General features: G+C 41.6%; 5 protein-coding genes and 1 long non-coding RNA gene across 18 annotated transcripts; 3 read left to right on the top strand and 3 right to left on the bottom strand.

Annotated features, from left to right (window-relative positions):
* Positions 1-3000: 3000 nt before the first annotated feature.
* On the top strand, positions 3001-4798 carry LOC114564405 (uncharacterized). Its single transcript, XR_003693743.1, has 4 exons — positions 3001-3097; positions 3427-4283; positions 4378-4528; positions 4648-4798. It is a non-coding gene; the product is annotated as an uncharacterized LOC114564405 (long non-coding RNA).
* A 15-nt stretch (positions 4799-4813) lies between these two features.
* LOC114564404 (FAST kinase domain-containing protein 3, mitochondrial-like) lies at positions 4814-8661 on the top strand. Its single transcript, XM_028591733.1, has 7 exons — positions 4814-4825; positions 5083-5145; positions 6584-6669; positions 6840-6932; positions 7192-7261; positions 7851-7965; positions 8271-8661. The coding sequence occupies exons 2-7, from the start codon at positions 5094-5096 to the stop codon at positions 8296-8298; spliced, it is 444 nt and encodes a 147-aa protein (XP_028447534.1). The 5' UTR covers positions 4814-4825; positions 5083-5093; the 3' UTR covers positions 8299-8661.
* A 2315-nt stretch (positions 8662-10976) lies between these two features.
* On the bottom strand, positions 10977-24184 carry cfap65 (cilia and flagella associated protein 65). Of its 4 annotated transcripts, none has more exons than XM_028591350.1 (35): positions 24077-24184; positions 23639-23715; positions 22840-23027; positions 22606-22705; positions 22010-22176; positions 21655-21863; positions 20866-21002; positions 20560-20785; positions 20105-20373; positions 19725-19919; positions 19346-19584; positions 19083-19239; positions 18795-18923; positions 18444-18695; positions 18207-18346; positions 17988-18072; positions 17219-17365; positions 16869-17034; positions 16540-16668; positions 16213-16426; positions 15836-15964; positions 15517-15607; positions 15299-15384; positions 15087-15153; positions 14714-14824; positions 14217-14408; positions 13697-13855; positions 13388-13525; positions 13066-13182; positions 12752-12886; positions 12619-12669; positions 12273-12493; positions 11928-12059; positions 11344-11745; positions 10977-11208 (listed from the first exon to the last, which is right to left on the bottom strand). In XM_028591350.1, the coding sequence occupies exons 2-35, from the start codon at positions 23711-23713 to the stop codon at positions 11130-11132; spliced, it is 5334 nt and encodes a 1777-aa protein (XP_028447151.1). In that variant the 5' UTR covers positions 23714-23715; positions 24077-24184; the 3' UTR covers positions 10977-11129. The 4 variants fall into 4 exon arrangements, with proteins under 4 accessions (XP_028447151.1, XP_028447152.1, XP_028447153.1 ...); XM_028591351.1 differs by having other exon boundaries at positions 16881-17034; XM_028591352.1 differs by having other exon boundaries at positions 18444-18662.
* A 989-nt stretch (positions 24185-25173) lies between these two features.
* LOC114564562 (motor neuron and pancreas homeobox protein 1) lies at positions 25174-28102 on the bottom strand. The gene is made up of 3 exons (XM_028591968.1): positions 27496-28102; positions 26202-26362; positions 25174-25883 (listed from the first exon to the last, which is right to left on the bottom strand). The coding sequence occupies exons 1-3, from the start codon at positions 27962-27964 to the stop codon at positions 25545-25547; spliced, it is 969 nt and encodes a 322-aa protein (XP_028447769.1). The 5' UTR covers positions 27965-28102; the 3' UTR covers positions 25174-25544.
* An 18579-nt stretch (positions 28103-46681) lies between these two features.
* myo1b (myosin IB) lies at positions 46682-114267 on the bottom strand. Of its 9 annotated transcripts, none has more exons than XM_028591997.1 (32): positions 113939-114267; positions 102254-102402; positions 99517-99632; positions 80707-80801; positions 76554-76658; positions 75030-75076; positions 72797-72860; positions 70742-70840; positions 69396-69499; positions 67589-67736; positions 66525-66643; positions 65958-66044; positions 65608-65673; positions 63053-63157; positions 60932-60994; positions 60278-60478; positions 59753-59979; positions 59234-59434; positions 57041-57134; positions 55614-55763; positions 55395-55463; positions 54595-54681; positions 54113-54199; positions 52956-53042; positions 52172-52258; positions 50515-50589; positions 50279-50413; positions 49406-49512; positions 48609-48741; positions 48022-48174; positions 47148-47278; positions 46682-47033 (listed from the first exon to the last, which is right to left on the bottom strand). In XM_028591997.1, exons 2-32 carry the CDS (start codon positions 102377-102379, stop codon positions 46901-46903), a joined length of 3501 nt encoding a protein of 1166 aa, XP_028447798.1. In that variant the 5' UTR covers positions 102380-102402; positions 113939-114267; the 3' UTR covers positions 46682-46900. The 9 variants fall into 9 exon arrangements, with proteins under 9 accessions (XP_028447798.1, XP_028447799.1, XP_028447800.1 ...); XM_028591998.1 differs by lacking the exon at positions 113939-114267 and adding an exon at positions 105738-105856 and having other exon boundaries at positions 102254-102401; XM_028591999.1 differs by lacking the exon at positions 52956-53042 and having other exon boundaries at positions 113939-114264.
* LOC114564582 (basic leucine zipper and W2 domain-containing protein 1-A) lies at positions 102748-124906 on the top strand. 2 transcript variants are annotated; one of them, XM_028592008.1, is made up of 12 exons: positions 102748-102877; positions 116819-116892; positions 117404-117580; positions 117785-117879; positions 117982-118047; positions 119889-120024; positions 120958-121067; positions 121332-121502; positions 121832-121978; positions 122586-122724; positions 123008-123130; positions 124226-124906. In XM_028592008.1, exons 2-12 carry the CDS (start codon positions 116829-116831, stop codon positions 124255-124257), a joined length of 1260 nt encoding a protein of 419 aa, XP_028447809.1. In that variant the 5' UTR covers positions 102748-102877; positions 116819-116828; the 3' UTR covers positions 124258-124906. The 2 variants fall into 2 exon arrangements, with proteins under 2 accessions (XP_028447809.1, XP_028447808.1); XM_028592007.1 differs by lacking the exon at positions 102748-102877 and adding an exon at positions 115756-115896.
* The last annotated feature ends 19273 nt before the right edge of the window (positions 124907-144179 follow it).

The following is a 144179-nucleotide window of genomic DNA, read 5'->3' as shown; positions in this document are numbered from 1 at the left end:
GGGACCATAGGCAGGCTGGGGGAACTCATATTAATGTTAAAAAACATCATAAAGTGAAATGTTCATGCCAGGACCTTTAAACCAATCACAATTGCAGGTAGCAGAAGGGGAGGAGAATGCAGCGTGAAATATGCGGCCAATGGCAGTCTACATCCGGTGAGTCAGATAACAAGTGGGCAAACATTGATGTAAACAATGAAGGTTACAAAAGTAAAAAAAAAAAAAGCTTTTTTTTTTTTTTTTATTTGCATTCAACATGTTTGTTAGGCTTCAAGGATTTACCTAATGTGTTTCGGTGACAGTAATTAAAGCTTTAGTGCATAACTTTTTTATATTAATGAATAATGGGGGGGGGGGGGAGATCACGTAAGGCTGTATCATGTGGATGCGCCGAAAGTGTTGATGTCCTTTCTTAGAATTCCTCATGGGGGAAGACAGAAACTACACACTATAGCTTTAACACTAAATGCTAACGGAAACCCACAGGGCACATTTAAGGTTTACATCCAATACCTATTATCAGTTAATAAAATATGAGGAATTGTTCCATATTGTACTACCCAACATTATATAAAAAGTAGTGAAATGAACTTGCTCTTAATGCTGTTTACATGTTGCAATAATAAATTCTGTGACGAGTCTTCATGTTCTCCTCATGCATGTGTGGGTTTTTTTCCAGGCGCTGCGGATTCCTTCCACAGTCCAAAGACAGGACAGTTAGGAGAACTGTGTGAAATCCTAATAACTCCTTTACTGATAGATGTTTTCATCTTGTCTAAAATTTGAAATAATGCTTCACATGGTCAGCAAGTGTCATGGCCATGACACCAGAGAACCAATTTCACATCTTCTGTCAAGTTCTATAACTAATTTCCCAGTAAACGTAGCCATTTGGACTGTGTTATTTTTAATCCAATAGCAGCAATAATTTAGAAAAGATGCGAACAGAGTCGACATGTTCTCCAAATGCGTCACATCCATTTGTGAGTAATGATAACATCACTGCTGAACTTTAGATTTTTAGTTTAGATTTGGCCAAAGCGTGGTGTGATGTTGTTCCCATACACCGTATGTTTGTGTATACATAGATAGATGCGTGTACTGGCATGTGTTTCCACCGGGTTAATGACATTTTCCAAAATCTTTTCCAGTTTCACTCACTATAGCACGACGACGTTTCTTTTGTCTTCAAGATATTCTTTTAAACGCCCAATGTTTGTAATCCAAATTCAAAAGTATTTTTCTGTCACAAGTTCAACAATCTTAGTAAGATATTTTATGATTTATGATCATGAAATGGGTTGATTTAGCTTCAGAAAGGTATTATTTTGGGCTGAAGAAATGATGCTGCTTGTTTTACAGATTTAACACAATACATTAACATAAACGTATTTTCTCAAGAAATAAAAACTGACTAAATTTGTACTCTTCCACTTCCCTCATAAAACCCACAGGGACAGAGTGACTATTCAGTGTGATTCATCAGCATTACCGGCAGAACAGTAACTTTATTATAACAGATCTTATCCTGTCTGCCCTGCTCACCATTTTAAAAGCTCTGGGTCTTTTTTACTCTTTCTTCTTTGTCCAACTCGTGTCCAGAGGGCTTGTTGTGTTGTGAAGAGATAGAAGGGGAACCAGCCAGATGGGTAACAAGCACACACACACACAAACACACACACACACGCAGATTGTCTTGGAGATATGGGGTGCTGACGACTTTCAGATCCGCCTCCATACACTACGCTGTGTCTCACCAGCCACACACAAACCCAGAGCGCTCAACACAGACACAGCTTTTTTTACAGAAGCACATTGAGGTGTAGAACTTCTTTAACTCCTGTAGCACAACGTATGCTCGACACAAAAACAAGCACAAGCTCAATAATTAACCAGAGAAAAAAACACCCACCCCAAACGTGTTCTGCAACTATGCTAAGTAAAAAGTTGTAATTTTTTGACGAATGATAGTAATTCTATTTCCAGCATCTGAGAAACCATGATGGTGCTCTGTACTTTGTGACTGGGAGAGGCTACACATGTTTATAACAGGCTCTCTGCTGTTACTGTAACTTACCCACTAATGGCTTGTTCCCCCTGTAAAATATGGGCAAAATTAAGCTCAGCTGTGACTTGAGGCAGTGTGCACTAGAGGTAAGTCAGTTTGTTTGTATATAGCACCATCTTGTGGGAATTGTTAAAAGCTGTTGCTAGACAACGCCAGCAGGAGGGAGAAGATAAAGTTAGTCAGTCATGCAAAAAAGTAGCTTTGCTGAAACAGCGTTCAGTAGCAACACATCTGTATACAAAGAGCTGAAAGGTCGGAGAGAAATGTAATACATGTGATTGCCTAATGATACTGTAGGTTTGCAGGTTACTAATTCGTTCACAAATAAATAATCATAATCACACATGCCCTGGCTCAGCTATTTTGTTGTGGCTTCTGGTGGGGTTTGAAGGACTTGAAGTGTAGCTTTTGGGGATAAAATATCATGGAGCCATTTTCTGTTGAGCCACCGATTATAAAGGGTTTGTAAGTTGTAACTAATGGCTTTCTCGGTGTTCGTCATCAAGGTAATTCTTTTAAAATTCTTTATTGATCAAATTGTAGCAATTGTTACGTAAGAAGAACTTTTGTGTTGCCGTATTGTTAAAAAAAAATCCTTATGGCAGGTTTTTATCCTCCTTCAGGGCACTTGTCTCATTAGCTCTCAATTCGTAAGGAACAATCTCTGCTGGATGTCATGCCTTTTGTGGGAAAAATAAAATATTGACAGAATCAAATCCATGCATTGACAATATATTGACATATAGAACTGCACACTGGTGGCTTATTTTAGACTATGAAACCCACAGGTATCTTTTGGTATGGTGCTGGTGTGTGTGTGTGTGTGTGTGTGTGTGTGTGTGTGTGTGTGTGTGTGTGTGATCAACCATGATGCAGGTGAGTATATGCAGCCGGCCTGCAGCATACGGTTTGACCACAGAGTGGCAGCACATGTAAACACATGTAATCTTACACAACCCATTACCAAACGCTGAAGGCGAGTATTATAATATGGTGTGGCACCTCAATGGTCCTCCTGTCTCACGGAAGGTAAATCGTCTATAATCTGAAAGACAGGGTTAAATTGTTCAGCGCAGATATTTTATTTAAGTTTCATTCTAAGTGTAGCCTAAAACCATGTAAATTGCATTCATTGAAGTTGACAGTTATCTTGTGTAAAGATAAGATACTGCAGGCCACCGTAGTATGTTAAACTCATGTTGGACTAGCTAATCTTTATTAATTATTACCGTTCATGACATCTTGTGTATAGCTGATTTTCTTGCAATCTGTTGACTTTACAAAGTGAAGCACTGTTTGTGAAAGCATGGAGATGCACTGACAGTGACTGTTCTTGTCTTTGCGGTGTTCTGAGACAGAAAGGGGGCTGTTAACATCACTGAGACAACAATCAATCGCCTGTTTCTCATCGTCTGTCAGAGCGGTGTGTCAGCACACCTCTGCTTCTTCTCCTCTAAATCGGGGTCCAAATCTTTGCAGTCCAGCGGGCGGATGCTCTAATGTGGATTTCGCCAGCAAAAATGTAGTTGCGCAACTTTACTTTTCATAATATGCACGTAAACGCATCAGTGGCTCATCCGGTGAGTGCTGCCCCTCTCCCCACCCCGGTCACCATAACAGGGAATACAGAGGATGACCTGGCCGTGTGCCGGTTTGGCAGACGCATGCAAACTAAAACAGCTGTAAGATAAGCTCCTCACCTCTCACCATACACCAAACCAAAGAGCAACAGGGCTGCACTAGTCAACATCCGGTCTCTGACTGAAGGGGAGGTGATCTCTGAGCTCTGCTCCAGGCTGGCAGGCTTCTCCAGCAATGGCAGGGCAGAGGACCTGGCCACTTTACTCAGAGCATGTGTTGAGTTTGGCCTGGAGGCCCACAGCCCTCTAGTCCTCAGGCTGATAAATGAGTGTCTGGAGCTCCTCTGCAACAGGGACATTGGGGTGGCACAGCTGTGGGCCTGGGCGGGGTGAGTATACACCCTGGAAGGCCGCCAGTCAGCCATGGCGACAGAGGTCCTGGACTCTGTAGGGGATGCTGTAGAAGAGGATGGTGTCTCTCCCAGCGAGGCTGCCAGAGTCTACTCCCCTGCTGGCTTTGTGTCACGATCCTGCCAGCCAGCAGCCGAAACTTGTTGCAAACTTTGCACGGATACACGCAGAGGCTGGTCCAGCGGCTAAAAGCCAGTCAAGTCAGCGATATACTGCAGTTCCTGGTAAAGTTAGAGCATACACTTCCTCAACTCCTCTTTGATTTTCGGTGCAGAATGACATTCCACTTGGATGTTTTTGAACATATTTGTTTCACAGGCCATTTCCCTGGTGCTGAGGCTGAGTCACAGAGCATCTCGGGTCTTCAAAGCTTTTAGTGATGATGAAGTTATTAAGGTGCTCTCTGCACTGATGATCCTGGGACAGCATGATGAGCAGCCCCTGGCTGCTATGGAGAAACACTTATCAGGTGTGGGTTATTGTCCTCAACTGGGCTTAGGGGAAATGTGGCCTTTTGTCGAAATACACGTATTCCTCGTGCCATGTGCTATTTGAAGTTAATGCTTAAGTCCTTTTCCCGTGTGTCAGGGAGGCAGGGAAAGTGTGATCCCGAGGTGATCAGCACCGTCATGGACTACTGTCTGCAAATGAGGTGCCGCTCTGAGCCAATCTTTGAGGCTGTGGCTGAGAACTTCGTATGCCATGCTGAAAGGCACACCACCCTTCAGATAGCCAAACAGATTGTTGGCTCAACTATCTGCCACAGGTGGGGGCTGTTTATAATGTTGCAATACTGTATCTCATTAAAAAGAATTATGAAATGGAATGAGCCATGTGCAAGGCATATATATTATTATTGGAAGCGTGTGTTTGTATGCAAATAGGCTGTTTTAATGACTGTCTCCTTTACTCCGCAGTGCTCCACTGAGATGTTTAAAAAGCTGGAGAGCATTCTGTCACTGAGGTTTTCTCAGTTCCAGCCTCGCTCCCTAATAGAGGTGTTGCTCGCCTGTATCCACATAGAACGCTTCCCAATGAACTACATGTCCAAAGTCTTCCGCCCGTACTTCCTACAGAGGCTGCAAGGTATGTAAAATGCTGCCTGTTAAAATATATAAGTAGACTTAATAACAGTTGTACTGGATTGTATAATGTATATTATGTTATTGTTCACTCTTTTCACCTGCTGCTGTCACTCAACAGGTAGACATTAAAGGTCCCATGGCATGGAAATTTCACTTTATGAGGTTTTTTAACATTAATATGCGTTCCCCCAGCCTGCCTATGGTCCCCCAGTGGCTAGAAATGGTGATAGGTGTAAACCGAACCCTGGGTATCCTGCTCTGCCTTTGAGAAAATAAAAGCTCAGATGGGCCGATCTGGAATCTTCTCCTTATGAGGTCATAAGGAGCAAGGTTACCTCTCCTTTCTCTGCTTTGCCCACCCAGAAAATTTGGCCCATCCATGAGAGCGAGACACAGGCTCTAGTGTCTGTACTTCTGTACCAAGGCTGAATTTCGGGAAAGAGATTTCAGATACAGTATTACACAGACAATTTCCATGAGAGAGAGACATCATGGCTTTCAAACCAGCAAAGTGGCAGTTGGTCAAGGCCACACCCCCACCCTCCACTTTGCCCCCCCTCTCTCCTCCTCAATATCTACAGACACAGAAATGGCACATCCTAAGGAAAGCTCATTGTGGGACTGGCTCTAGTGGCTGTAATTCTGCACCAAGGCTGAATTTCGGGAAAGAGACTTCAGATACAGTATTAGGGGACCACTAAGGCCTATATAAAAGAGACTTCAGATACAGTATTAGGGGACCACTAAGGCCTATATAAAAGAGACTTCAGATACAGTATTAGGGGACCACTAAGGTCTATATAAAAGAGACTTCAGATACAGTATTATAAGGCCTATATAAAAGAGGATACAGTATTAGGGGACCACTAAGGTCTATATAAAAGAGACTTCAGATACAGTATTAGGGGACCACTAAGGTCTATATAAAAGCATCCAAACAGTAGGGGACCACTAAGGCCTATATAAAAGCATCCAAAGAGCACCATGTCATGGGACCTTTAAGCGCTGTGCTTAAACAATTTAGTAGTTTCACCAGTGATTTTCAATAACCTAACTGTGGAAATCATTGCCTTTGGATATTAGAATGGCACCCTCCCTCTGTATATTTAAATAATTTTATGTGTGTTAATAATTGTTAATTAAATCCTTTTTTTAACCCTGGTGTTCATTTTATTCTGTTGGTTTTAACATTGTATGTTCTTATTTTTGTAAGTTTTAGTCTTGCGTTTTTTCCTCATAGATCTGTGTTTTGATTTAGTGTATTTTGTCATTTTTTTCTGTGAAGCACTTTGGGCTGCATGCTTGCATGAAAGGTGCTATATAAATAAATAAAAGTTAAAGTTAAGTATTTCATCCACAGCACAGCCTATACAACATGTCAGTGTATGTAATATGCGTGTAATGTGGGTGGTGTACGCGTGTCCTTGTCTGTCCTACAGCACAGGGGGAGCCATTGGACAAGAATGCACTGGGACAACTGACTCAGCTCCATCTCTCCACCTCATTAGAGTGCACTTACTACTGGGTGAGCATCCCACAGCGTAATACGTTTGGTGGGTTATAAAGTTGAAATAGTGCATGTGGGACTTTTTTACTGGTACAATAATAGTGATCTGAGTGCCAGACGAAAAAATGAAGAATTGAGTCGGATAATAGATAGCAGCAATGGATTGTCCTTAATGTCCTCCTCATCAGGGTCCCAGACTGCCCTTCTTCCTCCATGTGAAGAAGTTTTCCTCTGCGAACCAGGCCTTTGAGACACCTATGGAGAGTCTCCTCTACAAACAGGTCAAAGGGCCACTCACAAAGCTGCTGGGGGAAGTTTTACTCCACCAGAATCTTTCACTGTGGATACACAATAGGTAAGCAATAACTCTGGGGATATACACTATATAATCGAAATAGGGAAATATAAATTGTATGTGATTACTGAACCAGTTGCAGTTTATCCATTTTTAATAAAAAAAAATAATCAAACGTGTCAGTGGCTAACCTAAACTGCAGTACTCAGGGATACCGTGGTGTTTTGTTTCATTTTTCTATCCAGATGTGGAAATCTGCCTGGATGAGAAGGGATATGTTCTGCCTCTGTCTCAGAGGGATCACACTTACAGAAGGTGAGAACCATGTTCTGCAGTGCTGTTGTCAGGTTGAAACCCCAATCCTCTACATTTTGAACCAAATGACAGTGAACAAACCCTGTTCTGTTTAGAGTTGCAAGTAAGCTGCATGACATTTGCGCCTTTTCTTAAAGGTCCCATGACATGGTGCTCTTTGGAAGCTTTTATATATAGACCTTAGTGGTCCCCTAATACTGTATCTGAAGTCTCTTTCCCGAAATTCAGCCTTGGTACAGAATTACAGACACTAGAGTCTGTGTCTCGCTCTCATGGATGGGCCAAATTTTCTGGGTGGGCAAAGCAGAAAAAGGGGAGGTAACCTTGCTCCTTATGACCTCATAAGGAGGACATTTCAGATCGGCCCATCTGAGCTTTCATTTTCTCAAAGGCAGAGCAGGATACCCAGGGCTCGGTTTACACATATCACCATTTCTAGCCACTGGGGGACCATAGGCAGGCTGGGGGAACGCATATTAATGCTACAAAATTGAAAGTGAAAACTTTGAAATTTGAAAGTGAAATTTTCATGCCATGGGACCTTTAACTGATAGTTTCAACTTTGCCTTCATGTCTTGTTGGTGTGTAGGATGGCACTGTGTTTGGATGGTCAGAACCGTTTCTGTAGCAACACACAGCACCTGCTGGGGAAGGAAGCCACTAAAAGGAGACACCTTCGCAGCATGGGCTATGAGGTGGTGCAGGTATGCTTGAGAAACTAGGTCATTGCATTTACTGTAGGCACCACAGCTTGGCTAATTTAAAGATGTGTCTTGGCAAACTGAAGTTTACTTGGTATCCAACTTTGTTGAAGTAGGCTCCACTATAAGAAACATCAAAATCTTGTTGTGTTGATGTTGTGTTCTAATGTTTATGCTTTATATATTTTTACTATAAAGCACAAAAGGTACTTTATAAATAAAATTTTACTCATCAAGGCATGATTTGGAAGGGAAGGATGGCAGTCAATAAAATGCAAAATGAGATCTCTGCTGCTTTTCTCTTCCAGATCCCTTACTTTGAATTGGAGAAGCTGATAACTGAGGAGCAACAGGTCCAATATCTTCACAAGATCTTTCCCACCATCTTCAAGTTCAATCACTGATCTTAGTCGCCCAACCAAATATTCTTCTGTGACTTTAATTGGTTGATCCGGTTATGTTGCTGTACAAATCAAGCAATCTTCCGACGAGCTGCATGGACATTCAGATACAAGGCGTGGCAGAAAATGTAAATACTTTTTGTCTGTAATATTCAGATTCAGCACATACATATCCTAATGGGAGGATACCTATGTCCGGAAATAAGGCAGAATAAACCTTCAGCAGGCATATAAGTGTCAAGTAACATAGGCATAATTTAACTGAAGTTACTGTAAAATAAATGAAAATAAGATTTTAGTTTTTTCCCATGTTCTCTTTTTTTTTTTTTTTCATTTTATGAAACAATCTGCCTTGTTTTGAGCATGGAAGGTAAAAAAAAAAAAAGAGTAAATAGATAGTGTTACAAGAAAGCTTTTTAAAAAAGTTGAAGAATGAAATGCAGCTGCTAAAGATTGGCCGTCTTAGCAGCTGTCCCTAGTACGTCCCTGGCCATTTGTGTGACTATACACTCACCTAAAGGATTATTAGGAGCACCTGTAAGATTTCTCGTTAATGCAATTATCTAATCAACCAGTCACATGGCAGCTGCTTCAATGCATTTAGGGGTGTGGTCCTGGTCTAGACAATCTCCTGAACTCCAAACTGAATGTCAGAATGGGAAAGAAAGGTGATCTAAGCAACTTTGAGCGTGGTATGGTTGTTGGTGCCAGACGTTCTGGTCTGAGTATTTCACAATCTGCTCAGTTACTGGGATTTTCACAACCATTTCTATGGGTTTACAAAGAATGGTCTGAAAAAGGAAAAACATCCAGTATGCGGCAGTCCTGGGGGGGCGAAAATGCCTTGTTGATGCTAGAGGTCAGAGGAGAATGGGCCGACTGATTCCAGCTGATAGAAGATCAACTTTGACTCAAATAACCACTTGTTACAACCAAGGTATGCAGCAAAGCATTTGTGAAGCCACAACACTCACAACCTTGAGGCGGATGGGCTACACCAGCAGAAGACCCCACCGGGTACCACTCATCTCCACTAAAAATAGGAAAATGAGGCTCATTTCAAATTTCAAAAGTTCACTGTACTAAAATGGCCCCCACAGTCCCCAGATCTCAACCCAATAGAACATCTTTGGGATGCGGTGGAACGGGAGCTTCGTGTCCTGGATGTGCATCCCACAAATCTCCATCAACTGCAAGATGCTATCCTATCAATATGGGCCAACATTTCTAAAGAATGCTTTCAGCACCTTGTTGAATCAATGCCACAAAGAATTAAGGCAGTTCTGAAGGCAAAAGGGGGTCAAACACGGTATTAGTAGGGTGTTCCTAATAATCCTTTAGGTGAGTGTATATGTGATATTTGCACCTTATGATGTTGTTACACTGACTTCGCCACTGATTTCAGGGAGCAACATTTTTTAATACAGTAATAGCTACTGGCATACTAACAACATTTTTACATGATCAGGACTATTTATGTGATACATTTAAATAGAAAATGTGTAAATATTAAGTGTCACAGTGTTGTTGCTTTGACCTTTGCCCTGTTGTCCCATGGTGCCGGATTTTCTTTAGGGATTGGAATGTGACTTCATTTACTGGCCAAGATGTTTGAGATGTTCGAAATGAAATATACATGAGATGTACAAATGTGTAACATTAAAAAGTTTTTATTTGATATACCATAAATTGCTTTTATCCCCATTATCCTTTAGACTGGCGGTTGCTTCATCAAAACCGTAAACACGGAGAACACTTGATATATCATGTACTGTATCCAAAAAATGCTCTAATTAATTTCACAGTGAAAAAAACTGATTTACACTACACAACAGATCTAACAGTCAATTAATGACAGCTATGAAGATATCCGTGTACTGTACAAGTACCTTAACTGTTATTTATTTGATCAGACAGACAAAAATTGAATCAAGAGTAAGATTAAAAAAAAGAAACAGGATTTGGACTTGATTGCAAAAAGTAAAATCCAATATATCTGTAAATGCTGTGTGCAGTACAACTGGAGAATGAAGGCACAATATTTATATACTGTTGTCCCCTTGCATCCTCAAACACATCCTCAAGCATACAAAATGATTGGACCTTGTCTCTCTGTCAGTTTTACATGCATCTAAATGTCATTTAACAGTCTTTCAAAATGACACACATATGCAATACCCATAACATCTTCATACAACTGAAAACACAAAATGTGTATGGAGGAGTCTGTGAGGAAGGAGGCTGACCAGACTAGGAAAGAGAGACACATGAAAAAAGCAGTTGGGATGGAGAGAAAATGATGGATGGCACCGGGTGAGATAGAGGAAGCTACAGAGGTGTCAGGGCTAAGTCAGTCTCGCTTTGCCAGAGGAGGGTCTGGCTACTCCACAAAGCATTCAGGGATGGGAGGAAAATGTGCTCTGGTTTATTGCCATTTCTTTGCAAAATACTAAGCACCAGAGAAAAGCCGGGCTGCCGCTGCAAAATAGGTCATTTTGGTCGTGCGACAGAAAACTAGCTAGCTGTGTGGATTTACCCTGCAGGGATCCGAGAAAAGGTTAACCATAGTCCTTAAATAAATAAATCTACCAGAGTTTAGAATGCCAACACAAAGGAAGCCCAAGGTAACGGATATCCGGCCTAAATGAGTGAAATCCGTCAAGGATATAGACTAGCGCAAAGTGAACATTGGATGAACAAAAGTTGGATTTTAATGAAAACAGCAGAGGGAGCTGGACCTCTGGGATGATGGCTAGATGGTGAGACTTATGTCACTGCGGATTCCTTTCTGTTTCTCAGATCTACTTTCTCCTCCTCGGCCATGGCTATGGACGTCCTCCTGGATCTTATAGAACACACAATATGTTAGCCATTTGGTTATATCTGACATGTGCAACAAATAGAGAGGTAACACTGCCAGAGCTAACATAAGTTTTGTGTGTGTGTGTGCAGTGTGTGTGCAGTGTGTGTCTGTCTATACCTGGTTGAAAAAGGTGGCAGGATAACAGTGCGGGGATGCGCTGTAAGGACAAGCTCCCCTCTGACAGCTTCTATCATCAGGTTCTGGAGCGTGTTCAGCAAAACATCTTCAGTCATGTCAGCAGGCACATGCTCAGTGTGTGGTGTGTTTTGCGTTGTGCGCCTGTTTCTCCAACATCCCGCAGTCCCCTCACTGTCCACTGTGTTGTGCTGTTCTTTCTGTCCCACTGTCCCACTCAACAGAACCTGACGTTGGTGTGTAGGGTGAGAAGGTGTAGGACAGGGAGGGGAAGGGAGGGAGGATGGAAGTGAGGAGGGACTAGTTTTTCGAAGCTGGTAGGTGATGGGCTTGGATGCCAAAGTAATCAGAGACTGGGTGAAGGCTGGATCATCTAGTATGCCACTGGAAAAGAAGAGAGGGGGAGGGCGCGCACACATGCACACACACACACACACACACACACACACACACAAATATACCATTTCTTACAATGCTCTTAACCTCACTTTAAATTCAATTATCTCCATGAACACTAAAATTCCATCTAATATCAAACACTTCCTGGGTGTCTGTGTAACTGTTACCTGAGCAGAGAGGTGAGTACATGCATGGTGATATCTCTATCAGGGCCATGTGTCGGGGGAGGCAGCCCAGCAGGGAGGGATGTGCGTGAAGAAGATGCTTCAGGTTGCTGGGGCTTGACTGAGCTGGGGCATCTTAGGAAGACAGCAGAGATGCAAATGTTTCTGCTACTACATATAGATTGGAGATCAGGATTTTCTGGATGCTTCACAGGAGTCACAACGTATTTGCTAAATCTAAAATAAGTCTTAAATAAGTTTTTGTATAAACATAAGTATAAAGGACATTCTTACATAAAAGGTGCGTATCAAAGTCCAGAGGTTGTGAATAGTATGAGAATGCTTTACCTATAGTGCTCATTTGACTGGTTAGGGAAGTGTGGGGGGTATTCCAGAAGCAAGTGGGAGTGTGCTGTAACCCACAGATGCAGCAGAGCAGGTTGGGGGGGTTCAGGGCATCTCCGGGCTTTTGCTGTCTCTCGCTGCGCCCGCCGCTCAGCTCTAGTTAGCTTGGTACACATAGTGACCACTGCTTCACCATTAGCACTGGCACAGATAGGAGGAAGAGTCTAGAGGGGAGAGAAAGCAAGACATAAAGGGGCAATCAAAATGAAGCCAGGCTTTAAAAATGTATTTGACAATAATAATATTTATTCGCAAGACAGGCCTTATATTTACAACCAATGAGTACCACCTTGTATTTCCTGAGTGGTGGCCCTTTTCTTACTGGAGCTGCTACAGGTTCCTGTAACAAGACAAAGAGTGAATTTGGTGAAGAAGACTGTTACATCACTGCCAAATACATGACTTTGAATTTGAGGGAGGACCTTATCAATGGGAACTTCTGGACTTTGTCTAAGGTCTTTGTCTGTTATAATGAATTCATCTTGCTGTCTCGCTTTCTCTTCCTCCCAGCGCTGTAAAGCATCATGATAACGAGTCAGCGCTGCTTCCTGAATAACCTGGAGAGGAGAGGAGAGGAGGAGAGGAGAGGAGAGGAGAGGAGAGGAGAGGAGAGGAGAGGAGAGGAGAGGAGAGGAGAGTAGAGACCAATTCATTAAATGTTGGACTTAAATTCACTAGGCTCAAAAAAAGCACAAACCTCATGGCAGCTAATGCAGCTCTAAATTTGCTGTGTTACCTGACAGATGATATCTAGCTGATAAGCAGTAGGGTAGTCAGTAGAGGTAAAGGTAAGGGCACAAAGGGCACTCTCCCCTGGACACAGACTACCTCGATCTGGATGGATCTGCACCACCTGACACAACACACAGACACACATGCAAACCTGGTCAGCAGTGATATTTTAACACTTTCACCTCAAAGCCTGGATTGAGATGTCATTGGGCACACAGATAACAGAATTTCCAAAATAACTCGGGGAGAATCCCTGATATACAACCTACGAATGACAGACAGTCCGGCACAAAGAGGGATGATCTGCTGTGTAACCCTTCCTGTACCTGCTGATTGCTCTGCGGGTCCCATGTATAGTGGACAGTGTCTGTGTGGGACACATTGGTCAGGAAGAGGATTCTTGAAGATCGTGAGCACACAGGGATGTCGCCAAGACAGACACTGTCCTCAGACAGAAATAGCACCTACACACACACACACACACACACACACACACACACACTGAGATGAATACATAGACCCACATATGGTCAAAGACACACATACAAGAAAACGTATAAGAAATAGACTGTTGGTATTCAGCAGAATAAATTCAAGTTAAAAGAATAGTTTGAAAAGACAAGAAGTGCTCTCACCTGTCCCGGGAAGGGCAGCCTCTGGACACAGGGTTCAGATGCCTTAGTATCACTGTAGCCAAATGGTGTTATGGAGCCCAGCGTAGGGGAATTTAACCCACATCCCTCAAATCTCACCAGCGTAGAGTGCCCATCCTGGACGTGGATAGGAATATCCATCTGGTGATACACAAAAACGGACTCAAAATCACAGAGATTGGACATGTAGGTAATGCTAATGGTGTAAATGATACGGTAGGTGCCATTCTAAATAGTTTAATGAATTAAAAAAAACAAAACATAAAATTGTTTATCTGTGTATCTAAGTAAACCAACTTCTGTGGCTGTTTCGTTACATTTCTGTTCCAGCTTGATTTTTAAATTGCTATGAACTTGATTATAATGCTATGGACAAAACATGTACAATGGAGAGAAACATGGTGCCTACAATAAAAGCTCCCCGAACCACTTGTATGAAAGGTTTGAGGGGATTGTGGTAAGAGGGCAGCAGAAGATAGGCAATGTATGGCTCGATCCTTACATGGTACACTTTAGCCTCTAATGGAGAGAAGATCCATTCCAGCATGGCCGTCTTCCCAGATAGGACCACTCCCTCTGGATTGAGGCAGCACAGCAACGGATGGTTACAGTTGTCCACCTGCAGCTGTGACAACACAGCCATGTCCACCTCATAACGGACTGGCACTGCACCGCCATTGTTAAGTTCATACATCTGCAGGACAAATGCCAAGTCACCTGGGTTTTGTCTAGCCTTTCAGAGAAGCTCAGGTTGTAATGTTAACAGTATTAATACACGTATTTTTAATAGAGAGGAACACATTCCGGTCAAACAATGGACCATAATGGATGTCCAAACACAGTTATTACCAGTGCTGTAAGTTTAATAGAAATCTGTGGAAGCTGTTTCAGTGAATATGAGTTGAAATATTATGCTATCAACTAGATTGCAATACATTTCAGCTCACTGTGAATACGCCAGTGCTGATAGGCTTTATGTTGGAGAATTTAAACACGCGCCTGCCTCGGAGGAGAACAGTTCCCAATAGTTACAGAAGTGAAGACATGTCGCTTGGAGGCAAAGTGGAGATAGGGTCTGTCTCTCTCCACCGTCACCCCCTGAAAGTTCAGCTGCACACAGAACCACAACACATACACATCAAGTTAAAATAAATTATCCAACTTCACCAAATTTAATGATATATTAGATTACTGCATTTCTCAGGCCCTACAGAAAATAAAAGGAATAATACAGGAATAGCACTACTGGAGTGAAAGAACTGTGGAATTTGAAAATTTGATTCTACCAGTATAGAAAGGTAATTTTGTTTTTGTGTTGTTAGACTTGAATAAATATGGGCTTCGTGTAAATTCATATGCAGTTCTGCCTCACCAAGATCTCTCTGCCATAAGAAAGTTTAAACACGACAGGAAACCGATCTGTCCCAGCAAAGTCATGGCTGTGAAGGACAAAGTTGAGATTATTTTGGGAACATGTTATTTGTGTAAACTGATTTTTTAGATTTAACCCTCATCCTTTCTATTATCGTTAAATTGACTGATTTATCATTCTGTGCTGTTGTATCTTTTGCGATAATCTCTGACCTGTAGGTGAAGTGTACTGCCCTCTGCTGGCCAGGGAGCAAAGTTCCAGAACGGGGAGAAATGCTGAACAGGTGGTTGTCTTGAACCTGTCAACGAGATGAATATATGTATGCTTTGTGCCTGTATCTATCCAAAAAAAGTTATATTTTGAAATGTGAGAATCTCAGAATATTTAGTAATATATAGTTAAATGTATATAAAGAAAAGACAGGCCTGACCTTCATTTGGTGCAGTTCAGTGCTGCTAAACTCTCCGGTCTCGGCCCAGTATTCCAACTCTATCTGTTGGTCCTCTGGAAACAAGAATGCCCTAATATTGAAGAGAAGCCCAAAAATCAGTAAATCAAAGATTTAAAGATTAGAAGAAACACAAGTCTATTCAAATTGTCCCTATCAAGCTCAATTTCTAAGAGTATAACCTGTATTTTCATTATCAGTAAAATGGAAAATGATTAGCTGTATATGACGTCTGGTATGTTATTCTGCACTGTATACATAAATTGAGAAATTTTTGACAACATTTCTACAGTCTGCTTACCAGTTTACAGGGATGAAGCCAGGGTTGTGAAACATCAACACAAACGTTGAGGGCTCTGAAGTCAGGGGAGCAGCACTGAAGTTAAAATCCAACAGGACTTTGGTGAAGATGGAAGGAGAACTGCTCAGACTAGAGGCAGGAAGAGCAAACATGGTCATGCACACACCACATCCTGACAATGTAAATACAGGATTTCTATTCAAACAAATATCATTTAAGTATTATTTCATTCTCTTTTGTAATAAATAAACAATCAAATTATGATAGTAAATATGGAATGAAACACAATAATGACGACATTCAAAACATGAATCTATCTTGATCTGTATCTTTTTTTTTATACATTTTATTGAGTATTCATATATTCTGCCCCTAACCTGTGCCTGGTAGGGGTTCTGTAAGTGAGTTCTGCAGGGGAGGGGTTGGACAGCATGTGCTCATTGAGTCTGTCCAGTGAGAAGAGTTTCCATAGATGCACCTTGCTGAGGCTGCCCACACTGCCACCCCCCCACACATCAATCACCTGGAGGGTGGGAAACACACCCTGAGCTCGCACTTCACACACTGTTTGGGGAGGGGATGACACAAACCCTAGGGAGAGAGACAGATAGATATAGAAAGCAAGAGAGCAGTAAGTCAGTAAGTAATGGAAAACGAAAAGGCAGAATATATTCAGGTTTGTATTGTCTGTGTTTTCTATCTACCACTGGCATTCAGCATCTGGTAGCTGATGGTCCACAGGTACTGGGCTCGTCTGTGTGGCCTGACAGTGGATCGGAGCAGCATTGTGGCATGTGAGGCGATGGTTCCCCTGTCACAGTCCAGCTGTAGGGCTAAATGGCCAGACAGGACACAGCTGATCCATAACACTGGTTCAACTACTGTATATCTGTATCACTTGTAGTCAGCAGGGATGACTTTTCATTTGCCTTACTGACAAATGCCCATGCTAAAGTCTACTCTGCTGAGAGCTAATCAATATCATGTAAATACAGTACGCAAAGGACAGTAAGGACCTCACAAAAGAGAATACCATTTGGCTCACTCTCGGGGTCATAAGTAAGTTCTTCATCCAGAAGTATCTGCTGTACAGAGAGACAAAAGGACACAGGACAGGGGCTGTTGTTCACCAGAGGAACCTGAATTGACCGATAGCTTCCAACCAGAGTCTCCCCAACATCCAGAACTGTTTTCTCTGCCTGGGGAGTAAAAAAACATGCACACACTGCTTTGCTTGGTTCCCTTCAAAAGTAATTCATGCTCCAAAAGATGAGTGCGACACTCATTTGAAATTTTCTTGAAAATTGAAATATAGTTCTAGTACATGCACACATGCATACACTCATGCACACACACATAAAATCACACAAGACAAAGACCCACCTCTATGGAGCCTTTCGCACCCATCCCCACCACATCAAGGGTAAGGTGTGACTTGTTACATCCAGGAGTTTGGATCGGCCAGAAGGTGAGAGTGGGTTTGAGTGTGTATGTTTTTTCTGCCAGTGGGCTGAAGGACCATATCTGAACCTGTAACATCAACCAGTCACAAACAAAAAGTTAAAGAAGGTAAATAAAGTCAGTTGCAAAGTTCAGTCAGGACCACTTTGTCAAAATAGATTCATTCATCTGCAATTTGTATTTGGCGGTATGGCTCTGTTCTGGGGCCTCCCCGCACTTCCACGTGCATACGTGGAAAGCATGAGGCAGGGAGAGCACACCTCCCTGCCCTTCCATGTGCATGTATGGAAAGCCTTAAGTGGGGAGAGCAGCAGTGCAGGATCCCCACAGGGTACAGCATCAATGACAGAGACACAACACTGATTAAGTCAGACAACATGAATTTAAAAGGAGGAGCTGGGGTGGAGCTGGGGTGGAGGTGGGTCGCAAGCGCTAGCAGAAATGCAGCAAGGTAGGCTGGGAAAAGCAGTTTAAATAGAGCGCGCTATATGGAAATCCAATCAAAAGAGGGAATCAGCTGAGCCATCAGCTGAGCCATCAGCTGGTGTGCTGGCTTAGGAACTCTATGAGCTGAGATAATAGCTTGACTCCGTGACATGCCAGAACTTGCGCTATGCTTCATATTTGTTTTAAATCACTTGCACAATATCTGCTTGCATTAAATGTATTTATGATTCTTTCAGCCTCTCACCGAGCTCTCATTGGGATGCAGTTCCCCAGCATCTGGTTCAACAGAGATAAGCTCCTGCTCTGGCTCTGGAATGCTCCATTGGAATCTATCATAAAGCACAATCACAGAAAGCCAGCTGTAGACAAGATTAATGATGCTGGGAAAAGACCAGACAACAAACAATACATGGAAAAATGTCCCAAGTACAGCACTGGAATAACAACCATTATGGCAACCAACCGTAGAGGTAGGCAGCTGAGGTTTCTGATGTGGTGGGAACGCTGCGTCTGTGAGCCCACGGCTGTTGGCTGGAAATATAAACTGTTGTCTCCTTCCAGAGACATACGCATCTGTTCCACAACACTGACAACTGTCAATTCCTAAAGGACACAGAGACATTTGCACAGATAAAATAACCTGCATGCGGTGAGTGCTACCACTTTTGTCCTCCGTGTCCCTGTGTAGTGTATATAGTACCTTTGTGTGTTTAGCTGCATTGAGCCGAAGGTGTAAACTGAACCCCTGTTTAGGACTGTTTTCTGTGGGAGTTGTTCTGAGCACGAGGATTTGGTGACTCCCAGGCTGGATCAGACCACAGCTCGGCACAACAAACACAGATTCTGCCAAGGCAGGGTTTAAACTGTGGTCCAGACAGAAAGTGAGGGGCAGGTCTCCACAATTCTGGAGGAGCACTGTCTGATGGGAAAGAACACTAAGTGCTGGAAACACCTTGAGAGAACAGAATATTACAGTTACCAGAGAATGACAAAACTATACATAAATGAGAGACTCAGAAAGAGTAAGATATGCTGTAACATGCTGTCTCACCACTCGAGGGGGCATCAGAGAGCAGCTTGGGATGAAATGCTCTTTGCCGGGCTGAAAGGAGTGGCCTATGACTCTGACAGTCACACACCAGGGTGGTAACAGCACTTGGTCCTCTAGGTCTTGATTGTCCTGCAGCATCCAGAGAAGGAAGAGAAGAGTGGCAGCAAAACATCTTGCATGACGTCTTGCAAGTTTTTCTTTTATGCTCAACAGAGATTGGAGACACATTTTGAATGGACATGCACAATCACTCGATGTGAAGGAATTTTTACTGTAGATCATTATTACCTTATAGAATGCAAAGCATTCGAGTTGCGCTCCGTGCAAAGTATTGAGCTGCTTAGGGTCATAGGTCACCCTGAATGAGGTGGACTTCAGTGGAGCCAGCTCACATAATGGGGGAGAGACAGTGAACGGAGAGTCTTGGGCAACAGTCCACACCAGGCTGGAGCAGAATCACATGCAATAGTAAAACCAGATTGAGCAAGAAAAACAGATATTCTAAACATGTGCCATAGTGAGAAGTCACAATCCAGTGCAAGCATGGATACCTGAGTTTCTCCCTGGTGTGGTTGGTGATGGAGACAGGCTGAGAGGAAGTGGATGAAGTAGACAAAATAGAGGACATTTTGTAATTAAACAGTAGCTCACTGGGCATCACAGACACATGTAGAGACGACAAAGAAGAGCTGGAAGAGAGGGGATCCATGCACCCTAAGCAGGATTGGTAATATTCCTCCATGGGATTTCTGCACACAACACCAGCACTGTCTGGTGTCTGGGGTGACTGCTAGAAAAGGACACAGAGAAAGAGTCAGACAGACAATACCAAAACCTATACTGTGCCCTTTACTGGTTACATCTAGTGTCCATGCGTGATTTAATGTTTTCTGATAAGATATTTAAAATCTAGACAAATCAGCAATTTGCCTCCTCCACTGGGCAGAGCGCTCCCTTTTGGTCCAAGGGTACATTATGATCCTGCTGCATGTCACTGGGAGTGTCTGGTAGGTCCTGTCTGCGATACCAGTGGAGCTTGTAAAGAACCAAGTGCTCAGGTTTCAGTATGGCTGGCTGCTGGAGCTCTGAGTGACAGGTACCAATCAGGTCAAGGAACATGGGGTCCTACAGGGGAGATTAGACATATCTAGTGTTAACTAGAATAAATAGTCTTGTTTGTGTGTGTGTGTGTGTGTGTGTGTGTGTGTGTGTGTGTGTGTGTGTGTGTGTGTGTGTGTGTGTGTGTGTGTGTGTGTGTGTGTGTGTGTGTGAATGTTATAATGGTGTGTTTGCTGCATATTGACTCCTACCCTGTGCAGTATGAGACATGCCACTCTCCTGTGATGTGCAATAGGCTGCGTGGGCCTATAGACTGCCCTCAGTGTGGTATGGCTATGTGGGCATACAGTGCCACTTGCTGGCTGGATGCTGAACACACTGTTCCCACTACAATCGAGGTCCCATTGGTAGAGAGCCTCAACAGGCGAAGAATTAACCAGCTCCACTGTCTGTACGACTGCTCCTCCTTCCTCAACACAGCCAAAGTCCACCACAGAGGAGGACAAGGAGACGTTGGGACCTAGTTAGAAAAATAAATCATGTTTGTACACATGTATCCAATTGTAGATACCCTTTCTTTTTCATTTAAAAAAAAGTTGGAGAATAATGCTAGTATTTATCTGCCTTTCTAAGACTGCAAAACCTTTTTTTATATGTATATATATATATAGATTGTGTATGTGTGTGCCTTTCCGTGTGCCCCTACCTACACAGTTTCCTGTGAGTTTGATCAGAGTTTCATTGAGCGCTCCTCTACATTTTAGAGATAAGTACTCAACAGAGACACTATCCACCACAGCAGGAGTATAGGTGACTTTAGCCCGTAATGATCCTCCAGGCACCACCTTACCCCTGGGCACATCACAGCTGAACACTGACCCCAACAAAGGCGCCCCACTGGACAGTTGTGAAAGAGAGAAAGACGCAGTTACCTAGAGGAGAGAGGTGACAAGAGATATCAGAGGGAAGGTAACTGAGAGTGTACATTTGTGTATCTTTGTGTACTACTCACAGGGGAGGGGTTAAAGATGTAAAAGTGTTTCTGCAAACTCTGCCCGACTGCCACAGAGCCAAAGTGCAGCTCTTTACCACACTGTTCTTTTTCATCCATGGTTCCTGGATTTTTCAGCTGAAGACATGGGTATTTAGCTGAAAGGAAAAGCAGAGGCAAGAAAAGAGGAGAGTGAGAGTATTGGTTCCTCATCTCCTTTTAAACAGTATTCTGAGAATAACTATATACCCCCTTGCCACATGGTTCAATCAATAATACAGATGCATATCAGTATAGCTTCAAATAAAGCAAATATGGAACATGTGTCATTGCTCAAATATGCATGGTTATACACAGTCAGACTGGAGAACAACTGGGTAAAATCAGTGGCTTAAATTCTTTGCTTTACGGTCAGATCAGTCATTTTTTTTAATGATATATTGTTCACAAACATAAATAAGGAGTGGAGTTCTACATTAAAAATGAGCATTTATTGTTTTTGTGGTGTACTTTTTTCAATTTTACTAATATTACTGATGTAACAAAACCAGCAATCAAGCTGAGAGAAAGTTGTATTATTTGATTCTGGTAGTAGGCCAAAACCAGCTGTTTAAATTTGGATCACAAATTGTAATTGTCTAGGTACTGATTACAGTCAGTCTGGTATTGATTTATGGGTCCGTCTATGTTGTCAAAGCTGGTAAGTTTATTGGTAACCTTTCAAATCTATTTAACTACATATACTGTATCAAAAATCTGTCTGGATCTATTAATCTTATGTTGTCCTGTCTCAGCTTATAGTTGAAGTACCTAGTCCCTGCAGCAGCACAATGCAGCAGCTGTCTGCCTTGTCCCCTTCTTCTCCAAACTTGCAGTTGGCCTGTTGCTGGTACACCAGTGCCTCTTGTGGTTGGAAGAGCACAGTGATGTGACACTCCTGGCCAGGCTTCAACAGGCCTTGCTCAGGGCTTAGTAGGAACGGTGCTGTGAACTCCCACTGGAAACATGTCTGAAGTTTACTGTGGGAAGAAAAACACAAACATAAGAACATGAACACACAAACACACTTTAAGTATATTCATACAAAGCATTCTGCTTTCTTTCTTCCCAAGTTATTTATCCCGCCCACTCTTCTGCATTAGTCTCAACACACACTCCTATGTACCTGACATTTTTCAGCAGGAAAGTAGTCGTAGTAGAGTTTTGAACAGCACAAAGTGGCAGCAGCACAGAGTCAGGCACCTCCAGGGCATGACAGGGAATGGTGGCACGGAGGGATACTTGAAAACTGCCATCTTTACCTTGAAACTCAATGCTGTCTTCATACTCGCACTGTCCCGACAGACAAACAGACACACCAACACAGATAGAAGACATGAAACACGAGGACTAAGTCATGTTACTTCTCTATTATGTGAATAATAATCTTTCATCTTTTTAAAGCCATACATGCTTCTTGTGGTGCTGTAAGTCACTTTGTTCAACTTTTTTTCCGCTCAACAAAGAGTACAGAATCATAAAAAATAATAATGGTCTAGAATGATCTCAGTTCCTTTTTGTTGCAATGGTCCCATCTCCCTCACACTAATTATATTTTTTTGACTTATAGTATCTGACCATTTCTAATGGTAAGACTGCAAATGTATTTGTCTAGAAGTTTGAATTCAGCCCACATTAAAAAGCCCTGGAACAGAATACTTTCCAAAATACTGATAAGATATATTAATAGATGAAATTATGTATAAGTTTTTGATGTGTTACCCTCTGTACTGGTCTAAAGCTGACTGGCATGGAGAACGAAGTCCCCGGGCTGAGAACAATTATCTGGGGAATCAAGGTGAAAAACTTGGACAGTGGCGGCCTGTGAGGGGACAAAGAAAGGATAGTATAACCTGTGGATACTCAGCAAATTGACATTGCATTGCTTGAAAGTAAACAATAACCCATCATTTGTGTGCGTGTGTGTGTGTGTGTGTCCATGTGTGTTTGTAAGACCTGACGTGCAGCTTCTGCAGCTTGCTATGAATATTCTTTAACACTAATGTCTCAGTGAACTCTCCTCCCAGGTCCCAGTCCTCCCAGACCAGCTCTGGCTTCAATTCCAACCCTAAGAGACAGCTTCTTTGGCTGGAAGCTTCCCGCCGGTACTTTCCACCCCGTTGCCTCTGGTGAATCCCTGGATCCTGCCGGGTGGGTTATTGCAGGAGAACATTTAGTGTGTGATGTTTTAATAGTTATACTGATAGCTATATCAAAAAAGCCCACAATATCTACAAGCAGTGAGTTGTGTAATTCAGACTAAAAAATGTTGTGCCAAAATATATTGTGGGAAAGACCAGTAAAAACGGACGGAATCATTCATAATCAAAATGTTTTTTGCACGTGTCATTATTTCAGAACAACTTCTTTTTTTTAATAAAATGAGGTAAATTTTACTTTAGTGCAGTGTCCACCAGTAGAAACCAGCTAATGTGTAACTGCTGTAACTGTTTTAGGATTTTTTACAGTCAATGTTTAGGACACAAAGTATACATTTAATTAAGGACTTCCTGGTTGTTGTTTTTTCTTGTAGGGATATATACATAGGCAGAGAAGAAAGTCAATATAATACATAGTTATAGTATGTATTATTCATGGGCCATTTTTCTTATTCAGGGACAGGGAGGAATATAGTAACTGATCAAATTGAACACACTGGTTGAATGAGACCAAATGAAGCTATGTTACAAAGGAAAAGTTGACCACAAGTTGTAGCTACATTATGACAAGCTGTTTCTAGCCAAACTTTAGTTACTTTGATATTCTTCCCAGAGGGCTTCCATTTTGCTCCTGAAGCCAAGGGATCAGGACCCAGAGACTCAGCTAACATGCCTGGAAAATGACAAGAAGACATTTAGCTACTTAGCTAGCTAGACATTTACAAAGTATTAAATAACGTTACAGGAAAGTTAACATGGTTTCTAATTCTAGGATTTGTTATTTCGCACAGTTGACACATTTATTAACGTTACAGTCTCATCCTAAGAAGTATCTAGCTAAACCATAGCTAAATAAAACCACGTTGAGAGAGCGTTTTGGAATAAACGTAAATAAAGACCATAACGTTAGCTAGCTAGCTAGCTATTAACGTTAGCTAACACAGGGAGTAATATTAAAAAGCTGACAGCTTAAACATATTAAAAATTCAACCGAATCTAAACATTGCTGGTCTAACAGAATAACGTGTCCTTACCTTATAAAGGTTCAAATGCCAAACGATAAAGCTCACAACTTTATATTCTTTCCATTTTAGTTATAAAACCCCCGCTTATATTAGCTACAACAGTCACCGGAATGGGTGTCTAAGGTTTGTCCATAACCACGGCGTTACCAAGGCAACAAGCAATTGTTTGAAATCACCATAGTAATTACGGCAGCTGAGGATGGACAAATGCAATTCGCAAACTGGTTGTATAGTAATTACAAAGACATAGAGTCTATGGGTAATTATAAAACCTGGGGAGTGTTTACCTTCTTATATGCTGTCTATGGTGTTTACATGTATAATAACTTTAAAGCATTTATGACATGTAATACGATGTTGGGTATTACCAACATTGTATTACATGTCATAAATAGACTTCCCTTCATAGACTGAACTTATTGGACCCAACACACATGAATTAAATTTTATTTTTCAAATAATTCCTCTCAACAAAAAACACTATTATTGCTTTAAAAGTAAAATATATTAAATTCTATAATGTTAAATTACCGTATATTGACAATGACAACATAACACACTTAATATGAGAATAGTTTACAAAATACACGGAAAATGCCATATCAACAGTACATTTTAAATACCATACATTACATGCAGCCATGTCTTTGTGGATGTGTGGTTTTAACTAAATATAACATGCAGTTTTAACAAGATAATACAAAACAATGAGTTAAATATTGTACAACAAAGATCCATGACCACACAGTAATAAAGTAGCATACAATAGCATTTTTTCTTTGCCACCCCTAATGCCCTAAATCTTTAACTGGGTGAAAATGAATCCATTATTTTGTAAAGTCTTGTCTCATTAAAAATATGAAAATATACATATAAATATGAAAAGTTACAAATATTGGTGGAATATTTGTCCAGCATTTGTAACAGACCAGGATGCTGATAACAATGTAACACTGACACTCTTTACAACACGAGTCTCCAAGTTAATGTTTCTTTCTCTGCATCCACTGCCTTCCATGAAAGTGCTGTCCCACCCCACCCATGCATACATGCATACAGTTTTATATTTATAGATAAATCAGTTTATTGCAGATGAAAGGACAGGAACATGCTTTCTGTGTGTTTGCACTGTTTAAATCACAAGTAAATCATGCACAAAAATGCCCATTATACGTCAGAATTATTTGTTGATTCTGAAGTCATAACTCAGATGGACTACTGACCATTAAACCATTAAATGTCCAGGTAAAGATGGCATTATTCTGGTCGGATGTCATCAGTTTTCATACCCAGCCCAATGTGCAGATGTCAACTTACCCTTTTGGTAATTCGGGAGCTCCAGGTACGGGTTGGGGTGTGAAAAATTAGTTCTCCACTTCATTCCACCATGTTTGTGCACCTGATTGCAATGTGTATTATCTGCTCAAGGGTAATACATACAAAAAGACATACAATTAAGGCATGCTGAACTTTAGAACTATGGGAAAACCCCACTTCTTGTTCTTGGATCTCCCTCCTTCTGCTCCTCCTCTTCTAAGTATGAGCTGTAGTTTCCTGTTCCTTCTCCATCATGCCTCATGAAGCCTACAGATCCTAAAGAACCCGCCCTCAGCACTTCTCTCTCCTCTTTTTCATCCTCATCATCCCTTTCTATCTCCTCTTCATCCTCCAGGCTCGAGCTGTGTGAATCGCTCTGAGGCTTGGCACTGTCTAAATCCATTCCAGCTCTTTCAGTGTGTGTCAGTGGCGTTGCTTGTTCCTTGGCTTTGCGACTTCTCTTCCACTTCATACGTCTGTTCTGGAACCAGATCTTAACCTATAAGTGAAAAACAACAGGAATGATGTTAAACAGTGTAAACATATTTAGTTGTGTGATCACGTTGCAAAACATGTGTTATTCTTCTCTTAAAGTATTTGTTTCTGGAGAGTAGACTAATGTAAAAAAATATATATATATAAAAAAATAAAGCAGGACACCATTACCCTTTCTTATATAAGGATGGAGGTATAAGCTTAATAACTTGACAGAGACTATGAATGATGGGGATAGAGGGACACTCACACACTAAAATAATAATAATATAATATAATAATAATTCAATACATGTCATCCTTCAGACTCTGACTCGCTCACCTGAGTCTCAGTCAGCATGAGGGAAGTGGACACCTCAAAGCGTTTAGGCCTGGACAGGTACTTGTTGAGCTTGAACTGGTTTTCTAATTCCAGCAGCTGCTGGCTGGTGAAAGCTGTCCTGGGCCTCCGACACTTCCCAAACAAACCTACCTGGGCCGGGGCTGAGAATGGGGAAAAGAGAGAGGCACACAGGGGTTATTCCGTGCATTTGTCATTATTTACATTTTCATCTTTTTCTGTAAGTAAAAAAAGTGTACATCTAATACTATTATTATGGATATTGGGTTATAATCAACTTAGGCAAACAGTAGCCTACAAGTGATAGAAAGACAAAAAGAAAGAAAATATTCATTTGATAAATATTTTCCTAAAAGATCTTCTAGTTTGGTTTCCCTAAATCACTGGTTGGATGCTAGGCCTGTCTGTCTTCCTGCCTGTAGGCCTATATCTTGTTTTCTCTCTGCCTGTTAACATTTATTGCCATGATGTGAGGTCGTGGTGAGAGGATATTGCTATGGAGGGGTAATAAACCATCAAGGGGGACCATTTCCTTAATGAAAACACTATAAATGTTATCAACTGATTAAGTAGGTCTATTTCAGGTGTTACCTTTACCGTAAATGCTGTGCATTATTTTTTATGAGATATTGTCCTTAAGAGACAGCATATCAATGTCACGGTCCTTTCAAACCTAATACCAACACACAGGTGTTAGGAGGCTACATTATTAAACTGGCTGTTGCCCCATTACTAAGAGTGAACAAAAAAAAAAAAAAAACATACAGCATTGGCATACATTAAATAACATGTTTAATTAAAGGGAAATAAAGGTATGATTCATTTGATTTTAATTAGGTCTAAGCTGTAGTAGACCTATATAACATTTAGAATAAAAAACAGATTTGTAAGTAAATTAGCCTATAGCCTAAATGTATTTTTTTAAATATGCATTTCATGAAATAATAACAAGAAACAAAAGATGCATGCATGTCTTCAAAAAAAAGTCTAAATAAAAAGATGTGAAGAGAAATATTGAATACGCTATTTACAATTATATAAATATAGTACTCTGTATTAGCCTTAGTATTATTGCTATTAGGCAAATATTATTATTATCAATATCATCATTATTCTTTTAAAGCTACAGCCAACTATGACCTTTGAGTCATCCATGTCATTTTTGTCACAAATTCAGAGGTGGATAACGATGCATTTTGATTCTCTCAACATCTTAAGTTACAGGAAGTAAGAAGGATAAAGTTTATAACTGCAGGAGACAGGGAGATCCGCTTACCACCATATTCTCCGAGTCTGGGTATCATCATCCCGGCTCTGATCCACGGCTCCAGAGTAAGCGTCGCGGCCATGGTGGCCCCCTTCAGCTGCTCAGGGTATGGTTGGACCAGCTGTGTGAAACCGGGGTACATGAAGGCGGGGTGCTGGCCTCCGAGGGCCGCCAGAGGATACATGGAGCCCGGGTGCATTCCGAGGAGACCCCCTTGGTGCAGAGCAGTGAATCCTGACTGGGACAAGCTGAAGAGCTGGGCTTTGGATAGGACTCCTGGCGGGGCAGGAGAGCAATCTTTTGAGTTTAGATGCGGGGAAGGCGTCTCTGAGCCGCGGTTTGACACCGGGCTGCCGCCGGGGCTTCTGCTGTAATACAACCCCGGGGACGCACCATCACTGTCCCTCCTCTGTTCCACGTCGTGCGCCAGCAGCGCATCAATGCGAAAGTTTGTAGATTTCTCCATGGTGGTAGTCATTCTGTCCCACGATGAACTTTGAAGTGAAGTGTCTCTAATATCTGAACACACTGTAATATCTAAAAGTTAAGAGAAACTTCTAAAGAAACTGCTGAAGAAATGTTTTCTTCCTGACCCACTCCACTTAAGCCCAGTGCGTTAAACCCACTTCACTCACTCCAAGGAGAAATTACTCGCACCCGATAGCGCTATAAAATCTGCTCTGCTGTGATTGGCCAGAGCCATGTGGCGCAGGGGCAGGGTTAACTCTTTCTTCTGGAGGGTTAATAGGCATTTGTGCACTCATGCATCAGCAGTAGGCCTATATGTTGAATTCTAAATTCCAAATTCTATTCAATAAGTTAACACACACTCTCTCTCTCTCTCTCTCTCTCTCTCTCTCTCTCTCTCACACACACACACACACACACACACACACACACACACCTTGTATACAAATGTGAGCCATAATTAAAAACTGTATTGCGTTAATTACTTGAATCTCACTTTAGAGGGATGACAAAATGCATCATTTTACAACTATAAGTCTTCATTAAATTTTATTGCCTGCTAACATTGACAGAAATCCAACAGCTCTTATCGGTGGTTGCTGCCATGATTATCGGTCATCACCACACCATTGAGCAGATAAAGGGGCAGTAAACTGACAGAGCGCAAACTCATTTTCTCTCCCTGCCGACCAGAGCCACACACAAAGTATGCACAGGTGAGACAAAATCCTGTAGCAGTTGTCTGGCGTTTACTTAATCACGATGCACCTTATAATATGCAAGGATTCTTATAAAAAGTTAGTGAAATATACATGTGCACATAATAGTCCGTAATTTGATGAAACTGTTTTCTATGGTTGCAACAGTACATTGCAACATTTCATACATTAGTGTCTTCCTGTCAACCTAAGATGATTCCTTATTGATCTGGAAAGTTGCCTCAATCTAAGGCTTCAGTTGGACCTATCCAGTTTCACTTACAGTGTCCAAATTGCATCTCTCTGCCACAGTTTTACCAGAGGTGATTTCCTGCTGGTTTATACAGGACTGATAAGAGACTGTCAGAGGCCTGGGAAAACAAACTGCTCTCACTTCAAAGACAAACACACCAACACCTGCTGAACTACCCAACATATAAACTTAACGGCCTATGGGTGCATGTGTGTGTGTGTGTGTGTGTGTGTGTGTGTGTGTGTGTGTGTGTGTGTGTGTGCAGGCATGTGTATACTGCATGACCGTTAAGGCAAATGATTGAGTATTATTAATATGATCGGTTTTTATACATTAGGAGTCTTCAGAAATCAATGTTCTCCATGTTGCACAACGTTTTTTTAATAACAGCCATTGTAGAGTTAGTTTAATGAACTCACAAGTACTGATAAAGTATCTCATTTAACACATACAGATACATACACATGAAGAGGCTATGTTCCATGTTTAATGTCATCTCACAGGAGACACAGGTCAATAATTCACAAATTCCCGTCATCAATCCTTACTAAGAATCACACAGACACATGGATGTATTTACATAGACCACAGGTAGACCCCAGTAGGGTCAACAGCACAGCTATATAGAGAACAATGGCTGCGAAAAGGGGTCAGACTCGATACTTTGTAAATACATGTTTCTCATTTGTTAATCTGGTAATGTTATCATAGCAGCTGTTGACATAACCAATTGTTTGGGTCTGTGAGAATATGAAGTATAATACAATAAATGCAATCAATCTATTGGATACACAAAAAGCAACAAGAAAATCTGCCTTCTTCTGTCAATTTAGGATATACATTGAAGCATGAAGCATAACAGTTTTTTAAATCTCTTTTCTTGTAGTTGTTTAACAACAGGAAGTAATTGAATTGCAACTTAAAAGTTACCAAATCTTACATGGCATTATTTATGACTACTAAATGCTTTATTTGTTAGCGATTTTTTCCCCACTGCCCTTGGTAGTCAGACAGGTCACATTAATATCAGGACAGGACTAAGGTTGAAAAGCCAGCTGTAAAATAATTAATACTCTGGGATCTGTTCTGCATTAGATAAGGGTGGATATATTTCACCATTTAATAAAGTTGGTACAGCATATGTTGATATCCTAGCACAAACATAACATAGACTGAGATAAGGTTCTGCAGATATAAAGGATACATCATTTGAAATTTCACACCATTAAGAGACAATATAATAGTAATATATTTGAATTATGATTTATGGTCATTAAATAACCCATAACAAAAGAGTCTTTGTATTCACATTTCCCATGCACATACTGTATATACTCACAAGTAGATAGCAGTCATCTTATGATACCTTGTACAGTAATGTAGTCCAATCTGACGATGGAGCTATCAGCTGTTTGAGGTTGAACTAGTCTATATCCACGAAGTTCTACTTCTGAGATTGCTCCGGTGCCGCAGGAAGTTCCGCCGGATGCATGTATTTTCGCCGATGTTCTTTCATTTCACTTTCTTTGTTGGAATTTTAAACTCTGGTGGATTTCTGAAGACTATGGTTAACTGCTCCTCAGATCTCTGCAGGGTAAATTCAGACAGCTAGCTAGACTATCTGTCCAATCTGAGTTTTCTCTCGCAAGTCTAAAACAACTTTTGAACGTACACGTTCCACCAAAACAAGTTCCATCCCGAGGCTATTTTGCAGCGGCTCCAAGCAGACCTTGACGATTGTGATGCCAATAAACCGGAGCATGTTTTTCTCCCATCCCGGAATGCTGTGTGGACTAGCCAGACCCTCCTCCGCAGCGCTGTGTAGGAAGGTCTGGCAATGTGAGACCAACATTGAACTATCTATATTTTTTCTGTTCAAAATGGAAACATTGTTCATCAATGGAATTCCTTGATCTACAGCAGCATCTATTATACCAGAGGTCAGAATTTAGGCCTTTTTAAGCTAATTTGTTTAAGTAGATCTAATCAACTTTTTATTGTGGTTATTAGAAGTCCAAATGTTTTTGCTAGGTGTCTGCCCATACTGATAATGTTCCCCCCCCTCTCTCTCTCCCATTTCCTGTCTTCAGCTGTTCAGTAAATTAAAGGCCTAAAATGCCCAAAAGATAATCTTAAAAAAAGGACAAAAATTACAATCTAATCTAATACATTTGAATATCTGATTATATGACATGTCAAATGCGGAGACAGTTTTTTGAATAATAAACTAAATCACCAAGATGTTGTTCCATCTAAATTGATATTTTTGTATAATAAAAATACAGATAACAAAGGAGGGGGTTTCTTCAGCTGTCTAGTTGGATGTTCTCGGCAGCAACATGACCTCTAATGCAGAACAAAAGTACAGGTTTTCTTTCTTTCTTATAGTTTTAACACTGATTTTGAATTGAAAAGTATTTGAGTTTTGGTTGGTCAGAATTAATAACCAAAGTCTTTTATAAATAATAGCATAGTGTTCTTATCTAGCCTACACTCAAATTACATTAACATGGATGATTTTGTTGTGGTCAATTCTACTAAATACATTGACAATATTCCTAAATGTCAATCAAGTTGGCATTTTACTACACTGTTATCCTGAGTTTTTACACAAGGTGAAACTTAACAGGTCAAGTTGTATTAACAGAGCGGTAAGTTGATGCAGTAGACAAATCAAGTTTACATTAGTAGTCATTACTAAAAATCATTAGTAAATATAAATGATTTTTTTCTGGAGTCATGTTGTCTAAAACATACACACACTCACGCTCACATACACTCACACATACTCACACACACAAAAAAAACATATATAAATGTTTTTTTTTCTTTATCAGAGTATAATTTTAAAAACAATATATTTAATACATGTTTCTATAAAATAGAAATGAAAACAATACACTTGCAACATTGGAATTTTGCAATGTCTGTGATGAAGCTTTCACTCAGGAGAGAGAGTTACTAGTTTTCAATCTGTATACATGCCGCTGAATGTTTTTTCACTGCCCAGACCCCATCAGTCCCCACTTGGGTCTCGCTCATGGTGCAGCAATAAATGTAGCTAAATATGAACACTATATCAACCATACAAAATTAAACCCAGATAACATAAATGCACAAACACAACATTAACAGAACATTATAAAACACACTTTAACTAGGACAGAAACTGTTCAGAATGAGCCTTTGCACTGCTTCAGGCAGAACAGTTCAAACAACCCCGCCCCTCCCATACAGAAATTTAACATCGTTATCTCTACTTAATATGATCTGTGCACTGCATACTTAAAATTATTATTTAGTAATCAATGTTTTTTTAACAAAACATGAAAGAATAAGTAGTGACCACTAAAAAGTTGAATTACAACTAAATCTGGGTTTACAGTGAATTTAATCCCAGGATACACTATAGCTCTTCTTCTGATGTCTTTTTTTGTGAAAATGCACTCTGAGGAGGCACAACTCTACAATAAGTAAGCACACACACACACACACACACACACACACACACACACACAAACAGACCAAAGAAGCAAAAGAGTCTGGGAGACAGAAGAACTACTGAGGCCAAATCTCCTCTCTAGCATTAGCTGTAAAAGAACCATTCATGTTGCTTCTATTCATACACAAATGTGAGAGAGGTTAACCTAGTGGGCGATTCCGTCAGGCCTCTGAAAAAAGGTTACCACATTCTTGCATGTCTGGTGCACAGGAATATGGTTTCACTAATTTGATTACAAGAGCTTGTTATTATGAATTTGATGGATTTTCAGTTTTTTTGTGTGTGCAATACAGCATAACATCAATATAATAATAATAGTGGCAACTTATACAACATTTTTAGATAAGCCAAATACATCATTTTATCAATTTACACTCAGATTTGGCTCCGAAAGCAATCACATTTTAAGAAAGAATCTTTATGTTTGCACAATCTTCGTGTAGCTCATGTCATTTCATGCCAAAAGTGAACACTAATGATTAGTGCACGATATCACAGTGGAAATTTCAGTTGAATATATTCACGTCCATTGCGACAATATGGATTTGATTTTCTGTGTGATGTAATGTCAGTTTGAGTTGATACCACTCTTTTCTTCAGCCGTGATGGCTATTACAGCTCATACTAACTACTCAGCTCATATTCTGTGTATTCCTGTGAACTTTGCTGCTGCCAAACACATACATAGAATGAACTCCTGTGTCAGAGATTCCCCCCCCCCAAAAAAAAACCTGCTTTTTTTATATCAAAATGTTGCAAATTGGGTACTTAACCATGGCAGTGACTTTAGTGACCCTCCTTGATGTAAGTGACACAGATTAATAGAGCCAGTGTGTTAGTAAAGTAAAATATGACTATGTATCCCAGGAAACATTAAGGATGGAAAAAAAATCCCCAACATATAGAGTATAATAAAGCCTGTTGTTCTCCTGCTGCTTGTGTCCTATTGTGGTTTGTAGTCTAATATCTGCTTTTGGTTGTTATTGTTGTATCTATTGTCATGCCCCAGTTTTGCTCTGATTGGCCTAATGGACCGCAGGGGAATAGAACATTTCCTGGTTGAGCAGGGGTGGGTGTTCAGGGTTGCAAGGTTCAACGTCGTGAAAAAAAAATAAACTAGTTGATTGATGACAGCCGTCCCAACTGAGACCGGGCCATAATGAGGAGGACAAGAGGGAGGAGCGGAGGAGGAGCAGAGGAGGAACGGGGTGGGGGAGGCAGGATGAGAGCTGAGATTGGATGATTATTACTTAGCACGGTAAACGGTGAGTTGACAGTACAATGAGATGAGGCTTCAGGGTAGAAGTGGAGGGGGGAGGGGAAAGGAGGCACATAGCTAATTAGTCCTAAACAGTGATCTGTGAATGAGAGGAGGAGACAGACACACGTAGAGCTGGTTAACACACAAAGACAGCAGCAGTGACGGGGCGGCAGAGCAGTGGCTGCGGAGAGTAGTTAAACATCTGTTGCTCTGTGGGACACCCAGACTGCTCTGCAGGGTCATGTTCCCAAAAATACTCTTTACCCAAATATGTCCGTCCTTTAACACAAATACATGGTGGCTGTAAACGACTTTAAACCCTTCTACTAAATGGGCCTTCTCTGTAAGAAGATCTTGCGTGAGTGGAAACCATTTTCCTCTGTATATACGATATATTGAAAGTACAAAAAGTTCCAATGAGTCTTTAAGTATTTTTGTGGCATCATTAAAGGAGTCTTTTCTTTCTTCAGGGTAGGCTTCAAAAAGTTGAAACAAACTCACAACCCTCATGTAAAGTTCCAAATCTAGTCGAGGGAAGGAACTAATGTCAATCTCATATCTCCCCTCCAAACGTTACAAATAATAAAGTTACAGTGTACAAGTACCAAAAACATTCAGGTAAATGTCTACATATAAAAAACAAGTAATTGTTGAACATAGCGATAAAATCAAACAAGATTCCTGCAAGACTGAATCTGGATAGCACTAGACCCAGCTGTTGATGGGCATAGTATGGATGTTGGCGCAAGTCAACTAGGTGAGATTAGTCAATTCAAGAAAGTTCTTAATTGCAAAAATATCACAGCATATCAAGCAGAGCCTTGTTAGCCTGCGGCAATAAATTCAATTCAATTTGACTTAATTTGACTTGGGTTAGTCTCCCTGAAGAAGGCCTGTGGGCCACAACACGTTGGTGCATATTTTTTTACTCTTTGCTATGCATTAGCTGTATTAATGAAGGCTTTTTAACTTTTTCTCAAACAAGAGTGCCTTGGTTTTTACATTATTCTGATGCTAGTGAATCACCCTTAAGCCAAAGAGCACCTTGTTACATTTGTTTTCAACCACCCCTAAAAGGATCCACTCCTTCACTCTGTCTCTGTCTTCCCACAACATTTTCCTTAATGTTGGTGCTGAAGAGAAATGTGAGGAGATCACGTGTACCAAACTTCATGGCAATCCACCCACTCTGAAACACAAAAATGTATGTAAAATGTAATGTAAAAATGATAGTGGGGCTAATAGTTAGGAGCTACATCTCCTGGTGACCTTGAATATCTGTACAAATTTCCACGGTATTTCGTGAAACAGTTCCTGAGATGTTTCAGTGTGGACCAAAGTGGAGGATCGACCGACAAACGTTGCCGTCCCTATCCACAAGAAAACGGGGAATCACACAGCATAGACACATACAGGACAGACAGAACACCATTTTTCCTCTTTTACATTTTTATTCTTGAGTGTTCAGACATGACTATAAACCAGACAGACTGAATGACAACTCCCTTCCCCATCAGTTGCTTCCTTTCTATGCATCTTTTCTGTGAGTTTTACTCCTGCTCGTTTAATCTAGTCCTCATCATTCTCTCCATAACCCTTCATCCTGTCAGAGTGGAGACAGTTCAATTAGCCTTGTGGTCCACGGACACTCCCACCAATCCATGTTTGTGGGGTTTAATCAGATCGGTCTGTGTGCATGTGTTTGCATGTTTGCGTGTGCGTAAGGGTTAGGGTTAGGTGATAAAGGGGAAACACATAATTCTTTATCACCACCTCTCTTGACACTGCCATATCACCTCACCTCTCTTGGTTTTTATTTCTCCTCTCGTTGCTCCAGCACCTAAAGAATTAAAATAAAAAAGAACCTGTATTGTTCAAGTGAGGTCGTTTAACTGAAAAAAGGCTGCAGGGAGAATATTGTAACTCTGGGAATGAGTGTTACAGGTTTCTAGAAGTCATTGCATTGTAGTCTGTGGGGATGTTGCTATAGCCTGCATGTAAGAGAGTACTGAAATGACCTGCATGGTGATTTATGGCTTTGAAGCAATTTGGATAAAAGAGGCAATAAGCAACATTGGTGACATGTGTCCTCTGCAATGACATATTTTTTTCCTGGATCGTATTTTAAAGATATTTAATATAGCTACATAGTGCTTTTGTCTTGTTCAGCCATGGTGTAAACTGAAAAATTGTCCATGCTGCTTTTCTTGATTTGAAGGAATATAAAGCTTAAATCCAATAACTAAATGATGTATGTTAGCTAAAGAGATCATTTAAATATAAGGGAAATTATTTCTCATAAAATGCTGACAAAAAGGCTAAATGTCTGGGAGAGTAATAGTATGAATGCCTGATGAAGTACAAAACCGGTTTTCAACTTAAAGGCCATAATAATGTCATTTATTTTCTATATTATTTTTTTTTTTTCAGAATGAAACCAAATTGAGTTCACTACCATTATTCTTAGAAAGACTTTAAGATCAGTTTATACCTGGATTAAAAAGCATAGTGTTGTTTAAAATACAGAAAATGACTATATGGGTCGATTATGCAAGCAGGTCATAACGACCCACAATTAAGTTTCTCATAGGTTGTGACCTCTCATGGTGAGAGCAAAGTCGAAGTGAAGTGAGGTGACAAAGTATAAGGCCGTTTACACACTGGCTACGTCGCGTGAGCGTGTCAGCTGCGGGGCGTGTCAGTTTTTATTTCGGCTCCCATGTTAACAGGTTAGAGTTTACACACTGCCTGCGTGACACGCGCGTCTCAGGCGCGTGCCACGCAAGCGTGTTGGAAGCGTTTCCAGGCAAAATAGAATAGGAAAAGATGTTAATATTGTTTAGACACAAATATTAATAAATGAGATGATGATGTTTGAAAGTCTTTAGGTTTTGATATAAATGCACATATAAATGTAATAAAAAAAAAGAGAGATTTTCTAACTTTGCACCTGTCAATACAGAACGAAATATTCTGTAGCCTATTTTGCCGTCAATACTGCCGACGTTGTCTTTGCTGTAATCATATCCGTATATATTTATGTCTAACATGGGATTTCATTTTATCAATGGGAAACATACATGTGTCCAGACAAGGCTAGCAGCACCAGTACCGCGTCGACACGTTTCTGACACGCAGCTGACACGCAACAGAAACGCCACGCCACGCACTGCCTGGCGTGAGTGTGGCGTTTCTGTAGGCAGTGTGCAACCGGTCTAAGACTAAATTCCACACAAGGAGGCAGGTTGGGCTGGTGGGTGAGTCAAACAAATAAACACAGGACTTTTACCCACTAGACCGGGGTTCATGTTTTGTATGAAACCAAAAGTTAAATCCTATTTTAAAATTAACTACGTTTACCTTAGTCTGTGAAACAATGAGATCCATGACTTCATGTTAAGTCCCTAATTTAGTAGTTTTATGTGACTCATTTGAAGCCAATCCCTGGTGTCCTAAATTCAGGGCCCCAGGAAGTGCGCCCAGCTTTGAAGCCAATTTTGAGACATGACATAGTGGCCAAACGGGGGAATTACAAATTCTGTGTATTCGTCACGTGATGCCATGTGGCACTTTTTTCCATAGACTTTTAATGGCGAAAGACTCATCTGTAAAATAGTGGATACATTTTTTGAGCGGCACAACACACGTGAAATGACTTGTTTCACTATCAAAAATTGATCCATTCGGTCCGATAACATTTAAAAAAAAAAATCCTAAAAGAGCTTCACGATTAAATCACTTGATCCCCTTTCAACAGTGCGGAAGCAGTGCCGATCATCAGGGTATTTTTACACGCAGGCACTAGAACTATTTTGGTTTCATGCACCACTGAGCAGCTCTCATATGAATGGGGCCCCGTCTCCAACACTGTATCCAGTGCTCTTTAAACATCCATGCCTAAACTCAACTCCGTATCACAATGTTTAAAACTGCGCCCGTTACATTAAATAGAATGGTCACGTGATTACAGTCTCATGATTAAACCGCCACTTAAAAATACAACGCTCGCACGTGTCGTTTTGGGAGTCTTAGGAAACTAACCTATACTGTCGTTTAGGTATGCGGATGTGTTGCACACACAGAAATAGAGTTTTACAATGTACTGTGTGGCAAAGGTCTTCATGTGCTTGTGTGCGTTTGATTGATTGACCGACTTTATACAGGGGGAGTTTGTGTTGGAGAGGCTGTCCAGGGGTTAACAGGGGGATTAGCTTTGCTTTAATTGGTCGTTCTGACAGGCGGGACTGACGGGCTTAGAGGCGGGGCTGTCACTGCTTGATCTATGTTGACGATGAGATTTCATTTCCCTAATTGATCCCCCTTCGCCCTTCTTGTTTTGCTCTACCTTCTGCCAATGTCTCCTCTGGTTCTAACCTGCCTATGCTTCTATGCTGCTTGTCTAATGACAGTCTGAACAATTTAATTAGTTACAGTGATATGCAATAAAAAACCAGTTGTTGAACTGATAAGCGCCATTACAGGCCATATAAACTGCTTGATCAGGAATTATTATTCTCATTGAAAAGTCTGTTTTACGCCTCTGTCAGCCAAAACACTAGTCTATGTGCACAACATTCCACTTCCGGGATTGCTCTCATTCTTCTGGAAATTCCGCCCAATGTGATTCGTTTCGGATGACCGTTTTTGGGATGTCTGTTACCTTCCGCTTTCTTTGTGTTGTAATGTTAAACTCCGGTGGATTTCTGAGGACTATGGTTAACTGCTCCTCAGATCTCTGCAGGGGAAATCCAGACAGCTAGCTAGACTATCTGTCCAATCTGAGTTTTCTGTTGCACAACTAAAAACTACTTTTGAACGTACACATGTTCCACCAAAACAAGTTCCTTCCAGAGGCTGTTTTGCAGCGGCACCGTGGCTCTGCTGCTTATTACCTTAGCACCGCCAAAAACGATTGTGATTGGTTTAAAGAAATGCCAATAAACCAGAGCACGTTTTTCTCCCATCCCAGAATGCTATGTGGACTAGCCAGACCTTCCTCCACAGTGCTGTGTAGGAAAGTCTGGCAAAGCGAGACTAGCCAAAACATGAAGTTATTCAGTCCTAAAGGTAAAAGTAATGGTCTAAACTCTGAAGAGCATTGCATTTTAGTTCAGTTTGGGTTATTATAGCCTATCTGTTCCAGGGAATGGTCAGCCTTTGTTTTGTTGTGTTAAATTACATGTTTTGGACTTGGACATGAAAATAGAATAGGTAGCTTCGGTACTATCGGAGAAAGGATACGGATTGAGTAAATTGTGAGGAAAACACTAGCTTTCATTTAGGCAACATTATGGCCTGCATGAGATGCCTGCAATTTCCTACATTCACAGGTGTGGGGTGGTGGGCAGACACACACATGCTTGTTTAGATGCCTGTGTGTTCCTGCCTAATGTCTGTAAATGAGCACCTAATGATGTGTGTGCAGCTATTTGCTTATCCATATCAGTTCCGCAGCTGCTTGTGTTCACACCTACATGCACATACTAACTTGAACACACAGACGGATTACTTTTGAAGGTGCAAAGATAATTACGTAAAAAGATAGTGATCATTTATTTTGCTCGTTCAAACTTAGTGTTGCAAGTGTCCCTTCAGCAGAAAAAGAATTGTTTACCTATCCTTGTTTCTTCTTCTTTTTTTTTTTAAGTAGAAAAGCCGTCTACTTTACCAGACAAAGGGATTTTTGTTGGTGGATGTGACCATCAAAGCTCAGTTTGTATCTCTTAAACCTTTTAGTTTTGGGTGCAAAAACTCACGCAAACTAAAGCTGGTATTTTTACAATGCATCAGGAAAAACCCACTGTGTCCAGCCAAGAAATATTTTACATTTTAAAAACTCCTCAACTTTATTAATTTAGAAGTAAGCTGCTCTGAACGTGTGCGAGGTTCTTAAGATGTCAAATATTTGCAATTATATAACAGCTAAAGTAAGGTTTTTTTTCAATTTTGGCAAGCGACAATGTAATATGTTTGTAATATAATTTACGTTGGCACATAGAACAATCCACACTGTAGCATATGTGTTTGTTAGTTAGTAACATTTAGCCATATTAAACTGACGGTTATAACTTCACATTCTGTACATAGGAGTAAATAGGAGATTACTGAAGTGATCGCTCCTTGCTAACCCATGTTCATCTATCCACAGATGGTGAAGCAGAAGCCCCCTTGTTTCCTCTCAATCCTCCCTCCATTCTTGCCTATTGACGTGATAATGGCTACAAATTGATGAAGCCATTGAGTGTGCTGGTGACACGAGGGTGAGTGGGGACACAAACTCTCCACCACCCAGTAACACTCATTAATCAGACCTCTTCCAGCCCCTGTCCCTCCCTCTAGACTGCCTGACACACTGCCAGGGGGCAGTAATGGAATACTCTGTGTGTCTGTCCCCGTCTCTGGGTGTCCCTGCCTTTATTTCTGCCTCATGTCTGCATTCTTCTTCTCTGGGACTGTGTCTTTATGTAAATATCATTCTCCACAGTGCAGATTCATGATAAAGAGAGTGCAATTGAAAACGTATGCCTCCGCACTTGTGCTTAGAAATGTAAGATGAAAAAACAAAAATGATATGCTAATCAACCGTTTGACCAGCAAGTTGTTCTAAAGATTATTTTTTGGGGCATTGTAGGCCATTATTTGTATAGGACAGCTTAGACTTGAAAGGGGAGAGAGAGGAGGAATGACATGCAGTAAAGGGCCGCAGGTCAGAGTCAAACCCGCGGCCACTGCGTTGAGGAGTGAACATCGGCTACCCGCTCCACCACGTGAGCTAACCAGGCACCCTATTCTGTTCATCCTAACTTTGTTTTGAAAACTACATGGTTTAAGGCAAAACTAAAGAAGATGAGAACACTAATAAATGACCTCCAAAACTAGACATTCACCTAATTAATCCCAAATGAAGACACAAAATGAATTTGATGGGTGGTTTCGTTTTAAATCACAGCATAGATTTAATGTCAAAGTAAATCAGCAGCCTGGTGGCCAATGTGTTGACATCTACATCCTAAACTCCCTCACTCAATAATGAAATCAGCCTTGATGCTTTGACAGCTCAATGCGGTCAATACGGTTAACTAACCTCCAGCACATGTAGGATGTGATTGTAACGTATCTGCCTTGCAAAAACTCAAATCTTCACAGTGTGAGACAGTCAGAAAGTAATTGATCTGTTCTCAATTTCTGAAAACGAATAGCTCTTTATATTTCGGAGCTGGTGTTTGCTGTCATTGCCAACCAAAGTGCTTAAAAAAACAGATGGGACACAGCACAGAACAGAGCACAGTCAGAGAAATTCTTCTGATGTCCCTGGTGAATTATTCTTTAAGAGGCAGACAATATGCTTATTAAATCAAAACAATAAAGTCACAATAAGGCAATATCTCATGAGCCAATATTTCATGTAGAAAGGAGGTTACTCGTGAAGATTTCATCTCTAATAATATGCAACATTAAATTAATGGCAGAAAGGAAGAAAGGTTGGGGGAAGGAGAAAGGTGGGAGGGATAGAGGGCTGGATGTTGAATTTAGAGATTCATTATGTTCTCACTGAACTTTGATCGTATTGACACTGGACAGCAGTAAATTCAGGACTTGGAAAAACCCTTGGTAATCAGCCAAGGGCATAAAAATGACAGCTTCCTTGGTTTAATGTTATTTGGTTTAGTTGGGTCTCCTTGGTGACCCTACAGTGCAAACTGCGGTCACGATTAACATAGTTGTGCGTTCACACTGCCTCTCCAACTGCATTGTTGGAGAGGCAATAACATACAAACTTAAAAGCCTCCTCTGGTAATGTAAAATGTAAATGCATTAATGCCTGATGAGAAACTAATTGGTCGCTTATCCACGTGTACTTTTTGAGGAGATCTCATGCAACATCAAATACACCTATATAAAACGGACAAAAGCAAGATCTTAACTGTTTCACTTCACAGCTATTTTACCAACTGTAAAAGGAGCCCTGGGCCAGCTGAAATTCTTTCCTTTCAAATCACCTCTGAAAATCAGTGCTTCCAAAGGGAAGCTATTGTTGGCTCCACCAGCTGAATTTGACTGGCCCCTAGTGTCTGTGCAACAGTACATAACTACACAATTACATCAAAGTCTAGTGGCAATGCCAGCCATGTCAGGCCTAGCAGACAGCCTTTTAATAAAATTTTGACTTTATTAAGGTATTAATAGACGACGGCGAGGCATGAACCATCCGACGTGAACCCAATTACTATTTTATGGTATAAATAGTAAAGTCTGGGGTCCACTAATCAGTCAAGACTTCCCAACATGGGAAGAAAAAAAACATCCCCTGGAAGCCCTACATGCAGAATTGTGCAGAAACATATAGCATACTTCAGAACTTGGCCACTACCCTTAATTAATTCAAATTCAAAAGCGAGATTCTACAAACACCACCTAGTGACCAGACCCCCCACTCCTGCCAGTACAAGGCTCTTCAGTGCCAGAGTTGAGTCCTCTCTGCCAGCTGGTCATGAAGCTCTGCCCAAACTCACACCAGGGCTTCAGGACAGACACCAAACAGTCCGGCCCAATCAAATCATCTCAAATCAACCCTAAACAAAGAGTGCATGGCGAAAGAGTACCTGTCCAGCGTGACTGATAGAAAAGTGAGGAAAAAACTAAAACGTTGACAATGTGCAGACTGAGTGGACACCATGTGTTCACTTTGACATAAAGGTAACGTCTGGCAATGCAAGACTGTAATATAGAAGACAGAATCTATATAGAATAAATACACTACCGGTAAAAAGTTTGGGGTCACTTAGGAATTTCCTTTCCACTCCATTACAGACAGAATACCAGCTGAGATCAGTTGCCTTGTTTTTTCTCGACTGTGGCTGATCTTTAATGCAATATCTACATCGCCCATTATCAGCGTACATTCATCCAATGTTCCAAAGGCACATTCTGTTTACTAATCTGATATAATTTTAAAAGGCTAACTGAGAAAACATTGTAGAACCCTTTTGCAATATATATTTATATATATATGTATATATGTACTGTATATATATATTCTGAGATTATACATCTCCCCAATCCTCAGAAACTGCTCTATTTACGGGGAGAGAAAAATCATTGTGCAATATTACCTGCATAATATGTTGACAAGCTCTGCAGTAAATGTTTCTGATTGATTACTAAACACCTGCAAAAGTGTGTGTGTGTGTGTGTGTGTGTGTGTGTGTGTGTGTGTGTGTGTGTGTTTGGTATCTTGTGAGTATCTATTTAGTTGTGTGAAATGGAATGTACTGTAAATATGTAATTTATCTTTGGCAATAATGTAGTTTAAATAAAGCTTATTTGACAAGCAGGAACCAGTATCTTTTTGTCATGGGAGTTCCATACCTGCAGTACACTTACTGTACATGTTTTTCTGCATAGCCTTTATTTCCTGCAGCACTACAGTTCACTGCAGCTGATAGGATTTTGGACAGGATGTGAAATCCCCTAAGGAGTGTTCTACATGCTAGGCTCTCCATCTGCCTGCTCACTATCAAACATACTGTGTGAGGGGTTCTGCATGGCAACTGAGGCATTTATTTAGAAAATGGTTTTGAGTTGAATCAATGTTGCTTTATTCAGGAAAACATTTTTGACACAGTTTTTGACTAGATATATAACAAAATGATAATGTAACATTCCAAAATTCTACAGTATATCAACTTATTACAGTTTACAGATGCTTCATTTATAGTCTTACATTAGGCGTTACATGCAAAATACAGTGAACTTTGCTAAATTGAAGAAAATAGGTTTGCTTTACAACACACTTATTTAAAACAAGCCTCGCAGAAAGACTTCTCTTTAAGTTCAACTTACCTAGGCTTCGCTGTTGCATTATTAGAGAGAATACATTTGTTTATGAATCAGAGTCAATTTAGTTCAAAGTCAGTATCATGTCATTTCTGTAATGCAAGAATTTGCTCCACAGGAATTGCAAACAGGAACACATCTGTAGTTTATAAAGCCACAAGTATAGTAATTTAGAAGTTTCAGGCAATGTTTTTCTAGTGTGTGATCATTAATTTATTATGGTTTTATATACCAGTAAAAAGCCATCACCAAGGACAACTTCTCCGTTTTATATCCTCCTCCCTCCGTCTTTCTTATTGTAATGTCATCTTAAATCCATGGGATGTCACCAAAGACTACATAATCTCAAAAGCAGCATGGTTCTACCTCCCATCCACCTCTGTGAGATACTATATGTTCACCTTTCAGTAGAATATGTTAATATAGTTCTGATCTTTCACAAATAAAACTCAACTGAATGTTCAAAGCGGCAGATCCAGTATCCATCAAATCTATGATGAATTAAGCAAACTCCTTATTTTGCTGTGGATCGTCTGGTGCAACGAGGACCTCTTGCCCCGTTGTGCTGACCGAATACTACAGGTTAAGCAGTATATGGGATTGTGCTTTGTACAATTCCAACTCCCACTGAGGGTTGAATATCTACAGGGAGGCTGGGACTCCTCCTTCCTTTCCCAGCCTGCAGAGTGGTGGGAACCGGGTACTGGGCAGCCCAAAATGGTATGCTATTTTTACCACTCTGTGCTCCATCTGAGGGCTGCTCCCTGGAGACCTGTTGCCGGCAGCTCTCCCCAAGCCGCGGAATTTAACCCTAGGACAGCTCTCCCCCAGATGTGATGGAAAACATCTGGCCAGCTGCTTAAGTACAAGGCCTGGCCGTCCGGCATCAATGCTAGCAACCCCCATAAGACTTTTCAATCCCGGCCCAACCCCTTGTTGATACCGCTGATAAATAGCAATCAAGGCCCTCACAGGAATGTAAGATTCAATACTCTGATGGCTGATTTCGACTGTTAGCTGCACGCCGAGCGCTCCATGAAAAGATCCTTCGTTCAGTATTGATTTAGGGTCAGAAGGGTCATTCGTGGGTAGGTTTGGATGATGAATAGCAATGCTGGAATAAATATCAAAATAATAATAAAAAAAAAAGCGGCACAGAATCCCACAATAACATTTATTACAGATTTTTGTTTAATTTAAAAAAGAAAAGAAAAAAAAGATTACTTGTAAATGTTACACTGAGTTCTATTGAAACATTTCCATGTTGTGTCTCTCAGCACAGATTAACATTAGGCACACAAGAATGCAGACATCATTTTTGCAGCTCTAGCCATTGTTCAAATACGAAAAACAGAGAAGAGGGGGAGGGGGGAGGAAGGTGTCACCTTAGCAGAACTGCATTCAACCATTGCAGTGCCAAGGAAGAGAATACATCAGAAATAGGCATTCAGCCCGACGCGCAAGGGACAACAACAACGGATTTCTCAAGTCCCTGTGTCGTTTGTGTGTGTGTGACATTAAAAAATACCAAACAACTTACAAACCCAGGTACCCTGGATCGCAAAACAGGACTAGACCAAGTTTGGCTGTGTTATTCTCTCACACGTCACCAGAGAAACATCTGGTTGACTCAGAAATCAACAGTACAAAACCCACTACCAGTACATCCAAATAAAGATTATAGTCAACATACCTGAAAATATAGCACTGTATTGCTTCTTTGACAATCAAATTTGGCTTGCGTGTAAATAGGTGTACCAAAATGCGTACATGAGCGTACTAGAAGGTGTAACGTGTTTGATTTCTTCAGATACATCAAGAATCTATTGTCACGTGTGCTTAATATTTGGTCTTTCCCCCCCAAGATACACATTAGATCAGAGTGGGTCAAGCACCACAATTACTCAAGCTGCATTGGCAAGAATGGCTATTTCACAAGCACTGCAATTAAAATTAGGATAGTAAAAGAAACCCTTGGACAACGCCAGGGCTACAGAGCCTATGTACAGCTTATATGGTACAGTGAGGGCGACTGCTATAGGTTCTCACTATGGTTTTGTTGGAAAGAGAATAATCGAGACAAAGCATTTTATTTATTGCACACAAAAGAAAAAGATCGATATCAAGGGTTTCGCTTGGCACCACAGAGCGCTTTGAATCTGGTGACGACATCGTGGAAGTTGGAGGTAACTTTCGCTTCTCGTGGTCAAGTACTTTTCCTTCCACTGGGATGCCTGTTCTTGCCTTTGTCAGTATCTTTAAAATCGTGTCCCTCAAAAAGCGAGAGGGACTTTCTTTGGGTGCCACATGACGTTCTAGGAGTTAAGGATATGAATTAAGTCTACAATGACTCTTTGTAGATTAAATAAAGCTGGGAAATGATCATACATTGTAATATTCTTGTAGAAGAAATGGAAGTTGATCACGTTGTGTAGTGCTGTCAAAACTTACAAGAAAACTGCCACTACAGGTTGATAAGATCCCCTATTCAACATTTTTTTTTGGCAATGATGGTGTCCAGAACAGGGTCTGTCACCTACATGGATTTTCTGTTTGTATTTGTACACTGACACGCAACAAGTCACAGGACCTGTTCAATGGCACATACAGGAAGATACAAAAGTGGTTTTTTACAATTATCTAGCAAATTACATTTGATTCAACTGCCCACGGTTCTTTGTTTCAGAGAATATATATATATATAGAAAATAAAACGACATACAATCAAATTCTTTTTCAGCTCATCCTCTTTTGGTTACACCGAGGTGAAAACAAGTGCAGTATTTAAGTTCTTCAGAGAAACTAAAATCATACAGGCCGAGCCCAAAGGTTCCCAGTTCATCTCAAATTCGAAGCCGTCTGCCCAAAGCCAGAGGAGCTTAAAAAAGAAATTGATGAGCCCAGGCCTGTTGAGGCTGGAGCCTGTCACAAAGTTCTTATGACATTTTCTCTGATATCAACATACAGGCAGAACAATCATCAACATAGCCACTGGTATACATAAGTCTCTTGTGCTCCACCAAGATCTTATTCATTTTTTTCTTCCTTTCTCATCCATCTTCAACTCTTGACCCCAGTTTTACAAAACACCAGTGAAACTTTTTTTTTTTTTTTTTTTTAACCAAACTTCTGTGGCTTGCAACCCAAATAAGGGATTTCTTTGCCAAAAAAAAAAAAAAAAAAAAAGGTGGCACATAGTTACAGCTATAATGGTGCAATAGTAAATCTGATAGGAAGAGACTGAAGGAAAAAACAACAACAATACAACAAGCTGAATAACTGCACTGTTTCTGGGCTCAGGGTGGCCACCGGTGATGGTTCTTGAGACCAGAGGATTCGGAGTTGGTGGTGGTTACGGTGTTTAATCTTCGCCCCAATCTGGCCGGGGAGCTGCACTATGCTGTTGTGGGCACCGACACCTCCAGCAGGCGGTTGTTCTTGCGCTTGCACGACACGCTGTTGCCGTTCTTGGGGGCTCCCTGGATGAATTTCACGCATACTTTGTCGTGCTTGAACTGCAGAAGAAACCTGCCGCACAGAAACATTAGTGTCATTAAACATCATCATCATCATCATCCGGACGGAAGGCGGATCGCATCCTTTGACCAGAATGACCGGATTCAACCCTGCATGTGCTCTTACTCGTCTGAGATGTCGACGTTGAGCTGCTCGCTGTCTGCAGCCGTGGCCCCGGTGCGGTGCAGTTTGGTGATGATCTCGATCAGGCGTTCGCTGCTGAGTAAGAAGTCTCCTTTGACGGCTGAGGCCGACCCCTGAGGCAAAATGACACGATGACATTTGCTTCAGAAAAACTCAAAAAAAAGTAGTAGTGATGTATATTCTTCATGTTATGTCTGTCGGTGTCTGATGCAAGGACTATTTGTTTGTGTCCTATGTCTGATGTCTTGTCATAAAGTGCCTTTGCGATTGTGCCGCAAACCCAACTGCCCCACGGGGACAATAAAGTTATCTACTACAAAATGACACAATGACATTTGCTTCAGAAAAACTCAAAAAGTTCGGTCCCCTGTAATCCTATACTTTGATGGGAGTGTTGATTTGTAGTCTTTGTAGTCGTAATCCTTCCATTACTTTCTTCTCATAGCTTTTAGTGTTATGTTTCGCAACTGCTTAAATGTAATCTACAGCCATCTTGGTTTCTTATTTTGTGTTTACATGCATTTTTGTCAGTTGGTTAAAATGAAAAAACACAACTTGTAAAATGTGTATTGGTTGCGTTTCTCATCGATCTTGAATTAAAAAAAAAAAAAAAAAAACTTTGAAAGAAATCAATTACTTGATCAGTAAAATCAGTACTTCCTGTAGCCAGAGGTCTCCCACCAGCATTTAAACCGAACAACACAAAGTGCACAACTGACTGCCGTTTAACCACTTTAGTGTCTCAGCTGGTCTTAACAGGATAGGTGGACATTTTGGGAAATCCTCTTACTTGCATTCTTGCTGAGAGAGAGATCGATACTGAAATCACAACAACGCTCTTCTCACAACAGGTTACCTCTTTGAGTCTGAGAGCAAAGAAGCCGTCGCTCTGCGTGCTGACCGACACGCTGGCGAGGTCTGGCAGGGGAACGCTGGCCTTCACCTGGCCTGTCTTCTGGTCGGCCAGGACCACGCTCTTCTTAGTCAGCAGGAAGATTCGAGCCGTACCCTGCCAACCGGAGCAGAAATTGTCTTGTCACACTTAACATTGTGCTAGGGCAAGAGCAATTGCACGGACCAAAATGTCTTTTTTAGGTGCATCTCTTTTAAAGTGCCTATCTGATCTTGAAAGTGGGACAGGGTAAGGAGTAAAAACATAATGCATGTGTCCCGACATGTCTGCTATCTGCTGGAGCAAAGAAAAGAAAAAAAAAGAAAGAAAGAAAAAAAAGCCAATTGTTAAGAGGTCTAAAAATCAGATCGCTGCAGAGAGTGGGTGAAACACCCATGAAAACAACTTAATAGTTTTGTGCTTCACAAGGCCTGTGTGGGAGCTAAACAGCAGGGTCCCGATGTAATCGCAGCTTGTATTTTTTGACTTTTACAATCCATTTGGCTTTGTATAGGAGCTGGAAATGTAACTTTTTTTAAAATCTTTCTTACCTTGCCATTGGCCCTGTTGATCTTGTTGACCACATCAGCCAGCAGAACCTTCTCATCCACGGCGCTGTTGAGTTTCTGATATTTGGGGTTCTTGCTGATCTCCAGATAGTCTCCTTTGAAGGGCTGGCTCACACTGCGACAAAGACATTCACATTGTTTATGCCACATGAGAGGTCAGATGCTTTTCGTTGACCGTGAAATTGAGAGATTCGCTAATCTTCTCATTTATCTAGACATTTCTTTTTATATACCTATACAGTAGGGGTGTTGAAATGACTCACTGCATCCATGCACCGCGATGCGCACGTGGATCTTTCTGCATCAATGCAGCCACAGACCATAATCCATTATTGCCTACTGATGTTGCTTGTTGATTTTCCGGTCGCTGCTTTTTGGATTTTGCCTTTTGTCTGTTGCCTGCTGTGTTCAGGAAGTGTCTTTTTTTTAAGAGCAGGTGCAATAGAAAGGGGAGTTCGTCGGATTTGTTGATGAAAACCATCTGTTGAGGATGTGACGCATCGTGATACCGAATCGTTCACAGGGTTGCCTGCTGTGTTCAGGAAATGTCTTTTTTTTAAGAGCAGGTGCAACAAAAAGGGGAGTTCGTCTTCATTCAAATGCTTGAATTTGTTGATGAAAACCATGTGTAGCAATATATAATAATATTGAGGAGGTGACGCATCGGGATATCGAATCGTAGACAGGATAATCGTAATCGAATCGTGAGACCAGTGAAGATCCACACCCCTACTATACCGTGACACAAGGGGCACTCGGTCCCAGTGAATATCCGGTACCTGCTCGGGTAGAGAGCCTTCTTATCCTTGAAGAGCTGACTGGCCTCCAGCTTCTCCTCATACACCGCCTTCTTCTCCTCTGTGAATTGGCTCCTGTATTTCTTGCACTGAACACACAAGCGCACACATAGCAACTGCAGTTCAAATATGGGATCTTGTTTTATCTATTAAAATATTTTCCATTGCCAGTGGTTAATTAATTTTCCGGGAGCGTGTGCAATGGATCTTGTGATGCGTTGCTTATGTTCATTCTACGTATAAGGGCTGCAACTAACGATTGTTTTCATAGTTGATTATTCTGTTCATTATTTCCTCAATTAATCGATTAGTTGTTTGGTCTATAAAATGTCAGAAAATGGTGAAAAATGCGGATCCGTGTTTCCACCAAAAGCCCAAGATGACGTCCTCAAATGTCTTGTTTTGTCTACAACTCAAAAGATATTCAGTTTACTGTCAGAGGAGAGAAGAAACTAGAACAATATTCACATTTAACAAGCTGGAATCAAAGAATTTTTACTTTTGTCTTAAAAAAAATTACTCAAACAGACTAATCGATCATCAAAATAGTTGGTGATTAATTTAAAAGTTGACAACTAATCGATTAATCTTTGCAGCTCTACTATGTATACATTTCGATCAATAACTGACAGGATTGTTGCCTCAGGCGTGTGTGATTTGACCCTTTTTGGATTGGCTGTTACAGCCTGTGGCTCCGATATAAAAAAGGATTTTATTTTATATTGGGAGTTAAATGCTTCATATCCCATCCATAAGGTCCGTCTATCAGGTGTGTTTGTTAGACAATATTCAAATCATTGGATGTGGGTGAATGGGACAGACAGAGGAGAGGGGCTATGGTTATTTGTGACCGACCCTCCAGAGATGGAAGATTCTCCGCAGCTCTGTGTGGACTCCATCCAGGAAGCGGTAAGGATTGGCAGGCCAGCTCTTGTCTATGGGTGACACGGAGGGCATGGTGCTCTTCAGGCCCAGGAAGTATTTTTGCATCTGGAGAGATGGACATAAATGCAAGTTAATAACATTCTAGCAAATAACAAGAAAAGCTCAGGAGCACAATTCTAAGTTTTTAAACTCATGTATTTACTTACAATTCTCTGGATGGTGAAGTCATAGATCTTCTTCCCTGCATTTGCCCTGAAGAACTTTCTGTACTCTCTGCGGACCTTTTACAGCAATAAAGGAAAGCATAAACAAACTGTCAATCACCGTTTGCAGGCCATTAGTCAAATGTGAAGCAGGGGAAAAAAAATAAAAAAATAAAAAAATAGTACACTGATAGCAGGATGGCAGTATAGACAACACTAGAACAACAGCAAAGGGTTAGTCACAAACAAACAATGAACACCTGGAACAAAGTCAACTCCAAGCTGCTGGAATTCATTGAAATTACAACAATGACTAATTTCTGAGAAGTGAATGATGGTTATGACAAATGGCCTTCACGCTGACCTTAATTGCACAAATTGAGTTGTTGACAGGTGCATTGTTCGGTGCAGCGTGGTCAATTAACACAAAGAAAAGATTAACACTGCAACAAATGACCAGTGTGACGACAGTTGTTCTGGTAAAACCAGAGAGACACGTAACAGATAAGCACCAGAAACTAGGACACACACACACACACACACGCACGCACGCACACACGCACGCACGCACGCACGCACACACAAACACCTAAAGACAAAGAGATAACAAGTAAAACAAATATTGTTAGTTGCACAGATGCAGAGGAAGCAGACATTTAGAAAAGAACAGATCAGAAAGAGAGACAGAGACAGATTCTGGCCATGTCAGTCCGGCTCTGTTGGTTTAAATCTTCAGCATTAAAAAACAAAAAGACCAATATATTAAGAATGATCTCGACTGTATCTAAAATTCTGGATTTATGGGGAGGAGGTTAACCTTAAAGTACCTTTGTTACATCTTTGCGTACCATTTCCGATCCAAAAAAATTGTTTGAATGAAAACTGTTGATGTGAGGGGGTGTTGATTATTTTGCTCGGTTTCATGGTTTCAAATTTAACTTTTCAAAGCTTTGAGCGCCTCAAATAAAACTCCATCCACCTCCATTGCAATGGAGTGGTGGCAGAGGTCTCAAAACCTCTGCAAATAATCACAAAAAAATCTGCATGGCTAGAAACCGCTGGGGTAAACTGGAAAGGTTGGTCTTTCTTTTGTGTACTACACCTTTAAGATGAGGTGACATCATTGTGTTCAATACATTTCTCTGGGCCTGTGTGGGGATGCAGAGGGACTGCAAGTCCCACAAGACTGCACTGCAACGGGAAATGGGATTTCCATATTGGAGGAAAAACATTGTATCATGAAAAAGAAAGAAAAACTAGGAAAGTTGTCTTTGCTCAAGTAATTCCTGTAGAACTGTTGTATAAACCACCACAACCTGTATGTTGTGGTGGTTTAGCATACATTAGATTTTTTTGTCATTTTAGTTGACTACGCATAAAACCAAATGTTTCACGGTTTTGATTGTGGAATTGCAACAAAAGATGATTTGATGGTCTTTATCAGCCAATAATCATGTGTAGCCACGCATGGTCCAATGTGCTTAACCTTGGTCAAAAGCACAGTCTAAAGCATGGTTAAAGTGTGAGCACAGCACTAGGCAGACACTGGCTTCCTGTACAAGTGTGCATATAGCAGACGGTTGAGGAGGATGAAGAGGGTAAGGGGTGATGGATAGGTGGCAGACTTTGGTGATGGCTGCGCTGTGGGGCTGGGAGGTACCTTAAGTCCCTGCCAGTAGGCCCAAATCACAGCGACAGCATGCTTACGCCTGGCCTCTTCCTTCAGTGTCCTCAGCTCCCTGCGAGCCTGTTCAGGGGGACGGGAAGAGACGGAGAGCGGGAACAAATGAAGCGAGAGAAGATGAGAGGAAGAAGAGGGAGACACGGTTTTGCCTGAAGTCAGCAATCATCAAATATACACACACGCACGCACGCACGCACGCACGCACAGCAGCCCTCTGTGACCATGGAGATACTGTAAAAAGTACAGCTCGACTGCTCCAGACTCCAGAAACAAATACGGCACACATTTATCAGGGGAACTTCTGGAACGGAAACAGACTTTTAGTGGAACTTTGAGAGGAACAGGCAGAGAGCAAAAGTCACAACTCAGGCAGCAGAGGTCACCCCAAAGGATCCAAACAGTTCCATCTAAAAAAAAAAATTAAAAAAAAAAGACAAACGGTGCTGCGATGCAAAGAGTAAACATGCATTAACTACACGACAAAAGGAAGAAGTCATGCAGAGGGCAGGCAGCATGCACTGGTGAGGCATGGGCCTTGGAGGAAGAAGCTGAAAAGGCAACCAAAACATGACCTGATCATGTTTGAGAGGGTGGAGGCTAAACTACCTTACATCACACAGGACATGTTTAGATTGGGTTTAGCAGAATGATGGGTATGTTGAGTTTTTTTTCTTTTTTTTCTTTTTTGAGGGCGATGGGTGGAGGGGTTCGATGGAGGCGGCAAGTCACGGCAAGTCAAGTCAGTAGGCTTCCCAAATACCTTGGTGCCCTGCCAGCCGGCCCAAATGACCGATACGGCATGTCTATTCCTCGCCTCCTCCTTCAGCTGACGCAGCTCTCTCCGGGCCTGATGAAAAACGGTGGCAGTTGCGGGGGGGGGGTGGTTAATTTCAGTGGCATTCAAAACATAATTGTCCCAAGAGAGGTACTGAGTAGGTGTGACGAAAGACAAAAGACAACATAAGGACTGTCCAGAGATGGGACAACGGGGTGGTTAACATCAACATGCCAGCGACTTTCAGTGGCGCTCGCGTTTCGGGACTCTGTTAACCCCATGCTTAAGAGGAAATAAAGAGTCGGAATTATCATTACGTTATCTAGAGAGTCATAAAAAAGGTAGAGCAAAAAGAAGAACCAAGAACAAAGTTTGCATACAACACACAATAACCTTTAACAGCATCTATGAGTCATCAGCAAGCTACGAGACCTTGAAATAAAATTTTGATTATTAACAGCCAGGGTTATGTCAAATGATAACGCGGTTGAGTAAATGCTGATAAGATGTTAACTTGCAGACTACAAAGTCTGCACAGTGGCTTCAAATAAACACAGCCACAGAGGATATATAAAGTGGCAACATATGTGCCATAGTGAGATAATTCCATGCTTATGTATTTTGCTGTCAGCATAATAGTACATTAAAAAGAGCCACCTCAGCATGAGTCAGAGTAAATAACACCGTGAAATAAAAAAAAATCATCTGTGTGGTGGGCACTGCATGGTTGAACTAATTCGATTACAGAAGAGAATGGACACATTTAAAAAAATAAATAAAACACCACATTGGATAGAAACTAAATCGAAGACACACAAATCCAAAACATGTGAGCAATGTTTGAGATACAGCAAAGCGGGTTTCATGTGTAGAAATCTAGTTTTTTCAACAATTAAAAAACATATGAAGACAATCCTACGTGGAAGAGCTACTAAACAGAAAACAGGACGAACAACACGAGGGGTGGTGAGGCACATCAATCAGGCCAGTGGGTAACGGAAGGGCTGGGATCGAGGTTCATTCAGAGGGGCTGCTACTCTACGAGGCGGCTTTCATACTGGGAATGGGACGGGACGGGACATGGTGGACAGGGGTGACGAGACAGCTGGGACAGAGACACACTCCGGCTTGGGTGGAAATACCTTGGTTCCCTGCCAGTATGCCCAAATTACTGTCACAGCGTGTTTATTCCGCACTTCTTGTTTTAGACGCCTCAGCTCCATCCGAGCCTGGTGGGACGTTCGGTAAAGGCAGGTTTTGAGAAGAGCGAGGAGGAAAAAAAAAAAAAAAAAAGAAAGAGGAGAAGGTGGGGGGGGGGGGGGGGGGGGGGGGGCGGGGGCGAGAAGAAGAGAAGTGGCAGTTGTGTGATCAGCAAAAAAAAAAAAAAAAAAAAAAAAGAAGCAGGATTAAAAGAGAAACATCAAGGATAGCTTTGTTAAAGAACAGAACGTTTTTGTAAAACTGTTGGGCAATTTGACAGCAACACTGCATAAGATTGAAAAAATAAATAAAATCAAGTATTAAAACGCCCCCCCTCTCCCCTCTCCCCTCCAAACATGAATATAAAAGCCTGCATCAAAGTGAGGCTGATGCAGCGCTGAGGTAAAAAGCTCACGGTCAGTACCTGGGTGCCGTGCCAGAAGGCCGAGATGGTGGTCACCGCCTCTTCACACCTCTTCTGATACTTCAGCTCTCTCAGCAGTTTGCGGGCCTGGTGGGAAAATAACAATTCAATTTTATTTATAGTATCAAAACATAACCGTTAACTCAAGACAGAGTAGGTATTATAGACCACACTCTATAATTTACAAAGACCCATTATTTCCAATAATCGCCCCCCGCGCCAAGAGCAAGCATGTGGTGCAACAGTGGCGAGGAACATCTTCCTTTTAGGTAGAGATGGTCCGATACCGATACCAGTATCTAAAACGCTGGCATCGGTATCGGGGAAGTACTGGAGTTTATGCACCGATCCGATACCACGTCAAAAAGCCTTAAAGAAAATCTACGTTAAAAGCAGTTTATTTACGTTCTTTTTCCGTTAAACTGACTGTCAAACTGGAGAATAAAAGAAAGTAATGTGGCATTCATTGTTTGTGTTTGTTCATGTTTTACAAAGAGTTTAACCTGACACACAGATCGAAATCATATCACGTCCATACAGGGATAGTAGTATACAGTTGTTAAAACATAATAAAATATATGACACACTGGTATCGGATCGGTACTCGATATCGGCCGATACGCAAGGAATCGGGAAGCAAAAAATGGTATCGGGCTATCTCTAGTTTTAGGCAGAAACCTCGGACACTCGGCCGGTGCCAGTTGGGGATAAGTAAACAAGCAAACATTGTTTCCCGTCATGATTTCTGCATGCTGCGTGTTTGTTCTGAACAGAGGGAATACCCAGGAAGGTGCACACACCTGCCATCCTCTGGTGTAGGACTGCACCACAGTGGTGGCACTCTTGATCTTCTGGTATTTCTTTTCTTGCTGTGAGATGGAAAAGAAAAAAGAAAAAAAAATCAACTATAGGGAATAAACTACACTTCAGGCATCAATGCCATCTGTCAATGTGTTCAGTTCTGCTTTTGTGCGTTGATCGTGAGCATGGCATTCCCCCCTCCCCGTCAAGAGCCTCACCGCATATCGCCGGTACCACGCCGCCACCACTATCTGACTCTTTTTCAGCAGCTGGAAGTGGCTGCGGCACTTCCAGCCACGGTAGATCTTCTGAATGAGTGTGGCCAGGTCTTGCAGGCATTGCCTCCTCCTCTCCTCCAGGAAGAAGAGCTGCGGGGGGGAGAGAGTAGGAAGGTTACTGTATGAGGCAGCAGGAAAACACCCTAACTTACAGAGTCCCGTCTGTTGTTAAAGTCGGCAGGTATCACATAGTTTGGCAAGCACAGTGTCTTTTTAATCCCTGCAATAAGGTCATAAATAGTCATAAAAAGGAAGAAAAAAAAAAAAAAAAAAAAGGTGAAAATTTAAACTTCTCCCTCTAGGAGATCAATGGAAAGGTTTGACTTTTAATCTCACCAAATACTGATTCAGCAATATCAAGTACAAAGTCCAATCTATCTGCAGGTGGGGAGTACAACATTTTATTTTCCTGCTGCCACCCAATGCAATGTGTTCATCTGCAGGCAGCCCGTCTTGGGTCTGTAGTAACGTGGTCCACGCCACGTGTCTTGCTCCAGATCTCTCCAAACGGTGACAGCAATCAGCGTCACACCTCTGTCATTACTTCATAAACAGGCTCTAAACATGTTCGATCAAAAACCAATACAATGGCATCACTGTAAAACTATACAGAATACAATCTACTGAATTTTGACAATTTTATATATATACTTTTTTAAACTTATTTGGCGCGATGTCTAAATCCTCCCAGTCAGTAAAAGGTGTACACTGCTTTATCCGCTGAACTTCAATCCCAAACAGACGTCCTAAAGCACCTTGCTGTGACAATGTTATAGGGATTGCCCCACGATAATTAAACAATAAAATAAATACAATTAAAATAAGAGGCGTGGCTGCATTGGATTATTAGCCAAAAGCAATAATGTCTGGAAACGTGGATTTAAATCCACTCAACTACACTCTTATGTGGTGATTTCGCAGCTGCAGATATACAAGGCAGATAAGTTGATCAGATATAAAAAAAAATAAATAAAAAAGCAATTATAGAAGAAAAATTCTCCCACTATGAGATCATGTTATTCCAAGCTTTGTTGGTCTTTTTACTGGGTGGGGAGAAAGTCCATTCTAACGCTGCAGGCTTGAGCAGTTGAAGAGGCGGAGTAAAGAAGCTCATTTCCCATGTTAGATGGGGTGGCTAAGTGAAACCATGTGGGTTTTTTTTTTTTTTTTTTTTTTCCCCTTCTTCTGGTGGTTGCATGCTAATTGCTGAAGTGGGGGGCTCCGAGAGCAGCCCACCCTGCTTCACAAACATCTTACTGTGAGAAAACAGGGGCAGCTGAGCACACTGGATATAGACATTCAAACACAGCTTGATCTACCAGAGTACACAGCAGTGCACATAACCTATTTAAAAAAAGGTTTTCTACCGTTCTTGGGTTCCTGATGAAGATCTTGGAGCGTCCGTAGGAGAACTCTTCTGCTGGGACCGGGAGGTCGGCCATCAGCACCTCCACTCCTTCCCTGTGGGAAGCCAGAAAGGGTCAGATGGGCGATCCAAAGCATACTTGACTTTTCAAGTGGCCATAGAATAGAATAGAATAGAATATACTGTATTGTCCCAGAGGGGACATTTGTCTTGGACATAGTGCTACAATCTGTTGCTTCACAACATAAACATGTAACAAAAAAAACCCAATTCTAAAATCAACATAAAATAAAATCAACAAACATGAGATCCAACAAAGCGTCGCAAGACACAAAAAGGACACAGACACACGACAGCACAGACAACACAACATCCTAGAAGATCATCCAACATGTGGAAGTAGTGAGGAGATTTTGGACACAAGTGAGAACAGAAGAGAGCAGCACTGAGGATGTAGAGTTTGAGAAACAGACCGAACGAATGATTAAAAAAAAGGAGAACGAAACAAATCCAGAGAAACATGTGGAGGGAGGAAATAAAGGAAACCACACAAAGCACTGAGGGATGGCTGAACAACGAGATACCGACGTGTGGTAGAGCAGATAGGAATCAGTGCTTTTACCAGCATGCAAGGCTGGCCGATACAGAACAGAGACAGATAAGGCTGAAATGTCTCAACATGCTGTGGTTCAGGGAGGGAACGGTTCATTTCTGCCAAACAACTGGTCCAGTATGTGACAAGACTGCGGATAGTTTCTTAGAGGAGTTTCACGTGGAGTGAGCAAATACCTGAAACAGTGTTTGGGTGTACTGTATGTAATAATAAAGTTGGATACTAGCAAACGCATCATCATTTAAAGGGCTCAGATTATGCTCCTTGTCAGGTTCAGAATTGTATTTAGAGGTTGTACCAGAATAGGTTTATGTGTTTTTTTTTTTTTTAATGCACATTGCTGCAGCTCCTCTTTTCACCCTGTGTGTTGAGCTCTCTGTTTTAGCTACCAAAGTGAGGCATCTCACTTCTATTCCATCGTTGTTGGGAGTCGCACATGCGCAGTAGCCAGGTAAGCACTGCTAGCCAGTCAGAAGCAGAGTATGAGGTCGTGCCATGCTAGCAGCTAGACGAGCATTATAACGTGTGTCACATAGTGACGTTTGTCTCTGAAGTAAAGGCTGGACTACAATAGAGCTGTTTGGAGCAGTTTGTGAACAGTATTTTCTCTGGAAGTCCCTTTGGGGTGGACTTTGGGCTTTTTCACTTTTTAAACCTATAATGTGCACAAAAAAAAAATATATAACACAAAAAGAAAGGAGGGGAAAAAAAAGCCAAAAAGCATAATATGAGCACTTTAAAAAGATTTATGTCTTTAGGGATACATGTCAGTACGTAGGGTTGGGCATCACGAACAGATTCCTACTTGGAATCATTTCAAAAATTACAATTCCAGTAGAACAGTTTCTTTATTGCAATCGTTTGGAATCATTTAGTGGATTTGGTTTCAAATCCAATCATCGCTTCCCAATTTAAGATGCGCAAGTTTTGGTTTCCGAAGCAGCCAGGCGCTTGTTGTGTTGCACAGTAAGCGGCGCTCTAGTGTGGCTTTATTTTGCGTTGAAAAAGCCCGGTCAAACTGCAAACCACCATTGAATCAAAATAAAACTTGCCTCTTATTTGTGAAAATAGGCATGTGGCCCGTTTCAACTCCACCCCTGAAAGAATCGGAATCGAGAATCGATAAGAACCGGAATCGAAGGGAAGGATCGGAATTGGAATCAGAATCGTTAAAATCCAAACGATGCCCGACCCTATCAGTATGTGTTGGGTAAACTGTTAAATTCAGCGGATTATTTCCCCCCGCCTCCCTTTTGAACCTTTATTTATGCAGGGAAAGCCATCTGAGCCCTTTTCCAGTAATAACCTGTTCCACATTCACACAGCTCCAGACAGTCCCACCTGGGAGCTGACCAGTCCAACTGCAGTCTATTAGTGCTGGTCACAGTGACTCCCCCTGGGAGTAGTCCCAGGTTCAGTGCCTTAGTTAAAGACACCTACGAGCGTTTCTCACAAGAGACCTAGGGAGGGATTTGTTTTGGCAGCTTTCCAGTGACAAGCCCCCCTCTTTTCTCTGCTCCCCTCCCCACCTCCCCTCTACCCCACAATTAGTCACTGCATCAGAATCAACACCACCATTACCTGGCAGGCCCTCTCCAATGGGGCCAGGTCCGCTTGCAGAGCATTTTGTAGCGCTCCAGGCACGGCTCGTAGGCCTGGCGGAAGGCGTAGCCCGCTCTCCTCACGCGGACGTTCTCCATCAGGCCCAGGTAGCGCACCTGATGGCAGACCAGAGAGTCGGTGAAGATGTGGGAGGCCTTCTTGTCATTGGGCTTGATGCACCTGGGAAGCAAAGAAAGAAAGAAAGAAAGAAAGAAAGAAAGAAAGAAAGAAAGAAAGAAAGTCTGATACACTGCTCATCCATGGAAGAACATTTACCTGAATGGATTCTAGAGATATATAGTTGAGATTTTATTATTTGGTCACAGTATTGTAATGATACCATACTGACAGCGATATTTTTTTTTTTTTTTAGAATGACTAAGGGTTGGGTGGACATTTCATTTATGTAACCACACCCAGACCCACAGACCCAAACCCCGAGACCCACACACAGAGTTAAAAACAGATAAAGTCTCCGTATGAATGACAGGACTTTACCGGATGTAGTTTGGGTTCTTGGTCTGCAGGTTCTTCATCAGCGTCCCCACTGATGCTCTGAACTGGAACCCAGCTGTCGGGGGTCTCTTCAGGTTGACTTTGGAGGGGTTGCCTTCAGGGAACAGCTGTTTGATGAGGCTGTGGTTGGCCTTGTACATGGCCTGCGACAGGTCCCGGTATAACAGGTCGTTGTTCTTGTCTACAAAGCCCTCGGCACGGTACAGCACCTTGATGTGGAAAAAAAAAGAAGAAGAAGAAAAAAAAAAAACTATAATTACACTTGTTACAATGTTTTCTTCTCATCATGTAAAGAATCACAACTGAACAAAAACTCATCTTGCCGTTTTATTTCAGTTTTTAATACTACCGAGTGCAGGTCAAGAATTTAATTGTCTGACCAGATGCATAAATTCACAATTTTACAGTACCATCTATGTCTGGTCAGTGGGTTTTTTGGCATTCCCTTTACAGCGCTCCGCTACTACTTATTCCTTGTGGTTGTGTACATAGACCAAAGCCCAGTACCTTGCCGGCGTAGTGCTGGATGCGGAAGCAATTGTGTGGCAGGCTGTGGTCGGTGAGGAACTTGGAGTTCTTGCTGAGGCGGCTCTCAAAGTGCTGGTGTTCAGCGCAGATGGTGTTCAGTTTGTCCAGGAAGGTCTCGTCTGTGACGGTGCCCGGCCTCAGGCACTCCTCGTCCAGCATGGCCAAGATGCCATTTTGGTGCTGCACGTAGCAAGGTGGTTAGACATCAAACAGGTTGTGTTCAATACTTGTGCGTCATATTGAATATTATTTGGTTACATTTAACTTGAAGGTATCTACACAAGAGTGCCATGACACGGTCATGACCGTGTCCTAAACATTATAAAACCAGTCATGAACATTTATGACCCCAACGCTTCTTTTAGTAAGTGTCATTCAGTTTTTGGTAATGACAAGTTATGGTTGGCGTTAGAGTTAGGGTTCATGTGTCATGTGTTCATGACAGTGTCATGTCACTCGTATGTAGATACCTTCAAGTCAAGTGTTACCCATTATTCCTCGTTACTGGTCTCTAGCCATTGTTTTTTCGCGGTGTGCAAAAACACTGGTGAGAAGTGCTACGAGAGCAGCTGGATGTGAATGTGGCTTCATGCTTCGCTGGTTTGCGTGGTCTCTGATAACTGGGGGACTTACATTCTCAATGAGGTCGCAGATAATAGCGTTGTTGAAATATTCAATGTTGGTCCACTCGATGCCCTGTAACAAAAGAAATTACGGTCAAAAGGGGACAATGGGGTTGTTGTTTTTTTCCTATCTTGAGCTAACAAGACATATTTTCCACACCAGCAAGACTCTCAAGAATGTAGAGGTTCATGAACCTGCCTGTAATTTGACACAACACTGAGCCCCTAGTCAAGTAGCCAAAGGGCAGTCACCTAATCACTGCTGCTCTCACAGTCAAACAGCCCTCAACAAGTACTTCACTTTTCACTGTAGAGATCTGGAGATGTAGGAGTTATTTGTTTCTGTATTTGTTGTTTGTTTATTTCATATTAATGTTTAATATGTTTATGTACGCACCAACAGCCAAGGCAAATTCCTCGTAAGCGCTACTCACTTGGCAATAACACCCCTTCTGACTCGGATTCTGAGATGCAGCAACAACCGAGCACACAAAGACACTGTGTGCCTGCCTTTCAATTTGATCAAACGTCAACCGTTTGTGAAAGTGCGATGCCAAACATAGCCGATGCCTAGTAGCCACAATGGATGGCAGTCCCAACCAGAGTTGTTCAGTAGCAGCTCTTTTTCATTCGTATGCTCGGTCTCCTCTCCGTTTGGGACATCCACTCTTAGTTACACACAGACATAATCTCCTCCAGGCAATAGTAACTCTTGTGATTGAAAACAGAGACAAAGCATCTCTTGCGTTTCCATTTCGGTTCATATTGTTCGGGAAATGTGTCATTTGAATTCAACAAATGCTGGACACAGGAAAAAAAAAAAAAAAAAAACTTCTTTAGATTCTACTGACATGTCAGATTCTAAAGAAGAATCAGTGCTGGACAGTTATTCCACTAGTGATGGGTAGGAGAAAATAACAACCACCACCACACTGTTTTGTCCACAGTCTGTTAATTCTGGGCTGAATGACAGGAGAAAATTATAATGTATGATTCTTTAATGTGTCTCTAGCTCTAATCTCAAACCTCATACATTTTACATAGTTATAAACTGAGGTTATACTCAGCCTAGACACATTTATATCACTAGCACTTAGCATTTACATGGGGAAGCTGGCCCTAATGAGAACAAATGTCCTGGCAATACTAAATTGGCGAGGCCCCATTAGAGTTACAGTTATCATTCCTTATTTAAGCATTCTTTCATCACAAACTTCAGTGCTGTTTTTTTTTATTATTAAAATCAGTCCAAATGTTGCTACATCCATCTTCATAGCCATATTTGTCCTTGCTGGGTTGTTATTTTCACTAGGCCTTCCTCTCCTGCTCTGGCTCTTCCCATCATCTGAGCTAGGACAGAGCGAAGAGGCTTTCTGGAGCGTTAAGGGAAAACATTCTCCATCTTACCCTCTAAAAAATAAAAAGGCCACTTTCCCTTGAAAAACCCACCGCAGCGACATCTCATTCACAGCTGCTAATTGGGTTGGAATCGTAGCTAAGGTTGATGTAAGCAATGTGACATATTTCGAGGGACAGTGAGGGGGGAGAATAGGTGTGGCTTAAACTGAATGGTGACTGGTCAAATCTGATTGGTGGTCCTCCCTCCTTCCTCCAGCGCTGTGGTATTTTCCCATGCAGTATACTGGATTGAGGCCAGGAGTGGAATATCATTGGTGGTGGTGTGTTAGTGGGGAAGGGGTGTGGGGGTCACCGCTGCAGCACTTAGCATACATAGGGCTCTGAAAACAAACAGAGCGTAAAAAGGCCCACGACGGGGAGTGTTTACTCTCGCTGGAGTGAGGGATCACTTCCGTCCCCGGGACTCCACCGAGGGGAGACGGGGGGGGAGAATAAACCCAAGAGTGTGATGGACGACGGAGAACGGGATAGAAGGGCAAGAATGCTTTCGAGGTTAAAACAGATGAGTGACAAGAGGGACTGTCAACACAACCGATGGTGTGCCGACGGGTTGAATGCCGTAGACATACAGTTGCAAGCGAGAGAGAGCGTTTCCAGGGCTACGGGATAGGCTCCATGGGTAATTTATCCAATTGTCCACTACCAGTCCACTCAGGAGTGCATGGAATTTGTGTGTGTGTTGCATGTGTGAAAGCTGACTATACAAGCTTACCTCTCGGACGTACTCCTCCTGCTCCTCACGCAGGGTCAGCTCGATGAAGATCTGCTGCAGCTTCTCGTTGCAGTAGTTGATGATGAACTGCTCAAAGCTGTTGTCCTGCGGCAGCAGCAGCGGGAGGAAAAAAAGTTAGTTAGTCGTTAGTTCCAGCCATTGTCAACATTATGATGGTGCCTGTTAACTCAAGGGCTTTGTTTTTTAATACAAAAAAATATATATAAATAAAAAGGAGAAAGCTGAACTTTTCCATATCCGTAAAATCTGTTCAATGTTAAGAACTTATAGAAACTTTCAGAGCTCAGTTCTCGCTGTTCCGGCTGTTCTTCACAAACCACTGCTCCTACTTTATTTTTTCCATTTCCCAAAGCTCTGACTGCATTCTTTCTTCCCTGCCAACATTCATAAGCACGGCCACATCTTTGCCCACTTTTGCTGTTTCCATCAATTCCCTGCAGTGTTTTCATTAAAGAGGATGGCCGTACCAACGCAAACTGATGAGGAGGGCTTACAGTATGTTTAGACACATTTTTTTCTTGAGAGAAAGTTCAGAGAAGGTTCCTGGAATTTAGATTTAGTATGAAGACAAGATTTTATGAATTTGATCTGAGGGCTACATCCAGAATGATGCAATCGCATTTCCAAAACAGGCAAACTCACTTGGCCATGCATTAGTCTAGCAAAGTGTCTGAAGTTACATCCAGTTTAAGAGAAAAACCTCCCCTCATCTCATCTGCCTGCAACATCAATTTTTTCTTTATTTTATTTTTTTTACTGTGGAGGCAGACTCTACATTTTAAAAAGCAGTACATCTGATAAAATACTGCTAATAATTAGCCTGAACAAACTATGACCTGCAGCCTACTCCTACCTCGTCACGTTAACAACCATCCCTGGACAAACGCATAATCAATCTGGACAGTGAACAACTGATACCAGTACATTTTGCCGATGCAAGCTATGATAATAATCCCTTATCTGAACAAGTTTCTGTAAGTTGTCACAAACTTCATTAAACATTGACGGACTGTTAACGATTTAAGAGCCACAAATATTTTTACTTCCCGCATTTCTCAATTATTACAGTTGTCAATTATGACCATTGAGTGAGTGAGTCATGCTTATTGGCGGATGGCCCTATTGTGTGCCAGGTTAGGTTAATATTCGTTTGCTAAGAAAGGACACAACAGTGGTTAGAGAGCAGCATGTTTAGTCTGAGAGCTCAGAGTGAAGGACACAGCAAGGTTTCTCAGTGACCAGGAAACGGAACACATAGCCTCAAGGAGATCGGTTATTAATGTTAAGACTTAATGTTATTTCCTTTTACCGAGAAACCAAAAGGTTGTCTTCACTCCTAGTAAACACACACACACACGCACACGCACACGCACACGTCATAGCTTGTCTATACCCGAGTGGCAGCAGACAGCAGCCTGAAATATGACAGACTTGTGTGGTAACCCTAAAATATTTCAGCTGCAACTGAGCGGTTTAGATTGAGGAAGCCACCATCTTAAAACTATGTTTGAAGTTAATGGTCCTATTTCTCGGAGGCGTAGCCCCAAGGTAGGGGAAAGTCCTTGAATTTAATATTATGGGTTACACGCTTTAATCAACAACATATCCGGTGGGGACGGGGGAAGTACAGTGGCTTGCCATACTTACAGGGAGGACTGGCCCATAATGGCATTGCTATTATTTTTTTGCTAAATCGTTTCAGCTGCGTGGCTGTATGCTGCACACTGGGAGCCCTGAAATCGTCTTTAATGGAGGAGCTGAATTAAGTGGTGTAGAGTTTAGATCGCAGCATGCACACTGGCACAGCACACAGGCCGGTGCAGGTGTTACTTACTCCATCCTGGTGACCCAGACACAACACAACAGTGAGAGGAGAGGAAGGACTTGAGAGTGAATGTGGTGAACAAGCAGGGATATCAAATAAAGACATGAACATATTGGGGGGGTGGGGACTGCAGGTATCAAGCAACAGGACAAGGACAGTTTTTTTTTTAAACCTCTCATTTAGGCAATGCTGTGCACTCAAACTCTGCCGTGCATGTGTTTGCATGCACATACTTGCATGCACCTTGTTGCCCAAATGGCTGGTCCCTATGTAATTAACATAATGGAACATACAGCCCATACCTATTGCTGTACCGTGCAACGTAGCTGAGGTACCAACGACATACTGTTTACGGTGTCGCGTCTTTGCCAGTCAGTGTAACATGTATATGATGTGTTGTGCGTTTCCTTTGGTGTTTTGAGCAGTTCTTTACGTTGCCATTTGTCTCCGGTGAAATGCTGACTTTAAATGTTGAATTCCCCTACCCCAAAAATCAAAAAAGAAAAAAATATTTCACCCCTGGCAGCAGTAAAGCTGAACTAATCGGATCTGAACGTGGTTTTATCGGCCCTCACTTCCTGTTGATAAGCCTCTCACAGGTACCAAACCACACATGCAAGCAGCCTGGGGCTGAATCATTTTAAATGGAATAAAAGTGTGTGGGTGGTCAGATCCTGTCCCTGTGGCTTTATTCTGCCTTTTGTCTTACCTCAAAGATCTCAAAGCCATAGATGTCGAGCACACCCATGACCTTGTGGCGAGCTTTAGTTTGTGCCTGCAGGGAGACAATATTTACATTATTAGAAATACGCTATGAAGAGTTTAACTTAGCATGAAAAACCTTGCAAAATAAAAAATGTATAATTGATTACATCACCCCAAAGAAAAGCAAAACACACACACACACACACACACACACACACACACACACACACACACACACACACACACACACACACACACACACACACACACACACACACACACACACACACACACACACACACACACACACACACACACACACACACACACACACACACACACACACACACTTACTTTAATGCTTTCGTTGATCCTGGTAACTAGCCAGCTAAACAGACGACTGTAGAGATTTTTGGCGAGGGCGTCTCGGGCATAGTAGGCCTGTAAATAGATACACATTACTTGTGGTGAAAAAAAAGAAAAAGCACAATTTCAATTTATCTCATAAACATACACAGAACCATGAAAGGTAACAATGAGTGGCAACATTATTCTGAGGTAAGGGTCTCTGAAAAGTCTCGGAACTCTTCCTCTTCTGCTTTTTGGACACAGCCTCCCACGCCATAAGAACAGTCTGAGTGAACTCACTAACCTCTCAAATACGACCTACATTTAACATTTCCAGAAGGAATACGGCTTATCTATAATGGAGAGGTTTTCATGTAGCATTGACATGGATGAGAGTCGGCAGCCAGAGGAGCAAGTCAAGGGGAAGTCATGGCCTGTTTAAGCCCGGTAAGTCAGTCTGTGTGTGTGTGTGTGTGTGTGTGTGTGTGTGTGTGTGTGTGTGTGTCAATACAAGTAGGGCAGATACGCATTGGCATAACTGGTGCAAGACAGATTTGTAACCATCCCTCTGACCTGGGCCACGTTCAGGGTGGTGGAAACTTTCTCCAGCCTCGCCTCCACTGTGCGATAGCTGAACGCTCTTTCCAGCACCGACTGTTCGATCCCCAGCAGCTCACACATCTCCTTCAAATCTGCAAAAGAAATAATTATTATTCTCATTCTATATTTTATGGCACAGCTGAACATAAAGCTGACAGATCAAATGGATGTCGACTCGTTTAGTTTTTTGAAAATTGAGATCACCACAAGTGTGTTCCACGCTCCCTCTTTCTAGTGAAACATCTGTTGGGTCTGGTCACTTTATTGCTATTGGAAACTTCTGGTTATTATATCCTAAATAATTATTAACATCAAACTATCAATTTTTCCTCACCTTTTTTTATCTCAATACATTTGAATTAACGTAATTAGGAATAGGATCTTTTTTTAAGTTTAGTTAATTTAAGCAAAACATTAAGCACCTCATGTGCCATCTATGGACTACATAAATATGGTTCTGACGATACAGTGATTACACTGATTACACTGGGGGAGATTGAAGACTGCTACAAATGAACTGAAAATGGGAGCGTACAGATGCATGCAATATGATGCAACAAGCCAGTGATTCATATGGAGAGAAAAAAAAAAAAGAGATGCTTTTTCCTCAGCAAAAGTGGCACTAAGACGAATCATGCCACTGTCATGGAGGAAAATATGTAAATGTAATGTTTGCCTAAAGAGAACGCTGTGGGAGTGATGACACAAACAGCTCGTCACGCAAATCATAAAACTCAAATACAGCATGTGTTAGGTGAAGACTGCTGCAGGAGAGATCAAAGCAGCCAATAGGGGGCAGTGGCTCAACATCAGGCCAGTAGGGCATGTGGGTCAAAAGGTTTAAAATGTAAAAAATATTCCCAATAAATACAAATAAAATTCCTCAGCTTGTCGGATATTTATTGGACCATGAATAAACACCCAGCTCAGTTGCTCACTACTACATCGTGCTGTCAATTTATCAAAATCAGGCCGGATGTGATGTTCTTACGAAGGAGGGACTCGTTGCTTGCCGTTTTGGCGTCTGCCAAACTCACCGTTTTTGTCTTTGATGCGGCTCTCGTCGGTGCCGTTACAGCGCGACTCTGGCTTGAACTCAATGTCGCCGAGCTTTAGCACGGCTGCCACCAGCTCCAGCACCGACTGCACCTCGTCCTCCATGAAGCCCACGATCTGCATGGCATTCTGGGGGGTGGGGGCAAAAAGGAATGAGTCACACATCAGCTGAGGTTGTTGAACCTTAATAAGAAACATGGACAAAAGGATTGCAAAAAGGGAACTAAGCTATAAATATGTAAAATGTAACGTCACAGTGACTACGACTGTGCAAACACCAGGTCCCCGTGTCTTTCTAACCTCGAACTCAGACTGAGGTCTCTATTTTGAAGGGCTCCAGAGAGCATTTATTTACATTGATTTACAAAATCCATGCGTGCCAAGAAAAGAGGAGACCAGCATAAATCCAGAAAAAAAAAAAAAAAAAAAAAAAAAAAAAAAAAAAAAAAACCTATCTGCTCAATCTACCCATGGAAAAACTGCAAATTCCCCAATTGATTATTCAAATGTCATAACTGAATCCAAGTCCATCATACAAGTGCTAAATATGAAACCACTTCCTTTACCAAGCAAACAAAACAGCCAGTTAATGAAGTGCTTAATTGTGTAACAAAAACCCACGGCTTTAGGTTTCTTGTTTTAAGAGGCACTGAAGTCTTTTCATATGTGTTGAAACTCCTTAGTGAAGTCTAATTTCTAAATGTTAAGCTTAAATGTTAAGGAGGGGGGAGGGGAGGGCGAGGGGGAGGAGGGGAGGAGATGTGGTCATTTTTGGCTTCATAACAGACAAGGCCATGTGGAGGAGACTCATTGTTTGGTGGGAATGTCCTCATGCGTTTCCGGCGGTGAAGCACAGCTGTATGGGGAATACTGTGAAAACTCCATGTGAGAGGTGATGAGAAGCAGGATGTGAAATGCAACAAGGAAACAAGTAAAGTAGCGTGAGGGCAGACTGCAGGGGCTCACACAGTAGCCGAGTGGAGCGTGCTGGAGCAGGACCGAGAACAATAGTGTGTAGTGGAAAAAGGGCCTTATAGACACAACATCCTCTGTGCCACCGTCAGCAAGGATAAGGAGTAGTGGCGGCGTACGCGCGGACAAGATCGTGCGTGCATTTTGCACAAACGTATTGAAAGAAAAAATAAAAAAAAAATAAATAAGGAAGCAGCTGCCTGGTCTGCTGCGGGGTTTTCTCCTGCTGCCACCGCGTTTGTTACTAGTTCAACCATTCGTTGACGTTTTGTGCAACGCTGCACATGGAATTCCCAGTTCAAATCAATGAAAAACTAGGGAGTTCAGGTTTTTTGTTAATTTTCAAGTTTTAGGTCCAGTTCAAAGTTCACCTGGTTTTGCAACACATGGGAGGGAGTCTGGTGTGGAGTGTTTTCACAATCCGGAAAATTTTTTCACTTTTATAATTGGCCGACACTTTTATAACCTACGCTCTGATAGTTAGTTAGTTCAGTCCAGGAGATAAGGAGAAATCCGACCGCCTCTAACCTCTGTACAGGGTTTAGATTTTCTCGGCATGATGCAAAAGGAAAGTCGGTGCTTAACGCGCAGTGCTGCGATGAGTGTGTGTACCTGGTTTTCCTCATAAAAATAAAAGTTAAATAAGGATTTTTTTTTCCCCCTTTCTATTATTTTAGAAAAGTGAGACTTTCTAACAGTCCTCCAGCAGCTATTTGAGGTCATTCTTAGAAAGAAAAGAAGAAAAAAAAAAACTGTGATTATGTCTACATTAAAACACAGTGTAATACCATTCAGACAAATAATGTGTATACTCACTCTGACTGTCCTGAAGTTGGCTGCATCATCCAGCCCATTGACCACGGCAGAGTCCAGGCTCAGGTAGTTGTACTTGCTGAAGTCCCGATCCAGCTTCAGCTTCTCTGTGACACACACACACACACACACACACACACACACACACACACAAATACACATACAGGTTGCTATTTAAACTACATTTGTGTAAAGCTGGTTGGCTAAAGGCAATTGAAGTCTTATTTACATTAAATGTAAATTACGATATTACATTTTATAATGATGGTTATAAGCTGCATTTTGCAAGGACCGTATAGAAGAAGAAAAAAAAAAAAATCACTTGAAGGTGCAAAGGTTCAAATATGACACCCATGCCCTTAATACAATTGTATCCAATCCTCAGGCCATTGTCACTCCCAACACAATTTCTATACAATGTATGCTGTTAGAGTTACTGCTGTGAACATTATTCTGGAAGATCAAATAGCCCCCTTAAAAGCCCCCCTATCTAGTAGCGAAGAAATCTATTCCTCTGGTGGGTGCATGTGTCAGATTTCATTAGCGGCTGCATTAACTACAGCTGAATCAGGCCCGTCTGATGGGGTGTGTGTGTGTGTGTGTGTGTGTGTGTGTGTGTGTGTGTGTGTGTGTGTGCGTGCAAGTTGTGGAGTCAATGGCCGTGATGTTGTTCTCCTGTGTTCCAGACATTAAACAATGCACTCTGTCCACAGCGAAAGCAAATAGAGGGAACAGGTTTCACGGCTAGTCTTTGTTCTCTGTACTGTACAGTCGGGCAGGAAGATGGGGTCATTAATGCATCAGCCATGTGTTCGGTGCAGCTGCATATTCTGCTGGGAAATATTCACGGAAGACTTTTACCTAAGGAATGGCATGCTGGCGTTTCCAGAGGACAGCTACGAAGAGGAAAACGAAAATAGGAAGTTCAAATAATGAAACACAAACTCCATGCTCGCGCCAACCATCCCAGTCTGGTGTAGGACACCTAAATCAAAACAATGGCTCAGGAGATCTCCAACAATGGCAACTGTCTTTTCCTCTGGACAGGACTGCTCAGCTTGCTACTGTAAAGTTTGATTCATTACTTCCTGTGAGCAGACGTGTATAATCTGAGACCAAAATGTTATTCCAGGCAATCCCGCGGACTATACGACAACCCCCGTTTGTGGTTGAAAAGAAGGGCGGATTTCAAGTTTTCAGTATTTGAAACTGCCACTTCTCTCAGATCCAGAAGCACTTTAATCTTCAAGTCCCACCCCCCACTATCCACAATATTAATTAAAAAAAATAAAAAATAAAACTACATTGATGCTTCCATGTAAAGCGTTCCAGCTTTTTTAATGACTTACTGAGTGTGTCATCTGAGGCGCCAGAAAGGAGCTGATAAAAGACGTGGAAATTCCTCTCTCCTCTCGGCTGTTTCACCACACGCGACTTCTCCAGCAGATCTAAAAAGAGTTAAAGGACGACAAAAGGAAACGATGACAAAAAAAGTCATTTCCCAACAACAGGAACAGTTTCTATGGTGATTCACTGAGGTGTCCTTGAGTAGTAAATAGGGGCCGACCTGCTATAGTAAGCATTACGGACACACACACACACACACACACACACACACACACACACACACACACACACACACACACACACACACACACAAACAAACAGGAAGCGTACAAGAAAGGAACCGCGCAAGGATATCAAACGTCAGCCCTTTCTCCTGGGCTACCGACCAAGTACAACAGTACCTGATTAAAAGGGGACCCATCATCTGCTCCCCGCATTAGGCCGAGTATGATTTAATTAAAGACCAACAGCAGAGCTCAGCATGGGAGGCATCTTCACTGCCAGTCTGGCTGGATAGTCGCTTTCAATTTGTCTGGTTAGAAAACATCTTATTTTAGGAGACTTACGGGGGTTTACATTACACTGACTGAAGCAAAAAAAAAAAAAAAAAAAAAAAAAGTGGAGAAAGAAATATCCACATGAACTGCCATTTTTAACCACGGTCAAATTTCCAGCCATGAAAAAAAAAAAAAACGAGAAAAAAAGAAAAGAAACTGCTCCTGAACTTCATAAACTCTGACTCACCAGTCTGTGGGTGCTGAGAGGACAGAAGTGCCACTTTGCACAGTATCTGTGGACACACTGCGAGCACCTACCTAGAGAGCCCTCCACAGGGACCTGGGCCTGTCAAGAGTTAGCAGTGGGTCAGGCTGAATGTGAATCTGTGGCACCCACTGGCCATGAATCACATAACAGGTGACTCTATAAGAGCCAGCCCATCAATAATACAACACCCGTGACTGCGGTGGCTGGCAGCAGCAATACAAACAAGGTGGACAAAGACACAGAGAGGGTAAGAACAATACCAGGGAAGAGCCACTTCATACATTCCAGCATCTTACTGAATGTTTAATATATCTGGCCCCATTTGTTTGACTTTTGTGAAGAGGCTGTGATTATTCTCATCCTAAGGGGACTGAAGTGACCTTTCACGTTGTGTCCAGCCAAACCCTTTAGTCCCTTTTTAAAAGCACAGCTTCCCATTTTCTGCAATAAACCATGCTGGACAGCATCCATTGCATGCTCTGTTCACAGCATGTTCCCTCTGCCTTAGATAAGCAAACACACATTTAAGTAGCAAAGTGGTAACAATATCCTGTTAGGTTGTGACTCGGGCCGTTCGGCTGCCAAAAACGCTTACCACTCTATCATTACCGAAGCTACGGAGAATTGGCTTTTCAAAAAAAATATAGCTATCTAATCTCAGTTGTAAGCAGCACTGAGGGATAGATGATGTGAATATAATAAGCTGAGGAGAAAAAAAATCCATCTGGGCCTGCCCTGCGAGAGCATCCTCATCCATCGGGCCAGCCAGCCAGCCAGCCAGCCAGCCAGCCAGCCAGCCCTGTCTGAAGCAGTCACATGTCCGTGGCACAGAAAAGTCCCTTGTGTTGGACTGACTCGAGCCAGCAGACAGAGGTTCATCTGTGTCTCAGCCACTGGCTCCTCTCTTTGTTTCTGTGACCTCTGGCGGAGAAGTCCGCGCAGACACAACAATGTGAACAGAGGCAAGATAACAGAGAAAAGAGCTGAGCTCGGAGGGGTGCCTTCTGTTCTGGGAGGGAGATCGCTTTTAAGAAAGCATTAATACATTTTTAAGGCTTTCGTAAAATATGCATCTGTACCTAAACAATATGAAAACTTCAACGCCCTCTTAGACGTCTTTTAAAGAAACTGTTGCTGGGGCTAAAATCGGGACATGACAAGAAGAAGACAACAATTTGACAAATAGGATAAAGATTACGGAAATATGATGTGTGCGATTCCGCGCAAACATTTGCAGATGTTCTTAATTTTTTTTGTTTGTTAAGGACATTCTTCATTTCAATACTACTCACAGTTGCTGATGACTCCACCCAGAGGATCTCCTTTGAAGTCAAACTCAATGTCCATGTACTTTCCCTGTGGATCACAGCGCAACAGTTAGAACTGGAATTTAAAATCGTACAAAAATCGACCATAAACGGTGAGCTGGGTCCAAAACTCAGCTCGTGAGGTCAGGTCAGGTCACAGTGATGATCTCTGCATCCCCTCCTACATTCAAGTTAGAATACAGAACATCACCAGACACCAAATCATAAACTGCTATGAAATAAGTGGCCTCTGTGGTGGGGAACCCCCCATCCCGCCATGCCAAGTTCTTCCTACAGGAGGACTACACAAAGCATGTCAGGCCTCCTCTCTCTTTCTCAAACTTGGAGAGTCCTGTGTCTTTCGATTCTCAGATTTATTAATAGCAGACAGGTCCTCAGAGAAGGCCAAGCCCTAGTGGTGAGCGGGCTCCTGCCAAATTCAATAAGCCTGCTGCACTCAGCGGAATGGAGGGACAGTTTGATCTGATCAAACTGATGGAGCTCTGACGAACCATCTAGTGGGGAGGCCTGCGGTCCTTGTCTGGAGGTTTATACCAAGGTTACCTAAATATAAAACAGATCAGGGGAATAATCCTTAATAATAATCCTGGTTACAACTCCCAAATCCAAGCAGCGCCTGTTTGTATGTTACAATGTAGGTAGGCGATTGAATATAGTGTGAAAATGAAATCTAAAATCGGGGTTGGAAAAGTACACTGGCAGTTAGCCTTCTAGCTGCTACTGGCTGGTATAACCAGTCCCCATTAAAACAAACATCCCCTCAGTGTAATGGCAACAGGGCTGTGTGTTGCAATCACATTTCTTTTTTTTCTTTTTTTTCCTTCAGATAAACTGACTCACGTTTGGAAGAATTTACAGCTAAATAAACATTTGCGTTAGAAAAATTCAACACAATTGGTAGTGGGAAAGGGGTGATCTGATGCAATGTCATAAGGGAGGAAAGTGAAGCAGGCTGCTGCTGCTTGGTCAGGCCCTCCCTGAAAATACAGAGTCAGAAAGTGTGAGAATGCCCTCCTGGATCTATCTATCTATCTATCCCCTGAATCATTCTTATCATGCTATATCTGCCATAGAGATTAGCATTCAATTTCTTTGATTGCTTCCTCATTCTCAAGCTACAGTGGGCCGTGAGAGCAACCGGTCAACTGATAAAAACAAGTGCAATGTTGTTACATTATGAGATGCGTGGACAATAAATCTGTGCAAACGTATGAAAGTTTGGACAAACTGATCGGGCGGTGTGCTTGGTCTGCAGTGGCATTTGACCACACTTGCAGTAGGGCTGTCCTCGACTAAAGAAATTCTTAGTCGACTAACACTTTTGTCGACTAATCAATTAGTTGATTTAACTGACAGAGCTGTGCGCTCTGAGAGGTGGTTAAGACTAGAAAAGCACAATATAAATGTAGTTAATTAACCATTTGTAAAACTCAGTTTCACCCTTGTCCTGTATGCTGTATGTAAAGAGCATTAACATTAACAGAGGCTATTCAACATGCGCGCGTGTAACATATTGAGCGAGCAACGTCGGCTGTGTTTGAGGCAGTGTGTGGGCTGGTGTAAGGTACCGAGCCAATATCGGTCTTCACATTATGTGGGAAAGACATTAGAACACACACAAAAGTGACAAAAGCGCCTCAAAAAAGGATGTTATGCCCCGTATTTCATATTGCTGTGAAACACGTACTAACAGGCATCACTTAACAAGGACATGTGTCTACAGGCAACGTCAGCCTCGACATCCTACAGTAGATGTACAAACCTGTTCTTAAACCATCAAGCCATTACAAAAGGCTGTTGTGACTTAACGCCAAGTAGTGTCTAGACAGAATAACTGTGATTAGAAGCGATCCAGCTCAACCAATTGCGGAAGTGAGGAACACCTATGCAAAGTGAAATTAAGTGAGAGGCTGACTTGACGCTAGCCCGTGACTGAGAAATTCACTGTGTAAAGAAATATAAAAGAGGGACACAAAAAAGGTAGAGATTATAGAAACACTGTGGGGCTTATTTTGAGGGAAAGAGAAACATATCAAAGTGGCGGATGATGCACGAGCTTGAATGAAGGCGGAATGAAAACATCCAAGCTGTGCATAATATGTAACAAATGTGGCATCATCAGAGGAGCAAACATTTTATTTAAACTACACTACCGGTAGTTGTGACAAAACAAGTAGCGTTTGAGGACGATACTTACAAATCTGGAAGAGTTGTCATTCCTCACTGTTTTGGCATTTCCAAAGGCTGAAAGGGAGGGAAACCAGAATGGGACATGTTGGAAACACTGTAACCAATGCATAGTTTGTTTGTGCTAATCCCTCTAGTATGAAGTTATAGCTGATAACATCAAAGCTAATCAACACTTGTTTACAAATATTCCAAATAATATGAATGACCTTGAATACTGTGCCTCACTCCAGCTAGCTGTCAATCATATTTCAGCCGAATGGCAAAGCTATTTGCACTGATGAAGCCCCATAATTCTGTATGGATTAAGCAAAGCACCAGGGCTCTCCAGGCTTAGCAGGGGGCTGAACCTTGCTGTCACGCCACATCCAAGTCAAAGTGATTCAACGTGTGCCGGTGCTTACAGACAAACAATAACGAAAATGCAGTGTTGCCGAGTATGGCTTTTTGAGTGTGAACATAAGAATGCAGCACAAACACGCGTGCATATGTGCGCATCATGTTGTGTGCATAGATGAAAGCCTTTGAGAGCAGTATTTTCCAATCCCTCTCAATTAGCTTCCAACCCACATTTCTACGTTAAAAGGCTATTAACGTGTCATGCATCACAGCGCTACGAGCACAAGTGCTTAATTGCCGATAGTGGCTGATTAATGTGCGTTTGAGTCTGCCGTTGGTTGACAAAGAGTGAAACCGATAAAAGGTCCTGAAAGAAGGCGAAGCAAGAGAGTCACAGGGAGCAAGCATGACACAGACGCATTGTCTGTAGCACCATAGCTGGGCCCCCCCTCTCCTGCAGCGTTAGGGCAATTAGATTGGCGGGAGCTAAACTCTTGCAGATGTGCAGGTTTTCTGCAGCGACTCAACCCGGGCATACAGCTTCATCATTCATGGGCATTTCCTGTCCACTGCCCCCAATTAAAAGACAGCTGTTCCCGTGCCAGTACTGAGCTGTGGGATTGAGACTGTGATCTGAGCTGTGGGATTGAGACTGTGTGTGTGTGTGTGTGTGTGTGTAATAAAAAAAAAAAAAAAAAAAAAAAAAAAAAGAGTGAGTTACATAGTGTTTATTTTGCTGATCACCTTACTTGTCTGTGACTGTCCAATGTCCACGTTCATGCGTTTGTCGGTGTCTACGTGCCATACATCTTATGTTTATGTTTTGCAGTTGCTGTGTGACTTATTGTGTCGGTTAGCCGGCGATTAGCAGTTCTGCGGTGATGGAATATATTTTTCGGTTCATTACGTATCCCAAAATCAAGCATAAATATTAAACATCATCATAAAACTCTGCTAAGCGACAAACTAATGCAGGGTGGTTGTCGGGTGGCTGAGGGCTGCAAATACACAATATAAATATACATCCGTTTTCCAAATTTTAGCAAAAGAAGGCTGCCTTTTGAAGAGCCTTTGGAAAAAAATAAAAATAAAAAATGGGACAGCGTTAACATGTTAGCACAGATTCCGCCTCCACATGTGAACTTCAGACGCGCCAGGCCCTGGATTAGCTCGAGTGTGAACGACGCTCACTCACCCTCCAGCACGGGATTGGACTGCAGCAGCTGTTCTTTGACCTTATTCACCTCCTGGCCCTTCCCACACACCGCTGCCACGTATGACATCACCAGCTTGCTGGCCTCTGGAACAGACACACACACAAACAATGTAAATATTAGGTTAAAGCCTTTTGCTAGACATGACTCAAGAACAAGTGCGACGTGCCCACCCAACTCACCATTCCCCCATACAATCCCCCTTACCTCCCCCGACACCCATCAGGGCTGGGTGTGGGACATTCATAAGTCTGGGGTACAGAGCAAGGGATGAGACCCTCATGGTTTTTATTTTTATTTAATCTTTATTTAACCAGGTTAGTCTCATTGAGATATAAAATCTCTTTTTCAAGAGAGACCTGGCCAAGATAGCAGAACAAGTATGTTACATAAAACAACAATTTGCAATCACAAAACAATCACAAAAGAGGCAAAGACACCTCAAGTGCATTTCCATTAAATAAAAGTAGCATTAGTTAAAACATTTACACGTGTGGATGGACTCATGTTCTATGGTTTTAACATAACCTTTAAAATCATTTAAGGAAATTAGACACTGTAGTTTGAGACCCACTTTGTTTAGTTAGACGGTGACCATTATTGCATTGTGTTGTCATCATTCGAATGACTGACTTCATTAAGAACCCCGTTCATCCACTTCTCATGTGATGATCTGATCTGAAAGACTCCGAATGTGTTGCGACTGAAGCGTGTTCCCAAAGTTTTCGGGATGAGAAACATGACGTGTTACAATGCATTTTGCGCTGTCAGAAACAAGTAACACGCCTTGTAGGATGACTGCTGGCATCAGGATCATCTCTCCTGTCCGGTGAGATGACAGTGACCCAGTACTGATGATGTGTGTGATGTGCCAAGAAGGGATAGAGAAGAGCTTGGCAGCAGTTGCTGGTACAGACTGCTGACGAGCCTGGGACACAAACAGCTCCAGACACACTCACACATTTTGCCAAGGTAGAGGAGGGTGTGCAAAAAAAAAAAAAATAAAATAAATAAAAATAGAATAATGCAGAGATCAAGAGTCACTGCTCTGCTGAGTAACGAGGTACGCACGGCTTAATCTCACGGTTTTGTTTTTTTTATGCCTCAGCGTAGCAAAATAAACAACTGTCATCTCTCGCAGACAGTAGAACTGTTATGTCTCCTGTACGCCGATGCTGCCATCTGATAATAATGTTCGTCTGGGCTCCTCGCTTCTATTAAAGACACAGCAAGACAGAGCACAAAAAACAGACATGAAAGCCAATGACCCATATTGATGGGGTAGGCACATTTTGGATGGCCTTTTTCCACTACAAAGCTCCGGGGCCGATGAGATTACTTAAATCCAAAATTATCTTCTCAACTTGGCTGAGCAGCTTCTTGGACTGGAGATTTTTTTTTTAATATTCATGAGAAGCTGAGATAACCCAAATAAAGGCTAGCGCATCAATCTGAACCGTCCATTGCCTTGTCCTGGGTCTGTTTTATTGTCGTTTCTTGACAATACCCTACTAAAATGATTATGCTTATTGTGGATGACTGACAAGCTCATACAGTGGCTTTTCTTCAAAGTGTGTGTTGTGTGGCTTCATGACTCCTGACGTTTTCTACCAAAGGGAAAGGGATGCTGTTTACTCCAGCTCCAGCCAGAAATCAATGGGCCAATGGTTTAAAGCCATCAGCAGCATGAAAACAGTAGGTCACATTATCAATACAGGCAACGGATATGGCATCAGTGTGGTACTACACTGAAGAGACATAGATAGGGCTGGGTAATAGATTAAAACATATAGTAAAAAGGGGACAGCCATGCATACATACAGAGCCATAACTCTGCATGATGCAATGTTTTTTTTTTTTTTATAAATCCACATTTGTTCATTCGTCTTGCCTTCGGTGCCTTTGTGTCTAATCGAGTGATGGGATAAATGGAACTAGAACAAGTATGAACTTTTTCGCTGTATGATATTCAGGACTTAATATTCCAACATAGGGATAACGCTGTGATAGATAGCGTTTATGTAACTTTTTATTTTTTATTTGTATTGCTCACCCCTTGATTAAAGCCAGTCTTAATTGGAACCAAATGGACACGGTGATTACGAATCACTCCCACACTTAAAAGTCTGTCGCACACATGCAAATCCAGTGTGTGAGTTTGAAGCTGAGCGTGGGATTCCAACCAACCTCAAGTCTAGGCACTGGTACGGTGCTTTAAATGCTTTTGGAGAGAACTCATGAAAAAAAAAAAAACAACCATTAAACAGTTCTCAAAGCTGAAATGCCCCAAGCCATATACTGGAATTAGTCACGCAACCAAAGTGCAAGGGTCAACATTTAACATTCTAAAAGTATGAATGCATATCTGTGTCTTTACTGTACAGGAAGGCATTTTATGAGTAGATTGTGACTGCTTCCTCCAGTTTTTGCTCTGCTAACTCAACATGGCTTTTACCTGCTGCGACACAGCACGGCCAACAGAGACCAGGAAATTCCATTCCTCTTGGATTTCTGTAAAGTATGTGTAACTGCTCACGAACAATATAAAAAAAAAAAAAAAAAAAAAAAAAAAAGACCAGTGACATAAACACAGCCGCCATCAGCATCAGAAGGTTCCATTTAATATTTCTCGTCCGACGCACAGTCCGACGTTGAGCTTTTAAGTTCCTTAACTGGGAAGAGTGGCTGCTGACTGTAAACCAGGGATCCAACGGTGTGCTGCTGGTCTACTTTGATTTGTCTCCATCTATCATTTCACACCCACTCTACATACAGATCATCACAGAGTTACAGTCACGTTTCATGTACAAACATGATGTTCTCAAAAAATGTGGCATCAAAAAGGTACATCTGATCTCAATCTGCACTGTGGCTTTATACATAACAACCCTTATCTTACAGCCGCCTTTACAAATAGGTTTTGACTACACTTTGAACCAGCTTGTGTTCAGCACTACAAGCAACAAGAGCTGAGCAGACAACAGGGTCTCGTGGTACATTTTTAACTCTCCTAGCTAGGATACTCTGGGCTAGACTTATCAAGCCGTTTGCGCCTGTTTCCAGGCGCTAATTGGTCGCAAAGACGGACGTAACCGACGCGGGCGATTTACAAACAGGGCGCACTTGGTTAAACCGCAGATCGTCTGCCACATGAGCGAGAAGAGACAAGTTGCGCTTTCAATGTGCGTTCGTGGGAGGGTCGCGGGGAAAGTGGGAGTTCCACCCAAAAAGGTGGGAGGATAAGCGCAAAGTGCGCCTAATTATATATTCCGTGGTATTTACAAAGACTGTCAGTAAGAGCGCGCCTCTATTCTGCGGGGGAAATTCTCTGCCTCTTAAAAGCAGGTCTGAACCAGCCGCAATCGAGTTTCCTTGTAAACCTTTATGCCGCTGGTGAAATGGCAACAGTAATTTGAGCAAGACGAAGACATGGGCGAGGCCGAAAATGTTTTTAACATAAGAATCACACTTTGTCAGTGAACACAACATCATTTAGCATTACAGATCAAGCAGCCATGCAATATTAGAGTTACTGGAAGAAATCAAAGATGAAATTGAATCACCCACTCAGCGTTCACATTCCATTCCAGCAGTTGTTAAACTCCTCGCTACATTACAAATATACTGGCATCAGGATCATTTCAAACAGTCGTAGCATCAGCAGTGGGAATATCGCAGTCTGCACTCAGCCGTATCATAGCACAAGTACCGCTTTGCTACAGCGCAATTTATTGTATAGTGGGCGGAGAAAGACGCTGATTGCCTGATGGGTGTCAGGGTTGATAAATAATACGCAAAACGTGGAAGCATAGCGTGCGCTATTACCGAACTCGCATAAACAGACGCAGCGCAAACTGCGCTAGTGTTAGTAAATTAGGCCCTCCGTTCTTGTATAATTTTCAAGTGTTTTCCCCCCCTTAACTTATAATAAATGGATAACTTTTCATACTGGGGACATATGCATTACTGATATCAGTAGCCTTAAGGTATGCATTTGTGTTGAGCAGATCCCAGATATGAATGTGTGTAACAGAATATTGAAGCAGGGTGATGCTGGACCGGAGTGTAGATTGCCTGATATCGACAGTTACATTTCTCCTGGAATGAACAGGGAAATAGCATTTGGCTACATACCGGTTTTCCCAGCACCACTCTCCCCTGTGATGAGGATGCACTGGTCCTTGTCCTGGTCCCTCAGTGAACGGTAGGCCTCATCTGCCAAAGCATAGCTGGAAGACAATAAGGCACAAAGTCATAAGTTTCCACATTGCAGTTACATGCCCTCAACTTGCATAACATCCTTATATCCCAAGTAGGCCGGTGTGGAGATAGTGGGGTAAGAGAAGTTCAGAGGAATGACTCACTACTGTACCAAGCCGCATGGCGTCCATCCTAATCAATAGCACGTGGCTTTATTGGAAATTAGGTCACATCTGTAGAACAGCCACAGGACTGGAGTGACTTGCTGCTTAATTTAGCTACCCCGGCTGGTTCACATTTGGGATTTGGCTTTGATAATTGGAATATTGACCATTTCCTGCTCTTTTTCCTAACTACTACACTAATGCTGTGAAATATACTACACCCAAATGCAAAACAAGAACAGTTACATGCCGCTTTTTCCCCACTTATGTAAACTGTTTCAAACGGTTGCATAATACCTTTGCTGATAGATAGATAGATAGATAGATAGATAGATAGATAGATAGATAGATAGATAGATAGATAGATAGATAGATAGATAGATAGATAGATAGATAGATAGATAGATAGATAGATAGATAGATAGATAGATAGATAGATAGATAGATAGATACTGTAGGTAGATAGATACTGTAGGTAGATAGATACTGTAGGTAGATAGATACTGTAGGTAGATAGATAGATAGATAGATAGATAGATAGATAGATAGATAGATAGATAGATAGATACTGTAGGTAGATAGATACTGTAGGTAGATAGATACTGTAGGTAGATAGATACTGTAGGTAGATAGATACTGTAGATAGATAGATACTGTAGATAGATAGATACTGTAGATAGATACTGTAGATAGATAGATAGATAGATAGATAGATAGATAGATAGATAGATAGAGAGAGAGCAGGTGTTTGAATAATGCAATTAGTCACCAAGAATGTAAAACAAGCCTTGGTGGATTAGTGAATGATAAAAGTGGAGCGCCTATTATAAAGTGAATGCTATTGTTATACATTCCGCCGATGCGCTCATCGGTTGACCTTTCCGAATGCCTTCCTACAGTTGCCTAATAAAAGCGGGCTTTCCACACAAACAAACGTACATGTGTCATTAGTAGGAGAAAAAAAAACAAGATTTTAATTGTCGGGCTCAGGTCGGGTTCGGTTACTGCTCTGTCGGATGCGGGCTGGGTATGCAGCACTCAGGTTAACTTTGTTTTTTTCCACCTGGACCAGATTTCCCCATGTTTTGGGTCTGTGTGACTGATGGGAAATTCCAGGACAGAGATACACTGGGAAAGTGGGACTGATTATTGCAGTTTCACCCCACCCCCCCACTGAATTCCAGAACAATACATTATTTGTTCTCTTTATGCAGAAAATCCCTTACAGTATAATGGTTTGAGAGAAGGGTGTGGCTGGTGATATCACAATGACAACGTTTTTAACTTGTGTGGCACGGTGGTTTGTAATTTCAATGTGATACACCCACAAAGAAGGAACACTAAAAAGGGAGAGGCTGCGGCAATAGCTTTTTACAGCATCCATTTTGGCAAGCAAACAGTCGTGTACAGTGCTGCGAGGAGTGTGTTCCAACTTTCTCCTCCAGCGGGACACAAGACTGCAACTTTGCTTTCTTTATCATCACCCCCACCCCTGTACTTTGACAGTCATTACTCAGGAATTCTTTCCAAAGACACGTCTTGTAATAGCGGTGATTGTGCCTTGAGAAGTTAGGGGAGTCAATTTGAGAACAGGTAAAGTGGAGTTGGAAGAATGTATCAGCTATGCTAGGTTTATGGTTGGTCTCTTTAAGGTCTGTCTGTACTGGTGGACCATCACAGGAGGGAAACCGGTAAGATAACTGAGGAGAACATCAGTCAATTTTGTTTCAGGCTGACAAAGCGAGCATCTGCCCTGCTGAAGTACCCTTGAGCAAGATGATAAATCCCTACCATCTCTACAGGAGTGTTGTGCCAAGGTCAAGGTTACTTTATTGTATCCCATTAGAGAAAATTGTCTTGGGAGATAGGCAAATTGCTGCATCAAGACCGGACATCACAATGAAACACAATGTCTATGGGTGAACGCTGCTGGCTTCAAAACCATCAATGGCAATGACCTCTCAGATTTTTATACATCAAGCTAAGATCAACATCTAAGTCTTAGGTTTCGCAGGGTAAATATAGCTTAACGTAATTTTATAGGAATGCTTAAAAATAGTCTCTCCCCAGTGTCTAATTTGGTCTAATGCCTTGTCTGGAGGGTGGGGGCACTCCCAGGTCTGAGTAATCTCATTAATCAAGTATTTGTATGCACTAAGAGTGCTTAGACATGAACGCAGGAATGTCTGACATTCACAGATGCTAACAGGGGTTTTCGTACAGCACCAACAATGGGTTGTACCTGAGTCTGTAATGGGATATTGTACTCTTGAGCATGGTTGCAGAGTTTAGATTTACTTGTCGAGGCAGAGCGGTTGTCACATTCAAGCGCACTGCGTAGCAAAATGTAGCATGTCACCAGACAGCAGGCTAAATAAAATTAGATAGACAGGGTTCAAAGTGATTTCTAAGATGTTCAGACGGCATTTGAGTCTGTATGCTGAACGGTTATGCAGCATCACTGTGCAATTGGTTTATTATCTAGATCAAAATCCATAAATACATGATCAAGCTGTGGAAAAAGAAGCTAATGTCTAAAACAAATCTAATTTTGTGTACAGCAACGAATGTATTAGTGGAGTCAGTGTGGTGAGGAGCAGAACTTGAAAAGTTTTGAAAAGTAGCTGATTGCTAGTAAGAAGCCATGACAGAGAAGGGGCCAGAGATGGACAGCCAGATGAATGCATTCCAGGCCACAATACAAAGTTAAAGCTCAGGCTGGCTAATGGAGCTTAGGGTTCCGCACCATCACACTTGGTTTTGGACCAGAGACCATGCAGCCCGGCAACTGGTCCTCTCCCTTGTCAGACCCCAGTGTGGGCCCTGCACCAACAAACCCTTGGGAAAAGGGGTCCGCAAATACAGAAGGGGTTCCTTTGAGTCAAACTGGTGTAGGGAGTTCATAGGCTTGTCAAATTACTCAAGAAGGTGCGTTTTTTTTTTTTTGTTTTTTTAAAAACACTGAAAAGGTGCTATGGTGCACTATTTTGTTACAGGCTTTACAATGGAATCATGTCACATACATAGTTTTGCAAGCATAAAACCTTTGTGGTTTAAAACGACGAAGAGTGCTGATTGAGGTTGTTTGCAGCTGGACGTGTCCTGTCAGTTTTATTTCCATGAGGGAAATGCTTTTTGGGAACAAGTTAATTTTCTTAGTTGCGGTACCGCAGTTGGCCACTGCCAGAGCTGACTGGTTGTGCCGTATGCAGTAGAGGATGATACGGACAGATATTTAGAAATGATGTTCGGGTTCGGTGTCGGGCTCGGTCACATCAGCGCGATAAGGCATTGAACATTTTAAATTTAAAACGGCTTATTATGTAGCCAATGGGCCCGTTTCACTTGATGCAAAGGTTCATTTTTGGGATCAAAATACATTTTAAATATTACCCTAACATCCGTCTTCCTGTGTGGGGAAATTTGTTTATGTAGCTGTGACAACGAAACACGTGCTATGTTGCCCCGTGTGCGCCGATGCGCTCATCGGTTGACCTTTCCGAATGCCTTCCTACAGTTGCCTAATAAAAGCGGGCTTTCCACACAAACAAACGTACATGTGTCATTAGTATGAGAAAAAAAACAAGGCTCAGGTCGGGTTCGGTTACTGCTCTGTCGGATGCGGGCTGGGTATGCAGCACTCAGGTTAACTTTGTTTTTTTCCACCTGGACCAGATTTCCCCATGTTTTGGGTCTGTGTGACTGATGGGAAAAACAATCTTTGAAATTGGTCCAGTATTAAGCCAGACTGCTGCAGTCTGCAGTGACGAAAACCTTCAATTTACGCCCACAAAAGTGCTTGTTTTGCCACTGACGGGCTCAGATTATTGTTCCAAGTGTCTGACAACACTACGGAAAAGATCCCTATAGGAGATAGACCTTTCTGTTAAAGGGTAAGATCATTTTTCTAAACATAAAACCATCCCCGAGAACTCACCAGACTCCATGTAAATAAACAGTAATTATTGTAAAATAAACTCCACTAAAAATAGACCGAAACAAAATAAGAAACTATGAAAAGCTGAAATATTGTTGTTCAAATCAGTCACACACAAAAACATAGGAATATAGGGTCCAGGTGGAAAAAAAAAACGAAGATACCCTTTAATATATCTGTGGTGTACACAGATGAGCACCCATGGTGAAGCAAAACATATCCCTGCCGACTGTAGAGGGCATTCCATTTTTCAAATTTGTATTGGATGCAAATCATACTATGTCCTCCACTCATCAACATTAGCCAAGAAACTAAGCAATACCAAAGCAAAATGCAGGGACGAAGACAGCTAACCAATGCTAACATAGGAACAACTGCATTCAACGTGCTTATTGTGCCTCAAATGTGCAAACAACTTGTTCTGGTGAGAAGCAGTGAATGTAAAATTAACAGTTGAAAAAAAGCCTCACGCTCAGAAATCCCCACCCCCACAATCTCTGACCACCGCCCAGCCCCTACCCTCTCCTGTACACCACGTTTGTATGGATAAGACTTGGACTGGACGTTACATCACTGTTGAAAAACGGCAGCACAACGCAGCAGATGTCTGCTTTGTGAAAACACTCCTGTTGCCTGACTTGATCCTGACAATGAGCAAACCATCACACAATTATCTAGCCCCCAGCGGAGGCCAGTGGGAGGGGAGTGCACCAGGAAAAGCTTAGGGGTGTAAAATAGGAGTGGGAGGTCCTTTTGCCAGACACACGCAACTAGTCATATGAATATGAATGGCCGTCGCACAATCACAATATGAATAGAAGTTGGCAGAAGTGAGGGGCTACGCCTCAAATTATGCAAGTCCAGATTATAGAAATGTTCAAATCTTAAATAAAATAAAAAATAAAAAAAATGCAAGTCACAACCGACCTCTTACAAGAAACTAATCTGTATTTTTATTCCCACATACAAAAGCAAGAAAGAGCAGGCAGAATTAGAATTAATGATCACCCCTGTGGCTACAACATTGTGCTATCATTAGGAGCATGAGAGCAGTAGGAGCAGCGATTGGCTGTACCACTTCACAAACACGGAAAGTCAAAATGATGATGAAGCACCGAGGTCACCATCAAAGGCAGAGGAAGCAGTGAGTGAGGTACTGAAATCCCAGAGGCCTCCCTGATCAGTGTGTGGAGCCGGGTGTGTGGGGGTTAGGCTGGGATAAGGCCCTGGACCATAAGTGCCGCTTGGCACCTCCCCTTCACATCTGCCTGCAGGCTGTAATTTGGACTTGCACGTGGCAGCGGTGAACACAAAGCCACACTGGCATGAGGTAAGCAGTAGAAAATAGTCTAGTCAGTTCTTTTTGCTACAGACCTCTGGTAACTGGGGAACAGGAGAAGATATTGGGCCTGCAGTGCATGATGTAAATCTTTAAAAAGGGTGGAGTACTCGGAGGGCAGATTCAGCACACTTTAAAGTCATGATTTAAAGAAGCGAATGAAGCTGTAATATGGGCAGCAGCGCAGCGCACCCAGCTACTGGGAGATGACAGGACTTTTGCAAACAATAATAATCTCATTCAGAGGCTGTTATCCATGTCTTCATAATGACATGCAGCACATTTACATTATGTTAATTTTCCAGCCCTAAAATGGAAAAAAGGTTCAGTACTTTGATGCTAAATCCAGCTATGTTTCTATTATGCCTTTGTATACATGGGGGGGGGGGGGGGGGGAATCTCAGTGTGATCTGGCTCCTCTAAAAAGGCCACAGGAAATCCGCCAGGCTCTGACAGAGCAGCCAAGGAAGCAACACTTTCCTGATGCTTTATGACCAGGTGGATGAGTGCTTGGCTGGTGCGAGAAGAGAGTCAGTACAGTGGCATGCACTCAAGAGATCGTTAGGGAAGCTGCTGGTGTGGGTGAGCAGGCCGCAGATACACACATACTGACCAAAGATCTCGGTTCGGACAGATGTGGCCCATATGTGTAATGGCAATGTGTTGCTGCACAAAGTTGGGAAGAAAAAGATCAGCACACAGGGCAAGAATCAATCAATCAATCTTATTTTTTTTGTCACATGGATTCGTTATGGAGGTACAATTCCAGTGGGCTGTCATTAAAGAGCAACCACAACTAACAAGGTGCAATAACGAATACCTCAAACTCTCTAAATTAAAAGCTCAGAGTGAAGTACTGCTGCCAAAGATCTCTAATTTATTCAACACTCGCTCGGGGTTGCCTGAGACCTCCGCTAAATTACTCATTGATACTCCCCCACCCATACGTCAAACTTCGAGGGGGTTCCAGGGCTTTAAATTACTTCACTGCACAGCAATTTAGTTTTCCACAGCAGGGGAAAACACAGATTCAAATTGTCCGTCTGATCCATGGAAGAGCAGGAAAAAAAGCATGCTGAGTAAGTTAGCAAAACATCCTCAAAGTAATGCTCAAACAAAAGACTCTTCTGAGCCACTTTCAGCCTGTTTGCAGGAAACAGCATGCAGCATATTAAAAAAAAACAAAAAAAAAACTGAATATTCAAATGACTCCAAATTATCGGGTGTTAAAAGGGCTAAAAGAGTTGACCGGATTGACTGGGTCATGAGATTTCATAGAATGATAAATAAAAGGCCTTGCGCTTTTGGCTAGAAGATACAGAAAAAAAGAAGGAAAAAAAACACACACTTAAGGAAAGAATAAACACATAGCCACATGTGCAAAGCCACAGACAGGATGATGGAAACAGAGGAGCAAGAGGTCTTTTTATAGCCCAGAAAGCACCAGCTCTGTCAGGTTTGAGGACTTCCTCTCTTCATCCTGCTCTCCATGTCTCAGCCTTCCACTGCGGCCTTGCAACATAAAACACACCTCAACACTGAAGCATGTTGACATATACAGACCAACTGACCTTCTGTTAAACTAACTGAACTAGACTAGTATGACCATTTTTAACTACACTGCAGCTAGCCAGCCACACACACACAGTTGTATCTACTACACTGCATTGTTTGATTAGTTTTTTTAAATTAAAATAAAAAGGTTTAATCTTTGAGCCCTACAGGCATTGCAAACTCCCTTCGCACACTCGCATGCCCACAAAGCCTGCATAGAAATAAACTGTTATGCCCAATTTAGCACAAGATCACTTGGTAGGTCTTCAAAAGAAGCGAAAGGCCTCAGGGTGACCGTGTGACCCATTCAGACAACAGGCAGAGTCATTGTGGGTCTGACCCGCAGTGTAATGTTGGTCCCACATCGGCACCACAGTGTTGGGTGACAACTTCTCCTGCTCCACACCAGGAAATGAGCAGGCCACAGACTGAGAGGTTATGATGGAAATGAATAAAGCGTCATGGGGTTCTTTTTACCAGAGCCAAAATAAACAATAAATAAATAATTATTTTGAGCAGGCTGTGCAAGTATCAAAGACAGATGGAATCCTCTTGCTGGGTAGCATTTTGCCCTCTGGCAACTTTGGTTAACCATTTTAATTATAAAAACATGAGGAACATTTCAAACCCTCCAGTATTACACTGTACAAAAAGGCAACAGGTCCCAATAAACTTTAAAACTAAAAAGCATCTCTTATGCTATGATATTTAAAGTGAAACTGATTTCAAAGCTTGCGGGGATAAGGAGTTGGGCTCCGTTCGCTTTTTCCTCGTCCTGGTGATTGACACATCAGGTGCTCTCTGATGCGTTTTCATTCCAATACCGGGTCTTCCAGCTCCAGTTTCAAACAGTTAATATCCATGTCTGCTGTATATGGGTACAGAATACATGTGCTGGATTCAGTTTTAAAATAACATTGACATTGATAATTATGCCCCGGTTTATCAACGTTTTATAATATAAATGGTATAAACCCAAATTCCCATGCAAAAAAATAGTATGGCAGCGGACATTATCTGACACAAGCTTAACCCCGCTACGATGTCTGGTAGATTACATTTCCATTAGCATTTACAGTTTCTCTGTGTAATGCCAGCCTGGCCCCTAGGGCCCATAGTCAGGCCCTTTGGGAGGTGTTGGCCAAATTTCCCAAACCAACTGAATCCTCAATCCGCACAAATCACTTCGACAGCTTGTTTGATTTCATGTGACCAATCACATGCGGCCCCACCATGACAGTGCACCAACTGCACAGTGAAAGCAGCAATTCAGCTGTACAACAGCAGGAGCTGCAGTCCTCCATCAAAAATGGTTGTTTCTACATTGTCTACATCACTTTAGTACAGTACGGCTGTGTATGGCCAAATATGTGAAAAAATAAAAAAATTAAAAAAAATAAAGAGGATTCAGATCCAAAACATGTGTCTTTACAACAATATTTTTTTGTACATAGCACCTTCACTGAATTATTTGAAATATTCATCTTGATGATGAAAAAAAAAATGAACTAAAAATATCTTACTAATGTCATAGAGATAAGGTTCATTGGTGGAATATTCTACACAGCTGATAGGAGTCTTTATCCATTTGCCTCCATTTTGGTATGCCCATCACGTGTGGTTATGCAAGACGAGTACACAGATAAAAAGCTCAATAACCATTGTTCTGGTTATGAGAGTTTACAATGGTTTTTGGGACAGTCACTGATAAAAGAGATCTATGATGAAAACTCTTATGCTCACAGAAGCAATAAATTAAAATGTGCATGCCATGTTTAATCAGTATTGGGTTAACCTATCAGCGGGTAGGTCCGTTATCTTTGAAAACAAGAGGAATTCATAACCTTTCGCTGAGGATTGCCCCTATAGGCTTAGTAATTTCTAAAAGATACTATGTGTTACCAAACCGGGCCTGGTTCACACACTATACCAAATTCAACATACAAAATGGTAAAACCACTAAGGTAGAAATAAAATGACCATAAAAAAAAAAAAATTCCCCATATATATTCCCCATATTATATATATATATATATATATATATATATATATATATATATATATATATATATATATATATATATATATATATATATATATATATATATCATTGACTTCAAATGGCAAACATGAGTACATTTTTAAATTAACACCCTGCTCTGCTAGGGATCTGTACGCTTTATGGGGAGAAAGAGGCCAGGGCTGTGTGTGCAAGTGTGTATACAAGTGTTGTGTGTAACTTATAGACATGCTGCCTGTATACACACATGTAGCAAATCTTTATAATTATAAATGGTTGCATAATCCAATGTAATACATGTGGATTTTATTCTTCAATTGAAGAAGTGGGGGCACGGGCACACACACACACACACACACACACACACACACACACACACACACACACACACACACACACACACACACACACACACACACACACACACACACACACACACACACACACACACACACACACACACACACACACACACACACACACACACACACACACACACACCTCTCTAAGTTCACCGAGCTCACCATTACGCCAACACACACACGCTGGAGAGGACTCGCTCTGCCCACCTGAGTCAAAATGCCATTTCAACAAGTGCCCACTTATATCTACCTACGTACAGGTTCTGGGCTGCAACTTATGTAGGCCTCCTTGAAAAGAAATCTCTTATATAATACCAAAACAGTGTACACGTGGCATAAGCTTGTTACTGAATAACTGCAGCTGTAATAGATAAAATAACAGGAAGAATACAATAAAGCACTAGTTAACAGAGATGTGGCTGTCCATGGTTCATAGCTTTTAAAAGACAAGTACACTAAACAAGACTTTCCTATAACTAACATCCAGGTTTCTTATTAAGGGCCTACATTGCAGTCGTTTTTCCCTACAGTTTGAGATTTTACAACAAACTGACACTTTAGTCTGCTGCAAAACACTGCATTCACACTTTTCAACTTGGGGAACTCATTTATCCACAAACACTGTAGGTGAATGTAGTATTCTTGCAGTTTAAAGAATAAAAAAAAAAAAAAAAAAAAAAAAAAGAAAAGGTTAGACCAATATAAGGTAAGGGGCAAATGTATTTGGTGAGCTGCCCGAATAAATTCTATATATCATATAGGAATTTCCGACTTTTACTTATTGCTTGATCAGTGTTCTAACTGACGACACTGGAAAAGATAAACACAGGTATGATGCCATGATGCTGTAAACAGCTCCAAAGTCCACCCTACCCACGGATAGCGCGGTAAATTACCATGGATCCTTTATCTTAATCCAACATCCTGCATGTAAAACAGGTGTTTGGTGGTTTAAGCCCCCAACCTCGCCTTCCAGGCAGCGCTGCCTGGTAGGCACTAGGATTAGGCTATGGTTAGGAGCTGTTGAGACCATTGAGCTGTAAAACAACACTTAGTAGGGGTGTGCAAAAAAACAAACAAACATTTGAATCGTGATTCAAGCTCTACGGTTTCAAAAATCGATTAATAGAATTCCAAAAATATTTTTTGTTATTGTACATCTACTGCAATCACTTGGGAAAAGTAACTACATTTACATACTGTGAATACAATAAAGCACTAGTTAACAGAGATGTGGCTGTCCATGGTTCATAGCTTTTAAAAGACAAGTACACTAAACAAGACTTTCCTATAACTAACATCCAGGTTTCTTATTAAGGGCCTACATTGCAGTCGTTTTTCCCTACAGTTTGAGATTTTACAACAAACTGACACTTTAGTCTGCTGCAAAACACTGCATTCACACTTTTCAACTTGGGGAACTCATTTATCCACAAACACTGTAGGTGAATGTAGTATTCTTGCAGTTTAAAGAATAAAAAAAAAAAAAAAAAAAAAAAAAAGAAAAGGTTAGACCAATATAAGGTAAGGGGCAAATGTATTTGGTGAGCTGCCCGAATAAATTCTATATATCATATAGGGAATTTCCGACTTTTACTTATTGCTTGATCAGTGTTCTAACTGACGACACTGGAAAGATAAACACAGGTATGATGCCATGATGCTGTAAACGGCTCCAAAGTCCACCCTACCCACGGATAGCGCGGTAAATTACCATGGATCCTTTATCTTAATCCAACATCCTGCATGTAAAACAGGTGTTTGGTGGTTTAAGCCCCCAACCTCGCCTTCCAGGCAGCGCTGCCTGGTAGGCACTAGGATTAGGCTATGGTTAGGAGCTGTTGAGACCATTGAGCTGTAAAACAACACTTAGTAGGGGTGTGCAAAAAAACAAACAAACATTTGAATCGTGATTCAAGCTCTACGGTTTCAAAAATCGATTAATAGAATTCCAAAAATATTTTTTGTTATTGTACATCTACTGCAATCACTTGGGAAAAGTAACTACATTTACATACTGTGAATCTTTTTTTTTTTTTTTTTTTTTTTTTTTAAATCGAAAATCGATTCTGAATTGAATCTTGAGCCTGAAAATCAAAATCGAATCGTGACATTTTCTGAATCGTGCACCCCTAACACTTAGTCGTATGCCTATTGATCATATTTGAAGTGAATTCTAACATAAAAAGGGTCGCTGGGAGTTTTGTGTTGCACAATACACTCTCACAAACTTGGCAGCGGTTTGATAGCAAGATTTTTACATTGGCTTCTGGGTATCCTGCTTGTGCTCTGCTTTGTCTACTAAATCACTTTGTAAACTCAGTTTTTATAAAAAATGTGCTATATAAATGAAGTTGGGACGAGATTTAATAGAGGGAATGCTTCTAGTCGGATGCTGGTCAGGCAGATGTTCAGTACAAGTAGCTTACTCCCCCACATATGATTTCTCGTCTTCTTCAGTGCTTTTGACATGGAGGGCACAGGTCTTTCACTGGAAGGAATGATTCAATGTAATCAGTGCTTTGTGTTAGACAATGGTGTATACATTGCAGTTTCTTCTTGTGAAGAAACTACTCCTTCCTCTTCCTGTCTTTGATCCTCATCAGACACTTGAACAGTATAAAGTCAGCAGCTCAGAACAGGTTGGATCAGTCCAGTAGGTCAACGGGGTGTTTGGATTTGCCATAGCCCACATCACACGTTGTATGTTGTCACAGGAAAGATAGTGGTGTGACCCGTCACATGAGTGTTTGCAGAGATAATCTCCCAGCCTGAGATTTTATTTTACTGAACATATAATAATCCACGTCATTACTACTAATTGGTACTTTGTTAGCGTTTTTTTTTTTTTTTTTTAGCATGAACTTACTTGCTCCATTGACTCACACACAAGCAGATTTCACAGTCAAGCTGTCATAACCATGTGCTAACAGCTGACAAATCTGCTTTGCACAGGGCCTCTTTGCTCCATTAGCCAGTCGTGATGCCCTCCTGTACCCAATGCTCTAGTGGCACTAGGTATTGAGCGCCGAGAGCATCGGGGGTCTCAATACCTCATTAAACAGTGGGGAAATATGATCCTACGCTAGAGACGTGGGACACACACACACACACACACACACACACACACACACACACACACACACACACACACACACACACACACACACACACACACACACACACACACACACACACACACACACACACACACACACACACACACACACACACACACACACACACACAAGATGACTTCAGGCCATCTGTAATGCTGCTGTGCATGGAGAAGGGCCAGTAATTAGTTCATCTCTAATGCTTTGACTTTGTGTAGAGGGGAGGAAAACACCTGCCAGTTAATTATGAGGCGCCTCATCTGGGCAGACAGCGTTTTGCTAAATTGGCCGGCAGAGGAAATGATGGACACGTGTGGTCCTCTCTGTAACCCAGCTGGAGAGATCATTCAAATTTCCAGAGACATGCACAGCCAGGGGCCATTTCTTCTTACATTCAGGTCATCTTTGTTTTGAGGATTATGATATTTCAAATGAAAAACAAATCACATTTCTTACAAATGTTGGTACAATCAATGGTACAATTTCCTGACATCATTTCAATATATTGCCATCTTCAGGGCTCCAGACTGCGACCAAATGGTCGCATTTTGCGACCAAAATTTGAGAGTGTGCGACTGAATTTTACATCCAGTCGCACATGTGCGACCAGTAAATGTGCCCCCTTTTTTTACACGTTAAATGTCGAAACGTAGGGAGGCCTACATGAGCGCGTAAGCGCAAGCTTATCTGTCCTCTCTGAAAATGGACAGAGAGCGCTGCTCCGACACAAACACACACTCGCAGGGGTGCGATCGGCGCAAACTACGTCGGCTGTTTTGTTGAAGTCACAGTGAGTGATGCCGATAAAGTGGGTTCAAGTATGGTTACAGTTTTTAAAAACTTCACGCAGACAGCGTTTGCTGCTATATGATATTAAAAACAGTCTGCTGTTGACGTTACACTTCCTCTGAGACAAGCAGCAGGCTCAACAGTGTGCAACTGTGCCCTGGTGACTGACAGGCTGAGGTTGTAAGGCAAGGCAACTTTATTTCTACAGCACCTTTCAGCAACAAGGCAATTCAAAGTGCTTTACATGAAACATTAAAGAGCAATTAAAAACGGTCATGATGAAAATACAACAGGCTAAACAAGTTACAGTGAGTAAGAAATGAGTAATTATTCAATTTAATAGGTTGTAGGGACGGGTTTGGGAGGAGAGAGGGAGGGGTTTTATTTTTATTTTTGTTTAATTTCTTTAGAGTGTAACATATTCTAATAAAATAACATAATGTTCTAACTACATAGGATAAATAGGTTTGGAATTATTTTACAACTGAAATAATTGTTTTGTAATTACAGAGGGAAAGTACCAAAAAAATGTACCGTTGGGTACTGGAACATAATTTCAGGTATCTGTACCAATATTGGTTCAAATGCGAAAGGTACCCAACCCTAAGGGTAGTAGCCTAAACAATGCATGTTTAATTTTAAGGTGAATTCATTGTAGTTGTAGACCAGAGTTGGTATATTTTTTAAATATTTTGTTTACGGTCATGACAGCAATGGTGCATTCTATGTTGCATCTTCAAAAGTGACACTAAATTTGATCAGCACATTGTAATTTCTGCATCTATTATCAAAGTATTTATTAGTAATACAGTGGAAATTAGTAGAAATGTGAATATTTGGTTAGCATTTTGATTTACGGTGTGTGCCCCTAAATTTTCTGGTTGCGCCCCTAAAATTTTCAGTTGGGGGCCACTGTGCTCCTAGTGAAAAAAAGTTAATCTGGAGCCCTGTACATTGACAACATGCTTCCTGTAATTGGTACATGCATTCTCACTGATGCGTGTCTTTGTTTTGTTTTTGCTGTAAGATAACTCATTTGCTGTAATTCAGTTGATGAAAATGTACCTGAATCACATTCTGTACACTATATTGTCACAGTCTTGGTAAACTTCACTTGACAACTGCATGGAAACATCGGTTGTCTGACTTTTCCTTGACTGATCAATATGTACAGTACTGGTCTCTGGCCTGGGCAAGAGACCAGTGTTGATCTGCAATAACTTTTTAATTAAGATGTAACTTAACAGGCAATTAGTCTGCCTACAACTTAGAGATAGAGGACCAGCTGCAGTTCCCCTTCCAGCTGATGCACACACAAACACATACTCTGTGTCTGGGGATTTACAAGAGCAGGTGTGAAATGGATAAGCACCTCCACACACACACACAAACTATTCTTTAGCTTGTGCTCATACAAAACACACAACAACATTATGATGCAACGTCGATACCTAAAGCGTTAAAAAGCAACACGTTTTGCAAAACTATTTCTGTTCAGACTTTGGTCAATAACCTTAAAAAAAAAAAAAAAAAAAAAAAAAAAAAAAAAAGGTACATCCATCTTTCATCTCATCCAAACATGCTATCCAGGATGCTTAGGACAACACCAAATTAGACAATGAATAAACTTTCATGCACAGACTGTGCTATGTGTTCTGGGACAGAGAGGACCAGCGATTGTTTTGGGGACAGCATGTGTTTGACTCATCAGCTGACATGTTGTCATTGTGCACAGCTTTTTACAGTGGGGCTGACTACATAGGCACATTGTTCTGACAGAAATTACAGAAAACAAAGATTTGTGACATTCTGACATGGTGTTGTCCAAACAACCATGTGACGTGTCCCAACACTATCTTTCCTGCGACAACATACAACGTATGATGTGGGCTATGGCAAATCCAAATACCCCGGTGACCTACTAGACCTTGACCGATCCAACCTGTTCTGAGCTGCTGACTTTATACTGTTCAAGTGTCTGATGAGGATCAAAGACAGGAAGAGGAAGATTCCTCGGACCCCCTATTGTTACCTTAATTAAAGCCCAACACTGATCCCCTTCAGTCAATGCGCTAATAATGCCCCTCAGCCAGTTAAAGCTCAGCCATGCAAAAATAACAGAGTCATGAAAAACTGAAACTTTTTCTGCTTTGGAAACATCACCAGAAATTGGAAGTCATTATTTTTTTTTTTTAAATCCAAAAATATCGAGTGGACACAGGATGTCAGTTTTATTTTAAAACAACTCCTCGTCACTTCATCTTCTAAAAGTAAGCATTAAGCTCAAATCAAATTTTGCTGCGCTCATAGAAACAAATTCAACAAAATGTTTGCATTTGTTAAATGTAAATTATCTCCGTATGCTTTTTTCCTCTGCCCTGCTCAAAATTCAAATATTGCAGTGTATAGCAGCAAAGCTGTACGACTGTAGAGCTATAGCTAAAGCATACAGCTAAGGGTGATTCTCATCAACTTTTTTTTTCCTTTTCAGTTTTTTAAACTGATTTACAGAACTCTGATGGGTCTAATAGATGCATTTACTGTTCTTGCTTTGCATTTACTGTGGCATTAAAATAACTAACCCAAATCAATGTGAAGATAAGTGAGCTGTATCGTATAGGGTAAAGTAAAAAAAATAAAATGATTTGGCTTGTATTTGAGACATGACACATCATGCATTTAATTCACCTGTGATGCTTAGTTGCTCACTACTCTGCTTTGAATACCAGAACCAAACCGCAACTATCCAGCTCCTTCTAGGCTTACACATTTTTATGTATTTATAAAAAAAAAAAAAAAAAAAAAAAAAAAAAAAAGGCATACTCCAAATGTCGCTGTGTGGAACTAAAATAGACATTGTAATTTTAAAAAGGAGCAGTTAGCTTACACAAGCAGTAGGCTACAATAGAGGTCTTGTCCACATAGTGAAGTTGCTAACGTTAGCTTAACGTTAATCAAGCTCAATGTTGGCTGCATTTGTAATGTATATTGCTAGCTCTCAAGATACAAGACAAACAGAATAGTTTGGAGGTGAAGAATGCGTTTTTCCTTTGACATGCTAGCGGTTTCTCCTTGCTAGTTGTTGTGCTAACTGACGCTAAACAGGTCACAGGGTTATGTGCATTTAACACACAGATAAAAACTGCTGTCTCTCTTCTCATCGTTTAATTAGACCGCTCAAATCTCTAGACAGAATACATGAATTAATGAATTACCGTGGAATCATTTTGTTTGCTAAAAATGACATGGAGTTGGAAATAACTGTGCTGACGTCTATGACAGGACTGAGGGTTTAACATTGTGGACGATCAATGCAAAGCCACAAAGCTCGGTCCAGATGGCCTGAGCGGAGGATTACGATCAATATATGTAGCATGTTGAAACAATCTGCCTTTGACTGGCATTTTTGCTCTTCTACAAGAGCCGGTCCTATTAAACAGGGCTTAATCTTCTTTACTTACAGACTAATGGTAAGATGATTTTCAACATGTTTAGAGAATGTCCATTTCGGTCAATAGAAAATAATTTCTTTTTGCAAATGTAACCAAGTCATCGGACACTAGACATGCAGAAGGTGAGAACAGAGAAGGACGTTGCAGGCTTCCTTCTATATGCCTCTAGTTCGTACAGGTTGTGTATTCTATTGCAGCTGGTTCCACTTTAGAAGGTGATGGATTACATATGCAACAAGCATTACATCTGTCAAGTTTTAGTCAAGAGCTTTAAGTTAGCAGCTTTACGAACCGTGCCAATGTTTTTTTGCACGTCCAGCTCATATAAATCCTCATCATGCTCTTCTAAGGCAGTCACTGGTTTCAGTTCATGTCAGGTATGAAAATGATCTTGCAAAGACATGGACAAATAGTTGGCTATTTAGCCTTTAGCCTTCGGTAACTATCTAAATTATCTCGTGGTAATGCTAAGAGCAGTGACCATTTTTGAAAATGCTTGTCCACTGCCAAACAGCAAATTTGTTTAAAATGCTCCAATATTAACAATCCTTGGGTTATCCCTCTAGCAACGTACATGTTTGGTTATTGTCAGAGTTCACAGATTGGGAACATGTGGGCACATGCATGTTGCATGTGGGCATATGCATTTTGCACAATATTGGTTAAATGGCAGACTTTACAGAACAAAATGACAAGAGACCACCTTTATCCACTTCCAGTGCAACATCTCTTGTTATAGGTATCAATTACCAAGCTGGTCTGTCCGATGAGCTGTGTTTACCAGAGCACAACCAACACATGTCCCAGCTTTAAAGGAGAATTCCGGCCAATTTTTACGTTAATCTTGATCGCTATAGCTACGCGAGTACTTTTGATAGAAAAAACCCCGACCCAAATCAGTGCAGGTAACACTGAGAAGCTGCAGCTACGTACTACAAGCGTCCCCTGAGCTAAAACGGCAGTGCTCGGGGCAAGTTTTAGAGTGCCTTTGTGCCTCTTAACAGACACAAAATGCAATTAATATGTCTGTGCCACAAGAACAGGGCCCTTACGTGTCAACAAGATGCGTTTTCAACTCAGACATTGTTTAAATTCACCTACCCTGGTCCCTGTCTCGATCCTGCCAGTAGCTAGCTTGCCCTGCTAGCTGATAGCACAAAGCAAAAACTGAAATTTGTATTTATAAAAAAGGGTAATTTCTTGTAAATTAGTTATGATCGCTCAACAGGTAAATCACAACACCTCCTAAAAAACTTGATGCCTTCCTTTAAAACAGTACACCGAGTAGCTGACCATGGGAAAACCTCCTTGTACACACCAGCAGTCTCTACCACTATACAAAATGAAAGAGGGGAGAGACAGGCACTGTACAACTAAAAAGGGAGAAAAGGGGGGGCAAAACGGCCTGAAACGGTTCTGTAAAGCTGGCTGTAAAGTAAAGCCAAGGAGCTTGCTTTTGTCTGCAGGGAGTATGTCTGTTCTGGGACAAGGGCACTCTCGCTCTTTGAGTCCGTCTCTCTGAGGGTTTTTTTTCTGCAGCCTAGAGACACAGCAGGCTAATTGACGAGTGGCGGGCTTTGTTTTCTCTTGGCAGCCACACAGAAACGCTGACTTAATGTTGCCAATGGACAGATGGCATGCCACAGTGCTGAATGGCCGGCAAGAGCACCAGACTGACTCTCCATGCAAGAGCTAGTGTCCCTCTGATCTCAGCCCCCCTCCCTACTCCCCTTCATTAATCACTGGGACCAAATTGATAATCCTTACAGTGGTTTGCAATACACTGTATCTTCAAAATGGACAGATGACAGTTCCGGCTCAAAACATTCAAACTAACAAAGCCTTGTGAAGTGCCATCCTCAGCAGTTCTTAATTTCGGCAAAAAAGAAAAGAAAAAAGAAACCAAATTGAAAACCTCACTGTCAAACTCTAAGTGCTCGAGCCTTAGGCAGGACATGACATTTACATAGATACTAGGTGGTTTTGGAGGAGACTTGGGAGGCGGACTCACATGTGTGGACTAAGCTCATAGAAGTTCCTGTTGCGATACTCCTCCACTTTTTCTGGCGTGAAGATGGGCAGGGACCTGTAGGGGTTCATGGAGATCACCACACTGCCAATGTATGTCTGAAAGGAGAAGAAAAAAACTAAATCGTTAAGTAGGAGTCCACCTTTTTTTGATTAACACAGACTGGCTCCAACAACTTTTTTCTCCCCTCTTTCCCTTTGGGTGTTAATTGCTAAGTCTAGGTGGGAGGAATTCTGCCGCCGTCAGCTTTTCCCAGCTGGGTATTCTTAATGCACTGTTGAGGCATGCAATGCCTGAAGTGAAACTAAAGACATGTAAAAACAAGGAACATTTTATGGAATAAATACTAATGCTTGACATGCCCATTATGTAACACCTACAACTCAAAATAAACTGAATCATTTAAAAAAAAAAAAAAATTTGCTTCCTATTAAAAACATTGTAGCACTAGTCAATTACATCAAATGTAATTACAATGCAAGACATCTAACATGTCAGCAGCGGGGTTTTAATCAAACATCAATAAAACATAAAAAAGCACTGCTTTCTGTTTCACATTTCATATTAAAAAAAAAAAAAAAAAAAAAAAAAAAAACCTTTATGTAACATTCGCACAGGTATTAACACATATCTGAAAGTGAACATAACCAGCAATCATCTTCCCCATCCTCCTACGCTCAAAATCCAGAGAGCACTTTCAAACATCAACCTGAAACATTTTCTTTGCTCTCCATGGTAATGGCTGTTGCATAACCCACTCTGACAATAGTGGAGCATGGCCTTCCCTGTGGCAACGCCACAGCCTCCCACAGCCGCCTGTTCAATAGCCCAGCGGAGGCAAAACGAGGCTTTTTCAAGTGCAGAGGACGGATAACAAAGGGAGTGTGTGCAATGTAAACAAAGTACCACGTGATAATGTGGGTGTTCTCTTGACCAAAACCACAAAGCACGTTAAAAATGACAAAAACAATAAAAACTAAACAAAACATTTATGGTTTCTTTTTTTTCTTTTTTTCTTTTTGCATTTCTACACCTGCTGTCCTGCTCGTTAGAATACGCCATCTGTTCAGTCACTAAAATTATAGCTGCGTGGATGATACATCACTTGCCCAACAGCGACATTAATTAATCATTTTATTTCAGCATAGATAGGACTTGTTTATTAAAACACTGGCAGGTGCTTATGTGAAAAATTGGGACTTGGTGTGAAAAGATCTTTAGGATCTAGGGTTATGAGTAATAAAAAAACGGGTGGGGGCTGAAACCTCAGCAATTATGTACAAAAACATGTAGGTATCTTGATATCTTCCTTTGTCATTAAAAAATAAAAGGGTGTTTATGGTAGTTACAATTTTAGAGAATCCATTTGGGATAAAGAATGGCACTGATCATCCTGCCACAGTTCTGGTTTGAAGGAAAAGAGTACAAGTAACAACGCAGAGCTAATGGTTAAAACAAAGAGGGCTTCAGGAATTAAATAAACATACAAGAAACACTCATTGATTTTATCTTGCTCAGAAAAAGATCAAGAGTCTGACATGAGAAGCAGGGCATCAGTTAACAGGGACATTTTCATTCACTTTGATTTTCCACAGAGCTATTGGATACATGATGCGCTGTCCCTCTGGAAAACAAAGCCATGTTTCTTCGGCTGTGAGCTGTCATATGATAGTTTGGGGGGTTGGGGCCATTTGTAAAGAATGAAGCCACATGAGGGAAAAATACAGTCCCAGGCAAGGATTGTACAGCACAGATTTATTGGATAAGTACAGGCTTCAGTGCTTTCCCTGGTCATCACTCTTGAGGGGCATCTTGTGCCACCAAAAAGCTTCCATTATAGACTTTGAACCATGTGATTTACCTTTCCGTGAACACGCTACTTTTACTTTCACTTCATGGCAACCAGGACTAAACTAGGTAATAGCGGGAAATATTATGATTTTGCACCTCTTGGAGGAGTGTATATTATATAAACAATTTATATATATAAAAAAAAAAAAAAAAAAAAAGCACTGTGCATGTTTAACTAGTTCCACAACATTTAGGTCAGTACGACACAGGAAATACAAATCTCGGAGCTTATAGTTTAGGACAGAAAATTGAGGGCATCTGAAATGTAAAAAGCATCATTCCTATTCCTCAGCAGGATGTGGGCTGCATCTCGTGCAAAGTATCTAGCGCGTCGCTACGGCAATCATCGCTATATGAGGTGACATCATCCCTTGGGCCCTGTGAGCCAACAGGAACCAGAGCAGAGCTGTAATCATCTTGGCTGACGTCGGGAGCAGCTGACCTGCAGAGAAGAAGTATCACGGAGTGCCACAGCGCAAAGCCCAGAACCAATTGTTTGATGAAGGGATGATGGTTCAACAACTGCCCCCCCCCCCCCCCCCCCCCCTTTCTTCTAGCGATTAGCCAGCCAGCCCCTTCTTGTCCCCGAGCTCTGGATTTCATGCCTCATTTAAAAAAGGCATCATCTACATTCCTTGGTGATGTGATTTACTGATTGGTTGGTTACTGTGGTCTCTGTATCTGTGCCACTTGGGCCAAGACTAAAATGAGTGAGGGAATGAAAGAACAATAGAGTTATGAAAAGTAGCCGCACGTTTCCTTGGGGAAGCCGTCTGGATCCGCCTTTGGAAGCAGGGACAAGCAATATTGTTACACTACTACTCAAAAGGAGGTTCAGCTACGTTGATACGGTCAGCGGTAGACTTACGTAGATCTCATTGTGGTCAAAGCGCTTCCTCAGGTTCTCGATGAAGGAGTCTTCAGACAGGGGTTCTAGGAGGACCATGTCGCCGACCCCAATCATGTTGTCTAGAAGTGACGTCTTCACCTCCATTTTGGCTGCAGGTGTCCCCCCCCCTGCAAGAAACATTGAGAGGAAGGGAGAGATATATCACACATACTGTAAATAAATAAAAAAGGTACTCTGCTGAGGTTTGTGGACCACTAGTGGCGCTATAGAAAACACACACACACACACACACACACACACACACACACACACACACACCTTTGTTATTGCATGTTTTACAAGGAAAAATACGCACATAAACTCATTTGTTAGAACTCAAGGATACACACGTCAGTGTTTCCTCTACGTTGAATGGCAAGTGGCGGTACGCCACGGTTAGATTTCTCCCGCCACGGTATCAGAAATGTCCAAAAAGCCGTCTATCAGCAGTGATCGTTAGAAAGCACGTCCAAGAATAGCGCGGACCCGCGCTTCACAACGCGAGTGGGCACACGTGCCACTCGGAGAAAAAAAAAAAAAAAAAAACGAGACAGGCTGTCCGGAGGACCCGGTTGAGATGGCATGTGTGCATCCTTGAGAACTGTAAGTCGTATAACTTATGTTGTCAGTTCATTTAAGCCTGTATTAGTCTATAGTTCTTACACATTTTTTGTTTCACCTTCACCTGCTAGCTAAATTGCACGTGGCTGTTGATTCGCCTTCATACAATATCATGGCATAGTAGGCTAAACCGTGATTACTTCATACATTCATGTCGCGAAACATATTGGGGGAAATTCATCCATCCATCCATCCATCCATCCATCCATCTTCGTCCGCTTATCCGGTGTCGGGTCGCGGGGGGAGCAGCTCCAGCAGGGGACCCCAAACTTCCCTTTCCCGAGCAACATTAACCAGCTCCGACTGGGGGATCCCGAGGCGTTCCCAGGCCAGGTTGGAGATATAATCCCTCCACCTAGTCCTGGGTCTTCCCCGAGGCCTCCTCCCAGCTGGACGTGCCTGGAACACCTCCCTAGGGAGGCGCCCAGGGGCATCCTTACCAGATGCCCGAACCACCTCAACTGGCTCCTTTCGACGCAAAGGAGCAGCGGCTCTCTCCGAGCTCCTCACGGATGACTGAGCTTCTCACCCTATCTCTAATGGAGACGCCAGCCACCCTCCTGAGGAAACCCATTTCAGCCGCTTGTACCCTGGATCTCGTTCTTTCGGTCATGACCCAGCCTTCATGACCATAGGTGAGGGTAGGAACGAAAACTGACCGGTAGATCGAGAGCTTTGCCTTCTGGCTAAGCTCTCTTTTCGTCTAACGGTGCGATAGATTGAATGCAATACCGCACCCGCTGCGCCGATTCTCCGACCAATCTCCCGCTCCATTGTCCCCTCACTCGCGAACACAACCCCAAGGTACTTGAACTCCTTCACTTGGGGTAAGGACTCATTCCCTACCTGGAGAAGGCATTCCATCGGTTTCCTGCTGAGAACCATGGCCTCAGATTTAGAGGTGCTGATCCTCATCCCAACCGCTTCACACTCGGTTGCGAACCGATCCAGTGAGTGCTGAAGGTCGCAGGCCGATGATGCCATCAGGACCACATCATCTGCAAAGAGCAGCGATGAGATCCCCAGCCCACCAAACTGCAACCCCTCCCCACCCCGACTACGCCTCGATATCCTGTCCATAAATACTACAAACAGGATTGGTGACAAAGCGCAGCCCTGGCGGAGGCCAACCCTCACCTGAAAAGAGTCCGACTTACTACCGAGAACCCGGACACAGCTCTCGCTTTGGTTGTACAGAGATTGGATGGCCCTGAGAAGAGACCCCTCACCCCATACTCCCCGCAGCACCTCCCACAGTATCTCCTGGGGACCCGGTCATACGCCTTCTCCAAATCCACAAAACACATGTAGACCGGTTGGGCATACTCCCAGGCTCCCTCCAGGATCCTTGCGAGAGTGAAGAGCTGGTCCGTTGTTCCACGACCAGGACGGAATCCGCATTGTTCCTCCTCAACCCGAGGTTCACTATCGGCCGAACCCTCCTTTCCAGCACCTTGGAGTAGACTTTACCAGGGAGGCTGAGAAGTGTGATACCCCTATAATTGGCACACACCCTCTGGTCCCCCTTTTTAAAAGGGGAACCACCACCCCAGTCTGCCACTCCTTTGGCACCGTCCCCAGACTTCCACGCAATGTTGAAAAGGCGTGTCAACCAGGACAGCCCCTCCACACCCAGAGCCTTGAGCATTTCTGGACGGATCTCATCAATCCCGGGGCTTTGCCACTGTGTAGTTGTTTGACTACATCAGTGACTTCCGCCTGGGAAATCGACGACAATCCCCCATTATCCTCCAGCTCTGCCTCTAACATAGAGGGCGTATTAGTCGGATTCAGGAGTTCCTCAAAGTGCTCCTTCCACCGCCTCTATTACCTCCTCAGTTGAGGTCAACAGTGTCCCATCCTTACTGTACACAGCTTGGATGGTTCCCCGCCCCCCTCCTGAGGTGGCGAACAGTTTTCCAGAAGCACTTTGGTGCCGACCGAAAGTCCTTCTCCATGTCTTCTCCAAACTTCTCCCACACCCACTGCTTTGCCTCTTTCACGGCAGAGGCTGCAGCCCTTCGGCCCCTTCGGTACCCTGCAACTGCCTCCGAGTCCTCCGGGATAACATATCCCGAAAGACTCCTTCTTCAGTCGGACGGCTTCCCTGACCACCGTTGTCCACCACGGTGTTCGTGGGTTACCGCCCCTTGAGGCACCTAAGACCCTAAGACCACAGCTCCTCGCTGCAGCTTCAGCAATGGAAACTTTGAACATTGTCCACTCGGGTTCAATGCCCCCAGCCTCCACAGGGATGCACGAAAAGCTCCGCCGGAGGTGTGAGTTGAAAGTCTGTTGGGCAGGGCCTCCTCCAGACGTTCCCAGTTTACCCGCACTACACGTTTGGGCTTACCAGGTCTGTCCAGAGTCTTCCCCACCCTCTGACCCAACTCACCACCAGATGGTGATCGGTTGACAGCTCTGCCCCTCTCTTCACCCGAGTGTCCAAAACATACGGCCTCAGATCAGATGAAACGATTATGAAATCGATCATTGACCTTCGGCCTAGGGTGCTCTGGTACCAGGTACACTTATGAGCATCCCTATGTTCGAACATGGTGTTCGTTATAGACAATCCATGACTAGCACAGAAGTCCAACAACAAACAACCACTCTGGTTTAGATCAGGGAGGCCGTTCCTCCCAATCACGCCTCTCCAGGTGTCTCCATCATTGCCCACGTGTGCGTTGAAGTCCCCCAGCAGAACAATGGAGTCCCCCACTGGAGCCCCATGCAGGACTCCAGTCAAGGTCTCCAAGAAGGGGGAAATTCATTCAACATAATTCACAGCCAAATAACAATTAAAAAGTATGTTATTTGAACATTTATAACCTAACCTAACCTGGCACTGCCTCCGTTTTGGTGTCTGCTGTGGTGCGCCGCTGCCCTTTTTTTCCCTCCATAAACTCCGCTCTCAGCTACTTTGCCAGTTGCTGCATGAACTTCCTCCGGGACATTTTACAGCTGGTGCACTCCTTGGAGAGGATGTGTGCAATGATTCCAGCCAGTTGTAGCATGTATAAAGTTATATGAACACGTAGGCAGCTACCGGCCATCTACGTGTACCGCGCCTTTCACAGAGTGAGCGCCCGGTGCTTTCCTTCTGATTCAGAACAGAGTCCATCCACGCCGTAGCCTACGTTACCGACTCGGCCCATCGGTGATGCCCACATTTGTTACTCGAGAGTTACGTTTATTGTCAGACAGATCTGCCCCTACTGCTAAAAAAAAAAAAAAAAAAATCCAAAAAGGAAACACTGCATGTGTTTTGGTGAGAAACGCAATCACTTGATTCCACCCATAAGGCCATTACTTTGTGTTGGTTGTCCATTATTTGTGAGGCCCGACAAAGTTTTTTTAAGAGCCATTCTCTGATCGGAAAATAAGCAGTCCTAAACTTAGCCAATGCAAATAAACTCTGGGGTGGACATGTTTGGACAGCAGTGGTTTGACTCCCGGGGAGGAGCGGGGTCTTCCGATTGGCTATCCAGTCCCGTGGCATGTGAGAACGTCCCATAGGCCATTACATAACTAAGGAACTTTGTCCTTGACCTCTGGGTGTCTGCTCAGCTGGAATCTGCTCCCGTTTCAGGACTTCTTATAATTCAAAGAAATAGCCACGAAAACAGTAAAACGGCATCATGGCTTTTTCTGCACCAGTCTTGCTTGTTGCAGCTATATAATATTTGGGGCTGGTAAAGGATCTGGGCCGGAGTGCACCATGGCAAAGACACTGCTGGGGGTGGCAGTTTTCTGTCCTGTGTTGCCTTCCATCTCCTTTGGGACAGTAATCCCAACGCTATTGGGCCAGAGATAAAAGAGGGGCCTACGATACATTCAGGGCCTTGACACAGGGCTTTGCTGTACTAAAAACCCAATGTCTGCTGTTGTGACAGGCTGTCCACAACAGGCTAATAGATCAGGACATGTAGTCATCTATTGTTCACTGCTCTCTTAGCACAGATTTTTTTTTTGCATAACCAGAAACAGACACTGGCTGGTACAGAATAAACAAAACATGGCAAAGCTTGCTACATATCTATCACGCACTCTGTTTTAGATATTAAAATAAAGAAAGCAGTGATGGGAATTGGAATTAGAAGAAGCCCCGAAATTAGCGAATGCATGATGACAATGAGGGCGTCGCTGGGCGAAAATAAAATGTTGCGGTAACACTTTACTTGAAGATATCTACATAAGAGTGACATGACACTGGCATGAACACAACCCTCTATCAGCTGTCAAAATCTACTTTTAGCAGCAACTTCGGAGCAGCATGATGTTCCTGAAAAAATAAAAATGGATTCCCTGTGTAGACTTCCACTTCACTTTTCCCCTGGCTTCTGTTCCCATGCAGGGCACAATGTTATTGGCCCATAAATAGGTTATAGTGGGAGGCAAGACTCGAGTTCCAAAACCACTCACTCTCACACTCCGCATGAAAACAAATCTTTGAAAAGGTGGGCTGAGACAGAGGGGGCAGAACGCTGAAAAATGATTGATGTTCTTTTTGCAATTAAGACCTTTTTAAAATGGGCTGCAACCGCTCCATCTCAACTCAGAGGGCATGTACAACGTAGGGAGGAGAAATATGTGCTTACTTTTCAACCCAGTCCAGTGAGGTCGGTGACTTTGTGCATGCCGACTAACGCACTGTGGCGCTCTGATGGCACTGTGCCAAGACATTCCCAGCGACGGCTCATGTCTACCAGCTGCTTTGCTTGTCTGCAACGCTACTTTAAATCAAGTCATTTCCTTTTTACATAGTTGCAGAGGGATGAAACAGCAATCACCTGCTCTGTGATCTCACAACATAGGCCAGGTTATCTGTGGTGCATCAAAATGCTGCGGCTTTGCTACAACAGTGCAGGTTTTTGTTACTGTATGCACAACAGAGCATTACATTACTTTATACATAGATTCCTAGAGTAAGAATTGTACATGTACCTTGCATGTAAATACACGCAAATTTTGAAAAATAGTCATGGCCATTATGTAATATTGGTCATCTTGAGAGCATCAGATGATGAATGTATTAGCCAGGGACAGCCACAATCAATATTGGTAAAATCAATTACTAAAAAAAAAGTAGTTAACTAACCAGCTTCTGCAGACTTAATACTGCCTGGCAGGAAGTGCATAGCCATGCTACAGTGAAAGTGCTGAGTTTACTCTTTGGTGTGAACAAACAGGAGTCTAAAAGGACACAGCCCGCTGCTTAGTGAAACCAGATGCTGAAGCCTTTAATGACTTGGGGGAGAACAGTATGTGTCCATGTCGCCTAAGTGCCCGTGCTATGCTGACCAACAACATATTGCATCCGTCTGCAGCCTGGATGCGGCGTGCCCTCAGCTGATAACCCACTACCCCAGATTTGGAACTGGCTTCTAGGCAGCCAGTGACACAATCCCATTAATAATAGTTGCTGCCTGCTGTTAACCATTGTACTGGATCCAAAGCGGGAGAATGAGAGAAAAACCTGATAGTCTTGATTAAACTCGGGGGGATTATCCTCAGTGCTGAGTGGTGGAGCGATGACGAATACAACCGGTCTATGTTGCTAAAACAGTTTTTTTAGAGGGTTGTACACACTTTTTTTAAATTTTCTTTTTTTTTTTTTTTTTATTTAAATTAGCCTACACTCATGTTATCTGTCTAAATTAAAGTGACTCTAGTATGAACCTTTGACTCTCAGAAGTGGATTAGAAGTCTGCTGCTTTATCAATCTCTCTGATGCATTTTGCATCAGAGAGATTGATTAAATTGCTTTGATGCACGTTTAGGAGGTAAGCATCACATGTGCCCACATGGTTTAGCTGCTATTAATCTTAAATCATAATCTCATGAATCAGTGATGTAGAGAAACTTATGGTCAAATACCCTCCTCTGGATGTATGTCAGATGGGAGTATTATACACATCATTTAAGTCTGGGACATTAACTGCTGGCCTTATGCATCCATTAGATTCTGTTAAAAAAAAACATTTCAAATGGTTGGATCTGTGTTACAATAGGATTCCATTATAATTACTTTTTGCTAGGACTTCCTGGTTCTCTGCTATTAGTCAGCATCAGCTATCAGCAATATAAATGTTCCTACGTACAGTACAAATTACAGAAGTTAAATTTTAAATTAGAGTTTGAACTAGAATTCCTACAGATTAAAGTGTTGTATTTAGAAGAGCCAATTGCTCAACAGAAAGAAAAAAAAAAAACACAAGTGAGAGATTGTGTGTGGTGGGTGGGCTGGACCCTGGGGATTTCAATATATGTCACCACCATTTTTTTGAGACACCCCCATGCTTCCTGATGCTGACACTGACCTAGATTTCCCGGCCAGATCAAGCTACGAGGGACAACGTGAAAAAAAAAAAAAAATTACATATATTATTTACAGGCCCCAGACGTGACGCCATGTTTTCTTTTCTGTCCTTTAGCAAGGAGAAAAGTCCCTCAACCAAAAGGTCAAAAAGGCCATGCTGGCACTCACATGCACGCAAAACACACAAGTAGTGAAAATACACAGAAAGTCGAGCCAATAATCAGTGGCCATCAATACAATATTTTCATCATGATCAACAAGGCAGGCTTACAGTCTACAATGTCATGTGGTCATTGTGTGAGCTACACGGAGAGATGATTGGCGTCATTCTACCTTGGGAGCGGTTGTTTGAAAGAACATAAGAGGCGTCTCTCTGCAAACAAATAATAAAAAAAGGCATTATGCAGCGTAATGGCCTGTAACCCCCCCACCCGCAGATTGGGCTGGCCTTGTCAGGAGGTAGCAGAGTCACAACATCACAGGCTGCAGGCAATGAAGGAGATTAAAGCCCTCCCTACTGGAGCAGCAGCAGGGCATGGGGCTGTGCCAAAGAGCAGGCCAGAACAGAACAGAGAGGACGGAGAGCGAGATGCTGCCTGAGAAAGTGACCTGGAAGCCAGAGACCTCAACACCGCTCCACGTGCAGATCTGCGAGAGAGTGTGTGAGCAAAGGCTGGCAAACGGACAAGCTGGCAGGCACACCAGAAGACCGAACAAACCCCTCTGACACAACTTGCACTTACTGACTGCTGATTTTCAGATTTCTATCTTCTGTCAAAAAGGTGCACACATTTGCGAGTCAAATGGAGCTTTCGTGCCTAACAACCTCCCAGCCTGGTTAAACATAAACCTGTAATCCAAACAAACACTGCGCTTTATTTACAAGACAGCTCCGACAGCGGAGAGACCGGTCGATTTGCAAAACATGAGCATACAGCTGGCAATCAAAATGACAGAAAGATCAAACAACCAGACCATAATGAACCCACCAAGCATACAAAACCTTGATCGAAAAGAGACCAGATGACTGACAGCAACAACTGTAGGCTATGATGTGTTCGCTTTATTAGCTTCTTACTTCTCACTAATCACATCACATCCATCCATCCATCCATCCAAGGATGGAGTTTTTTAATCTTAAATCTTTGTGCATTTTTACATTTTAACAAATGGAGCAGATGAATGTTTGTCATTTCCTCTTTCTCTTGATAAGCAATGGAGCATAAGTGTGCCAAGACATATTATGCACTTTTTATTTTCCTTTGTAGTATGAACACACTGCAAAACAACAGGTGACCAGGTGAAAAGCTATGGGCCCATTACCACTGATATCAACTTGCATCATGAAACAGATCACAGCTAACTTTGTACTTGAGGCACCTTTTCACACTCGCAGCCCCAAATGGCTGTGACAGGCAACTGTTTGAAAACTGTGAAATGCCATTTCCTACAGAACATAAAGCATGCTCATATCTATGCACACATTCCACTTGAAAAGCTTTGAAGAAAAAAAAAAAAAAAAAAAGGAGATCTATGGTGGAGTTTGTTTTTATAAGTACCCTTCCTTTTGACTTTCTAGTTTGCACAGTTACATGGTCAACGGTCCTCTTCTGGATCCTCAGTGTCCAAGCGGTTGCGCTTTAGGAGTACAACAGCTCTCAAGTGGCCTAACCACTTATCAAACTATCTAAGACATTCACGCAGGAGAACCCTGCAAGGTTACAATTTTCACTGCATTGGCAGCTATGGCGGGCAGTCAAACACTTGGTCTGGCTTGGTTTGCCCATAAATGAATTGAGAAAGCAGATGCAGTGGACTTAACAAAGCAACAGTGAGCTGAATGAAAAACGTACAGCGTTATTACTCTAGCTCCACGGGGAGACTTAGAGACCTAGAGTTTAAGCAGTTAAGTTGAATTGGTGGAAAATGTTACGAGTCAAACTGCACAGGGGAAAGTTCTTTGCTAGGATAGGGGACTGGAAGGCGATGTGTGATTTACCCTTTCAACTCAAAAGTAGCATAAAAGGAACAGAACACCCCCCCCGCCCCCCCACAAATGAGATCTGGTGTATCACAAGGTCACTGAATTGGAGATGCGACTACATATCACTCACAGGACTTTGGATGCTTCCTGGCTTTAGAAAAATCCTTTAACAGAGGCTGTGAAGGCTTTTCATGGTCTAGTCAGTGGGGCTGTGCGTGTGCACCCGTCCACCTCTGTTGATGCAGGGTGAACACAAGGCGCACGTCTCGCTACGCTAAGCTGCACGGGCAGACGAGTGCAAACAATATCCATCACCATGGCACTGACCGGGGGACTTTGGTCCTCTATACACACCCAATTAGATCACTGCCTCTCACCCAAAAGCGTTCATGAAGAGGCTTTTTTGGCACATTGAGAAAAAACACTGATGCAACTCAAAGCAGGCCGGCCAACAAGCTTCCACTGAGGAGAGCTCCTAGAGAAGCCAACAGTCCCACACACTGACGTTTCCAAGTCGGAGCTAAAACGGTTGTTACTTTTTCCAGGAGTCTGTGCAACTCTGAAGGCTTACCACACACTACCTTTCACAGTCAGCTTACATCACTGTTTGTTTGATCAGCAGGGGTAATAAAGTTCCCATCTGGCTTCCCGAGAGAGACTCCGGCCAACAAGAGGCGGGAATTATTTGTGGAAAACCACAAAGAGAAAGATACAATCCTGAAAAAAAAAAAAAAAAAAAAGGTCTTATCTGATCCTCTTGGGATTTTAAGTTCACAAATGGAATTAGGGGTTAAGGATTCAAAGCAGAGCCAAGCATAGAATCAATCTGGCATCAAAAAGACAAGCCAGAACATTTAAAGCGGAACAAGACTGCAAGTTTGTAACATTTCCACTGAATTCATGTTTTGAATCAGTTGTGGCCCAATACATCAGCAGCATTAATATGTGTATACTGTAGCCTAAATGTGTAAATGTTCATGGTTTGACTTAAAAACTGCTTCATGCTAAAAAAGAAAAAGCCAAGGTAAAGCCTCTGTTTAGACTGAGTGCTATCAGCAGTTTCTGCAGGCCTCAACTCACATTTGAAAACATCTATCACAGTTGCTGTTTGCCAATAGAAAATGCAGACACATTTGATTTATTCTACAGAAACAAAGACATTACATGTAGTGGTGTAGTATAATGTATTGCAGTGGGTATACTGTACCGTATATGTATATATGGGCCAGAATGGGACATGGGGGGGGGGGGGGGGGGGGGAGTGAGATATCATATTCGGGGGTCTGGGTGCCCTCCACCAAGGAAATTTCGAGAGTCAAAGACTTCATTTCCTGCATTCGGATACACTTTTATGAACCAATTTACTGTGGAAATACCTTTATTTAGCCTATGCAAAGATTTATAAAAAAATTAAAAAAAAAAACAGATGACAATTCTAAATATGTAAAAAAATATAATGGAAAGTATGTTGTGTGTCATTGAGCATTTTTAAGTGGGTATATGGAAATCCAGGGGCTTTCTTAGTGGGTATACTGGGTATACCTGCGTATCACGTAGCCTACACCACTGATGGTGATATTACATCATTATAATTATTTAGTCTATTTTTGTATTTAATGCAACCACAGTGTATTTAATACTGTAGTGTAGCTTCCCCCCCTAAATCTACCACAGTTGTCTTCCAATAAAAGGCATTCCTCTCCTCGTTTGATTTTATAAGTTCCAGGCTGGATCCCACAGGGGGATCCCAGCAGAAAGAAAGCTGGCCAACTCTGACAAGAAGGAACTCTGGGATGTTTCTCAGAGAGGTGAATAGTTTTTATTCATGCAGTCCATGCTGAGCAGTAAGTTATTCCAGTCAGCGACGGGCGTACTGGAGGCTAAACCCACCTTCAGTTAGTTTAAATCTGGCCATTGATCTTATTTTTGTACAGCCTATCGTACATCCACGTGTGATCCCTAGATTTTAGGGCAGGCCTACACATAACGTAAGGATAGCATTTTCATGAAATCGGATCATCTTATTTTGAATGATCCCAAAGTGGCGATCAAGAATTTACTGTTTTCATTCAGCCCTAGCCTACCCTCTACACAACTGACTGAAAACGCCCATTCCACAGAGAGCTTGCCATTCACACGTTGTTCATTCGGTTGTGTGATGATAGGCGAGTATTTGCCGTTATAGGCCTACCCTAATCACAGCGCCATCTGAAAAAGACTGAACTCTGAATGAGTTTCTGAGAGTTGACACATGTGCTGCTGTCCTCTGCGCCGGGGGACTGCAGTGGTTGGACGGACTCTTGAATGACAAAGATGGGGCTTAAACCCGCAGATGTATGCAATTAGCGACAGCAATCGGAAATGCTAAATCAGCCTCGGTTTGGGTTAAGAAAGAAGGCAAACATCGAAACTAAACTCGGGATATAGGCCACTAGTCCAACCAGTTGTATCCTCCAACCATTGCAATCCTTAGCCTACACAAAGAAAAGAAAGATAAACAGAAAAAAAAAAAAATCCCAACCCCCTCCTGCACGAAGTGAGTAAGAATGAATGAGTTGGGGGAAGCAGACGGTTTAAAGGCAATGCAAAGTTAACTTTGGAGAAAAGTTGCGGCGAGTGCAACGGTGTTCACAAATATAGGATATATGACCCCAAACCATATAGGCTGAGAATGGACTCGCGGTTGTTACATTTTCAGCAACTAGCCAAGTAGCAAACAGAAGATGTCAAACTTGCCTCTTATCTCTGCAAGAGTTGATCCCCCTCTCGTCCTAAATCCACTCTGCGGACAAAAGTAGGACCCCAGAAGTGTTTCTCCAAGTGTGGAGTGGCTCCTGAATTCAGCCCTTCGCCGCTGCCTTCAGTCTAACTCGTGTCTGCTGTGCTGGATGAGGCGGAACGCGGCTCTCATCTGGATCTCTCAGCACTTTGAAAGGAGCTCTGGATGGACTTGAGAGCGCAGGGTCCGCCGGGCGTAGGGAGTGGCTGGAGCGGCGTCTCTGGGCTAGTCCAGCGTCCCCTAATCACCTCCAGCGCGGGGGAGGTGGGGCTGTGATGCCTTCAAATGTTGTCGGAAATATTTGTTTGGCCACATGAAAGCAGTTCAGGACTCCCACCGCGATTGTGTTTCCACACAAAAGCTTTCCATAACTGTAACCTCACCAAACACCAGGCATTTATTATACTGCACCTCCCATCCAAGCAGCATTAAATCATATGCCCAAACCTTCCTTGGGCCAGAGGGTAGGTTAGACTTGCCATGTAGGCCTATTTTAAACTATTTTGTTTAGCATATGTAATTACATATGCAAAACAAAATAGTATAACAGCAATCGTATAGCTAAAAAAATTTGCCAAAAAAAGGGGTGAGGGGATTTAATTGAACAAACATAAATTCCTAAAATTAGCACCAAGATTTACGAGGTGAATGTTAACGCACCATTAAAGTTTTCCATTTATCCCATAGACAGATAAACCATCCGCCCGACAGCACAACACCCCCCTCCTGTGTCTTAATGCTAGATAGCAACGACTTGTTGACTCGTTTTTATTAATGATAGGCTACTTACTCTTGGTCATTTTGCTGGGTCAATAAAGAGGGTTAAACCATAGGGTTAAACGCAGTTCTGATGGCCAGAAAACGGACCCATTACAGTTTCTTCGGGGGGTGGGTGGTGAGACATGTCTTCTATTCATTGTTAACTACTTTTTTTTACGTTTTTTTGAAGAAAAAAAAAACATAAATAATAATAACAATTGGGATAAATAAACTACATAAAACTGTGATACCTTCTATATAAGCTTCTATAAAGACTTCACAATGCAGTTTGAAAATTGTATTAGGCCTACCCTTTTAATTATAATTCTTATTATCTAAGAATGTGGAGAATTGTAGGCTTATTGGATAGGCTATTTATTGTTTAAAATGTTGACGTATAGCCTAGCCTACTTCTATAATCCTATTGGTTATACAGGATACATTCTAGCCATGCCCTCTGCCCATCAGTATTAAATGGTGTCCTTTAAAGCGTTTCCTTTAGGAGTAATTTTACTTCTTTCATAGAATGTATTACCTAGACCTGCATTCTAGCAGACATACCTAATGTTAATCCTCAGTGCTTGTTGAAATTACAGATTTACTTTGCATTAGATGGGACAGAGTAGACCATTGTAGAATAGCTATCATTACATAAAACAATTCTCTGTAAAGGATTAAAGAAGAAGGAATCGTTCATAACTAAACAATGAACCGTTGGCGTAGACTACGAGAGATCACTTAGCCCACATAAATAATATCTTTATCAACCCAATGTTGCCATGAATTTAGCTGAAAGATAGATATTTTTTTCAACATGTCACCTAGGGGGGTTAATTAAAGGAATGTACGTTATAGTACTCCATTCTGCATAATAGGAGAGTACATGCAACTATGTTGCATCAGGTGCTATAATCGCTAGTTAATTTAACGCTGTTATTTGATTTCGACTATATTTTCTCAGTTTTTAACAGTTTGTAAACTGTACTCTCCCCTCACAAGTGTAGTGTCCTACTTAGATTAGATTCAGTGTTTATGCGCATGCGCTTTTGCGTCTATAATTTCCTCTTTCCTGGAACGGATTGTAAACTAACGTTACTGGAGTACAGTGATATTAGTTTTTATCTCACAGTCTGTTGTTGCTCATAAAGAGGATTTCGGTGAGTTGCTGTTTTTTTTTCTCTTATTTAATGTATTTGAGCCACGGTCATATAGTTTACTTTATTATGGTACTGCGTCAGGCTCACTGCAGCTAGCTAGCTAGCTAACCTTAAGCTAGCTAGCTAGCTAGCACTAACGTTGGTGTTGGCTGAAATCAGACATACTGTCACAGTTTATGCCATTTTGCCAGATCTTGCTTAACCAATATTCATATAATTAGAAGCGTTAACTAACGTTACTGTTATATATATGGTTCAGTCCGTATCATACATCCATTAATGTTGCTAGGTAACGCTATGCGTCCTGCGTCTGTGACGCATTACAATCCAAAAGGAAACGCACCCAATTTTCCCCCTGATAATGCTAACAAAGTTGTGTTCAAATCATAGAAATAAACAAAAGAAACCGCAAAAGAAACGTACCTCTTAACAACACACACACACACGAACGCTAGCTAGAGCTACAGAAGGTACATGCACGTGTGTGTATTTTTAATACTATTAATTTTAGAAGTTGTGATACTGACGATGTTAGCTTGTTACAGACAGGTGCATATATATTTTTCATAATGTCTCCTATCAAATGAAATTGTAAGAATGATCTAACGTTATGTCGAAGGAGTAAAGAAGGTGTCTAATGGCTGGCTTGTTTTACCTTGTACGCTGTAATATATGTGTGATCATACCGTACATCTACATTAACATATTTTTAGTTAATGCTAAACTAAAAACGGCCCCCACCTTTGAATGTTGTGTTACATGTCTCCAGTTGTCAACTAACCTTAGCTAGGTGATGGATGGACTAGTTGTTTTTCAGCCATGTTCATAGCCTTTCTTTTCCAATAGATAAATAGAATTGGAAAATAGTTTAATTTGTTTGTGGCTAATCCTGATCTTATTTCCTTTACCCGTTGTCATTCAGAGTGTCTTTTATGAGTAATCAAAGGCAGCAGAAGCCTACGCTAACAGGCCAGCGTTTCAAAACCCGAAAAAGAGGTGAGAAACTTTAAGCAATCGCACTGTTCTGCACAGTAGGATTAACAGTATCTTGTTTGGATAGTCTTTAACACAGGTCTCCATCAGGTTTCACAAAGAGCACCTGTTTGATTTTCTTCTAGGTTTTTATAGTACTGACTTTTCCATCCAGCTGCTTACTTGCTTATAATCACAGACACAGGGATATTATTGTTAGCTTTGATCACTGAAGTCCATTTGTTCGCTCACTAGATATTCAACACATTTTAGTTGTCACTTTGCATACTAAAGAAAGGTCTGTGGCCAACAACTGTTGTGTGGCAAATACATTTAATTTACAATGTTTTTTTCATTGCAACTGAAGAGTAGGCACACACACAACATAAATGTGCCTATACTGTAGGAGTATAACTAAAATGTGTTATGCAAGGCAGAGAATATGTGAATGTATGTATGAGTTTGGACATGTCTTTTAGAAGGTCATAAGTTTTAGCAGGGGAAAAACTCAAGTACATATCTGTCTTTTCAACAGATGAAAAGGAGAGATTTGACCCTTCACAGTTTCAGGAAAGCATCGTACAAGGTCTGAACCAATCCGGCACTGATTTGGAAGCTGTCGCAAAGTTCCTTGATGCCTCTGGCGCCAAGCTTGATTACCGACGCTATGCTGAGGTTCTATTCGACATCCTGGTGGCTGGTGGAATGCTGGGTAAGAGGCAGGACTCTTTCATGTGTGTTTCATACATTGTACAGCTGAACACTACATGTGTCATGAGACGATTAGTACCCAGGAAAGCTTGCATATTCATTCATTTTTATGCAATTGTAAACACACAATCATACAAAGTAGAACAACTCATTGGATGTATGAACCATAACATGCACACCATTAAGAAAATGTGTTTCTTTTCAGAACCAGGGGGTACCATGTCAGGTGATGCGATCTGCACTGAGTTCTGTCTCTTCAAAGCACAAGAGGACATTGAGACTATGAAGGCGTATGCCCAGGTGAATACAATTAACTTCCTGCTCAATGTTCACTGTTTTCACAGGGAAGTTAAAAGTCAATAGTACAAATAATTAAAAGGTGTTGTTTTGTGCGTCCTTTAGGTTTTTAACAAGCTCATCAGGCGTTACAAATACTTGGAGAAAGGGTTTGAGGAGGAAATTAAAAAGGTTTGTCTTTTGCTTAAGGCATCTTTACAGAAACACATTGCACCTGTGCAGGTCAAGTTTCTGAATTCATGACCATCTTAATCCAACTCAAATGTAAAAATATATACTTTGAGTTTTGTATTGCTGTATTTATTTTTATTGTTTTATTAATATTGTGTTGTGCCTCTGTTGTATGTTATTGTTTATTCATAGACCGTGTTCAGCACTTTGGTCAACAGTGTTGTTTTTAAAGTGCTTGATAAATAAAGGTGGATTGGAGATATATATATATATATATATATATATATATATATATATATATATATATATATAATTAGTGCTGTCAAACAATTAAAATATTTAATCGCATTAATTTTTATCCATTCTAAATGTCCCTTGATTTCTTTTTGTCCTATTATGTTTTCTCATTTGCTCTTATCAGCATGGAAAAGTGGATCGGCTTGCTTTGTGCTTGGGCGGAGAATTGGCATCAGCTGTGTATTTGGCCATCAAGTGGTATTTCAGACTGCTGCGATGATAGCTCAGTTCACAACGACAAAACACACAGATCACTTTGGTCTTGTCAATGGAACCATTTGGCAACTTTTTTAAAGTAAACTTTCCATTCCGAATCTTATTGGCATCCATTTCAGCGTCTCACGCTCGCCATCCACTCAAAACGTAACGTTAGCCTACTACTCTTTGGCCGACTCACAAGCCCAAACAAGTGTGTGCGGCATGCCTGTTGTTTTGTTTCCGGTCTAGCTAGATCCGGTGTGGTGTTGTAGTTTTTTAACATTACTAGTTGCAACAGTATGTGGAAAAAAAACTACAGAGTTTGCTAGGCCAAAAAGAAGGTTAATCTCGCGATCAGTGTTGGGAGTAACAGCGTTTAAGTATAACGGCGTTATTTTTTCAGTAACGGAGTAATCTAATTAATTACTTTTCCCATCGTTGCAACGCCGTTATCGTTACTGAGAATGTAAAGTGGCGCGTTACTTGGTTGAATGAAGCGCGAGGTGTCAGGCTTTGGCTACACACCAGCTGCCTGGAGAGACCGGGTGGGGATGATGACACCGTTGCAAATGCGATGATGATTCGCTGGGTGGGCGGATGCCCCGCTCACGATGTCTCACTGCACGCACTGACTACCACTAAACACAAGAGAGCGACAATAGCGACGTGCCAGGGAAATTCAAAGGTAGCTTTCTCGAACTGGAAGGACCGGCACTACTTCTCGCTCATTGAAATTTAAAGGCAAGAATGTTTATGTAACATGCACGCTATAACCAGGAATAAAGAATTTATCCACGTCTGCCTCAAGCAACTCAAATCTTATGAAGCACTTCACATCAACACATGCTAACACAACACTTGTTGCTGCTGCTAACCCCAAGCCCAAATGCAGCTAGCGTGAGCTCCAGCGAAGGCGACGGAGCAACTCTGTTAAAACAAGCAACGCTCGATTTTTCGTGTCAGCCACAGGTGATACTGTATATAGTGTTTTTATTCTTCAATCAGTTAATATAAACATCTTTGACGTTAAAGATGTTATAGAACGTAATAGCGTTATAGAACATAAAAAATAACATCACAGTTACTTTGCTGAGTAACTAATTATTTTTACAATGTGGTGACTGAGTTACTAACTCAATTACTTTTTGGGAGAAGTAATTTGTAATTGTAACTAATGACATTTATAAAGTAAGATGACCAACACTGCTCGCGATAAAAAATGTTTTCGCCGTTAACGGTTTGCGCTAACGCTGTTAGTAACGCGTTTAACTGACAGCACTAATATAAATGTGTGTTTGAGTCAATTCAGCCTACACAATTGTGTTTATATGTTTGCTCTTTGGCAGCTGCTGCTGTTTCTCAAGGGCTTCACAGAGTCTGAGCGCAACAAGCTAGCCATGCTAACAGGAATTCTGCTGGCCAACGGCAATCTCTCTGCGGCCATTCTTAGCAGCCTCTTCAACGAGAACCTAGTCAAAGAAGGTACCTGCTTGCCTGCATCGTAGGCATGCCTAGTTGTGTTGTTCATTGTTTCGCGGACAAGGGCTGCAGGTAGAAATACTGTAGTTGGACTGAGATGGAATAATTAAATGTGAAGAGGGGGGAGAATCATCTCATACCTTCAAATTAATATTGAAACACAATATAAACTAGTGTTAGTACCTGTTATTATTTTTACTCATGCTTTTTCTCTTACACTCTTTTTAAGCTTATTGTCTTCTTGATGATTTCCTAACAGTAATGACACAATTTAAGGATTAAAAAAGTGAAAACTCACATTACATCCTCACGCGCGCCTAAATGATTTACAGTCGTTAGTCTAGAGTAAGTAGCAGAGGGATAAGCAGTGGGGTCAGCAAGTGCTGAGACACTAACCTGACACTACCCCAGGAGCGGTTCACAAATCAGCACCTTTCACATATGTGATGTAAGGAGTGAAGTACTTGTTCATTAGCCTAAAAGCTGCAAACTGGACAGCCCACAATTACCCATTCCAATTCTAGTGCAGACATGCAATGAAACAACCAATTTATGTTTCAGAGTTGTGTATAATAGAAAAGCAGTAGATGCCTACAGTCGTGTCTGATATCAGCGGCATCTGAGAAAGATGCATCAAGCATATAAAATGCTGTTTAACGCTCAGGATTTCTGAGTCCTACAATTAAGGAAAGTGAATAGTTTTCTGCACTGCAGAAATATTAAAATCTTATTCTTCTAAATGAGAGGATACATTTGAGAGGTGAGTAATGGCGTCACTTGCACTTTTACTAAGCCTTGTTGTTTCAGGCACCATTCCAGCTAAAACCTGTATAATCGCATCCTGTGGTGTTGTTTACTGATGTATTACTCAGGCCTAACTTTATCCTGGCAGGTCTGTTAGCAACAGCTGACTCACATTGTTATGCATTTGTTCAGGTGTTTCAGCGAGCTTTGCTGTAAAACTCTTCAAATCCTGGCTTTCTGAAAAAGACATCAGCTCTGTTTCTGCCAGTCTCCGAAAGGTTGGCATGGACAGCAGGCTCATGGTGAGAATGCCATCTCTAATACAAAACCTTTTTATAAGATTAAGGTGAAGCATTTTGCTTCCCAGTGCAGTAAGGGTCACTAGTCTGCCTGTGCACTCTAAATAAGGTTGTTGGATGAAAATAAGATGAATAACCTGCATGACTTCCAAGCTTTTGTGGCGTCCACTTCTCAGGCAATTAATGAACAAAGGCTTCTTAATTGCTGAAGAAGGCTTGTCTGGCTGAACAGGGTCTGCATCAATATTTAACTGTGTGCTTTTTCAGGAGCTGTTCCCTGCCAACAAGCGCAGTTGTGAGCACTTCTCAAAGTACTTCTCAGACGCCGGACTGAAGGAGCTTTCGGACTTTGCCAGAAACCAGCAGTCCATAGGTGCCCGCAAGGAGCTGCAGAAAGAGCTTGAGGAGCAGATGTCACGTGGGGACCCCCTCAAAGACGTAAGTCCCCTTTTTAGTTTTTCAGCTGATTTCACATTAGCAGAGTCCCATTTTGTGTATGATTTTAAGATTGCTTTCTTCCTAACCTCTGCCCCCGTTTGTTTTGAGGAGGGCTGGAGAAAAGGGATGCAGTGAATCAATGACAAGTTGCTGAAATCCACTCAACCTCAACATATTATCTGCTCCTGCAAGCCTCTGTATCCTGCCAGGGCTCTCATACCTCAGGCTTCTGCAGGATTTGATAAGCAATAAGCCTCAGCAATGTGATGGCCATGGTTTGCCAACTTTGCCAATAATACGTGTTCCATCTCTTGGCTCGGGTCTTACAGATCATCGCCTACGTCGGAGAGGAAATCAAGAAGAACAACATCTCGGAGCAGACGATGATCGCACTAATTTGGGCCAGTGTAATGAGCTCCGTGGAGTGGAACAAGAAGGAGGAGCTGGTCACCGAACAAGCCATCAAACTTTTAAAGGTGACACCTCGGTTATATGTAGCTCTGCTCTTCCTTGCCTCTGTGGCAGTCACAACTACGCGATTGTAAGAGCCAATTAGTGCCCTTGGTATGAATAGGAACCAATCTTTGGTTCCTCGGGTGCAACCCGGAAGCACATACAGTTTTTGACCACACGCACACCAACACCACAACACTACACTACACTACACAGGCATACATACCAGCAGTGATTTGTCTGGAAACCCAACTAAGTTCTCATGGAAATAAATGGAGCCAATGGTTTTAACTGCAAATATGACTTGGACTTTCATTGATCAAAAAGGTAAAAAGTGTGTCAGTTACTCTACCCGTGGAACAGCACCTCAGGGGCTTAAAGCTTGGGCTTAGCCTCTACAGCACTCACAAGCGAGACATCTAAAGAAACGGTGATGTTTTAAAAAAAAAAAAAAAAAAAAAAATTCAGGCTGCCTTTTGATTTGAGTTGGCAGAGTTAGATAATTGATTCACTATCCCCAAAGACATTTCACCGGCAAAGTGGAAGTAATGTAAGAATTCATCATGAATAATATCCTATCAGATTTCTGTACAGCTCTTAACTCTAATTTTCCCTGTTTTACATTCTCAGCAATACAGCCCACTGTTGAAGGCTTTCACCACCCAGGGCCTCTCTGAACTCACTCTCCTGCTGAGGATCCAGGAGTACTGTTATGACAACATCCACTTCATGAAGGCCTTCCAGAAAATTGTTGTGCTGCTCTACAAAGGTAAGTTATTTGTGTCCATAAAGCTCCATTTTCCCATCTGCTCTTTTTTTTTTTTTTTTTTTTTTTGGGAAAAGAAGATAGTTTTATAGTGGGAAGCTTTGAAGCCATGACGTGTGAACAATGCCAGATGGCCAGAGATTATAGCCAACCGTTTGTTTTGATTGATTGTCGTCAACCTGCCTGCCTGCCCGGTGCCTTGTTTTTTCAAGCACCTGCGGGAAACATTTGTGTTGTTGGCATCATGTTAAATCTAATTTTTTATTTATTTTTTTCCTTTTTGAAGCGAATGTCTTGAGTGAGGAGGCAATTCTGAAGTGGTACAATGAAACCCACGTTGCCAAAGGAAAGAGCGTTTTCCTTGAACAGATGAAGAAGTTTGTAGAATGGCTCAAAAATGCAGAGGAAGGTAAGCACCTCACCGTCTCCCTTTTTCAGCCTTGGTCAGTTTTCGGTTCTACCTCCCACAGCCATAGGTTGCCAAAACATGCCATGGATTTAAGCTTTATCTCATTTCTTCTGCATAATAAACAGATGACTGTACCTGATTAATCACCTGTATTTTGCATGTTTTTTTCTGTCCCAAGTTTAAAGGTCCCATGGCATGAAAATGTCACTTTATGAGGTTTTTTGTAACATTAATATGAGTTCCCCCAGCCTGCCTATGGTCCCCCAGTGGCTAGAAATGGAGATAGGTGTAAACCGAGCCCTGGGTATCCTGCTCTGCCTTTGAGAAAATGAAAGCTGATCTGGAATCTTGCTCCTTATGAAGTCATAAGAAACAAGGTTACCTCCCCTTTCTCTGCTTTGCCCGCCCAGAGAAATTGGCCCACCCATGAGAGAGAGAGACATCATGGCTTTCAAACAAGCAAAGTGGTAGTTGGTCAAGGCCACACCCCCACTCTCCACCTTGCACTCCCTCTCTCCTCCTCAATAGCATTTAAAGCTACAGACACAGAAATGGCCTTCTCTCTAATATAATATAATGCACTATAGCACTCATGTAGGAACTTCTTTCTTTCCACCAAACTACACCAGCCAACCGTGTCACTGCGCAGAAGAAAGCTCGCTTATGACATTGCTAGCTAATGGACATTAGTTTATAGCTAAGCGACACTACTACCTGAGCTAGCTAACGTTACAGCTCAGCCGAGGAGGTCACCAGTAATGTTTACATCTCGCACTGTGACAAGCACGAGAAATAGTTCCTACATGAAACCGCTTAGAGCCAGGTCTAAGGAGAGTAAGCGAGTCATGGTTTCTGGAAAGAGACATTGCTGTTTGGCGCTTTGAGCACTACAAGCCGAGTGCCACCCAGTTCCAATATATTAGAGAGAAGGCAGACTTCTCTAAGACCCATATCGCCACACTGGGCAACTCCCACCAAAACAATCTAGATCGATAAATAGAGGAAAAAGTGTGTATTTGTGATTTTGGGGTGAACTGTCCCTTTTAAATGGCATTGTAGTGCTGACTGATGTTTTCATTTTTTCTTTTTATACAGAGTCCGAGTCTGAGGAAGAGGAAGCAGACTGAGGACCTCTAGCTAAACCTACCATCTTGATTTGTATTTTTACATCAACATAGCACCAGGTGCAGTAGAAGGACTTACAGAAGTCTGTCTGTATTTAGATGTTTCCTTCTCTATTCCCTACTTCCTAATATATAGTTCAACTGTAAAGTAAGGGCTTTAATATTCTTTTAATTATCAACATGTTTTTCATTGTTTCAATACTTGTGCTCTTTACTCCCTCAGGAGCCGGTCACAGTGCTAAATAGATTGAAACCCCTTTCATGTAAAAAGGGGGCTTTTTTGGACAGATTGTTTCCTTTAAAATGTGCCAGTTTGTAGGCATATTTTACAGCTATTGCATTTAGTCATGGCACTCTTATTTGCCAGAGGTCCATCTGTTTAGCCATGATATCTTGGTCCTCTCAAAGGCAAACAGTTTTTTGTAACTTCATTATACAGTTCTGCCAATTATGTGACAACTTGGAATTGTTTGCCAGTTTTTAGATTCCGTCTCCGTTATTGGTGATGGAGATGTGCCATTTCAAACATGCAATGCCCCATAAAATGAACTTTAATTGTTCTCTATATCGTGTGTAACAGAACCATGCAAGCATTGTATTTTTTTTCCCCTTTACCATACAGTTTAAAATAAAGGGAAATTAATGGTTTTTATTACTGCTGGATTTACTATTACATATCAAATAACCATTGTAGTGTGACCATACGTAATATAAGTATTATAAGCAATTAGAAGAAATTAGTAGAATATTCAGTCATATTTACACCGCCAATGGTATGTAAAGGTTCTTGTAGAAATTCAGGGAAATCCATATTTTGTGTCTGAGATCATCGTGTATTCCCTCGAAATCTTTCCATTGGTTGATCTCATCTAGCCTCACCTAATCAAGTAATCAAGAAAGGCAGCCTAGCAGGCGTGACCTGAGGTGCAAACAACCCTCTTATTCACCTCGATTCTATCCCACTTTAAATGGTAATTATGGCTCAGTCAAGCATGCAAAAATGAGAGTGAGATGGTGATTCAAGATGTTATGAAAAACGGAGGTCCATGCACGGTCATTACGACAAGTCATTTTACAAAGTCTGAAAAACAGGGCCGCTGATTTTAATGCAATGCCGCAAAACAAATTCCGAATTTTGAGTGCACATTTAACCTCATGCGTGGCAGGCGATATTAAAGTGCCAGGAAAGTTATCAAAGTTTTGATTTCCCCCAACCAAAAACTTCTGCGTTTGATACTTGGAGACCATTATGTCTTCCTCTGGAAAGGATCCATTCATGCATGCTTGGGCATTTTTGTTCGTCTCCGAGAGGAAAATTATTCACTTCAGCACCGGCAGTCAAACAGACAGTTACACAGGCCTTGAATGCACTGGAGAGGTTATGGTCAGAGGTATAAGGGGACGCCGAATGACTGATAAAGAATAGTTTAGACCTTGGTCACGTTGTCTCAAGTATCTTTTGACGGTGGTCTTGCTGCGGAGAATGCGTCATAAACTCGAGTCCAAGTGAGCGTGTATGTTACAAAGGGATATTTTGTACAGCACAAGCAGAGCACAAAGGACATTGTTGATTATCACTTTCATCCATTACCAACAGATGGCAGTAGGTCTTAAGAGATGCTTCCTCCTTCCATTAAAACCTTCCACAGTTTTAAGAGTCAATCTCACATAGAAAAAAAAAAAGCCATTTTGAAGAAACCAGACTAGAAAGTATTAGACACAGGCAGTACTACAAAGTATCCAACACCAGTGTTTTCTCTGCCTCTCTCTGTCCCAGGAGGTTTTGTTTGGCTTTTGGTTTTATTTAGTCACTCTAAAGAACATGAAACAATTTGGGAGAGTGACATGCGGGATGGGCGGGGGGTGGGGAGAAACACGGTCTGCTTTGGAGATTTGGGAGTCGGAGCGTGCGCACATTTGCGTTGGTTGCAGCGCTGAATTGCAATGATGCCTCCCCCATCCCCTTGCTGTGCCAAGCATTGGCAATACCATCTCGGTGGGACTGTTATCTGCTTGTTACCAACGCTGCCTCACTTTACACCACACATAGAGCTCCTCACTGCATGTCATTTTGTACAGGCACTAAGCCTAGCTGCATATTGCTGTGGTATAATGAGCTGTGCACCATAACACATCTGTTTGTTTTTTCTCCTAAGCAATTACATATGATGCTTGATACACAGAAGGTATCTCAAGACTTACCTTTGTCACAGTTCTATCTCAAGGCATGTCAACGTGTGAAAATTGGTGGCCCTAAACCTACTGAGTAAGACACTTATATACCTTGTGTCTCAATGACAGGGAGGCTATAGGTGTCTGCATTCCCTTAGTGACTATATATACATGTTTCCATCTCATTATCCTGCAGCATTCATAACAAATACTATTTTTATATCATTTTCAATTCTTTTTTTTTTATGACATAAAATGTCTCGGAGAAAAAAAAAGGAAAAACATAACATTGGCTTGATTTATTTTGGGAAAATTCGGTCTCTGTTGGATTTCCTGCTTAAACTGAACAGACCAGCGCAATGTGCCAGGGAATGCCATGGGAGTTGTGGAGAGCAATTATTCTGGATTTCACACTGCGGCTTTGGTCAGTAAACATGACTCTGACTGCAATGCACAACTCATCTGAATAATGCTGTCCGAAAACAGAGGGAGACAGGGCAACGGGTTGTTTGTACGAGAAGAGAGAGACTTGAGATAATTTCTGACAAAAGAACACCACTCGCCTCCAACCATGTGCCACAATGTGCTGAGCACAAAAGGTGCACTGCTTTTTTGTTTTTGGGCAAATCTGTTTTGCTTTGCATTTCAAGCAGCATTTTGTCACAGGCCAGTTTTTTATTCTGCTCTGCTGCTTTTGTATTTATGGAAGACCACTCTAATGCTGGGCTTAGCACCCAGGTGAAATATGGAAATGAGGATCAACTTGTTGACTCACTAAATGCTGCCAATTTGTCCTCGGATCAACTTCTGCCAAACATCCTAAAGCAGTGCAGCCTCCCAACCTCAATGCGGTCATATTATGGACTGAGCACCTCTGTGACAGGTAATAGCTGCTAAGCCCCTAAAACCAAGAGGGCTGAAGAGGTTGTTTTTTTTGGGGGGGAAGTTTTTTTTTTTTTTTTTAAAGGCAGGCACTGTTGTCTCCCAGTGTTGGTCTCTGTCCCTGGAGGTAACACTGCCATCCTCAACAGCTTTGTCTCACTCACAGCTACCTTTTTTAATGTTGAGGCACGGAACCATTATTCTCAAGGTTATTCATCATTTATAATACTCCTGTTTCAGAGGCAGCTTAATTAACAATGACAACTACAGATTTTAACCTTTTAGTCCATGCCTGACTGAAAGCACCGTACAAGTCTTGGGGCTTGGTCTCTGTACCTTCAGCCATAACGAATTATGTCTAAGACCAATAAGAGGGTTCTTGGACGTGTATTGTTATGGTTGGTAAAGGAAACTTGTGAAATCAAGATAATAATTGCGATATAATGCCCAAATAACCAATGTACAGGCAGTATAGTGGATGGTGCACAAGTGTGTGTTTTTTAGTTGATCTAGACCCATGTAGTTTTCACATCTGTTGATTTGGCAAACAATGCCGGCAGGATGAATTCTAATCAAACCTATCCACACAGTGTTAGAATCATATCCTTTATGTCCAACTGGATGTAGCTAGGCAAGAAAACGTGTTAACAACACATTTATTGTGGGTAAAGATTAAATAAGACATGGGGTCAGAGGCATATAGATGCAGCTGCAATGGAGGGTGTGTTCTAGCACACTGCAAAAGCTACTACTACTGGTGTCAACCACCTCAATACCTCAGCGGAGATAGTCCTGTCTTTATCACTGCTTTCCTATTTGCATTTCACTTCTCTGTCTCAAAAGCCTGTCTACTAGTCAGAGTAAGTTTCTTTAAACAGGGATTCAACAGGAATCTGAACAGTGAGTGAAGGATCATTTTAAAGGACCCATCTGTGGGTATTGTGCTCCTCCAATCCATCCATATGCTATTCAAAACCTAGGCGTCAAGGGCAGAGAGGCAGCAAAATAAAATTGTCTTTGCTATCCTTTTATCCTAAAATCAAACAAGATGGCTAAACAAGCAGCCAGAGCATAAAGGTGAGCACTACAAAATTGGATGAAAGGAGTTCTAATTGAAAGGGGGAAATGTGGAGAAGCTGTGCAGACAGGGTTAACCACAGCCTCAAATAAGAGCATCTTTTCCCCCCCTAAAAGCCCCTCTGCCGGCTTATGGGGACCACACAGTGTGTGTAATGGCCGGGCTGTGAGAGTCCAGGGATTTAGTAGCTAGACTTGAGTCAACACTGAGGCTCATTACAAACAACATTACTTTCTCCTGGCTTGTCCTTTTCCCTCTTCAGTGGCCCGGGTCTGACAGCTGTGTACAAATGACTGGTAGCAAAGGGATGGATGGCCTACTTTGATAAAGAATGATTGACTTGAGGGCTGCTATTTACTGGGTGTATGCTCATCTCTGGCTTCATATCCACAGAAGAAACCTCTTAAGCCGTCTTGGAGAGCATACATTATTACCATCTCACCTGCTCCAGCTCACGTTGCTCATTCAAGAGTTTCCACTGATTATTCATACATCTAATCATTGTCATCAAGGCTTAAAAGGCTACTGCTGGAGGTTCAGTAAGTGCATTCAGTTGGAGCTGTGCAAGAAGCGGAAGGGAAGGAGTGGGCACTTTGACAAAGCCCTCACGGGAACACCAAAGCTACATCACAACACTTTGGCTGTGACAAACTGCTCTGATAACTTGCAAATGGAATGAAAGTTTGCATCTCCAGAATGTTTTTAACGAGTCTCCCTGGAGTGTGGCATAATGACTGTGGAACTCTGTAATAGAGAGAGAGAAAGAGAGAGAGAGAGAGAGAGAGAACTTTCTCTTGGCCGTTTATGCACCAGCAGCTCTAGGGACTCAGACAGGCTTTGGAAAGACATGAAAACGCCTCTACAAAACTGTTTGTTTTTGTAAGGAATGGCAGAGTAGGGAGGAGGAATCTGCTTAATATTAAATAAGTATTTTTTTTCTTTTACAGAAATATAGCAAATATAGAAAAAAAAAAAAAACTATATCATGAAGAATGTTGACATTTTCAAAAAAATGTAATTAACAAAACCTCTCCAAGGACAGATTTTCAACTTTTGACTGACTTTCTTTTCAAAGTTCTGAGTCTTTTGCACTTGTGAATATATGAAAACCGCTCATTGTCTAACAAATATATGAATTTAATTTGGTGGCAATACGTATTTTAATTTTGTGTGGAACATGTGCGTCCACAGCTATTGTGGACGCACAAGTAAAAATATAGTTATTTGGTCAATTTGGCTGTTTCGATCAGATTACATTGGACAGGAAACTGTGTTTCAATGAACGGCAAACAAATTAAGACTTCGGTTGTGTTTCGAAGACCAATCATCAGGATCCACACACGTGCACGTATAAGGACATGTTGATAAGAGCACATGTACCACACTCAGATCCCTCATCTGTGTGATCAAATGTATTCATGACAGACCCACCTAGGGCTGTCCTTGACTAAAGAAATTCTTAGTCGACTAACACTAACACGATTTTGTCGACTAATCGATTAGTTGATTTAATTGACAGAGCTGTGCGCTTTGAGAGGTGGTTAAGACTAGAAAAGCACAATATAAATGTAGTTAATTAACCATCTGTAAAACTGAGTTTCTCCAGAATTAATCCTGCAAAAGCACCACTTTAAATCTTGTGTTTACCATAAATGTGCTCAGAAGTTTCTTGGAAATGAGTAATTAAGCCTGAATAAGCATAAAAAATGACTAATCGACTACAGAAATCTTAGTCGACTAAGACCAAAACGACTGATTAGTCGACTAATCGACTAAGAGGTGGCAGCCCTAGACCCACCTATACACATAGATCGGTTGTAATGCATTCATTTCATGCTTTTCAAGGCTGATAATTTAACCCCATAAAGACTATTGTCATAGAACCTACAGGAGATAACAGCTAACAAATGCATATATTTCACCTAATATAAATAAATAAAATATGATAATCTGCAGTCCATAGTCCCTAGGAATTAAAGATATCTCTAGATTGCTGTCTAACTGCTATATTATGTACTACACTATATATATTTAAATCAATATAAGAAAATATGTAACTATTTAATACCTTTACTGAGAGTAAGTGCAACTATGACCAGTTACTGCAGTTCATTTTGGTTTTTAGCACCTTTTTGTAGTTACAGGAAAGTTTTTCACAGAAATGACCAAATGTGTATTTTAGGCATGACAGGCAACCACAGAGAGGAGGTGGTAATTCATGTAGCTTGTCGACATCAACATTCCTGTAACTGTATGGGCTAATGGAGCCAGCTCAGTCTCTTTCTGTGTGTTCTAGTCTAAGTTAGATAGACTCCCCAGAAGAATCTAAACTAACTGCAGGTTCTGCCGACTCACATGCTGTCGTATCGCCAAGGGTGTTTTTTGTAAAAACTTTGACTTCATCTGAGAAGCTTGATCAGTTCCACTGCAAGGAGGGATTATATGGCATTTAAACCTCTGTGGTCACACCGTTGTGGAAGTGTCGCTTGAGTTATGTAAGTGTATGAATTGCGGTGAAATTCTAGGGCAAAAATGTTTTTACAAAGCTTTAAAAAAAAAAAACGGAGAGGTGAAGTCACAGTCCTCCACGTCTGCTGAGGAATGGTTGTCGCAGCCTGACAGTAATAGATTCCTTCACACTCTTTTAAACCAGCTGCCCCCATAATGTAGCACTTGGCCTTCATCTGTGTGTGGTGCATGTGATGGCGAGGGATTCTGTAGTGTACCTCTACTGTACAAGTAGAAAGATAGCAATCTGTAATGTTTTTAATCAATACATTTGGAAATACTATACGTGTATATGGCGGAGTATACACCGTACACCTGCAGTTACAGTTTTAAGGTTTCAAGTTGGATTTACATGTAGGTCAAAAACTCACGACATATTCTGCTACTGAAAAATAATTTTCACGTTGCATTTGGCCTGGTTGAAAATGGACAAGGGAAAGCATTTTTATGTAGCACATTTTATACAGAGGGAAATACACAATGGGCTTTCCATGAAAAAGTAAAAGGAGGGAAATCAGGAAAAGTGACCCTTTTACAACCGAAGCAGACGGTAAACTAGAGACCATGTTGCGACGGGATCACACAAGCCGCGGCCCCAAATCAGGCTAGGAGCGTTAAGTGGGGACCCCCCTTCGCTACTTCCTACCGCCCTAATTCCGGTGCCCTTGCTCGGACCACACCCGTTTTTCGAACTCTGCCTTCATTTTGATGTCAGCTAGACACCTGTAGAGTTTCGTCACTGTATCTTGCATGGTTGCAACGCTATTGTGGTCTATCTGCTACTGTATCTCTCCGCAGACATATAAACACCTGGCAAAGTACTCAAAACTGCCTCCCTGGTAGTCTCCGCCAGAGTAGGTGTCTCCAGGACCACATTTTGCCATGATGACACGCACACACACAACACACACACATATCACACATTAAGCCCTCAGGAAGGTTATTCTGCAAAGAGGAGCATAAAAACTAATGGCAGCTCCGCCAGACTTTAGAACTTACTGGCACAGTAAGAAAACCAGTACCATGTCTTGAGAATTCTACAGTGCTCACAGGCTCATCTTTTAAGCATTTTCCACACACATGGACCAAGGCCATTCAGTGCAGCATTGACAAGCAAGAGAACCTAACTGTTGATTCAAGTGAGTCCTGGAAGCTGCAGCCATCCCACGATCTTCTAAGGCAGACCACAGTGAAGGCCATAGCAGTCTTGTTCTTGTTCAAAACTGCAGTCAGCATGCTGGAAATGAATATTTTACATCTTTTCTTTTTAAATATTATTTTCATGCATGAAATTTAACTGAATGAATCCAACTGTAAATATCACACTCACTAGTTGGGTTTCTTTCATGCTTTGCAATACCCGATTGAAATAAACAGCAGGCTTCTACACAAACCTTGATAACAACTCCACGGTCTTTGCTGTAATTTGAACATCATTTTAATAACTTCATGCTGCCAAACAAAGTGAAAGTTTGCAGAATGTTACAATTTTTAATCCGGAAATCAAGGCTACATACATTTTCTTTTTCTTTTACCTTAAAGCACATGCAATTGGCGGGCCGCGGGCCACATCCGGCCCAGAAGCAACCTCTTAGTGGCACAGCAGAATCAGATAATTTGTATTATATATAATATATCCCTTATATGTCCTTTATAGCATTAGATTATTAGTGTGTTTTCTTGCCAGATTTGCTTGCGGAGAAAACAGTCCAGACATCCAAATAACTATATCTGAAAGGAAGCGGGTAGTACTTCCTGCTATAGATAAACATGTTTTAAATAGGTTGCGGAAAATGTCTTGTCCATCTTCATTTTGTGGTTGGAAAAAAAGCCCTACTATGTACATTGAAATTTCATTTTGTGTTGATTTTGAAAAGCGAGTGAAAGAAAGATTTTCTTTTTAAACACAGCTGTTGCGATGAGGTAGTGCATCTATTTGTGGTTATATAAGATTAACAAACAAAGTAAACGGATGAACCATTCATACACCTAGATTATATGTAAGCCTCGGTAATAGCAATCGCCCGTGCTCTATCACTGTCCCTTTTGGCTTTGTTTCGTTATTTGGTCAATTGTTTTCTTTTTGTCTTTGCTGATCCTGCCCCAGTATCAGCCATAACGTCAGCAATTTAACTAAGAAAAATCTCCTCCTGCTTCCTTTTAACTGGCTAACGTACTATTCATTGCCAAACTTTGCCTAGGAAAATGTCTCTCTTCCGGTCTGCGTGTCTTAAATCTTTTCATCTGATTTAGCTGGGAATCGGACCCAGCAAGGACAGGCATTGCGAATAACTGTATAGCAATAGCCAATCTTCTCTGTGATGGTCTTCTTTGCTTTCATAGGTCATATAGAGGCATCAGTATTGAATTGAGACAGTTTCATAACCAGTTGAAAACTCTTTTAAACAAATAGTTCGACAGTTTGGAAAACACGCTTATTCGCCTTCTTGCAGAGAGTAAGATGCAAAGAGCAAATAAGACAAAATGTATAACCATTTCCATTATTAAAAACCCACAAAGACATCGTGAAGGGAAGTTAGAAAAAATGATTTCCGGTTTTTGAAGCCCATCGTGCTTTTTTCTTCTTTCTTTTTTTCTTTTTTTTTTTACCTTTGGGTAAAACCCAGATTTCCCTCTCTGGTGCTGTTACTTGACGCTGATCTCTGACCTCCTTGTGGATAAGCCACCAAGAGAAAATGATTTTCTTATTAACATTAATATATAGTTTTATTTCCTAACGTGGTATAGAAAAGTTTTCCCACACTGAACCAAAAATAGACTGCCCTGATCACATGTACAGTGTATATGCTGTCATGTCAGACAAACATCAGAAACTGACTTTGGCATGACACAGCACATTTGGCTACGCTGTCCTCTGAGAAATTCCGGTCGTAATAAATAATTGTTCCCAATTATTATGTTAGTGGTGACAAACGTAATCGCTTCCTGTATTATGTTCGGACGTAAACGTAATGTCTAGGAGACACAGTTGTATGTGGACATCTGAAATGTAACCAGGCTCATCTGAGTTTTAAAGCAAAGACTAAGATCCTGAAATCATTTCTAAAATAAAACCACTAAAGTAAGGATTTGAGTAATCTTTTTTCTGTTGTGTTGTGGAGAGAAATATTTTAGTGACACCAGAGTGTAAAGAACAACGTTATAATAGGTGTAACAACACCTTTTTCTGAGACAATAATTGCACATCTAATCTGCCTTGCTTATTCAAGCTGAGGTTGTTAAATAATAAAATAAAAGGAAGCTAAGCAACATTGTGTGAGAAAGAGGTGATTCCACAGAAATCGCAGGAACGTTTTGCTCCTGCACAGATGTGTTTCGACAGAGGAGAGATTCTTTTGTGTGATTTCTTACCCACCATCTCTACTCCCTGCCTGAAAAAACATGTCAGCATAGTTGATTCTCATGTGTATTACTAATATCACCATTTCTCTTGGAACACAGTTGTTTTTTTTAAAGCAAAAAATAAATGGAGAATGGAAGAAAACACATGTTCAAATCACACCAAAAAACATTTGCTTGGAGGCAGAGCAGTATATGAAACTGCATGATGAAACAGCTCTTGTCAGTTTCCATCCTGCTACAGTGATGCTCCAGGATTGTGTTCTTGTTACATATTGCACAGAATATACCGTACACAATAAGAACATTTTGTCTTTGTCACTGATGAGATGAAAGAGAGTTGAAAAGACATCATGCCTTATTGATTTTTTCCTTTCAAAGCAGGACATGAATAGGAATACACCAGGCTAAGAAGGATTTTAAGGAGACAAGCGAGATTGTGGAACTGCAGCTCAATAGTAGGAGCATGTCCGTTATTGTACATTTGGTGTATTTTAACACGCACACACTTTTTTTTTTTTGCAGCCCATAAAATTCAATGTGCACTTTTTGAGCCAGATCCAGAGTCAGTATGCCCAGTGAATAAAAATGCACACTTTTTACAACATTGATTTTACAATAAAGTCACGGTCGAGTAACCTGCGCTACTGCTTGGCTGCTTCAAACTGAATTGCGTGAGGCGTTAATTACTCAATTAAAAAAAGAATGTGACTGTAGCATGTTTGCACAAGCTGTTCCTTGCAAAACACATGAAATATACAGGATCTCTCTTCTCCATGCATCACTGCACAACACTGGACAAGCATCCCAATTAAACCAGCTTCATGCTGAAGTCTAGTATGTCTGAATAGACATACATACATTTTAATGACCAATAAGTAATTAATCATGCAGTAAAATGCACTGTAACATGGAACAGTGTTAGCTTTCTAGATGTTCACAGGAAATGTAATGCGGTCGTAGTCACAGCCAGCACTTTTAATTTGCACTGATCTGACCTTTAGTTTAAGAATCTTGCAGGCTTCATTGAGAAGGTGGTTCAGCACAGGGTCTCAACTGTTAGTGGCCCTCGGGTGTCTGTTTAGTAAGGCTCTCACTGCCGAGTACATAGACAGCCGGAATTATTGTCCCATGGATTTTTCACAAAAGCTCCTCCTCACCCTCGTACGCAACATTATAAATGTGTTCTTGAACTGAACCACTGCCATCTATCAGCCTACTTAAGATGAATATGACTAAATAAGAGGAGTGCATCTCTTGAGTTTCAAGGTAAGGATTTTTATTTATTTTGATTTGCCAGTTTCCATGTTTACATTTAATGCCATATTCATTTAAAGTGCTCATATTATGCTCATTTTCAAAAAAACACCATATATTTGTTGTAATGCACATTGCTGCAGCTCCTCTTTTCACCCTGTGTGTTGAGCTCTCTGTTTTAGCTACAGAGTGAGACATCACACTTCTGTTCCATCTTTGTTGGGAGTTGCACATGCGCAGTAGCTAGGCAAGGACTACTAGCCAGTCAGAAGCAGAGTATGAGGGCGTGCCATGCTAGCAGCTAGGCGAGCATTATAACGTGTGTTACAAAGAGACACGCGTTCATCACAGAAGTAAAGGCTGGACTACAATAGAGCTGTTTGGAGCAGTTTATGAACAGTGTTTTCTGTTGGAGATGATAAGTCCCTTTGGGGTGGACTTTGGGCTTTTTCACTTTGTAAACCTACAACGTGCACAAAAAAAGATATATAACACAATAAAGGAAAGGGAAAAAGCCAAAAAGCATAATATGAGCACTTTAAGATACATGGCATTTTGAGGCATTGTTGTGTTGAAACCATAGAAATAGAATAAGAGTAGAACGGACATTGAACTGTTTGTCGTGGTCATTTGACTAGTTCAAGAGAAAATGGCAATTATTGTAAGTTGGTGACATAATGTACATCAGTTGAGCCTTAGAGTCTTAGAGTGTGTAACGCTTTCTTGATTACTTACCAATAGAAATATGAAGCAAATATGTAATTTTCTGCCACTAGGGGTCTCCATCAACAAACAAAAATGAGTCACTGAGTATAAATCTGTGACATTGTATGATTTAAAATTACTCTGGAATGAATCATCTGGTGTAAGTTTTGTCAGGCCCGCTGCCTCTGTGTAGCAGTGTTCTGTTCTCTCTCTCTCTCTCTCTCTCTCTCTCTCTCTCTCTCTCTCTCTCTCTCTCTCTCTCTGTTTGTCTTTATTGCACGGGTGGAGCCAGGTGTGCGGTGGTCAGGTGTCCAGTCCAGCTGCTTCTCCTCAGTGACAATCAACCTCTGCTTCTTATACCCGGTTCTTCTTCCACTCATGCTACATTTAGGCTACACGTGGCCGGCTACTTTCATAAACGGACATTTCAACCTCTCCGTTTTTCAAAAATAACATTGTGCACAGATGTCAGGTTTCAGAAAAGTGTTTGTTTACACGTACCCGTGTATATATGCCGTCAATGCCGTCAAGAGCATGCCAGCAAACAGCAACAAATCACTTCCTCTCTCTTCTCTTCCTCACTTCCTCGGCTGCCTAAACCTCCGTTTGTCTCAGTTTACATGCAAACGTCCACAACCAAAATCTCCACTTGCGTGTAAACGAAGGGCACAAACAAAGGGAAATGTCTCAGTTTTTCAAAGTAACCATGTACGTGTAAATGGGATGTCAGCGTCAGATCGTAGCCAACTTTTGTTAGTTAGTTCTATAGCCCGAATCCTGTTTCTTTTGTTATCAGCTTGCCGTTTGGACCTGACTCCTGCCCCGACTCCACCTCTGCCAAGGACCTGTATTGGACTCCCTCAAGGCCAGAAATCCCATTCCCTGGATCCTGATTACTTCGTATCTGCCCCCTGGAAATCTAAACTTTGCACACTTGAGTACATTCTAAATTAACCTTGTTATCATTTACTCTCCTGGCTCTACAGTACTGTCTGCTGTCTGCATTTGGGTTCTAATCGTCATTCCCACCTAACATGTTTATGCGGAAGGTAGCCCGCTACAACGGTCCGTTCTACTCTCAAGTCTATTCTATTCTATTCTATTTCTATTGGTGAAACATTGCTAATCCACTGTTGGATGCAGCAAGGGCTCTCATTGGCTGTCATGCAGTGTGCTCCTTCCCTCAAAGATGAATCATGTCTGAGGAGCGGTGGCCCCAGGTGTGTCTCCTCCTCTGCCATCTTGAAAATATACTGTAACAGATAGCGAAGAGCTCTTCTGAGAGCACGAGTGGCTTTTTATTAGTAAAACAGGCCACACATTTGAACATGCAGTCATCAACTTACCCCAACAGACATCAATCATCTTTTTGTACTACAAAAGTCTAAGGGAAGATGCTTAGTTGTTGTCTGATGCAACTCCGGAGATTCTTTGTGGTGCATAAAATTCGCCAGCATTAACACAGAATAGTAGTTACCAGATTTGAAATTTGATATACAAATGTAAAAGATTGACCAGTATGGAAATCAATAGAAGCAACACAATCTTTTCCGTATTGAATGTGAAACTGCTCCACCTTAACCTCTGTCTCCAGCCCCTACCATCCCACTGGTTCATAACTAGACCACAAATGTGCATTTTTACAATAGAGACCTGATTTGCCAGCTGACCCAGCATCTGGAGTTATGTTAAAAATAAACAAATTTGCATACTATCATATTCGTTATATCATACTGCTTGAGAGACATGTATTTGGTTAGTAGTGAATTTACCATTCTGGTAATCTAGTTGGTGTACAGTAGTCGTGCATTGTCAGACCTTCCTCCACAGCGTCGCGCGGGAGGGTCTGGCTAGTCCACACAGCATTCCTGGATGGGAGAAAAACATGCTCTGGTTTATTGGCATTTCTTTAAACCAGTCACAATCATTTTGGGCGGTACTGAGCGCCGCACGGAGCCACGGTGCCGCTGCAAAATAGCCTCGGGAAGGAACTTGTTTTGGTGGAACATGTGTACGTTCAAAGGTTGTTTTAGTTGTGCAACAGAAAACTCAGATTGGGCAGATAGTCTAGCTAGCTGTCTGGATTTACCCTGCAGAAATCTGAAGAGCAGTTAACCATAGTCCTCAGAAATCCACCGGAGTTTAAAATTACAATACAAAGAAAGCGGAAGGTGACGGGACATCCGAAAACGGATGTCCGAAAAGTGTGACATCCGGCGGAATTTCCGGTATAAACGAGAGCAATCCCAGAAGTGGCACGTCGTGGATACAGACTAGGTATACAGTAACAGCAAATATCTGATAAATCCCTGACTAAAAGCAGACCACCTCTCTGTAGCCCATTTCTTTTCATTGTGATTGCAGGGTGCAAAATAATCATCAAAATCAGTTAGCATAGCTGGTTAAGAGGATTGGACTTGGAACATGTCATGCATGACAACAGCATGTTTGATCTCGCTGGTGTGATAATCCATATCACTAACCTTTTAATCCCATAAAAAAAATGTCTTTCCCCCTGCAGTTTACGGTAACGAGTATCACCTGCTTTCTGACCCCAATATGCCGTTACCTCAGAAGTTAAGAGTGTCTCAACGTGGAGGCAGGTGTGTTCCTGAGACAATCACAGCAGAGGCCAGGCCGAGCTGACTCTACACTCTGCACTGCCTACTCACTCACGCATCAGTAAAGCCACTTTATACTAATACTGTTGTGAAATGATTGTAGTGGAAATACACCATACAGTACAACAAGTTATTAACTGAATTAATGCTTGTTGACTGAGGTTACACAATCACAATGTCATAACACTCAGTGGGATGAAAAATGAATAGCTATGCTTCAATCTGCTCTATTCACTGTTTGATCAAAAGGCTCTTTTAAAAGCTTAGACATTTCCAAAATAAGTTGGCCGTGCTCTGAAATGCGTTGGGTTCAAGGTTGTTGTCAGCAGCCACTAAGGTGACTGGCATGGTTAAAAACACCTGCAAACCCATGCTGATGTATTATTAGACAATACGATATTACTGGTTGTATATTGTGTTTAAAAGCACACAAGCTGCTCCGATAGCATGAAAATAATGAAATGGGAAAGGAGGATTTAAAATTCAAGAAATAACAGTAAAGCTGTGAATTTCTGCTTTCTGACAGCATTATTTGCTAACTTTTTTTTTTTTAAAGAACATGGGACATTCACTCCACTACCTAAATACTGTACCCAGCTCTTTTTTCCATATGAGCTGCACCACTGAGAATATGACTAGTCAAATAAAGATGTCAAAAAAAATTGTCTCTTCATCCATAGGATGATGGATTTGAATAAGAATAAGTCTTGCAGTTTGTAAGCTGGGTAAATGTCTTGAGAATCAGAATAACCGGCACGGTTAGTGCCTCAGCAGGCGCCAAACAAGCCCTGATTTATCTCCACTGGATGATAGGAGACAGTGGGACTAAGTCATGCAGGCGGTGTGTATTAACTTAAAAAAAACACACAAAAAGCATCAGTGAAACTGTAACGCATACACACACACACACACACACACACACACACACACACACACACACACACACTCAACAGCAAAGTCATTTTTTCACATAATCAACATAACAGTGAGCATTTTAACATGAAATACAAAGCAAACATTTTTCAGATTTATGATGCACCAGAAACATGAACATTCCATTCAAATGCTTTCAGAAATGTAAGGTCTTTTATTTGCTTTTAAATTCTGAAGAATACATATCCAAGATTTTTTTTTTGTGGAATATAGTGTTGGCTTGCTAAAATGGAAATACCTTTTCAAATATCTGTATGTTTCACCGCAGTGACATTACCAAGTTTGAAGATGTAATAAATTGAGGAGTAAACTCTGTATTATGTCAAAGATTGTGTACAGGGAAACCAGGGCAAGAAAATTGTGAGACCGTTATGAAAGCGCGAAGGTCTGGGTAATGATGTCATCTCGGGAGCCTGGCAGCTGGATGATATGAATAGAAGAGAAAATATCATGCCTAAGATGAAGAATGAAATGGAGATATAAAAGATGTAGTGCACGCCCTCGTCAGCCAGCCTCCAAGACTATAAAGGTGAGACTCTCTTCTCTTTGAATAAAACATTCTCTTTCCAAAGTGTGTGCTTGGACCAGCTTCAATGAATGTATCAGACCCAAGGGTTTTACAATGTATACACCCTGCACTCTGCTGTGGGAGGAGAGGAAAAATATTTTCGGTGAAACAATTAATTCATGATGGAACCAAGAGAAGGGGCAGGATTGAGTGAATACACATACTGAGCTTGTTCTTGGTGTAAATTCCTTTATGTTGAATAAGAGTCCATATCAAATTCAAATAAAAATCTTGGACACTTGACCTTTAGCTGCTGTATGTTTCAGCGGTTGAAGTTGCTTGAGCAGACTTTCAGCTCAAAGAAATTTGACTTGATTTTAAATTGAGCAATTCCAACGAGACAGGTTTTCATGGCCAGTGCAAAATGCTGTAGTAGTGAGCCTGTGTATAAATGAATAATACTGCTTAGCCATTTAGTTTTTTAAGGCTAAGGAGAATAGCTCAAGAGTTTTGGAAATGTGTTTCTTCTCTTTCTTGCTGAGAGTGAGACGAAAAGATCAATATCCATATCAATTCTGTGCATTAGTATGCTGGAGTCAGGTTGCGGTTAGCTTAGCTTAGCATAAAGACTAGAAGCAGCTCGTCTGGGTCCATACTAAGTGACATGTTATATGTCATTTGTTTAATCGGTGCCACGGTGCCGCTGCAAAATAGAAACCTTCTGTTATCTTTGTGTGGTAATTTTAAACTCCGGTGGATTTCTGAGGACTATGGTTAACTGCTCCTCAGATCTCTGCAGGGTAATTACAGACAGCTAGCTAGACTATCTGTCCAATCTGAGTTTTCTGTTGCATGACAAAAAACAACTTTTAACAAGTTCCTTCTCGAGGCTATTTTGCAGCAGCACCGTGGCTGTGTCCGGTGCTTGGCACCGCCCATGACGATCGTGATTGGTTAAAAGAAATGGCAATAAACCAGACGCGTCTTTCTCCCATCCCGGAAAGCTGCTCTTTAACAGCTTAACCCCAATCTGTGATGTAACCCACTCTGACTCTGAACATTGAACATTCTGTCCATTCATTTGAAAAGAACCCTGAAAAACTTTTAATTGAAGTGGTGAAGTAGTTATGTGCCGAAAAAGCGAAGAATAAGAATAAACCGAGAATGCGTGCTGTTGCCCAGCAATCCTACCAATTACCTGCTGTAAAAAAAGGCCTATTACTCTTAGTCATTTGACAGACAGTTAAAGTAGACCTATTGTCCTTTTTTGTATTTTCTGTCATATTTATAATGTTACAATGTCGGCTGTCATGTAAAACGTGGCCAAAGAATCAAATAATGAGGTAAACGTTTTTGTGAAAAAAAACCTCAGATTTCATACTGTTCTAAACGCTCTGGTTTCAATAGTTTTTTCTACTCTCCGTTCGGCTCCGTATCATGTCATACTGAGCCGGGTTTCTATATTTGGTCATCTGCTCCAGGCAGACACTACTACAGTGTTTAAGCTCTCCTTTAGTATGAATTACAGCGCAGCTTTAACTGTGAAGTAAATTAATACCAATTACAAAAACTGTTGTGTGTAGCAGTGAGTAATTGGGTTTAACTTGGATTATTAGCATATGTGCAACATATTAGAGACAACTGACAGAGCATTTCAGTAAAAACAGTGGCCACATGTTGAAAGTAGAAATGAAAATGTAATGAAATGTATACTACTAATTGGACACTTAAATACATTGTGTACAAGTGTTTATATTATTTTGTCCACACCCCTTCAGCTGACAGCATTATAGTTTAATTTTATTATTATTATTATTATTTTATTATTTGTATAGCATATTAAACCTCTTAGTGCTGGGAGATGCAGCGTGGCATCTCCCAGCACCATGATGCTAAAAACTCTGGCTTATAAATTCAGCGGACTGTTTAGTCCTGTTTATTTTCCGACCAGCATTCTTTCACTATATTTCAGGACACATTCTGGCATTTCAACCAAGAAGCCATGGTGTGCAGTCAAACATTTTATTGTTTATAACAGCAGCCAGTGACATTGAGCCCACAAGCTCACCGCCATCAAGTTAGCCAAAGTTTTTCTATGAGGGTGGCAGTAAAAAAGTAAAAAATGAAAGTATAAAAATAGATGTGATGAAATTACCATTGCACTTTAGATGAAACGCATCAACATTCATCTGGAATTTTTCATGGTTTTATAATTCTAGTGTTAAATCTGCACTATACACCTTATACTTTATACTATAATGCACTGACTGCTTTAATTTTGGTTTTATTACCATCTCATTCTTAGTATTTGGTAGGGGTCAAGATGGTAAAACAGCAAAAACACTACTATTAATAATAATACTTCATAGCTGGCTAATCCAAACCACTACTTCTATCTAAATCCAACCTCTGGGAGTCCGTCTCTTTTTAGTATGTAGTAAAGACATAGAGAGATAGAAGCACAGAGTATATCCACCATGGGTGTATGGAAATCAGAGCTTAACCTAAGTCCACTGTAATCCCTCTGACTTGATTGATAGCAGGCTTGTGAGACCTACTATGCTACAGCTCATTGTTTATAAGACAACAGATGAGAAATGTCTGCCTTGTCAAATAATTACCTGTAACAGCCTTGTGCGTGCGTGTATTTATGCATATCCATGTCAACAATAGCTATCACTGGCAGTGCAGGCTCATTAAAACATTTTGAGGTAGCCGTTTGGTTGTCAGCTTCAGTTGTAATCATTTTATTAGCACTCTGAAATGCTTAAATTATTAATATTTCTGTCTGCATTTTGGTCTGCAGTCCGGTGGACCCTGTTGTGTGTCTAGTTTCCTTCAGAATGAAAAGCGTCTCTAATAAACGTGACTAAAACTATATATATAGTTTTATATTTTTATATATATATATATATATATATATTTTTATATATATATATAATTTGGCTGAATTACTGGTTTGCCAAAGGAAGAACAAAATTCTGTGATATAAATTTTAATGTTAAACTGAATTATTTTAGGGGTGGGGGGGGGCTTTGAAAATGTATAGTGCCATATTATACAGAACAGGAGAACAGGATTTAAAGATATGGGAGTGGAAATATAAAGAAGAGTTGATATACTGGGTCCAGTGTGCATGCATATACAGCTCAAAGGCACTCTTGAATGAGTTTTTCACCTGCAAATTCCCCCTGGAAGTTGAAAGGAAAATAGACCACGCATCAACGTTATGGAGCGTGAGAGCACTTATTTATGGTCTTAATTTAGATGAACTGAAGCAGCCTGAGGTAAGATTCTTCCACACATACATTACAAATAATGCCATGTTAACCCTGCAACTACCAGAGACAGTGATACTGGTGTCGCCCTTTTTGAGAATACATTTATTAAATACTGGAAAGTAAAGCTTTTAATCGTGGTAGGAATTACATAATTAAACTATGTCGGGAACTTTGAATGATTATGATAACCTTAGTCTACTGAGGTGTGCAACAATATTGGATATTTTCTATTAAAATAGTCCCAGTTAGGGCACCTGGATAGCTCACCTGGTAGAGCGTGTGCCCATATACAGAGGCCTAGACCTTGACGCAGCAGTTGCGGGTTCCATTCCGCCCTGCATAGTACCAATTACGCAATGAGCACCGAGAACTTAATTCTTTGGCAAAGGGCTTATTAAGTTCATGAGTTCAAAACCATTGAGTCGTGATAGAGGTTTTGCAATCCTCTAAGTAGTCTTTCATTGATTATTCATACAGCACACTACAGTCCGAACAGGGGGAAAACCACAGGAAGTCTCAGAGAGTTAGTGAACCTATAAATGTTAAGCAGTGGGAGCTTCGTTGGTCTCTGATGGCACCCGTAGATATCTCCCACCAAGCCTACTTTCTAACATCAATAC

This window comes from Perca flavescens, chromosome 11, assembly GCF_004354835.1.
Source record: "Perca flavescens isolate YP-PL-M2 chromosome 11, PFLA_1.0, whole genome shotgun sequence".
NCBI lineage: Eukaryota > Metazoa > Chordata > Actinopteri > Perciformes > Percidae > Perca > Perca flavescens.
Note: the sequence above shows the minus strand (reverse complement) of the source record. Positions and strands in the feature narration are given on the sequence as shown.

What these genes read in the sequence shown, in the direction of transcription:
- LOC114564404 (XM_028591733.1), top strand. Translation starts at nt 5,094, where the DNA reads ATGAACTACATGTCCAAAGTCTTCCGCCCGTACTTCCTACAGAGGCTG. An exon ending in CTTCCTACAGAGGCTGCAAG is followed by an intron (nt 5,146 to 6,583) that starts GTATGTAAAATG and finishes TCTGTCCTACAG; the next exon opens with CACAGGGGGAGCCATTGGAC. An exon ending in TAGAGTGCACTTACTACTGG is followed by an intron (nt 6,670 to 6,839) that starts GTGAGCATCCCA and finishes CCTCCTCATCAG; the next exon opens with GGTCCCAGACTGCCCTTCTT.
- cfap65 (XM_028591350.1), bottom strand. Translation starts at nt 23,713, where the DNA reads ATGTTAGCTGAGTCTCTGGGTCCTGATCCCTTGGCTTCAGGAGCAAAA. An exon ending in GCTTTAGACCAGTACAGAGG is followed by an intron (nt 22,177 to 22,605) that starts GTAACACATCAA and finishes CTGTCGGGACAG; the next exon opens with TGCGAGTATGAAGACAGCAT. An exon ending in TGTGCTGCTGCAGGGACTAG is followed by an intron (nt 21,003 to 21,654) that starts GTACTTCAACTA and finishes TTTTCCTTTCAG; the next exon opens with CTAAATACCCATGTCTTCAG.
- LOC114564562 (XM_028591968.1), bottom strand. Translation starts at nt 27,964, where the DNA reads ATGACTACCACCATGGAGAAATCTACAAACTTTCGCATTGATGCGCTG. An exon ending in CAGACTCGGAGAATATGGTG is followed by an intron (nt 26,363 to 27,495) that starts GTAAGCGGATCT and finishes CCCCATTCTCAG; the next exon opens with CCCCGGCCCAGGTAGGTTTG. An exon ending in TCATGCTGACTGAGACTCAG is followed by an intron (nt 25,884 to 26,201) that starts GTGAGCGAGTCA and finishes TTTCACTTATAG; the next exon opens with GTTAAGATCTGGTTCCAGAA.
- LOC114564582 (XM_028592008.1), top strand. Translation starts at nt 116,829, where the DNA reads ATGAGTAATCAAAGGCAGCAGAAGCCTACGCTAACAGGCCAGCGTTTC. An exon ending in CTATGAAGGCGTATGCCCAG is followed by an intron (nt 117,880 to 117,981) that starts GTGAATACAATT and finishes TGCGTCCTTTAG; the next exon opens with GTTTTTAACAAGCTCATCAG. An exon ending in AAGCCATCAAACTTTTAAAG is followed by an intron (nt 121,979 to 122,585) that starts GTGACACCTCGG and finishes TTACATTCTCAG; the next exon opens with CAATACAGCCCACTGTTGAA.
- myo1b (XM_028591997.1), bottom strand. Translation starts at nt 102,379, where the DNA reads ATGGAGGTGAAGACGTCACTTCTAGACAACATGATTGGGGTCGGCGAC. An exon ending in TCTGCGACCTCATTGAGAAT is followed by an intron (nt 60,479 to 60,931) that starts GTAAGTCCCCCA and finishes TGCTACGTGCAG; the next exon opens with CACCAAAATGGCATCTTGGC. An exon ending in TCCAGCACTACGCCGGCAAG is followed by an intron (nt 59,980 to 60,277) that starts GTACTGGGCTTT and finishes TTCCACATCAAG; the next exon opens with GTGCTGTACCGTGCCGAGGG.